At 48.2% G+C, this 144,179-nt stretch overlaps 1 protein-coding gene and 1 long non-coding RNA gene across 2 annotated transcripts; one reads left to right on the top strand and one right to left on the bottom strand.

The window, feature by feature from the left end:
- Window positions 1-23,489: 23,489 nt before the first annotated feature.
- Rab23 (RAS oncogene family member Rab23) lies at window positions 23,490-143,636 on the bottom strand. Its single transcript, XM_070540996.1, has 6 exons — window positions 143,391-143,636; window positions 56,606-57,690; window positions 53,530-53,609; window positions 49,724-49,806; window positions 42,205-42,291; window positions 23,490-26,478 (listed from the first exon to the last, which is right to left on the bottom strand). Exons 2-6 carry the CDS (start codon window positions 56,921-56,923, stop codon window positions 26,342-26,344), a joined length of 705 nt encoding a protein of 234 aa, XP_070397097.1. The 5' UTR covers window positions 56,924-57,690; window positions 143,391-143,636; the 3' UTR covers window positions 23,490-26,341.
- On the top strand, window positions 78,003-80,978 carry LOC139046961 (uncharacterized). The gene is made up of 3 exons (XR_011507006.1): window positions 78,003-78,439; window positions 79,850-80,059; window positions 80,881-80,978. It is a non-coding gene; the product is annotated as an uncharacterized lncRNA (long non-coding RNA).
- Window positions 143,637-144,179: the final 543 nt, after the last annotated feature.

Below are 144,179 nucleotides of genomic sequence, written 5' to 3'. Positions count from 1 at the left end.
AACAAGATGTCTCGTAGCCATCTTCTGTAGAATGTCGTCCAGATGTGCATTATAAGACGTCTTGCCGCCCGCCTAATTGGTAGACGTTTTAGTTCATTTAAGCTGGTCGAAGACGTCTTCATAACGGCGTGTTCAGTGTGCGAAGTGGTAGAGTGATTATGCGTGTGCTGGCTTGAGCGTGCCTGTGTATGGTTGTATGTGCACTCTAAAAACAGTGTTCCGGGCACTCTCTTCGAGGGAGTAACTGCTTGTCCCACATTTCACTCGCTTTTCGAGAGTAAATCGACCCTCTTTGAGAGAGAGTAGGATAACTCCTCGACGGTTTTGTTATTCCATCGCAAGGAAGTGCTAGTACTCTTCCGCAGAGTGCTAATACTCTTCCCACACCGAGTGCTTCTAGCCTTGCAAACCGAGTACTTCTACTCCTCCAAGTCTAGTGTTTCTACTCCCCTAAAGAGAATGCTAGTACTCTTCCCAATAGTGTGAAAGCACGATGTAGAGCAGTGATCACGTTAGAAGGGATTCGCAATACACACATGTGGGGAATATTTGATTCCTTCATAAGCAGCTCCGGCACTTATGCTTGGTGAACTGTATGTAATGTGTAGTCGTCGAGTTACTCAAAGGAAACATTTTCTCTCTTACTCGGTCAAAATCTTTATCGATCACTCACAAGACAAACTGAATAATAACTTGAGAAACATAGAGCCCTATAACGTAAAACCATTTAAATGTGTTTTCACTCAAATCTCCTGACATCAAGTTTGCATAACCGCCGACGCAAGCATCGGGCAGTGACCCGCAGTGTTGTCTAAACACACCAATCAAACACTCCTCGTTTATAGGAAGTTATTTTGCTTGCTTAAAAACGAAAAAAATTGCCTACACTGAGTGGCTTGTCTTATCTAATTGGGTGACGAGAGGCGAGGAGCACGCTCAAGTGGAGAGGGATTCGATGGGGCCGAGCCAGTGCACTGAAAATCGATAACCGCATTAAGAGGGTGGTGCCGGCGTCTCCGATGGGTCCGCTTTCCCTTGCTTAGCTTGCGGTGGCTGGTCAAAAATCAAGGCTGCATGCAGTAGAATGTTAAGAATTCCGCTGAAACGGATCCTCAGCAAAAAAGAGTTGGCAGAGCGAGGTTTTAAACGTGCCGAAAGTGCTCGAAAACGTTACACGGCTACGCATAAACTTACATAGTACGCAAATAAACCCATGCTCTCCGGCAGCTGCGAGTAGCCAGTGTCTGAGCGACAGGCGGCAGCCATCTTTTATTCCTTTCGGAATGCGGCAGCCTGCGGCTATTCAGAGAAAAATTTAGTTTTGTTTGGCATATTAATGCATCTTTAACGCCTACACGTCGATATGACACGGTGAGCTTTTGCAGTTTTGTGACGTCGCGTGACAGGCAGGCGAAGTGGGTGCAGGCCGAAAGCTCTTGGCCAATAGCCCAGGGCTAATTGCGAAAAGGTGTCGAATAAGACATAACTATTTTTCTTTTGTTCGGTCCAACCATGCATAATCAGTGTCTACACATGACATCAGGGGTGCTATGCAGGATGCGCCGAGTTTGTCGTTCACCCGAGTTTTACCCGAGTTTGCTCGACGGCAGTCAGTGAACGGAGATAGCGCGGAACGCGCCGAAGGTGCAGGCAAAAAAATATGTAGACAAAAAGCCGCGTATGACAACATGAGCGCACCCTGCGCTGCACGCTGCTTCCATGTTTCAAGCGCAGAAGGCAACACAACGAAACGCGCCAGCGCCACGTATTGTTATCAACGGATTATCGCAACTTAGCGATACCGTGACTGTCCCGCTGTCTGTCTGCACACTTGCCGTGAGCCGCTTGCCACGCCTTTCCCAGGCGCGTCAAGGGCGTGCCTTTTCTTTCCGGCACTATCTTTCTTTCCTCCATCGAATGCGAACAGGGTACATGCGGCGCATTCTTGCACCTACACTTTCACTCAAACGAATACGTTAAAATACAACAAATAAAATAACGAACATTTTTATTTCTCTAAGTATCTGTTTTTCGTTTTCAACGCTAGAAATTTGTGATGACAAACGGAGATCGAGCAAATTATTAAATTTTGCACTTCTTGCCGCGAGTGGCGACAGTGAGGCGAGAGCTTAGAAGCGGTACATTGAAGCGGGTCGCACGCACAAGGGCGTTCATACGGTGATAAGTCGCCTAGGGGCGCTGCAGAGCTATTCTCAATAATGTCGGTCATGATCCATGGAAAGTCATGGCCACTCTTTCTCTATTAGGGGAATAGGAACGCAGCGCCGCGGTACGGCTGTTCATCGCAGGCGCTTCACTAGGCCATTAAGGCCCCCGCTGTACCAACTAAAAACGACACAACGGCTGTCGCTGCGAAATGGCAGTATGTTATTTTAGAGTGCGTAGTGACGCAGTTCAGTGAGAATGTACCAGTTTATCTTTGTGCGCGAAGCCTCTGCGATACATTGCGAAAAGTGCGTGCTTCCCCAGCGACACAATTCATCGCTTGTCATCGCTTGCCCAGTGAAGGTGCCTCTGAGCGCATGTACGCAGTATATGAGTGTGTTGTGCAGTCGAAGGTGCTTGCAGATTACCTCTGCTGGAGCCAGCAGCGATCGCAGATGGATATCGTAACGACATCGCAGCACTCGCATTTTGGTAGGTGAGGGCTCTTGTGTGCAGTTATGAAATCAGATTTCGAACGGAGAGAGGTGTTGGAACTGTTGAGTGCGCAGTGCTTGTGATGAAGAAATGCCATTGCACTGGGTCTAGAAGAGCGGGCGATTCTCAGACGCTGATCGTGTTTACTACGCTGTGGCTCCGTTTCATCACCGATGACAGAGCAGCCATCTCAAACGACTGCTGCAATACGCACTCCTCAGCATCGTCGTCCCCCTCGCCGCATCGACGCCTTGTAAGCAGCTACAGTGACGTGCCGATAATTATTTACAGTGCGCTACGCACCACAATGCAGGCCATGAAACCGTGTTGTGCGGCCATCTCAGCCCGAGAAGATGTATGCATAAGCCAGCGACAGTCAACGCTTTGTTTTTGATAGTGGTGCTCAGTACATCACCGATGACAGTGCGTTGTGCGCGTTTTATGTCGGCGGTCAAGATTGTTGATGCCTCTCAGCTCGACACCGCGTCGCTGTTGCCGGAAGATAAGTTGGGCGTGGCGCAACTGTAGTGGGTGCGCGCACAAGAGTTACATGCCTCGCGCGGGGTGTGACCTCTGGTTTTGATTGACAGGCGAACTCGTGCTAAACTCGTACATCGCGAAACCCCCTCCGAGTTCAACTCGGGAGCATGGCGGCGGCAGCAGCAGCCTGTTTCATTGCATCCAGCGGCAGCCAGCGGCAGTATGACCGTCCGGACCCGTTCACCTACATGACCGACGGGGAGTTTCAGCGTCATTTTCGCCTGTCGAAGACATCGGTGCGCTGGCTGTGTGACGAGCTAGGCGAAGACTCTCGTCTGCGAAGACAGCGTGGCGGGCTTCATTTGCTCATCGTCGTAGAGCAAGTCATCTGTGCGCTCCATTTCTACGAGACTGAGAGTTTTCAGAGAAGCATCGACGCCGAGCGTTACCTTGGATGCCATCAAACTACTGTTAGCCACTGTGTCAGAGATGTGTCTGACCAAAGCCGCCTAGAAAAAAATTGACAAATTCGTCACTTCTGTGTAGCCGACTTAAATTTTGTGTTAGCGACATCTCACATGCGGCTGCTTATGATACTGACTTTTTCGCTGGTTGATGACTTTTTGCCGATTGTTCTACTTGTCTGTCAGGGTGCCTTCCACATGGCTCACTTTCTTGGGAAAGAGGTCAATTAAGTATAAATAGATAAATGGATATCACAAATTGTGTGAAGTAACCTATGAATCCTAATCTCATAAAGAACTTGGGATTCTTCATTGGTAAAGTTACTAAGTATGCACAATGCTGAATTTTGGCCATGCGTAATCTATCGGCCGCACTATGAAACAGCGAGGCATTGCATAATTTGTTGCAGCGCGAGATGTAGATGTTGCGCCAAGCCGGTTGTGCCTATGCATTTGTGGCGAAATGGATATGCATTCAGAATCTTAGTGTATTGGCTTGCATGAAGAAAATACTTCAGATTGTTTGCTCTGTTCACTGTCGATGCATGAGCCAGAGGTTCAGTGCATCTTCTTTCTTTGATGGGGCGGCGTTATTCTGGATGGATAAATTGTATATTTTCGTCTCATAATGGGGCTCTAATTCTTAAGCAGTAGAACAATGCACATCCGATACTCTGCAGAACTCTCTGTACGTGAAGATGTCATGAGCCACCAAGGCAAAATTACGTATAGGGAGAAATGTGGTGCAGATGCCAATGAAAAGTGGGTCTTTAACCCACCGTGATAAAAATAAAAATTGCAGAGCAAATAGACCATTTGTACAGCTTTAGAGCAATGATTACACAAAACGTGATATGCCCAAACGAGTAAACGCTTGCCGCAATGCCAAAGTAGGCTGAGCGACATGCAGCATATATTGGCATTGAACATGTCTCGTAACCGTTATTTTTATTGTAAGCCCTCGCTGTCACACCTTTCCCTCCAGCACTCCCTTTACTGAAACGTGGCACCGTCTTTGAATTGGTGTCATGATGATAATGGTAACGGCAGCAGCAAGGCTGGTTAATGCTTGCCTCTTTGATTCCTGTGAGTTTAGTGGTAAAATATATGGCACGTGCTTACATTCAGCTGTGCTGCAAAATTTAACATTTGTGATTTTTTGGAGAGCTAATTTGTGTTGGGAAATTTCAAAGATGTGCACCATTGTGGCCTAATAACTAGAGCATTGGTGAGGTTGATGACGGTGTATTGGTATAGAAGCTTGAAGTTTAATTGCACAACAATTCGACGGGACACAAAGACAAATACACACAGCAGAATGCTTTGCTGTGTGTGTTACACTTCTTTGTGTGCCGTTGAATTGTTGTGCGATCCAACTTCAAGTAGAGCATTGGGCTTCTTTGGTGCAGGACCGAGGAAGTGTGAGCTATTCGACAACATGCCAGTGCCTTGCCACACAATTATGGAAGTCGGAAGGTTTGCAAACAAAGCTTTGCTTTCAGATCCACCTGTGCTCATGTAATACAAGCGCTGATTGAAAGAACCACCACACAAAAATAATGGTGAAATCCATGGCCTGTGAAAAGTGTAATTTGTATATAGACACTGTTGACATAATAGGTGCCATACCGGCCTCAAGATTGTACTGGACAGAGCAGTTTGTTTCCTATGTGAAGCACAACCTCCCATTACATGCTGTGCAAATAACCAAGCTCAGTTTGTTTTGACTTGCTACACGACATTCAGTGTAATCTGTTTTTGATTCAAAAGAAGTGCCAAACACCACCGCTTTTTCAAGGACGTCATGGGAATATTTGGCGAGACCTTTTTCAGCCCCTCATAATGGAAGTGTGGCCAGCCAGCTTTGCTTGGATGCCTTTATAGATTTCTGCTCCTGATCACTGTGTTCTATCAAGTTGCAGAAGTCTATGCAACTGGCCCAAGGCAGTACATGTTTCTATAGTCGGATACAACTTTAGGAGGCTGCGGAATCTGCACTTTAAGGCAGGTGAACACAAGCCTGCACCAATGGGCACGCACTCTAGACTGACATCGTGCCGCCGGACAGACTAATACCTGCTCGTTGGAGAGGGACTATTTCTTTAGACGTGTAGGCAATCGGCAGCTGCGCTTTGGTAATCTGGGTGGGGCCTCTCCTGTCTTCTGAAGTTTTAACCGACTGTAAAGGATGCTGCTTTTCATACAACACAAAAGGACAAAGTGTACAATTATTTGGCCTATGAAATGGATACATCAGAAGTGTGCTATGCAAGGACTTAAGATGTGTGAAATATGGTACATGCAATTATAAGACATTGTTAAAGAATATGTGATATCGAACATGCATGTAATGGCACATTTGAATCGGGGAGTGTTGCAGTCATATGCACTGTCTATAGTTGATGGCATTATTAAGCTCCTGCTGTTTCCTGTCTTCATTGTGAATTACACACACCGTTCATCTTGTGGCTAATCAACACGCACTGTATTCTTGCACATAGAAAGAACAAACAGCAAGATGACGTGTATGCTGCATCAGTGTATGTTTTATTTACATGGTCCAAGAGTGGCACAGGTTGTCTTATGTTTTTGCCTATTTTGAAGGGACACCAAGTGCATGTTACAAGTCTCCTAATTTGCACAGCACAATGTTTACTGCAATAATTTTATTCATGTTCTTGAATAATAAACAGAATATTAAACTGAATGCTCCTTTATAAGGTGCCTTCTGTGGGCTCGACAGGGGAGCAGTGAGGACACCGGTACTACTGTTGCAGAGCAGCCCTCTGGACCTGTGCCACCCTCTCAAGAGCACGTGCCTGGCGCTCGCCTACTGCCACCAGGCGGTTGAGTGCCTCCAGCAGCAGAATGTTTTGCTGCAAAAAAGTGTATTGGAATGAATCAGCCGCATACAAACCATTATTTACAAAGAAAAATGCTCGTTGCACTATTAGTACTAAGTGCCCTTAACTGTGGAAGCCTCTAGTGTAGTATGCATAATAAAACAATGCGTTGGGACAAGGTTGCTTTATTTTTCATAACTGAGGTTTTTTTTTCAGAGCCAATTGTCATGTTGATTAGTGTGCCAGCAGCTAAGGTGGCCCCGCACCTTCACGAGTCTCTACTGTCAGCACCACAAACCTATTTTTGTTCGCTGCAAAACAAATGCCTCACCCTACAATCCCGTCTTATACGAGCTGATTGCATCCTATGCCTACAAACATCATATTTTTGTCCCATTATGCAATTTTCTACCATCCTCGGCTGTAGTTCTCTCTCCTTGACATCCATTCTGTCATGCTTACGTAATCACCTGATATGAATTGGCAACAAGTGATCGAATACGTGCATGGCCTGCCTGCCGATTCCTTTCTTTTTTTTTAACCTCAACTAGCATATCAGTTGCCACGGTTTACTACGCCACTGTCTTCCTGCCTTAATGCTATCTCCAACAATTTTTGTTACTTCGCTTTCTGCACAGTCCTTGACATCTCAAGTTTCTTTGTGAACCTCCAGGTTTATGTCCCATATTGCATAACCGGTGGAATGCAATAATTCTAGACTTTTTTCAAGGATATCGGTAACGTGGCGATCACGATTCGGTAATGCCTTCCATGTGCTGTTCAACCCATGAAATTTTTGTATAGGTTTCCTGCTTTATATCAGTACTTGCTATTGATATTTCACTTGGATAAAGATACTCTTCCATAAATTTTGCTGGCTTAATGTCACTCATGAATTTCTGTTATCTCACCAAGTTAGTGAAGGTTACCTTCATCTTTTCCATATTTGCGCGGCACTTGCATGTAAAAGCACGAACACTCATTGGTTCTCACTGCCTTCTTTAAACTGCTGGACATTCAGTTCGTTACTACGAAAGTGACTTAATCCGTGCACTCTTATTATGCTAAATATGAAACAGTAGAAATATACTTATCTGCAGTTTGTCGATGTCTCCTTCACTGTGTTGGTAGCGAGATCCATCGTCGGTACCGCCTCCTTGTCGCATCGTAGCTATATAGGATGTCTGCCTTTTGCCCACACTATGTAATGTTCGTGACGCTCGCAGTCACGCAGAGTGGAGGAACTCAGCGCACTCGCAGAAGCAGCACCGGACAAGTTGTTTCTTCAGCACTTCGCCGTGAACAGTAGGTGCGCGTTGCGATCTGTAACATCGCCGGAACTATTGGCAGTCTTACCGGGTGCACGGGAAGATAGCCCACGGAGGAACAGAACTATCCAAGAAATAGTGGCCATCGTCGAGCCTGATCACTACGTCGCGCACTGCAAGCTCGTTGTACGGTTTTGTTTACACGGGGTCTCTCTGATGCTTAGCCGCCATGCTTGCCCGGTGAATGGATGTGAAGACACCACCACAGCGTTCCCTCGTGGTATAATGCGAAGCGTACTAAATTACAAATTAGTCTAAGACGCATTCAGTGCACATCTCGTAAGCTTCAAAATGCTTATAAACCACGTTAAAGTAACTGATAATATTGTACTAAATGCATTTGTTTTACAACTTGCTTCTGCATGTAATGCACTCGGTGGAACGACAAACAAGTGAAAGAAGGCACGACCATGCACCGACGGTATGATCACGTGAGCCCCAGTTTGTCGACCGCCCAGAAGGCAACGCCCAAGGAATGATAGCCAGCCAGAGTGAATCTAGATAAACCAATGAAACTGTAGGCTTGTCGAAAGATAAACTGTGTCTCGGTACCATTCGTGCTTTCATCTTGGGGTGTCGCCAGAGCTCGTGAAGGTCCCGAGTTTCGCCAAACACGGCGCATCCTGCATAGCACCCCAGATGGGAAGGTATCACGGTTTGCGTGACGTCGCGTGACTGACAGGCGAGTGGGGGTGGTCCAAAAAAGTTTTGGACCAATCGTGGAGGGCTGACTGCAGAATTGGAATAGAAAAGTTTGGGATAGCTTTACGGTATAGCGCCCATACTGTAAACGCATAAAATCAGGTTACAGTGATGCTCATGAACTTTACAAAACATCTAATAAAACATAAGTATTACAATGTAGAAATATCCTTTATTTTCACTTGGTTCCACCTTCTCAAAAAGAAGTGTACAATGAAAAGTTAAACATAGAACGGACGTGCGCAAACTCAGAAAGTATTGACATTACGATCGAAGAGAAGTATGCGCCACATTACTGGCCAGCAAAGGCACTTCTAGCACAAAACGCATGCACTTCTACGGCGGAGGTTACCAGATGAGCTGCTAAGCATGGAGCTGGTAATGTAGATAAATTGTGCAAGAAACTTTTTTGTGTGCCATATTCGAAGACAGCAGCTCATTTGCCAAAGTCCTGTACAGCGTATGGACGTTGCTGACTGAGAGGAGAGTGCATGAAGAAATGTGTTGTATATTCTCATATGAGGCCGCAGGTCTAGCTAGCTTTGCTTATATTTCACATAAAGTTATTCATGTATGGGCTGCACCCCAATGTTTCTAAGTGTGTCTTGTGGTTGTGCAGCAACATCCTGGCGTGGTCTCAAAGCGGTACAGGGGCGTATCATATTTCCTATTCGGTTGGCCTCCTCACAAAAGTAGTTTCCTGGTGCTGTTGGGATTGATCCGTTACACTTCCTCACAAATAAATAAAATTACATTTACAATATTATCTAGTGTGCAGCGAATGAGTACAAAACTACAAAGTGCATTTTCATTAAAATCTTCCACATCAAATTTCTTGTCATAATGGTAGCTTTTCTTTCCCCTTACGATAAGAATGCTATACTTCTGAGCAGCCGCTTGCATAATTTTGACATAGGCAGAAGTACAGGCAGGGAAGTGCACGAAAAAGACAAACAAAGAAGCAAATCATAAAATGGTAAAGGCACCATCCTGTTTCACATATCCCTTCCATGCATGTGGATTTTGCATGCGGCTATTCATAGACTTGCATAATGAACGAGCTACCTGAAACCAAAGCTTTTTTTTCCTACTGAAGTGGTTAAGATGCGCTAGAGTAAGAAAAATTATTGCGTTTCACAGAATCTTATCTTCGTCTCAAGTACATATGTGTGTGTGATGATTGATGCATCGCCTCACTGTGCACTCTATCTTAGGTCCAGAAATTTACCATGTGCAAAAATGCTTTAATTTTATTTTGCCTTATAAAAATTATATCTGCAGAAGCCAACATACTAAGGGGCTTCTGCTTGATTAACACCATGTTCACATCGGCCAATTTATGAATGAATGTTCCGCTCATATGCTCTCAGTTCTTTGCATTAGGTAATGCATGTTCTTTGCATTGGGCAGGTGGGTAATGGAGTTCATTTTTGACAGACTCGACTACTCCTGCAGTTTGAAATCCAGCATTTTACATTCTTGAAGGCATGTAAAACTTGCAGTTATAAGTTTACTAGGCCAGCTCTTCGTTTTGTGTACGACAGACGACTGGAAACACGGAATTAAAGCAACGTTTTATTTTGATACTTTATCTCTCCACTAAAAATATTAAAGCAATAAACACATTTTGATCTGCCGTGCAGTAGCGAAATACACACATTACGCTTGTAATCCCCAGAGGAAAGGTGGTTTAGGTGTTCATATCACATAACTCTGAAGCGCCAACTCATATTAGCAAATGCACAGGCATGTCCAAAACAATAAGCGTATGCAAAAAGCCCCTGCAATTGTAATTCCACACAGTAGCCGTTATATTCGATGTCGATGCATAACTCGCTGCTTGACAATTCCAGGGTATCTACCAAGTTGTCATTTCCGAAGCTGATGCCACAACCCGAGCCGGAGCCACGTCAAGTGATACAGCTGCACACGGCTGTAGAGCGAACACGGCGGATTCCTGACAAATTGCCCGAAGAAGACCGGCAAGTCGTTATGATGCTCCGGTCTCTGATGAATACCCTTCGAATACTCTTAAATAACCTGCACACTCCGTCAGCGCGAAGTGCAATGCAAGTGCTGGATGCTCTCAATTCAGTACTTGCAACTCTTGAGTAAGCATCATGGCTCACCCGCATCATTATATTTTTTTATTTATTTTATTTACAAATACTGCAGGCCCTCTTCGGGCCCGAGCAGGAGTGGGTACATACAACAACGTAAATTACAACTGCCAATTAGCAATTAAGAACACAACAAAACATGTACATACATCATTGTAACACTATACGTAACAGAAATAAACATGAACTTACAACAGTGCAATACGTAAACAAAATACCAATGAAAAAGCGTAACGCAAAAGAAGCTGCTTTGATTGCGGCAATTTAGAGGTCAAAGAAAAGGTTATTTGAAAGATGAACGAACGATTCTGTTGTATTAGCGTTAACTACTTCTTCAGGTAATTTATTCCAAAGTGAAATTACATGGGGAAAAAGAGAATATTGATGGATGTTAAGGTTACTAAATGGTTGCTTAATTGTTTTGTTGTGGTTTGTACGAGCAGAGTGCATGGGGAGCTCAGGTAAAGGTAATTGGTACTGAAGTCAGAACGGCTGGGGTTTAGCTTAAAAATATACTGCCATGTACTGCAACGTACTGCTGACGCCCACCGAATCCTTGGTCTTCACTCGTAACTTCAACGTGCATCACCAGCTATGAACCACCAAGATTGACGGCAGCCTAACGTATCGACCGAGCACTTGCTTTGACTTGACTGATTTCCAAGCACTTTGCTGCGTGCACAGACAGTGTTCCCTCTATCCCGCTTTCTTTCTTTCTGTTCCCCCTTTCCCTTCCCCCAGTGCAAGGTAGCAAACCGGACGCTCGTCTGGTTGACCTCCCTGCCTTTCCTCTCTTTGCTATCTCTCTCTCCGAATTCCCCGAGTTTTCCATGTTTTTCTTGAGTGCCTTTGCAAAATTCCCTGATTGACACAGAACTTCGTTTTATATCAAGGCGGGCTGACACCATGTCGCCCAATGCTGTCACTCTCTAGTAAGCATGCTGAAAAATAAAAAAAGGCTTAATCCAGTTTCAATAGTAAGGATCAGCGTTTATTTTATTCAAAAGGAAATCCCGAGGTAGGGGTTAGTAAGATGCACAGCACATAAGATATCTGTGAAAAAAAAACGTAAAACTTGTTGCAAATCGAATCGAACATTCTCAAATAAGAATAATATGAGATGCACGCAGAAACAAATATTTTCGTATATCCCATTCAGTCACGAATTATGAGCGACTGTCGATACATATGTGAAGCATAGCTGGTGCTTGAGACTGCACTGAAAGCAAATCAAGGTGGCAGAATAACTCTGAGCATCTTATGATGAGTCCTCAGAAGTAGAGTAAATAAATGTATGAATATTGCAAAGTCAGTCATGCTACATTTCTTTACAAAAAGTATTAAGTGCCCCGCTCGAATTCAAGAAAGAGAAAAGTATATTTCAAGGTTGCTACCGAAATGCCCCCACGTCAAACGTCACGTAAAGCAGAAGTGCTTTCACCAGAGCAGTACTCTCTAACGGTACATGCCACTGAGAAGTAAAATGGAAGTAATTTAGGTTATCATAGTGTTCAATTTACCCTAAGCTTAATGTCTGTGCTTTATTCCTTGCCACCAGTGCACAGAAATGGCAAAAATATGTCGCGCCCACACATGTGGGTGCTGTAACTGAAGGGGATATGAGCTATCTCTATAAACTGTGGCAAGCTCATTGGTATGAGGCCCGAATATTGTCACAAGTAAGATTTTCTCTCAACAGCTTGTAAATCAACCTCAACTGTCCTGACATGCTCTCAGCCCGTGCACGAATTCTCAGTGTTGCGTTTCACTACTTCAAAGAGTTTATTTTGGTTTGGATGAGGGACACCTGCATTCGGCGTCAGCCAGTACTTTGTTTTTTGAGCTCAAGCTCCTTGGAAGAAGCGGCGGCATGGTTCCTATCCCAGTCATTCCGCAATCCGTAGGTTCTTGCCGTGCTTGTCCTCCTTCCGACGCGCGTTCGCCCCACAGACCACTTAAAGCATCCTCTTGGCCAGTTGTACAGTCAAGTACGATTCTTCGGACTGCCTAGAGGCTCCGAAAACGTTCGAAACATAAGGCAGTAAAAAAAAATGAATGCATATCTTTTATTGCCTTTAATGGCTCAAATCGCTGCAGGCACATCCGAAAAGGCCTGCCAGTACACTTATTACGCATATCAGTGCTCGTACTGTGACAGGAGATTGCGGCCTCGTGTATAATTAAAGAATACACACTTTGTCACGTGACAATTGCCCCTTCTCACACTTAATATGATTTACCGCAATACTTTTGCGTATGCTTCACCGCGTAACTTTTGTGTAATGAGGCAAAGCTCACTTCTGAAAACCAGCATTATGCAGCTCGTCGTGCTTTCCGAGCTTTGAAGCCAATCGCGAGGACCACAAAGTCAGAGCCGGTGCCATTGTTGATACCGGCGAATTCTTTCAATGAAAAACACGGCGCCGAAGGAAGGGCAAGAAGCTTAATAGCGAACATCGAAGCAGCTAGGTATAGCGTTTGCCACGGTGTGGCTACGACTGCCAGCAGATCTGCGTGCGAGAGCGCCGGTTCGAGGCAGCGATGTTATCAAAACAGCGGCGGTGGTGTCATTGATTAATGCCGTTTCGGACCTGCGGACAGCAAAAAGTCCGGAAAATCGGACAGCGAAGGGTTCTTGCGTCTGAAACTTCAGAACGTTTTTATATATTGGCCTTATGGGGTACGTGGCGGTGCCGCGAAGCCGTCCGAATTATCGGGCATCCGGAAAGTCGGTCGTTGGCTGTACACTGGTAACTCCGCCAGCCGACGACACGGCTGGAGATTCATCACAATCTCTCTCTGTTGCTCGAGCAAGCATTACCGCGACTTTCCTTCCCTTTCAATAAATTACAGCTAATTTTCCCTGATAAAAGCACAAATTCTCCGAGTTTTCCCTGAGCATTTCCAGGCTATTCGAAATTCCTCAGAATTCCTGGTTTTCCCGGTTGATCGACACCCTGAATTCACCGAGTTCGTACAAGTAACACCCCTTCAAATTCGCACCGCACTCGATAACCACAACAGAAGACATATTATCTGACATACAATCACACCATTTCAATACATCGGCAAAAACAGATCAGTATTAGGGCTAAACCCCATGAGACCGATTTTGTGCGCGACGGCGACGAGCAACGGCTTCTAGCGACAAAACTGCCCGTCGCTTGAACAGGTCGCTCGGTTTAGGAAATCTAGAATTCGTCACTCGTCGTCCGGAAGTGCTATGAGCGACTAGCCAATGGGCGAAGCCGGAATCGAATGCGCATCACTCAAGTACTACCGATTGTCGCACGGAATGAGCAAACAATTGGAGATTTATACGCGCAAGGATAAGAACCTACTGCAAGACCTTCAGAAATATTTTATGCTGCTTTTTACAGTAAAATACATACCCTTAAATTACTAAAGCACGCGTCACGCTAGTTTCGACGCGCATTTGCAGCCCTCATACCGGCAACACTGGGTAGACGTCGCTCAAGATCGTCGCTCGCACGGAGTACGACTTGTAGGCGACGAGCGAACGCGACAGCCGTCTCCATCGCATCCCTTGTCGCTGTCGCACGCAAGATCGCTTTTTCGGGTTCATACTTTGCTCAGCATAAAACTTTAATTCCTCATGCGTTTTCAGTAAGTTCAAGATAACGCGCCCAACTGACCTCTTGCAGCATGCACCTGAATGCCTGCGGCAAAGTTTCTAACTAGCACTGGCGCTGCACGTAACTTCAGTAGTCGCAGATTACTCATGGGCGAAACACCGTCAAGCGCTCGGCTTATATATAACGAAAGCATGCCGCCAGCAAAGTGACGCCTTCTGTAAAGTGACTCCTCGTTCCAGCAGTCCTCCGTACACAGTAGACTGCCAAACTGAATAAATTCAAACAAACGAAACGCACGCTAAGCACCCTCCGCATAGGCTCGGAATCATGGGCTGGTGAACAAACCATTTTAAGCGTCGTCTCGCCTCACGTCTAATTGAACATGGTTCTGTTCAGCATTTGCGATTTTCAAAGCTCTTACGGAAAGCGGCAAGTGATAAAATCACATGTAGTTATCGCGACGACTGGCTTTTTCGATTGACATCGAGAGAGACAGCGCCCTTGCCAATCCATTGTCAATCGCGTCGGCTAAGCGCCGCAACGACTTCCCGGCGATAACATGTCATATTGGGGGCGAGCTCCACCACTGGAAAAGCTGGCGCTACCGTCGGCCTGACGTAGCATGAGAGATCACGTGGACAAAGCGGCCACGTCGGTTGCTTCGGAAGCGCCGAAGCGAGCTGAAAACGAAAGTTTTGAGTCTCACCTGCACTGCAGTTCTGTTTAGGTGTTGAGGTATTCCCGCTTCGTGTGTCTCATTGACAACATTTGAAAGTACTATAATACGCAGTGGCTGACTTTGGAGGCGTGCAGCATGGTAGGCTCGGTGCCGCAATGCCGGACGTAAGCAACGGAGCGCGTTGTTGGCCATATTCACACGTAGCTGCAAGACAAGCAGCTGCGTAAAGCTTGGCTCGCGAAAATTAGAACCGGCAGACAGCCATCGGCTACAACTCGGGTATGCAGCAAGCACAAACGCGAGGAAGATTTCTGCTACGGCGCCGGGACTGCGATGTTCGGTGAGTAGCAGAAAACGCGCACTGAGACGCTCGCCCGCGCCCGCTGCCCGGCTTATGTCATGACGCTTTGTTCTATGAACTTGTTGAAGCTAGATACTGGGAAGTTCACTGGAATGGAAAGGGAGCGGTAAGACGCACATTAAACAAAGGCATGGCACATGGTCATGTTTGTGTTATGAATTAATGCCCTGGATTACGAAAAAATAACGCAGAGGGAAATCGCACGCAGAGAAGACCGACAAACATACAGTACAATGCAACTTGAGAAATAATATTGAAATGTCCAACAATTTAGAAGACAAAGATCGAGTCGTCACGACGGCTCATCAAACTCGCCGTAGATGTCGAAGTCTCTATAACGAAATTATTTTTGAACAGTTCTCATAGCGTCCATGCAACAATGGTTGCTAGTGTACTGTCAAACGATCATATGCTGCCGCCTATAGCTAACGGCACGGTGCGAAAACGCGCTCACGGCGAAATCAAAACATTGTGCGCGGACATGCATGCAGACGCGCAGTCGGTCGCTGCGAACCCGAGCGATCGCTGCATCGAGGCTTCATCCTGTTATGCTCCATTTGGTTTTATACAGACAGCCCACTATAAGAACATATTTCACATAGTTTACTATCAGCGTTTGCCTACCTTTCGCACAAGAACCCGGTTCGGGAGTCTCCATCGCGGCGACCGCGCGCAGTGGCTTTCACTGTACGTAATCGGTAAAGAAATAGCGTCTGTAAACGATTCTATGCTTTGAGTTTGACCAAAATTATGATACCGACAGTCAAAAACTTCCCTCGTTTTGAGAGTATCTACACAAATGTGTTTTTACTGAGCGCCGTAAGCGAAACCTATAAGGAGCGCGCCGCGTGATCACTCATACTACGCCAGGGAGGCGCTTCCGACAGATGGCGACTCCGTAAGTCCTCGCCCCCAATACGCAGAATGTGCACCTAAGTTAGAATTCCCTTACCGTGTAGGATTTGTTGTTATATCCAGCGAATGACGAACGGCTGTCGTGTTTTCGCGGCGACGCGTGATGGCTGACAGACGATCACCCTTGATGGCCTTCGTTGCTGCTCGCTGGACGGATCACCTTTCACAGTGCTGTGTTCTTCCGCGATGTTGTGCGCGCGCGCGATGGGGCAACTCCGAGTGAAAAAGTAGAGCGCTGGCTCCGCGTTCCTTTGAACTGTGGCTGCCTGTTCGCTTAGAAGGAAAACGGTGTGTTCTTTGCTCAGCGTGCGTGAGTGATACATCGCCATGTTCGGGGCCAGCCTCCTACAGTTGAAGCAGAAGCTTACGCTACGTTTTGTTCTCTATGGCCGCAAGAGTAGAACGGGCATTCTACTCTCTCTTAGAAGGGCAGAGTGAAAAGCACTTTTCACTCTCTCTTTGCGAATGGAGTTAACAATGCATTTCAATCGACTCGACATTTTGCGAGAGTAAAACAACGCTTTGAAGAGTAATTTATCCCCTCCACTCCTGCGATACCATCCGTAGTCTTTAGGGTGTACAGACGACCGTACGCTGAAGACGTGCACACGCATATGTACTCCCTCCTCTCCCTCCTTGCTGCTTCTCAAAACCGTGCGCGTGCAAACAGAGTGAATCACACTCGCTCTGCAACTACTGTTCCAACGTCAGCTATAATAAAACTCATTATGATTTAAGTTTGGTGGTTCTTGAAGTCAAATGGCTATGTTTTTACCCACGCTGGCTGCGCGAGTGTGGTTAGTGTAGGAAGCCGTCGTTTTTTTTACTTGGTGTAGAAAAGTGTAGCTCCGCCTACGTACACAAAGCCATTTTTATAGCTATAATAGAACTGGCAGAACTTTCTAAATTAATCAACAAGCGTAAGACAGCGGACATCAGGAACTATAATATGGATAGAATTGAACATGCTCTCAGGAACGGAGGAAGCCTAAAAACAGTGAAGAAGAAACTAGGAATAGGCAAGAATCAGATGTGTGCGTTAAGAGACAAAGCGGCAATATCGTTACTAATATGGATGAGATAGTTCAAGTGGCTGAGGAATTCTATAGAGATTTATACAGTACCAATGGCACCCATTACGATAGTGGAAGAGAGAATAGCCTAGAGGAATTCGAAATCCCACAGGTAACGCCAGAAGACGTAAAGAAAGCCTTAGGAGCTATGCAAAGGGGGAAGGCAGCTGGGGAGGATCAGGTAACAGCAGATTTGTTGAAGGATGGTGGTCAGATTGTTCTAGAGAAACTGGCCACCCTGTATACGCAATGCCTCATAACCTCGAGCGTGCCGGAATCTTGGAAGAACGCTAACATAATCCTAATCCATAAGAAAGGGGACGCCAAAGACTTGAAAAATTATAGACCGATCAGCTTACTGTCCGTTGCGTACAAAGTATTTACTAAGGTAATCGTAAATAGAATCAGGAACACCTTAGACTTCTGTCAACCAAAGGACCAGGCAGGATTCCGTAAAGGCTACTCAACAATAGACCATATTCACACTATCAATCAAGTGATAGAGAAATGTGCAGAATATAACCAACCCTTATATATAGCTTTCATTGAATAAGAGAAAGCGTTTGATTCAGTCGAAACCTCAGCAGTCATGGAGGCATTACGGAATCAGGGTGTAGATGAGCCATATGTAAAAATACTGGAAGACATCTACAGCGGCTCCACAGCCACCGTAGTCCTCCACAAAGAAAGCAACAAAATCCCTATAAAGAAAGGCGTCAGGCAGGGAGATACGATATCTCCAATGCTATTCACAGCATGTTTACAGGAGGTATTCAGAGGCCTGGAGTGGGAAGAATTGGGCATAAAAGTTGATGGAGAATACCTCAGCAACTTGAGATTCGCTGATGATATTGCCTTGCTTAGTAACTCGGGAGACCAATTGCAATGCATGCTCACTGACCTGGAGAGGCAAAGCAGAAGGGTGGGTCTGAAAATTAATCTGCAGAAAACTAAAGTATTGTTTAACAGTCTCGGAAGAGAACAGCAGTTTACGATAGGTAGCGAAGCACTGGAAGTGGTAAGGGAATACATCTACTTAGGGCAGGTAGTGACCACGGATCCGGATCATGAGACTGAAATAGCCAGAAGAATAAGAATGGGTTGGGGTGCGTTTGGCAGGCATTCTCAAATCATGAACAGCAGGTTGCCACTATCTCTCAAAAGGAAAGTGTATAACAGCTGTGTGTTACCAGTACTCACATATGCGGCAGAAACCTGGAGGCTTACGAAAAGGGTTCTGCAGAAACTGAGGACGACGCAACGAGCTATGGAAAGAAGAATGATGGGTGTAACGTTAAGGGATAGGAAAAGAGCAGATTGGGTGAGGCAACAAACGCGGGTAAACGACATCTTAGTTGAAATCAAGAAAACGAAATGGGCATGGGCCGGACATGTAATGAGGAGGGAAGATAACCGATGGTCACTAAGGGTTACGAACTGGATTCCAAGGGAAGGGAAGCGTAGCAGGGGGCGGCAGAAAGTTAGGTGGGCGGATGACATTAAGACGTTTGCAGGGACAACATGGCCACAATTAGTACATGACCGGGGTAGTTGGAGAAGTATGGGAGAGGCCTTTGCCCTGCAGTGGGCGTAACTAGGCTGATGATGATGATGATGATGATGATGTAGCATGAAAATTGCACTCTCTACACTGCAGTTTCTATGAGTGCAGGACGCGGACGTCAAACAAGCAGGCTGGCGTTGCGAACGCGTGGCGCCATTTTGTCTGATACTGTCGGCGCTCATATAGCGACGATAGTGAATATTCGCTGCAAAGACACTAGCGAAGTGCTTGCGCGACCATGTGTCACAGAAGGGAGATGAGCTAGTCTTCCAAAAAAAAGTAAAATTATCTTACTCGCATATCGTTGGGACTGTTTAAGACTCCGCGCTGTCTTCGTGCACTGCACTGTTAAGCGAAATTACACCGTTTTGGTCGTATCTTGCCACACAACGATACCGTCATAGTCTTGCTTGCGTTTCCTTTCTTGAAAGCGCTGCGCCCGCTACTTTCCTGTCGAGAATGCTCTGTCATGTTGATAACGCGCATGCCGTTCGTGACTTGGAAGTACCAGGCTCGCTGCGGTTAAAGAACGGAAATGCGCAAGACAGATGACGAGTGCATTTTGTTGTGTGGCAAGATACGACCTAAATCTTGCTTATGAGTGTGCGCATTCGCGGTGGGTTTAGCTGCAGTTTGTCTAGATTTGTTGAAATGAAAATCGATCGCTCGCGTTTAGTTTAATGGTAGCGTGAGCTGGGCAGTGCTACGCTCATCCATGGCTTCTTCAGCCCGCGATGCCAGCGTGTGTGACGGGGATCACTGGTACTGCAAGGAGCGACGGTGAGCGGCTACGAGTAAAGCTCGATGTGACGCTCCCTTGGGTGTTGTCGCCTCTAACACTGGAATACGCAGCCGACAAGTGCGAAGTCAGGTGCTTTTCATCTGCTGATGCAGAAGACGACCCGCAGTCTGCTCTGATTGGCTGCTTCCCAGCGAGCCAAGTGCAGCACACGACGCCTCTGCCCTGCATTACACTCGTCTACACGAGTCTGCACGAAGTGAAAGTAAAAAGAAATAGCCCCAATTTTTCCTTTGCCGGGAGGACGCAAAACAAGTTGCTCCTGAAGTGTGACTTCACCGTCCATCCGTGGCCAAAACACTGCTTTAACGCACCATCAATGTTCCGACTAAGTGCCATAAACGCATTTTTCTAGAAGGGGCTACCCACTCAGAATAGTCGTTTGAAATTTGTAAACCCTCGGCCGATATTTTGAAATAGATGTGTTTTTAATTTTGCCCATTCAGTTACGGTTGTGCATTGCTGTGAAGGACCACAGATTGTGTCCAGAGTTCCCAGGTATGAGAATCAGCGTATGAAACACTTGTTTTACCAGTTTTGTAGTACGTGTAACCTATGTGGGATCCGTCTTGTTGTGTGCATAAGAATGCATTAGAAAAATCCAATCTATCGCAGTAACGTATGTCCTTGGGAGATGCGGCAGATTGCGGCAGTCCGGCAGATTACATATTTTCATGGCGCATTCTGCCCGAAAGCAGTTTTTCTCAGAATGCGCCTCCGAAACGAGTTCTCATAAACCTGTTACAAGTTCCTGTACCATTCGTCTGTCCATGTATTTTTTTTGTCCCCATATTTTTCTACATAGGCAAAAAAGAAAATAGGAAGAGCTGTAACAGTTAAAAACTTACCTTCTGGGTGAACTTCCAGAGATAATCACCGGGCGTACATCATACATATAACAGGAAGCTAGCTATAAATATGTGGTTTCTATTCAACAAAGAAAAAACACAGTTTGACAGGGTGTCTACCAAGTTTACATTTCGAAATTCCCCGAGATTTCCAGGTTTTTGCCGAGTGCCTTTGCGAAATTCCCTGAGTGGCACAGAACATTGTTTTATGACAAGACGGACTGAGAGAGTTTATTTGGTTTGGATGAGGGACACCTGCACCTCGGCGTCAGCCAACACTTTTTTGAGCTGAAGCTACTTCAAAGAAGCGGCGGCGCGCTTCATATTCCTTTCATTTCTCAATGCGTAAGCTCCTTTCTGTTCTCGTCCTCCTTCCCCCGCGCGTTCGCCCCACGGACCCTTTGAAGCATCCTCTTGGCCAGTTGCACAGTCAACATTCCATTTTTCGGACTGCCTAGGGGGGCCACGAGGACGTGCGAAAATTCGGGCAGTTCGAAAAAAAAATGAATGCATGGGCCGTATTCTGCAATGATCTACTTTGGCGATACTATCGCGTCGGCGATACCTCAGGAGCACGCTGATTGGTTGGTTAGGCGAAATCGGAAGACGTAGTTTATCCTATTTCGCTAAACCAACAATTAGCCAACACCTGAAGTCCAATTGTCGCCGAGGCGATAGTGTCGCCGAAGTGGATCGTTTCAAAACATGGCCCCATGTGTTTTACTGCCCTTAAGGGCTCACATTGCCACGCACATCTGAAAAAGCTGTGAAGGTCAAACAGTACACTTATTAGGCATATCGGTGCTCGTAGTGTGACAAGAGATGGCGGGTGCACGCGTGTATAATTAAGGAGTACATACTGTGTCCCGAGACAATTGCCCCTTCCCACGCTTGTTATGCTTCACCGCAATACTTTTACGTATGTTTCACCGCGTAACACTACTGTACTAAATCGAAGCTGGCTTTCGGGAACCGACATTATGCAACGCATTGTGCTTTCCGAGCTTCGAAGCCAATCGCAAGAACCAAAAAGGCGGAGTCAGAGCCATTGCTAACAGCGGCGAATTCTTTCAATGAAAAACACGGCACAGAACTGCAAGGAGCTTAATAGCGAAGGTCAAAGCAGCTAAGCCTAGCGTTGCCGCGATGGTGGCTGCACAGCTGCCAGCGAATCTGCGTGCGAGAGCGCCCGTTCGAGGCGACGAGGTAATCAATATGGCGGCGGTGGTGGCTTTGGTTAATGCCGTTTCGGACCTGCGGTCACGCCAAAAAGTCCGGAAAATCAGACGGTTAAGGGGTCTTGCGTTCGAAATTTCAAACGTTCTTATACATTGACTCCATGGGGTACGTGGTGGTGCCGCGAAGCCGTCCAAATTATCGGGCGTCCGGAAAGTCGGTCGTTGACTGTAAAGTGGCCACTCCTCAGACGAATGTCACGGCGTCAAAAACAATTCATTACGATTACTCTTTGTTACTCGAGCCAGCATTACTGCGACTTTCATTCCCTTTTAATAAAATTACGCTCATTTTCCCTGATAGAAGCACAAGTTCCCCGAGTATCCCTGAATATTCTCGACTATTCGGAATCCCTGAAAATTCCCGGTTTTCCTGGTTTTCCCGGTTGGTAGACGCTCTGGTTTGAACACAAGTATATAGCCGTACACAATGCCTACAAATTTTGACATACGTATTTCCAGCCTGAAAGACGACGGACGAATTATGATGTTTAAAAACTGTAGTTTCAAATGCCGCAGTCGTTAAACTGACACTCCGGAATTATTGAACTTGCACATAGAAACTACACTTTGCATCGTTTCCCGCAATGCCCAACGTATTACGTTCGATACACTGAATTTGATGACTAAAAACTGTGGTTTAGGCACTCGAAATCCAATGTAGAGTCTACTTTAGCGTTTTTGATATACTGGAGGAACTTTTCAGCTGGGGTATAGTTCACCAAATCAATTACTAATTAAGTAATTACCGTACTAATTAATTTTACTCAATCGTCATTCCACTGTTTAATTGCCATGGTAGCTTAATGGCTATAGTGTTGGGTTACTAAGCACGAGGTTGCAGAACCGAATCCCGGCCACGGCGGGCGCATTTCGATGGGGGCGAAATGCGAAAACACCCGTGTACTTGGATTTAGGTGCACGTTAAAGAACCCCAGATGGTGCAAATTTCCGGAGTCCCCCGCTACGGCGTGCCTCATAATCAGGAAGTGGTTTTGGCGCGTAAAACCCCATAATTTAATATTTTTTTTCAATTCCACTGTTCGTACCCATATATTCTCCATGGCCACAAATATATGTGAACAAACTTTCTTAATTCATTTTATGTGAAATGGTGTATGGACTATGTGTGCTCAAGAAGCGTATTCATTACATTGTATTTAAGTTCTATTTTCTTTTTATCTGAGCTCCCTACTTTTTTTTTTCTTGCTATGCTCTTGTTCTACTTTCAGGATTTCTTTGTCTGTTGGTATATATTGTTGATTTATTTCTTCAGTATTAATTTTGTGTACGACAATCTACTAAGTCGTAGTTCTAAAGTTGCAGCAGGAGTCATTGCTCCAAATTTTCCATTTGCCGTGCTTTCTTTGTTTATTTTTCTTAAGGGGAGGGCAGGCCTTGTACCATCTTCTGCCTCCTTTTTTCGTAGGTTGGTAGCCTATGAATCAGAATAAAGTCATTCTTCTTCTTCAGTAGCCTCTAACCAACGCTTTTCATCGCCCTTTTATGCCTTTCCAACAAGGAAATGCCTGACATTTATTATTACCCCATAACAAAGTTACCTTGTGCCGTATATACCCATCACCATAACATCGATCCTGTGCTAGCAGTGTTGGAAGATTTTAGCGCCCTTTGCGAATACTGACAGAATGCTAAGCAGTAAGGAATCCCGATTTGCAAGCATCGTGTCTTGACTTCGCTGCAATTAGACCACGTCGTATCACACAGCCTTCGTTCCTGTAATCATATTTAATTCTTTCTTGCCGTAGAGTACAAAGCAGCACAATGTCATGTGGGGAAATAACACGACAGCAGAGCACGTCAATTTAATAGCCTTTTTATTTGTTGACCGCTTACAAATGACCGGGATAACAGAACACGCGGTTAAAAACACAAACACATGCGATAAAAAACATGGATTTCGTTGAACTCACCGGTTCATCCAAACTTTTTTTTTCAGCATTCCGAACGTGGAAAAATGGCGTAACGCTTGAGAACACTTCTCTTCACCTGGACTATGAAACGCTACTTTAGGCAGTGTGCATCTCATCTGGCGCGTTTAACACTCGAAGTACTCTACTAACACACTCCTCTTCACCTTATACAAACGGCGGCACTAGCTGTTAAAAAGAGAATCCCAGTACCTGAGGACTCATTAAAATGCGCAGTAAATGTGCGTTTCTCCAGCAGTAATAGGTACTGAAACATTTCGGACTATTGCTCCAATCCGCAAAGCGTGACGTCACGGATGCGGGAATGACCTGTCATCATATTGTGTGGAGGCAATAGTTATCTTGCTGCCCCCACTACCTGACGTGCTCGAACGAGTTTCTGGGCACAATAACCGCAGTCACGACAAGTGGCCAGTGTTAAGAGTACTCCTGAAAAGCAAGGTGAGCAAGAGCTCTAAGGCAACTCTTTAAAAAGAGTTCTGTGGGATATTATAATTCAAAGCGGCGCGTAGTAAAAAAAAAAAGCAGCTGGTAAGTACGGCACGCTCGTGTTATTTTTTCAGCAGTAAAGCTCGCACTATTGTCGCTCGTCACACCGAACCACAGCACCCTGTTCGTTTGCAAACTCTCTGTCACCTGCCCAATCAATTCTGAGTGTAGGTTTTTTGACGCTGCATTAGTCGGTTGCCCTTCTAAGCCTCCAATGACCTACAGCCCACAAACAAGATGCGTCTAGCGTTGCACGCGGTCACATGATTTGTGGCCCCACGCGCTACTGCTAAAAAATGTTTAAGTGGAACAACGCGGACATCTAGTATGACAGCCCCTTGGACAGGACGACCGCTTCTTGCACGACTGGAACCGCCCGGCTCATCCGAGTAAGGCTCTGGTGGCACGCTGCCTCTCCTCAGCAACACGCCAGTGCAATCCAGAAGCGGCGAAAACAGCAGCCGAAATAGATTGTCATGCGCATTTGAAACCCTCCGCCAACAGCACCCGTATCGTGAAACATTTTTAAATAACAGCAACATCCGCTTGCACCAACCGCTACTTGTCGCTTGGGTGAGAGTTCGAACTGACCCTTCTTGATCAAAGCTGTGGACACTTTGTCAACATTATTTCGCGTGCTTTCGCTGGTATTTGACGCATTGAACACTGCGTCTCACAACGTGGCAGAATTGGAGAAGAAACTAAAATCGAAAGCTCGACGTACGCCACACCACCCAAATGTCACAGAAGAGCTTTGGCGCGGAGATTCCTGTTCCGTCACGGATGACGATAAACCAAACATTGCGATGTGATCTGCTGCCCGTCAAGATGCAAATGGCGCACGCGTTTACTGTTACCCTGTCTATCGCAAGGTTACTGTGGCACTACATTCGAGGCACGCTGTAGAAGGACGGAGGAATACGATGTGACACTTTTTTCCTGCCTTAATGAAGCAGACAGAATGTTTGCTGACAGCCTTTATATTTATGTTTCTGCGTCAATTAATTTCATGATGAAAGTTTAACGACTGCCACAAAGCAAAAATTAGGAAATCGATAGCCACAATAAAGACAGTGTCTCCTTTAACACATTTGTAGTCATGGTGTCAGAGCGGCGGTGCTTAAAATAGAGGACCTTCGCTTCGTTTATACGAAGGCGTTACTCCAGGATACTGCAGCAAACAGAGCTGAATGCTTTTGTTGTTGTTGTTGTTGTTGTTGGTTGGTTTTTGCTGCTGCTTACATTCCTCTTCACTGCCCTTATGATGGAAACGTCTCCATGAAGAAACGCCAGTGCGTTTATGCTTAAAGCTGTTGACCCGACAAACCAGCGATAGGGAAAGCTGCCGCATTCGCGAGAGAATGTCGTAATTGTAATGTCGTAATCGCCAGAAAATTGTTTATTAAGGCACTTTGCTTGATGACCTCTTAGATGTTACTACGATTCGATGTCGCTACTCAAACTGACACCAATGGAAGCGCCTTTGTACATTCTCTCCGTACGCGACGACGAAAGTTGCGGTAAGGACTCCGCCACGTAAGGACTCCAAAAATGCCACTGTACAATGATAAGTGGTGGCATTCCTGTTTATATAATGTTGCCAGTCTTACTCGACGCCTGTCCCGCCAAAAAGCATACAGCGGTAAACTGTTCCAAAGGCGTCGACATAAAGAAAAGGGGATGCCATAGAGGCAGACTTAAACTAACGATATGTGCTCTCCTGCAGAGACATCATTACAATGCGATGTCTCGGCATTGCTGGATCCAAGTACAGCGTTCGAATTCTAAGAAATGCTTTCCTTGGAGAAAAAGAAAAAGGGGAGGGGGGTGCTCACTTCCTGCACAAATCCGTCTCACACCGACACTCAAACGCGAGCTTTCAACGCGATGGGCGCAATCCGGAAAGCACCGCGTCGAGGCCAAAAGGACCAACGACTATGCATGTGTTTATGTCGAAGACCCTGCCACTACATGGATGGTTTCCAGGGCCTTTACACGAGAACTGCTCGGAAGAGACCGGCGCGCGGTGCACCAGCAGCCAACCAAGAAGCCTTCGATGCGCTTCCTCAGTCAGCGACGCATGCCCTTGCCATCTCTGAAGCGTTGGCAAACATGGCCCCGGATGACATAGTAAATCGAACCCTCACGGACAGTCTGGGCCTGTTCCCATCTGCACGTAGACGTGCTCCGGCTAAAATTTGGGTAAGAGTGGTTACGGGCCACAGCTTCGTGTCAGAGTAAGGAGCAGCTGCGGCGCAGCGACTTCCTGGACGGCCTGAGCCTCCGGTGGAGGCTGATGGTGTTGCCGTCTCTGTGAGCCTGCGAGGGTTTCAGCAGGTGGCCGTTGCGGAGATTGTTGGTCATCGGGTCTGCAAAAACGCAAAAGAAAGAAGAAAGGCGTTGAAGATGTCGCCATCCTAGTTGCTACTCCCCCTGAAGGGAGACTAAATGAAAATATTAAGTCGAGCCATATTGAAAGATTAGGCATCTGTAATAATGGCTACGTCGTTTGTCGCTACAACTGAGCGTTGTTAAGCGAGACAATGACGAAAATTGAAAATTGGAGTGTCACAACCTATTTTGGACTACGAAATCTCTCGCGTGACGTCAGCACTGGCTGGCTGATGGAGAGCGGTAGAAAGGAGGATCAAGAGGGGATGGCGTCAACTCGTCAGTTTTGGATGCGGACGATTCGAATTGAGGAGCAGAAGCGGCACCTCTGGAAGCAATATGCGATATGCGAAATTCCGTAAGCAGACTTCTCCACACACCTAGTTTGACCTAAACACAACGGTGGACTTCGGGTCAGAATCATAATTATAAGGTGTCAACATGCGAGCTGCTGACACCATACCTGCTGCTTTCCCACCCTCGCACCATCTAAGCTTTGAAAACGCGCGGCTAAGGCTTAACAGCGATACTATAGCTGGAACGCGGCTATCTTGGGTAGGGCAAGTTAGGTGTGTGAGAAAGCCTGTTCACGGAATGTAGCGTATCCCCTATTTTCTGCGCAACAACGTCACGTATTGGCGCACAGAAAAGGATGATAGACTTCTAGGCAAATAATCTGCTTATCTAGCTCGGCTTAACATTTTCCTTTAATGCGCCTTTAAGTACCCAAGCATGTGTACCAACACCATGCACTTGTTCGAATATGATGCGACAATGAGCTAATGCGAGGGGGTAATTTTCAGCACAGATGCACACACGCGGACGCACAAATAAAGAGACAATGATTAAAAAGGCAAATCTAAAGCAGCCTTGCAACCTAGATGACGCGAAGCTTGCTTGTGCTAGCGAGGTAGCAGCAGCAGCGGATGGCACTGGCCTCGTAGCCCGCGGCGATTCCTTTTGTCGGCGTCGCGAGGACGAAGGCAATGTATGATGCTTGTGGTGAGAAGAAACGTTGACGAGATGCGTATGCACAGAGATGCACGACACATGTCTGAATACGTTTAACGCCCCTCACCCACACACACTGCCGGGCATTCGCTACCAATGGACACACAGCTCCAGTGACCCAAGTTGCCTACCGGGCCACGCATCCGTCAGCGGCGAGTCGACTATCCAGGAGCAAACCCGGTGGCCCAAGTTGTCTATACATATCCACAAATACACCCTGCGAGGAAGCTACGAGAAACGCCAAATCTCTTGGAGGAAGCAATGAATGCTTCGCTTTAAATTATGGGGTATTACGTCCCAAAAGCACGATTCGATTATGACGCGCGCCGTAGAGGGGAACTCCGGAATAATTTGGACCAACTCGTGTTCTCTAACGGACACTTAAATCTAAGTACACGGGTGTTTTCGCACTTCAACCCCATCGAAATGCGGCTGCCGTGGCCTGGGACTGCCTTGCTTTAAAATGATGAAAGTTACGGAGGTCGTCTGGACGACCGTCCGCTTTGACACTTCACACTGGTAGTAAGACGGAAAGGGAAAAAGAAGTAGAGAGCGAACACAGTGTCCACGCTTGAGGATGAAAATGTTAATTCAGACCGTTCTGTTTCGATAGCTGCTGTAGCGTTCAAATTGCTTTTCTGTTATCTTTACCGTAGCTACTGGATCAGAATGTGGTACCTTAGCTCAGTGAGCCATATTATATATCCTAGGAGCCATCTTTTTACAGCGCCTCTTCTAAGAATGGACAGGCGAAAGTCCACGTTTAGAAGTGTTGCTGCAAAAATATGGGTTGGTACCAAATCGGCAAATGTACAATCCTGTTTTATTTGGGTTCTCCGAGCAGCGTAGTGCGCCTGCGCGAGACTGTTTGCGCATGCGCAGTCGAGGCCCATTACGGTAATTCATGCCGTAATGCCCATCACGCTCTTCAAAGGCCCCGTGCGAAAGACCACTCTTTTGAAGGTTGTCCACCATCGCTTTTCTTTCTGTGTTGAATTGGGGCATAGCCAAATTACATGTTCAATGTCGCCGATATCACTACAGAAGGTGCAGAGCGGGGAAGTGCATCGTCGAGTCTTTAATAATCAAGCCGCGGTGTACGCGGAGTCGGTTCTTATGCGGTACAACAACATTGCTTCTTCTCGAGTAAGTCCATGGAACACACAGGCTTGACGCGGAGTCCTGCGGATCGCTCTAAAGTGATTGTGGATTGCATTCTTTGAGTTCTGAAAATGTTTGGCGGTCTCACTTTTGGTTGAACACCTGTCAGTGTTATACGTGCAAGAACACCAGCTTTTTCGTTTCCTTTAATTCCTACGTGGGGTTTCATCCATTGTAATTTTACGTTAAATCCCTTGCTCATTAGTTTATTAATCAGTGCCAGAGATTTCCTTGTAAACTTCTCTCGAAGTAGGCCACGATGTAATCGTTGTAACGCTGAGTCCGTCAACACCACAACATCTCGCGCAGAATAGGCCCGTATTTTCAGAAAGCCGAGGTAATTGCGGTGCTTTCTATTGTAGTAGACATAACTACGCGATCCAGCGACCAGACCATGTCACATCGAGGAAGGGTATGTAGAATGCCGCTGCACAGCTTTCTGTTTATGCACACACAGGCCCGTCTGTGTAAACTTGTAGGTGGCTTTGAAATGCTGTGTTCAAGTGGTCCAGTACAAGAAACTTTGCTTCGGCAGTTCGAATGGTTCCTTTCGCCGGTAGCTGGGGTACGCTGTGGCTGCAGGTAACGCCCAAAAAGTACCATGGCGGGTCGACACGACTCCGTTTAGGTCATTCCAGTCCTAAAAATCGGAAGGTATTCTGCGCTGCATCAAAATTGGAGCGAGTTCTTGCTTTTTGCTGCCAGAAAAGCGCCGTGAATGCGAGGGACTAAACCAGGCTTAATAGCTGCGTCAACAAGGCCTGAGATGCCAAAAGGCAGAGTGGAAGAGACTCTGCTTCGTTAGTAACCTTCTTGTTTAAAGCCAACCAGGGAACTCCCATCGCCAAGCGAAGTCGTTTTCTATGTACTTTCTGCAAGCGCTCGAATCGACTCGGTGATGGAGATATCAGTGCCAGCTGATAGAGAACGCGGCTGGTTATCGCTGAAGCATTTACTTTCAGCATGCACACAGAATTGTTTCTTCAACGTACACTTGCCGTGCGATGAAGTGCGTTGACGCTTTGCACTGATGCAGCAACAGCACTTTCAACCGCGCTTCACCACAGTAGTTTGCTGTAGATGGTAACACCCATGAAACGAACACTAGTTGCACGACAAACTGGATGGCCTCCTTATATTCAGCGTCAAGCATGTAGACTTTCGCCTTTCTCCCGGGAAAAGCATGAGAGCAGATTTTTCCTCTCATAACGATAGGCCAATCATCGATAAGTAGCGTTCAATGATGGAGGTTCCGCCCTGGGCTATACGAGCCAACCGTTCGTGTTGGTACACTGGGATCCAAATGAAGATGTCATCTGGGTAGATGGACACTTTTATTGCCGTCAAACCTACTTTCATTTCGACTTAAAGGCTGGCCATGGCAACGTTCAAAAGCACGGGAGATAGACAGGAGACTTCTTTGTGGGACGCCAAGAGAAATGTGTCGCTTTTCGTTCATTATATTCCCGAGCTTAACCCGAACCCATCAATCTCTGAGAAATTCATGTACGAATCGAAGAGAACTTCCAGAGACGCCCATGGCTTGGAGTCCGCTGATGATGCTTGCATGAAGCACACAGTCGTATGCTTCGGCAACTTCCGTGAAGATGGTCGAAAGATCGTGGACGCGATCGTGCTCAACGCGGCTTCATAAGTCCAAGACACTGTCCTGGGCACTCAAACGGGGACGAAACCCGGTCATACACGATGACAGTCTACTTACTTGCTGGAGATATTAAGTTAACCTCGTACAAATTCGTCTTTCCATCAACTTTGATACACATGATGCCAGTGAACTGGCCGACATGAGGCACGGGTTGCCCGATGCTTTCCAGACTTCAGCACTGGCACCACCCATGCTGTCTTCCATCATTGTGGAATCTCTCATATGCTCCAGGCGTGATAAAATATGTCCAGGAGGGCGCGTTTTCGTTCGTATGGCAGGTTTGTCAGCATATGATTGCTGATAAAATCGGGATCCTGATCACAGCGTCTTCTTAATTTGCTAAGCACCGAACCCAACTCACGAAAGGAGAAGGACGTATCCATCGTATGGAATGATTGAGATCATAGAGAGTTCACCTCTCCTATTGATCAGTCGAATGTGCTTACATCTGCGAAATCTTCTGAAAGGGCTTGTAAATATTTTCCTTGCTTTAAAGCAAGTGCTTCGAACGGCCTGTGCGGGCGAATCTTTCCGGAAAGGCCATTGACTACTCCCCATGTCCTTGTCATGAGAGTGAACGCCGATAATCTCTCACAGAAGGCAGCCCACTGAACTCTTCTTAATCTTTACGTGCGGCGACGGATGACAGCATTTATGCTGTTATATTCTGTTTTTGCAGATGAATTTCCATTTTTTATCATTAGTCTCCGCTCCGCTCTCCTGCACGCTGCGTAGAGGTTCGTTAGTTTCAAGTCACGAGTAGGGAAGTGATATGGCAGTTTAAACACTGAAGTAGTCATTCTCTTGCTCCGCAACATATCTGCGAACAACTTGCCAAGGGATTCATCCAACGCTTCTCATATGTGTCCCAGCGTGCCACAGCACCGACTTGTCGAGCAGCAGTCTGAAATCCGGTGATGTTGGCGAATAGCAGGAAATGGTCCCTGCCCATCCTGTCTGGGGCAATTGTCGATGATGCCGAAAGGTATGTAGAATGTAACACCAGGTATATTGCACTCCATGAATCTGGTGGCCTGAAGAAAGTTGGCTGGCATCATTCGCCACACCTAAGTCAGCAGTATCCGCGGCTGCTGAAAGTTCCTTGTCTCGAAAAATCTACAATGTTAACTCCCCAGAACGAATGGTGGGAGTTAATACAGCCACAAATTATTCTAGGAGGGGGGGGGGGGGGGTGGCAACGAATGCATATGTCCTTTATGAATGCCTCCGCAAAGACCCTCCTTCGTGGACTTGTGTACACTGTTACTACACTGAGTTTTCGGTTCCCCAGACACACCCTTAAAGTGGCGACTTCCAAGAAGGTAGAACGAAGGTCTTGCACTGATAAGGCGACATGAGGTATTTCTCCCCTGATGTATATCATGGCACTTCCTTTTGCAAATCAGGGTATGCTGGAATTGCCATGTGTGATGTACCTCGAGATCGCCCTTCGACAAAGCAGACCAGCCCCAAAGAGGGCTGAAACTGGTAGAGGTCTTGTAGGGAAAAGGTTATATTCGCAGAGACGCTGTAATATATCGGCACAGTTCCAATGCATTATTAAGGGCACTTTTGAACGATGGAAAGGACCAAGTGGGGCGAGAAATTGCCATTACTCTACTAAGCGTATGCGGAAGTGGGGCAGAGCAGGGTGTCGAAACGAATTTTTTTTGTCGTTTTAGTTTCGTTCCACTAAAAAAAGTTCTATTCCGGTTCTGCTCCGGAATGAAAAAGAAACGCCCGTAACGGTTCATAACGGTCTTGGTTCGCTCGCAAAATTTTTCGAAGCAAAGCAACAATGCAAACAGTATTTATTTTCCTCAGTAAGTTCACTACGAATTCGAAGATCATGCTCAGTGCCTTAAGTCAGGGCACTGAGCATGACCTCAGAAGCAGCCCGTCATCCAGTGTACTCGCCGAAATCCTAGACTGCTGCTCCGATAAAACGAACTTAAACGAATATAAACGAATGATGAAATTTGGACAAGAAAGCGTTGCACCCTTATCAGACGAAACGATAAGCTCTTCAGCGCGCAAGCCCCAGGTTTTGCTACGATGCCTATCACCAAGTGCGCCGAGCGGCACGCTTAGATTAGTGGAGCGCCAGACAGATACATCGCTCGCACTATCCTTGCCTGAGATACGCGCTAATGTTGACGTTGCCTGACATCGGTTGTATCGCATTGCCGACATTCCTCTTAAACCTAAAAACGATCAAACATTTCGTTTTCACTCCGAAATAAAATAATAAATACCTTTTCGGTTATGTTTTCGCTCGAGTAAAAAAAATATTGCCTTTTTTCTCGTTTTTGTTTTCGTTTCATTCCGACACAATGGAGCAGACTAAATAGCCAGCACTGATTCCAGCATACCCTTCGTTGAACTCTCAGGCACCTTCGCGAACTGTGAGAGTAGCGCTGTGAACAAAGCGTGTATCACATGCTGACAGTTTTTCTGCTGACTGCTTCCCACCGGTACTTGCGGTCGATTCAATGCGGACGCATAGGCGCGTTTTTCCGACTCTTTTAGAACAGCGGCGTTGACCATTTGCGTTGGCTCGATAACTCTTTTTTTTTCGGTTTGAGACGCGGGAAATTATATGCGTAGGGTGTTTTCCAAGCCACTTAATTGTGGCGCGCTGGACATCTTCGTGTTCGATGATGCGCTTGCATCCTTCGGATCCAAGACAAAAATATCAATCCTACGCTGAGCAGCTTGTCCGAGCAAGACATCAGCCGTAACTGGCTGGGTGGTCGCCGCTGTAGTTAGCACACACAACTTTTTTTACTTGCACACGTCTAAAGGTCATGAGGCACACCGCGCAGCGCTTCCATCTCTGTTCCCCACGACAGTACTCAGCTACATGTCCGAAGCGCTGGCACTTATAACAGCGAGAAGGTGTCTCCACGTAGTCGACAAACTCGTGTCTGGTAAAAAACCGTGGTTAGATAACCTTCTCCGGGCGTTCAGAACTTCGAGCAAATGTGAGAACCACAGAGTCAGTGCGCCTGAACTCCCATTCAGATGATGAGTATTGGATCCTACGGATGATTATTCTCGCATGCAATACTCCCTGAGGTCTCAGGTAGTTGAGCAGCTCTTCACACAATTACCATTTTGGGACTTATACTCCCTGTGCTGTGAAAGGGCTCTCGACTCGGGCTCCACCGAGGATCGTTTCAATCTCAGAGTATAGGATCATACCGTTCGCCTGCCCTAGATAAATCAGCTCTTTCGGATGCTGGAGTGATTAGCACTGACATTCCCAGCGTCCTGTCCTTACGATGGCTCACAATTTGGAAGCCGCCCTTTTCCATATCTAGGTCTGAAACGTTCGCCTCGTCGTAGTTCCCCGTGTTGACTCGTCCTAGGATCGTTTAAATCTCAGAGTATAGGACAATAGGGTTCACCTGCCCTAAATCAGGTATTTCGGATGCTAGAGTGATTAGCACTGGAATTCCCAGCGTCCTGTCCTTACGACTGTTCACAACTTGGAAGCCATCCTTTCCCATATCTAGGTTTGAAAGTTTTGCCTCGTCGTGGTCCCCTTATTGACTCGTCCTAGGATCGTTTAAATCTCAGAGTAAAGGACAATAGGGCTCACCTGCCCTAAATCAGGTCTTTCGGATACTAGAGTGATTAGCACTCGAATTCCCAGCGTCCTGTCCTTACGACTGCTCACAACTTGGAAGCCGCCCTCTCCCATATCTAGGTCTGAAAGGTTTGCGTCGTCGTGGTCCCCTTGTTGATTCCATCCTCAGATTCCCCAGAATCTTCTCGCTTGCAGTCACGCAGGCTTGTACGAACCAGCTGGCGTTTGTTACCCGGTGTCACCCCTTGGGAGGTCATGGCAGAGTGCTTGTCGATGCCAGCTTGGGTCATTGTGGCAGCTTTTGAGGCGGCGGGTGGCGCAGCGTCCGCGGTCTCCGGTACGGAAGGTATCTTTTCGAGTCGTCCGATGTCTCGAACAGTTCCGTCAGTAAAATGACCGGAAACTGACGGTAAATGCAAGCAGCGCTACTGAGGCTGGCATGCAGCGGGTTCCTGGTCTTTTTCCACCGAAGCACCAATAATTCGCAGTTATTAGTGTGACTAGTCTGCCTGACTGATTTGATATGCGTTGCACCACATCTAAGTTCCCCTAGAAAAGTGTACTGAACCATAAAATGGATGTAACTTTTTGACAGGATTACAGCTCTGCCCGCAGCCTAGTGACGTAGCGACGTAGCGAGCGTGGAATAAGTCCTCGGGACTTGCAGGTCAGGTTGAAGTTAAGATCATTTTTTATTTCTTTTTACCCTTCTTCATGATGCCTCCCGACCAGACGGGCTTCCGTCAAAACCTCGACTTCATTAATCTTCGCCGGGCGTATGGCCAGCCAGTCATCACCGAGATTCGCCAGTACATTTCAGTGACAAGCAGAACTTCTGCTTCAAAAATCATCTTAACTTCAACCTGACCTGCGAGTCCCGAAGACTTATTCCACGCTCGCTACGTCTCAACAGGCCTGTACGTTCAAGTTTTGGTTTCAGCGTGGTTTCCAAGGCGGAAAAACTTCTTTTACAAGCCAGGATCTTGGAATGCAGACAGTCAGTGAGGAACCTACAAAATGAAGCTTTCTTCGCGCGCCGTCGCCTTGAGCACCGGGTCCCAGACGAGTTCGCAAGCATTCAACTACACGCAAATTTCAAGGCCAGGCTACAAACCCGTCGTACGCAGGACTCACGAAAGAAAACTTGCTTGACTGTCGCCACCCGCTGATGTCTTGCACAGAAACGTTGCCGCGTCCGCCGTGCACAATCTTTCGTCGCACAAGCCCAATTCGGCAGAACTCGCAGTCCTGAGCCTGGGCTTGAACTTCAACCTTGGACCGCAGAAGGATGCGAAAAGGTTGATCTGTGCGGTAGAAAATGCTATCAGCCAAATTGAACCTTCAAAGAGGGAGGAGGCACGAACCCGCACCACAGGCATTCTCTCGCGGCTTCGCGCACACCCTTCCGTCTCCCCGCTTTCAGCGGAAGAAAACAAGGCGATCAAAGACCTTCGCTCAAACCAAAATCTCGTCATCCTCCCGGCTGACAAAGGCAACGCCACGGTGCTACTCAATAGGACTGACTACCGTGACAAGATGTTGTCACTCCTTGCGGACGAGGCAACGTACAGTCGTCCGAAGAAGGATCCCACGCTGAAGATACAGAGGGAGCTACAGAAGCTTCTTACGGATGTGTTCCGGTTTGTAGATCCAAGGCACAAAGGGTTGTACTTCTCCCTTCTGTGCACTAACGGTTCGGCGCCGGCGCTCTACGGTTTGCCAAAACTACATAAACCTAACGTCCCGATGCGACCAATTGTTGATTTTACTCGCTCTCCGCTTCATAAACTGTCCAAATACCTTCATAAGGTTCTTTCCCCTCTCGTTGGTAGAGGCAGCACGCACGTTCACCATTCTGAAGACTTCATAAACAAGGTTCGTCATTTTACTCCCGACGATCAAGAAGCGCGTGTCTCGTTCGACGTCGTGTCGCTTTTTACAAGCGTTCCTATTCGACTCGCCGCGGAAACTTGCACCGCCGCTCTGCACGATGACCCTACCCTACCAGAAAGGACGCCCATCGACGTTCCTGACTTGAAGAGGCTCCTCCTGTTCTGCCTGGAGAACACCTACTTCACTTTTGAAGGCACCTTCTACTGGCAAGTGCACGGGACACCGATGGGTGCATCCATTTCGGTAACTACTGCAAATTTAACTATGGCATGGTTTGAGCGTCGAGCACTCGCCTCTTTCAACTCGCCGCCCAGAGTGTTCCTACGTTACGTAGACGATGTGTTCTGCATAATTCAGCGAGAAGAAATTCCCTCATTTTTGTCACATTTGAACAGTATTGAAGCGTTGTAGGGGTTGGGGGACGGACGTTGGGATGAAAACCCACAAACTTGGGAGGATTTATTCTACATTATGTACAGGGAGGTGAGCGTCAATTATCAGTCGTACAGACATTACGGGCCGGCAGCAACTCGGACGCTGCGGCCCGCGGCAAGAAGTTCGAGAGAGGTGAATCAGGGAATCAGGGAATGTCCCAGAATGCTCAGGTCTCTCTGGAAGGCTTCTTATAAACCCTTCGCGCACTGTAAGTCACGTCATGTTTGACCAATAGGAGAGTCCGCTCCGATGACGCCACTTTCAGCCAATGGTAGGCGCCCGTGTCGCGGTGTCACACCTGGCGGCTTTCTGCGGTCTTGCCTCGCAGACTGGCAATGCACTTCGAACGAGGAGAAGGGGAGGGCTGCTCATGCTCCATTGTCGGAGGCCCACCTGCTAATCCCGGCGGCGCACTTGTTGCCTTAAACTTGTTTGCTCGGCCGCTTCTCTGGAATGCACTTTCCTGCTTCTGCATTCCTCAATTAGCTGTGCTGCCATCCGATGTGGTCTGGGGAACTCGAAGTAATCGCAGGAAACAGCTCCATATCTAACAGCTCGTCCTCGCCCGGTTGTTCTGAATGGCCGGTGAACTCAATTCGCTGGCCATGAGGAACGCTGATAGAAGCTGCAGGGTACTGGAGTCGAGCCACGTTTGACGAACTTCGGGATCCTTGGCCCTGGAGAACAGACGTCAAACAAACAAAACAACACAGCGCTGCCCCACGTGTAAGCGCAGGCTCTTCACCCCTGACTCGCCAGGCTATTACTGAGTCAAAATCAACCCTGATCTTTTAGTTCCCCAATTTTGACTAAACAGTTGTAACCACCCTTCCAAACAGCTATGCATTTCTCCTCGATTGCCGACAAGACCAGAGTACTATTGTTGTTGCAAAACAAAAGGGTCGTTGACGATGCAAACAACAAATGAAAACAGCCGAACATAACTTAAGTGGCCTAACTACACGAACAGCATGTTTCCAATCTATCGCAGTGGCGTACTTATCGCACGTAATGGTGCCACTGGACAATCTGGTCAACCTCACAAGTACGTAATCACAAGCGCACTAGCCTTGTGGTCACTAAACAAAACGCGTACTTGCGTTGCAGGCAAACTTTTCATTTACGCTTACTCACGTTTCTTCCCTGAAAGTCCTACAGGACACGTGACGTAAACGAACAATTAAACTCGCGGGACTTACACACTCCGCAGAACTCTTAAAATGATGCGTCTTCTACTAACTCTTTCCACGCACGTTCACTAAAGAAGTCAGAATACGGCTGCCCTCAACACACACTAGCAACCCAGTCATAAATCTGCTTCCTTCCGTCCACACAGGACACGCGCTAAAGGAACTAAGAACGCCTCTCAGTGCAACTCAGGCACTCACTGAAAATCTACGCGCTTAACCTTAGAAAATTCAACACTTAAAAAGAAAGAAGGTTAAATAAAACACGCGCTTTACGATAGGCCTCTCAACGATAACCTTGACCTTCAGGTTACTCACACACACAAAAAAAAGCCTATCTACTTATTAATGAGCATCTCGCGAGACTACATGTTTACATAAACCTCATCTTTCAAATCACGAAGCTTCTCAAACGAAAACACAAACAAAGCTCAAACCTTACACATTGAAAGAAATCCTAGTCTCAAATCGCGAAAAACTTTCCGATGCTCAAAATAAAAAAAACAAGACACTCCATTTCTACGGAAGGGCTCTTCGCCTCCCTTTCCAAACGCTTATGTCTGACTCATACTCTGAGCCGTCCTCGCGGTCGTCGCGGCTTGAAAGCTACTCTGGCTGCCGAGAGACAACAAAAGGGCTGACTAACTATCAGCTCCCCCAAGACGTTACGGTCTACTGCCAATTTGCGTCCCCGCGCCCCGCTTTCAACACGAACTCGATTGACCGCGTCGCTACTCCCCACCTGGTCTCGTCCTGCCACCTTGCGTTTCTTCGAACTGCACGCTGAGCTATGAAAAGAACTACGGAACGACGAGGAGATTAACAGCCTCGTGCCCTCTGTCCGCGTCCGTGCAGAACATTCTTCGCGGTCCCCCTTTGACCGGTGGCTCGAACGTTCTGGATGCGTCAACATCGTCCTAGACGACCGCACCTTTTTCCTCGCGCCCTGCCCTTTCGGGTTTCTCGCCAACTTTGGCGGCGCTACAAAAGTTACCGTCTTTCGGTCTTTACCGCGCTTCTTTTTACGGCGCTTTCTCTTTGCACTCGCTTTCATGTCGCCTCGTGCCTCGTGCTGGCCGGTACACATTTCGTCGGCCCGGATCGGTCTCTTACCCGCACAGTCTGAGTGATTTACATTTAAATCTACACTCTCTTTGCCTCGAATGGCGGACAGCTCAACCGACTCTGGCACAATGCAGCAGGCTTTACTCGAGTAAGACAACTCGCACTCTTGCGAACTGCCCTCTACTACATTGCCCAGCTCACGCTGTGAATCGGCACACAGCCCGTCGGTATCGATCGCTGTCTCACGCGCACAGTCCGAATGATTAATAAGTGAATCATCCCTCTCTAGGCTACCTAGACTGGCGGAGAGCCGCACCGATCCCTGAACAATGCAGTTGTTCTCTCGTGGACTACGGAGCTCGCCATCCCGAGAACTACTCTCAACTGCATCGCTCAGTTCGCACTTCACTTCTGCACGCACAGGCTCTACATGGGTGCTCGCTTCTGTCGGGTCAGAAGTACCCTTTTTTCCGCTAGCAACCTCGCTAACATTACCAGCGACGCACACACGCGGTAACTGTGCCAATTTGTTCGCAGCTGGCCTAGCTGTCTCTACAGTCATCTGTTGGCACAGCACCTCGTCGCTCTCCTTGCGGCCTTTAACGGCCTCTGTTGCCGCTAAGGCATCGTTAGCAGCTAGCCCTTTCCCTTCACTTATGACTCTGCAGCTAATCTCACAGGCACTACTCTTCTCATTGGCTTTTGGCGAAAATCTGCTAGATGCTTCCTCATACTTTCGCTCTGTACTATCTACAGAATTCTCAGACAGCCGTTGTCTCTGTGCCATTAACTGATCACAATACTGTATCTCTTTGATCAGTGCTGCCTTCTCTCTCGCATACTTTTCCTCTCGCTCACGTTCGCGTTCATTCTCACGTCCGTGACGCTCACATCTAAGAGTAAGTTCTTGAAGCTCCTGCTTCCGTTCATTCTCGCGTTCTTCACGCTGACGCTCACTCCTAAGCTCACGACGCTCTCGCAAACGTACACGACGCACACGCTCCCGTGGCTCCTGTATCACTTCCCAAGCAAGCTCAATGCTTTTATCATCATTGCCACTATCTTCAATCGCCTTTATGATAGCTGGCGTTTTCATCCGTTCGTCCGCCTCAACTCCCAAATCGTCGCACACCAACAACAAGTCTAACCTCGTCAACCTTCTAAGATCCATGGCAGCTGCCCCGACAGGTGGTTAAAACTGTTTTCCTTACTTAATTTGTGCAAACACACAATGCATCAAACTCCCGATTCCCAGAACTATCAAAATTGAACACACAACCTTTGAGTCTGGCGAATCATAAGGAAAAAAACCACGCGCTCACTTACGGTTACAGCACCCTGCCATCCGGTTCGCTCGTCCGCTGTTGCCGGTTCCTCCGGACTCCCTGGGTCGAAGGCTCGCTCCTTCTTCGCTACTCCCAGTTTCTTCGGACCTCTTTCGACGAAGGCTCTCTCTTCGTCGCTCTTCCCGGTTCCTTAGGATCTCTCTTGACGAAGGTTTATCCGTAGCGCTGCCACCAGCTGATGCATTCGGAGGCGATCCTACCGCTGCCAACCAGATGTAGGGGTTGGAGGACGGGCGTCGGGATGAAAACCCAAAACTTGGGAGGGATTTATTTTACAGGGAGGTGAGCGTCAACTAACAGTCGTACAGACATTACGGGCCGGCAGCAACTCGGACGCTGCGGCCCGCGGCAAGAAGTTCGAGAGAGGTGAATCAGGGAATCAGGGAATGTCCCAGAATGCTCAGGTCTCTCTGGAAGGCTTCTTATAAACCCTTCGCGCACTGTAAGTCACGTCATGTTTGACCAATAGGAGAGTCCGCTCCGATCACGCCACTTTCAGCCAATGGTAGGCGCCCGTGTCGCGGTGTCACACCTGGCGGCTTTCTGCGGTCTTGCCTCGCAGACTGGCAATGCACTTCGAACGAGGAGAAGGGGAGGGCTGCTCATGCTCCATTGTCGGAGGCCCACCTGCTAATCCCGGCGGCGCACTTGTTGCCTTAAACTTGTTTGCTCGGCCGCTTCTCTGGAATGCACTTTCCTGCTTCTGCATTCCTCAATTAGCTGTGCTGCCATCCGATGTGGTCTGGGGAACTCGAAGTAATCGCAGGAAACAGCTCCATATCTAACAGCGTCTATCCAATTCACAGTCGAAGAAAAAAAAAAGATGGCGAGCTTCCTTTTCTGGACGTCCTCGTAAAACGTGACAGGCACAGTCTGCCATTTACCATGTACAGAAAGAGCACACACACAGGCAGGTATCTGCATTTTAATTCAGTGCACCAGATGAACCAGAAGAGATCGGTAGTAGCCTCTCTTGTCGGCAGAACTAAGCGTATCTGCACAACGCCACAAGGCCGGGCTGCCAACCTACAAGAGGTTTACCGTAATCTTTCGGCATGTGGCTACCCGAGGTCGTTTGTGAACTCGGTGGAACGCCATCTGTATCAGCCCCCAAGGCCTGACTGTGTGCTCCCAAGAAAACGCGCCCCCATACCATATGGGCCCGGTGTGAGCGAGGGCTTAGCCCGCGTTCTACGCGGCTATGACGCCCAGGTAGCTCACGTACCGTCCCAAAAATTACGACACCGGCTGGTAAACGTCAAAGACAAGCTTCCAAAGACTAAGTTTCCTGGCATGGTCTACGGGATTCCATGTGAAGTCTGCGACTGCGTATATATCGGCGAGACAGGAAATTTCGAACAGCGGTTGAAGCAGCATATCAACGATGTCAAGAAGAAAAAAGTCGCCTCCAACGCCTTGGCAGAGCATGCAGATGACTTGGGCCACAGGATTGATTGGGATAACGCCAAGATAATAGAAAAAGAAAGAAATTTGACGTCAAGACACCACTTGCAATCCCTCCTAATCCAAATGACAGATAGCACCCTCAACCGGAATGACGGAACCCTCCGCCCCATCCACACGCGTTGCTTACATCATATTTTAAAGCCATATAAACATTGTATCGCACGTCCTTGATTTCATTGTGAACAAGGCTCCCGTCAGGGGAGCCGAAACGTCTTTTCTTGTATTCATTCAGTGGTCGGTGTCCTTCTTTTTACCCTTCTTCATGATGCCTCCCGACCAGACGGGGTTCCGTCAAAACCTCGACTTCAGACATAATGCTACTTGCCTTGTCCACTCTGTTTAAGATTAAGCGTCAATCGACGAGGTCCATCGAAGACCAGAACTGAAAGGCGACCCTTCAACAAAGGAGGAACTAAACGTCGCAAGCGACTCCATTGTGAGACCGTCCTAACTGCCATAGCCCCATCGTTCAGCTGTGCCATATCAATCACCTCTCCGCGAGTGGCGTCCAAAGATACACAAGACGACCTTAGACGCCAGGCTGTTCGCCTTCTCAAAGCAAAACAGCCGGCGTTAGGTTTGAATGCGTTCAGTTGGAAAGGCATTCACGCCCTAAATGAGCAAATAAGCCGTGCCAGCAGCGCGCGCATTGCAACTCGCTTAGTGTACCAGACCAGCGAGTGAAAGAGTCAACCGGCATTTGTAGATCGGGAGGCTCGGCTCAGAAAAGAAGCCGCGTAATCTGAAACGTGAGTGACTGAGAACAAAAAAGAATCTCGCGTTACACGGCAACTCTTACGGACACCCCTGCGCTGGTACTAATATAGTACAATTCCGCGTGTTCCGCAGAAAGCGCTCTCGGTTGCCATTGATATACTCACGCAGTCCTTTAGAGTGGGGTCCGCGGACGTAGTCGTCCACGGGGTTGTTCATCTGGTCTAAGTACCGCTCGGCCAGGTACCGGAACACTGCGCAGGAGAGATAACGCCGTCTGACAAACACGCACACTACGTCACCGTGACAGCAGTATAAACAAAAACTCCAACAGCAGCAAATGTGACTCATCAGGTTAAGCGGTGGGCCGTCGAGAAGATATACATACAACCTTGTGCCAAAAACAGCGCTCGCAGTACCAACGTTATGTTCGTTACACGTTAGAGTAAAACTATGAAATGGACAAGTGGCGTGAGCCCAAAGCGGGTGCTCAGGTCTCGCGGTCTCCTTCACCGAGTTTAGCGATCGCCGTGAAAACGTCTAAACAGTGTTATGCGTAATGAACCCTTCTTCCGTCCATTCTATACCGCGAAGACACGTTTGGTTACACAGTGGCATGGCGTCACGCATTGCAATCGGCTTACAGTGCATCGCTGTTTAAACTGGTACTAAGACGGGCTGACAACAGATGACACGCAAACACTTTGTCTTCTACGCGACACATGCAAGCGCAGCGAAAGATGTCGTAAAGCATGTCAACGCCACCACGCACATAGTCCGAATATAAGCACGCGCCCAGTCTTGTGAGTACATGTTTTGCGCTCACAAAAACAAGAAAGAAAACGAGCGCATACCACAAGGAACGAAAGTACTTTAGCTCTCTTATATTCGCAGCGCCAAACTCGTTTAGTTTCCCAAACAGAAACTTCGGGTGCTATTGGTTGAGCAGAAAAAAAAACTAGAAGGTCGGATAAGGTTGTTCTCTCGGTGCAAAAAAGTCGCAGGCCTGCGCGGCACAAGTAGTACAGTCACAGCGTAAGCTGGAGGAGCGGCTCCATAGGAACTTCATTTTCGGCACCATGCACTAGAAGGTATTCGCGGCTAAGTCTCTTCGCGTCGTTTTCACGAGAACGATCTGCACTGTCCACCCGGCGTCGACGGCGAGCTGCGGCTTGAGGTGCGGCTTGTCCTGCTCACTGCGCAGCAGTCTGCTGAGCCCGACATTGTCTGGTAGCATGCGCGCGCGTAGCTTCATCAGCAGCGGTTCGTGCCTTGCGAGGAGACGCCATGAAGTGTACCGAAGAGTAAGCACAGGTATCCGGACTACGTGGCGCACATGTCACATCCCTTGACCAAGGGTACGGGACGTTGCTGTTGATGATGATTATGGTAATGATGGTTTATTGGCATCTCCTTCGAAACGGGATGGTCACAAACAGTCAGCAGGCCTGCTTGAATTAATCAGGTATGCCATACATGTTTTTCACTGCATCAATATCTATACATCTCCATAATCTTCTTTTTCGTCCTCAAGACTTCTCTATCTACCCTGTGCTGGTATATATGCAACTGCTACACGGCGTGACAGCTGGTGCAACTGCAACGCAAAGAGCGCACTATAGACGACCGCACGCCAAGTTTCATCCTAGACGCCAGCGCTCGTTTCTCCCCTGGCGGAGCGATTTTATCTCCAACGGGTGTAGGTTTCCGTCGCCGCTTCCCTTCACGGTCGCGCCCGCGTTCAGTTCGCGCTGCGCGCGAAACGTCTCTTGTTTGCGACGGCACCTCTTCGGATGACCGGAAATTATTATTGTGTTGTTAACTGTCACGACAGCAATGTAAACATGAAAAGGTTGATGCCACCAGTGAAATTCTGCCGATTCACAAGAAAATGGTACGAAAGAAGCAGACGACAGACATGGATTACTGTGGTGCGCCGAGCGAAGTAAACATCTGGCAAACGAAGCGAGCTCGTTCATTGATCACTCCTGAGTGTATGACGGTTTCTATATGTAACCCACGTGAAATTAATAATTACTCGGTACATAATCCTTTTATTCATATAAAAACTTTAAGTTAAACGAGCGCTTGTCCTGTCTTCTTTTTCGTGTTTCGTTTGTGTGTGCGCTGTCTAAGAATGGAAACAACGTCTGTTGTATGCGCTAGCAGTGGCCGAAGTTCACGCGTGCCGAGAAATTGAATATGTGCATGATGCATTGAACGTGACCGGAGTTCATTCCCGCTTCACCACTGCACCAATCGATCGAGTTACTGGACGATACACGCCCGCGTCTTGGTCGCGCCGGCATTGCTGAAGCAGGAATGATTAATAATACTTTCAACTTGCGTCTCTTGAGTACTATTAAAAAATGACCAAGCTGTCTACATTGCTGCCTCTATTCCATATTGTAGGGGACGTACTAGTTAAAGTTGTGTGCGCATGTCGTACTTGTGCTATGCAGCGATATATCTTGTTTATTTCCGCACAGTGTCGATAGAAGTCTGTTGTCGCCATCAGAGACAACACGGATTTGTAGCAAACATAATGTGAGAAACTGCAAAAATGACTTTAGCTCGTAGGTGCCGTATGTATGTGCCGCATCGTATGTGCTGACGATTTTTCCGGCGGCACATACGATGTCGTTTCCAATTACCTGCTCAGCGTCCCTTACATGGTTAAGCAGACGCTGCCCTTTCGCCGCATTGCAGCCATAAAAATAATCGTCAAGCGTACCGATCTTCTTAAAGGCAAATATAGCGTGTGTAGTTTGTTTCACACTGGGGGGGGGGGGGGGGAGAAACTCGGAACTTATTGCGTCGCGATGCGGCAAGCAATGGAGTCGTGCGGCGGCAGCAGCTCGAGCAGGCGCACACGCTTGAGGGGCGGTGTCGTGATCTGCGTCGTCTGCTACGGCGGCGCGCGCTGGCCGCATTTTCAGGAAGCGTGGTACTGTCAGGGGCAGTGCACCGATTTCATCGGTACTGCAGGAACTGAGCTGATATTCTTTACTAAACGTTGTGCGTCGCCCCACTCTGATCCTTCATTGGCGATAATGGAGTTCCACAAACTTCTTTTGACAACATGGTTCATTTGTTCTTTCGAAAGGCCGGAGTACTGAGCGTGTGCACGTATATTTCTTCACTGTGTGTGCTACCGTAATGAGCAGCGACAAAACGCACCAAGATGTGCGCGCAACGTGCTCAGTCTTTGTTTGACTCGAAAGGAAAACAAAGCACTCAACAATGGGAGTCGAACACGGTGAAACAAACGGACACGATTAAATGAACGTTTTAGGTTCAGACAATGAGCTGGAAGTGATTTTTCTCGACAATCATTCGCTACACCAGACAGACCCTGCCCGCCGGTGGGGAATTGGACACGTCACGCTCGGAACTTCAGTTAGTATCTCGTCATGTCCCCAGCGGCAGCGATGACAGCGCTCATCCTGGAATGCAGTGAAGTGTAGAATGACTTGATCAGGGATGTGTTCATTCGCTGCACGTCTCACTCGCTGACGATGGTGGATCGAAGCCTATCCTCGGGCGACTGATAGAGGGGATGTTGCGCCAGCGATGCTTTCAACGAGCCCCAGACATTTTAAATGATGTTGGCGCCCGGGGATTGAGGCGGCCGCTCCAAGAGAGTGACTGCGCGCTCTTCTAGCAGTTCTTGCACAGCACGAGCAGTGTGGATCGGCATCCTGTCGCGTTAGAATATATAGTCGCCTTCCAGAAACGGGCCGTCAAGAATGTATGGAATCAGTACGTCGTCTATGACTGCCATGCAGCGATGAACTTACATTCGAGGCGTATCAGTGGGCGTCGCGCAACGCTTAGCAAAGAATACCGGCTCATTTCACGCAGTAACGATGTGATCGGCGCCCTGCACGTGACAGTAGAACGTTTCTCGACAATGCGGCCAGCGCGCGCCGCCGTAGCAGACGACGCCGTTCAAGATCCCGCCCCTCGAGCATCTGCGCGAGCTGCTGCCGCCGCCTGACTCAAGCGCTCGCCGCATCGCGATGCAATGCGCTTCGAGTTTTCCCCTAAATGTGAAACAGACTGTACACCGCCCTTCGAAGGAAATGTCCACGCGCACACACCGCGCGCGGCGCGAAACGTGCCCAAACACGCGCAGTGCAGGAGGCAATCAAGGCGGCGCGTACGAGAGATGGGAGAGGGGTACCACCCGCGAATAGAATTTTTCTTCGCATGCGGCGCTCTCAACGCCGGCGCAGCAGCGCCGCTCTCGGTGCCGTTCTTGTCTATAGACGCTGCGCGGCGCGCATCTCACATCGCAACGCAAGTGGCACGATACAATGCTAATGATGATGATGCTTTTTTGGCACCCACTTTGAAACCCGGTAGTGACATAGCCACCTAGCCAGCTTGATTTAATCAGGTACAGAATATATACTTTTTTTCTACTATGCATTCTCGCATACACCTCCTTCAATTTTTATTTTTTTCTTCAAACCATCTTTAAACACGTTGCACCGCTTCCTGTGCATCTGCTACATGGCGTTTTACCTGGTGTAATAAAATACAACTGCACTGCAAAATGTGCAGGTATCGACGCTACACGACGTGCATGTCACACGGCGTGTCTTCTCGCGCTAGGACGCGTTTATAGGGCACTTTTCTGCTGCGTGAACCCGAGCCCCCGCAGCGAACCCGGGTTCAATCCTGGCGGGAACCGAGTATATTTTTAAGAACGATAGCTCGTACTCATCACGTCTCTTGATTTCTTGGGGTGAAGCCTCCCTTCAGCGTGAAATTTTCAGTCCGAGGTTTTAACGGCGGCGGCCCCCACAGTAAATCGATCATCATCATCAGCCTGGTTACGCCCACTGCAAGGCAAAGGCCTCTCCCATACTTCTCCAACTACCCCGGTCATGTACTAATTGTGGTCATGTTGTTCCTGCAAACTTCTTAATCTCATCCGCCCACCTAACTTTCTGCCACCCTGTGCTACGCTTCCCTTCCCTTGGAATCCATTCTGTAACTCGTAATGACCATCAGTTACCTTCCCCCCTCATTACGTGTCCTGCCCATGCCCATTTCTTTTTCTTGATTTCAACTAAGATAACATTAACTCGCGTTTGTTCCCTCACCCAATCTACTCTTTTCTTATCCCTCAACGTTACACCTATCATTCTTCTATTCATAGCTCGTTGCGTCGTCCTCAGTTTAAGTAGAACCCTTTTCGTAAGCATCCAGGTTTCTGCCCCGTATGTGAGTACTGGTAAGACACAGCTGTTATAAACTTTTCTCTTAACAGGAAGCTTAAGCTCGGGCCCAACTCCGACGCGGCCTATTCAAATACATGTAAAAACGCAAAAACGTTTTTCTGAGATAACCCCTGGACCGATTTTAATGAAATGTGTTACATTTGAGAGAAAAACTTAAATTCTAGTGACTGTTGGAAGTGGAATATTGATTTAGGGCTTGAATTTTGTTAAAAGGATTTTCAAAAATTCAGACGTTTGAAAAAAATAGAAGCATGAAGTTTACAAACTAATAGCTCTGCATCAAGAACAGATATCGCGATTCTGTAAACGGCATCCATTAGACCATTCAAAGCGGACAAATTTGTTATGCCAGTTTACATCTTACGTGAATTTGTTACGTTGTTTACGAGGGTTCTGCAAAAGTTGTAATTACACATTTTCCCATTTTTCGAGGTTCATGTGTAACATATCAATTTTGTCCGCTTTAGATGTGCTATCAAGTACAATTCACAGAATTGCGATATCATGTTTTTTTGCTGAGTTGCGGAGTTGTAAACTTGATAGTTTCGTTTTCTGAAAATTTGCGATTTTTGCCAAATTTTTATAAAAAATTGACGACCTAAATCGAAAATTCGAAACCAACAGTCACTATATTTTAAGTTTTTCTTTTAAATGCAGCAAACCCCGTCAAATTTGGTGCAGTGGTTGCCTAGAAAAACGAATTCTCCTTTTACATGTATTTAGAAAGGAGCACCCAAGCTAAAGCTTCCTCTTAAGGGATAATGGCAACCTGCTGTTCATGATCTGAGAATGCCTGCCAACGCACCCCAGCCCATTCTTATTCTTCTGATTATTTCTGTCTCATGATCCGGATCCGCAGTCACTACTTGTTTTAAGTAGATGTATTCCCTTACCACTTGCAGTGCCTCACTACCTATCGTAAACTGGTGTTCTTTCCCGAGACTTAAACATTACTTTAGTTTTCTGCAGATTAATTTTTAGACCCACCCTTCTGCTTTGCCTCTCCCGGTCAGTGAGCATGCATTGCAGTTGGTCCCCTGAGTTACTAAGCAAGGCAATATCATCAGCGAATCGCAAGTTACTAAGGTATTCTCCATTAACTCTTATCCCCAATTCTCCCCAATCCAGGTCTCTGAATACCTCCTGTAAACACGCTGTGAATAGCATTGGAGAGATCGTACCTCCCTGCCTGACGCCTTTCTTTATTGGGATTTTCTTGCTTTCTTTATGGAGGACTACGGTGGCTGTGGAGCCGCTATAGATATCTTTCAGTATTTTTACATACGGCTCGTCTACACCCTGATGCCGCAATGCCTCCATGACTGCTGAGGTTTCGACTGAATCAAACACTTTCTCGTAATCAATGAATCGATAAAGCAACCCGATTCGCGATTGATTGGTGACGTCATTAGTATATCGAATAGGTAATAGATTGGTGACGTCAGTGATATATCCTAGATGGTCGCCAGTTGATGACGTCACCGATAAATCCAAGATGGCGTAGTAAACCAATAGTAACCCAATTGTTGACGTCACGCGACTGATATAATCCAAGATGTCGGCCAAATTTTGGTGCCAATGATGACGTCGTAATCCGATATGGCGGGTAAAAGTGAATTCACGTGATTATGACGTCGTAATCAGAGTGCGGCATAGTTTAGGAATCTCAAATCCAAGATGGCGGCCAAATTCGTGTAATAATGATGACGTCATAATCTAATATGGAGGTTTGAAGCACAACCACGTGATTATGACGTGGTAATAAAAATGAAGGCATAGTTTCGAAATCTGAAATCAAAGATGGCGGCCAAATTTGGGTGTTAATGATGACGTAACGGTCCAATATGGCGGATGGAGGTGGAAACCACGTGATTATGACGTCATGGGACAAAATAACGTCATAGTTTCGGTTTCCCGAATTCAAGGTGGCGGTTTTCGGCGTGACGTCATAGTTGAGATGGCAGCCACTGAATATAGTTGTGCCCGCACACCTTCCTTTACCCTCCCCAACATAGATCCTATAACGGGGCAGTAAAAGCATCGCGTTACGGGACCGCTATACATATACAGGCTGTCCCACATAACTTGAGCCAAAAATTTAAAAATGAAAGGAACTGTTCGAACACTCCTTTGAAACATCGCCTCGTGGTGAACGCCTAAAGCAAAACGCCCCATCGATGTAAAACCGGCATCAGTCTCAAGGCCCTCGCTTACTCAGAAAAACTGAGAATACATTAAAAGAGCCCTTTGTGTCTTTTTTATTTTATTTTTGTCTCTTTCAATTGGTCGCCAACGCCGATGGCCACGTTGCAGCTGCGCACGCAATGCTGCACTTTCATTTGCCTCAAATGCGCTAAACAGTTGAGCCTACGTATAGTGGCTGTATAATGCACATACGTTCTAATCCATGTTGTAGAAGACCGCGATAACTTACCTTCGTTGACGTTGAAGTCTTCCTTCACCGAGGTGCGGTAGAGCCGGAGCTGCATTCTCCTGGCAAGCTCCTCGGACTCCTCCCTGCTCAAAAGAACGGGCGCATCTTCAGAAAACTCTTCTGGACGAGCTTACTCAGGATCCACGAAAATCTCGTCAATCGCGAGTAGAGCGACACCTAAACTGTCCTACGGTTCACGCAGAGGCTAGCATTCGGCCTTGTTTTACATATATGTCTAACGCCACACGCGTATTCTTGCGTACGACAACATCAGGGTTCATATTCTCGAAGAGCTCTTAACCTATATTTGTTCGTAAGAGAATATTTAGCCGCTCCCGATGCTGGACATATTGGTGGAAGCGGCTTGCCAGAGACCCACATCACTTGGGGACGAAACTCTCTGCATTCAACCCTTGGAGCTCATCCGTATTCACAAAACATAACTGCCTCCGATGATCGCAATATACCGCTGCAGCGATCATATCACAACGAGTAGCGGGCGCACGAATATTTGAGTATGGTGAAGTGTGAAAGACGGAACAATTCCAGGAGCGACATACAGGACAAGCGCTTGTCCCGTCTTTCGCGCTTCCGCACCCAAATATGCATCAAAAATAGGCCCAAAATTCCACTCTTCAGGCGTACGAAATCTGGCCAATGAGCGAACGCCCTTACACAGAAGTATTTTGAGCTGTTCTGGCACAGGAATAGTTATCGAAGTTAGTTGGAGTCTGCTTCTTTCGTAGTCAACGTTTTACGTCGTTGACGCTAAATAGTTAATTATACCTGAGTAGGCATTACTAAAATCAGCTGCGTCGTGGTGAACTGGTGGCACTACTACACAGCATCACCACCTGTTCTAACGCGAGAGTGTTCAGGAGCCCGTGCCGTAGGAAACCTGGGGCGCTATTCTGGACATTCCGCCATTTTCTTCGGTGCGTGACGTAGGCGCGACGCAAACAAAATGGCGCTGGTAGCCCAGTTTTGCTTACGTAACGTGACGCTAACTTGACGTTTCGCCTAAGAAACTGAAATGAAGACACTGAATGTAGCGTTATCGGTAAAGCAAAACAGTTTTCCTCCGCAGTAAAAATAAAGCAGCTATCTCAAAGCGTATGATTGTTCCTGCGAAAACGCTTCGCGCTTCCGTCGTCTGCTGCGTACAAGCCGTCGTCTGCTTCAATAGCTAGGATGTGTGTCCCTGGAAAATGGAATGAGCCATTGCATGCTGGCGCCAACGCGCTTGTTTTCTTTCTTGAGACAACATACGCGACCTACCAGTGGTGATGCGCGCACGTTCTAGGCCACGTTATCGCTATTTCGTGAAACGCAAGTGACTCAGCCCGACTCGGCTGGCTGAGAAACGGCCGAATATCACCGATAGCGTTGCGGGCGCCAGAGATAACCACTAGCGCGACGCAAGCGCCGGCGCTGCCATCTCTTGTTCATTTCGCTGGTTACTCGCACTGCGGGAGGAAACTTCAAGGCGCCGCCTTGCGTACATTTCTTTTTATAAATTAGAAAGAGGCCGTTGTCATAACGTCTGATTGTGCGAAAAGGCATTAATCTCGATTACAATACAAATGCAGCACTGAAAAGTGGACAACATTGCTGAAAGTTTGCTATGTTCAACCAATATTATTTTGTATAAACGCGTTCTTTAAAAAAATGATGGCCCCAAACACAAATGCCAACACCACCCGAGAGCGATGCAAATACTATGAGCACGCGTAATGAACAAAAGATTTTCGTGGCGCCAAACGATGGGGAAAATGTGGCGATACGCATTCCTCTCGGCTGCCATTGCATATGGCTGCTCATTAGCATAATTCGCGCGGCTCGTCGCAGCAAAACTTATGGCGGAAAATCTCAGCAATGGCGGCCCAGTGCAACGTCACGCATCGTCAAAATGACGATTACGAAACAGCCCTTCCTGTGACGCTCCTCACGAGATATTCCTTCAGCCAATCAGCAAGCTGGCATGGCGCATATCTTGAATCGCCACCACATATTCGCGCAATCGCAGATGCATTGCACTGGCTTCTGCACGCTACGCTCACATTCTTTTTGAAGCACTAACATCACAATATATCTTCCAAGGACCAAAAAAATGTATTAGTCCATAAAATTTGCAGCTCCACGCCGCATTTCGTCATCTTGATGAAAACGCAAAATGAGTTTTCGCAAAACTTCCGTTTCCCGGCAAATATTTCTAGGCACGTGAGCTCGCCACAGCCAATAAGAGAGTAAACATGGCGGATAATGGCGGCTGTGCAGCCGCCATGCGTGTACAGAATAGCGCCACTGTGTCGGTGTCGGACGTCGCAATAGCAAAAGATATTTTAGAACCACACATACCCAGACCCTCCATGCGGCGCAAGGAATTTACTGAAATAATTGAATTTCTCAAGCTAAAATACGTGGAGAAATCGTAAACTGCGGATTTCACACAACCTGCACACATGATAGCTCTCGGATTGTAATTTGACTCTAAGAGCAAACGTAATTCTGTTACGCGAAAACTCAAACAAACCCCTTTTCCAGCGTCTCTACAATTCATAAACGGCCGACGGCGTCCACCATTTGCGCGCGCCGGCGCGTAGATATCTCGGAGTCCACGTAGCGGCGCGCCCGCTTCCTTGAAATACTTCCAGATGGCGCTCGCCTCGGCCGCATCGTGGCCCACGCAAGACTCCGGGTTTTTGCCAGAAATCCCACCTTCGTACATAGCCTTCACCGCGAGCGTTTCCTGGTAAACATTACGATTACGTACTATCAGCGCCAAATAAAACTTGAACAACGGAGCGCGCGGCCCAAGCATAAGTGAAGAAATAGTGCGCGCCGTCCAGTGTTCACCATTGACAAGCGTGCACATCCGGTTTGGCCGCAATGCGTGATGCACCTCTAGTGAGATAATTTCGCTTCTGTTCTGGTTCTTACATTTGAATGGCAGAAAACGAAAAAATCAAAATGAAGCTTTAAATATTGCAGTTTACGGCGAGTCTTGTCGCAGAGATCGCCGAAACCACAAGTGCTGTCGGCGCGAACAGCGGTGCGCGTGGTGCAGTTTGCACCGTCATCGCCCGCGCCGCGCGGGCGAATTTACCTTGCGAGGTATCAGATCACGTGACCTACGATATTAGGCGCGCGGGAAGACGGCGCACATGACGCCACCGACCTGCTCTGCTCGCCCTTGCATGCTTGTCCTTCGCCCTGGCAGCCGCAGCAGATGAGACCAACAATATGCGGCCCCTGAGTCGCCTATGCGCAGGCTATGGAGGAAAGAAATAACCAGTGGGTAGCTCTGCGCATCACTATCCAAGCCCGACGAGTCGGTCCAACACGTGATCATGCCGTAAGAGCGCGCGGTAAGTTTTGGTGCTCCAACTCCGTGGGCACAGATACGGCAGGGCAGTCGAACAAGTGCGCATCGATTAAAAACTACCGGAACCACACACTGTCGGCCAATATGCCGAGTCTCAGAGGTGACGAGTTCACGCAGGCAGTCACAGCGGGCTTCTCGTCTATCTAGGCCGTGGAGCAGCGAGTGTTCAATCACGTGAACTCCAACATTGGGCGCGCGGGAAAACTGCGCGCATAAAGCCATTAGCCTTCTCGACCCCCCTCCCCCCGTGCATTCGCATCACATCACGTGACCACCAACACACGGCGCGCGCGGGTAGCGAATTCTCCTCACGCTTGAACTTTCTTAGAACAGCACGGCGGTGGCGACGGCGGCAGAAAAAATGCGCCTCGAAAGTTGACGAAATTTCTATCGCAATAAAGAGAATCGTGCGTGCGCTTACTTGGACACTGTGGCCCTGTCCATGAGATCAATCTTGTTCTGCACCAGCACCATTGGTATGGAGCCGCATTCGTGTTCCACCTGCGAGTAACGGTAACATGCGAAACACTTTTGTCATGAACAGGCAGCAATGGCTCTCTAAAAATGTGGCATTACGCAGTCAAGACATGAAAGCCATGCGGCAGGTTTTATATCTAAGAAACGAGTTGGCTCTTTTTCCTAGGACACAGCAACGTTAGGAACAGCTCTGAATGGCCAGCAGAATAGTCAACGTCTCGGTTCTCGTACTGCAGCCGGGAACGGCGCGCGCGCACCTGCATAAATAAGGAGTGCGCACTAGGCCCCATTACGGTCTCTAATACGGGGAGCGCAAGGTGGGCGGAACAAGGGCTCAAATAATCACAACAACGTCAGGAAGAGCTCTTAATGGTTTCCAGTGCACCTATTAGACGTCTCGGTGCTCGTACTGTGATCTGAGAAGGTGCGTGCACATGTGTAAAATTAAGAAACACATATTATGTCCCTTTGACAGTGGCACCTTTGAACTCTTCATATGATTCACCGCAGTAACTTTTGTCTGCTTCGCCGCATAACAGCGAAGTATTGCGGCGAAGCTAACATAAAAAAAAAAGAAGGGTCATGATGCAACGTATATTAGAACATTGCCTCACGCGCGCTCGCCTCAACACATGTCTCTATTTGAAGCGAACAGAGTTGGGCTGGTTAGGCCTACAATGCCTACACACAAATGGCTTGTGTTTAAATCTGACTTCGGCTAGGTACCTAGTGCATAATGGCAATTACGATGCAGCTGTGCTGCATGACACGTTTTTTCTTCTTTTTTTTTCCTTATCTTCTTGTTTCTTTTTGTTGGGGCAGTTTTTAAGGAGATTTATGGCCACGCCCGTACTATGGGAAGTATCCGTATGTCACTTGCTGTGCAAATGATGCGTGTTGTAAGGTAAAGTGTGCTAATTTAGACTCCGTTAACTGTGAGTAAGCAAGCACCGAGATTTATTAATATTTTGTTTAAATATCATGTCTTAATTGTTTGTCTGTTTGTTTGTTTGTTTGTTTGTTTGTTTGCCTGTTTGTTTGTTTGTTTGTTTGTTTGTTTGTTTGTTTGTTTGTTTGTTTGTTTGAGCCGGCCTATCTTTGCTGCGTATTGTAATTAAGCACGAAGCCAGCATCACTCAAATATGCAGCATCATCATCAAAAGAATGAGAGCAAGCTGCGACCCATTCAACGACAAATACGCGTCACAGTTATTATGAGACGCATTTAAGGCTCTGACGGCAGTTAAACTTCCACTACTTCTCGGTGGTGACAATGGTGACAAGCAGCCAACGTAGCGAAATGAAACAACGTCCATTTCTGCGCATGCTAGCGACGTGTGTGACGCCGGAAACACCGAGACCACTGAGACCACGTGACAATTTCTTTTGTAACTGCCTTCAGTTCTTGCATGATCCGCCAGCTTATACAGGCGACCGCGAAAGTTTGCGTACCGCGGGATCTGAAGAAACGTTGAACTTGGGAGTAGTTTGTGACCGTATGTTAGCCATGTAGAAGAAAGCGTACAGGGCTATGTTGTTCTAATACACTACTAATACTCGAAGACAACTTTTCTTGGCTATGTAGTGAAGGCTACGAAAGCGAAGTGCGCCTGTGGCGCCGCTGCTGGAAGTAGTCCCGCAATTTCGTCCACACCTTCTTACACGTGGAAGTATATAGAACATAACTGTTTCGTTTTGTACAGCACATTACCTCAGACGAGACGCAATATTTACCACTCAGATACTTATACATTCTTACATTTTTTTTTTTGGCCCTTTCGAGTTTTACGTACACGCGAGACCGTCGCACGTTTTTAAGCATTCCTCAAAGGTAACACGACACCCGCGTCTTCTGATCAGTGTTCGTCGCTTGCTGTCGTGCCTGCGAGCGCTCTCCTCTGAGACTGACGACCAGCTTCAACATTAAATGGCTGTCAAAGCACACAAAACAAGCGTGCATGCAGCGTCTACTGCGTCTGCCCTCGCTAACTGAAAAGGAGCTATGCAAGGTCGGAGAAATCGAAACCGATTCCACACTCGCCCCGACAACACTGCGTACGAATACGTGTGCAGAAGCTACGGCCCCGCAACTTTCGCGTCAGAAGTCAATGGGAAGTTATCCGCGAGTACAGTAACCAGGCTGGTGATTCGAATACTAACTAGGCTGCTTTCCGAGGCTTCGGGCATATCCAGACAATGTCTTACCGTTCATTGTTGATAGCTTGATGCTTTAAGTTGTTCATCTATCGCGGAAAACAAAACGCCAATCGCATAGCAGCGTTCTGGACATACTCTTGAACCTTTTCAATTGTGGATAGCTCAGCAAAGTAATTACTCATTATGAATTACTATACTAGCAAACCTTTCTTTTTTTCTTTCTTGCTCAAATAAAATGTCATTGCTTTTTTGTACTAATGTACTCCTTGTGGCTAGAAAGACAGGTAAACAAGTTGTTTTAATTTTCTCTGGAATAAAATGGTGTTTGGGTTTTGTGGAGGTATCCAACTTTTAAAGCAAATCCATTAGTGCGACTAGACGCGTTCGAAAACTTTATATGCATGTTTTCACAGAGTCAAGGAAGGAGTGGATAATACAAAGAGATTTCATTTTTGTGAGAGTCTGCGGCATGTCATAAGAGGTGTGGTGCGCTCGAAAATTGGTAAGTGTGTGTTAAGTAGGGGATAAATGAAGACTGCTGAACCCTCGATTCTCGCCACTATAGAGGCGTTACATGAAACGCTTACAAAGTTTCCCCGCTACCGCGGGGACAACCAAAGGTTGCATGAATTCAACATTTGCAGAAAATAGCGATCATCTGTTACGGGTAGCGTGTACCGACGGCGGTCGCGTGTTCCATAAACCTTTGCTTTCGACTGTATACGTCCCTTACGGCGAAGCCAATTCTATATTTGCGCGAAATGAGGATCATGTACCGAAATTTCTCTCTCACATCCAACGGTCCACAAACTTTTGCGGTTGACTGTACGCCGTCAAGCGCGGAGAGGACGCCGCCGACGTACCTTTTTCCTCCACGACTCGATCGCCCTGAACGACTCCCTGTCCGTGGTGGAGAACGCGAGAACGCATCCCTGTGCTCCTCGGTAGTAAGCCTTGGTGATGGCGTCGAACTCCTCCTGGCCCGCCGTGTCCCAGAGCATGAGACGCACGTCCTCACCGCGGATGCTCAGCTGGCGCTCCAGGAAGTCGACGCCGATGGTCTTCTTGTACTCGGCCGTGAAGACGCCCTTGCAGTAGCGCTGGATGAGGCTGGACTTTCCCACGGCTCCGTTGCCCACCACGACCACCTTCAGGGCTACCTCGAAGTCGTCCTCGCGCATGGCTTTGGTCGGTGGCAGTCCTCGTCCGATCGAACGCCTTCACCTGGGGTCTCACGTCCTACGCCCACTCACGAGCACACTCACTCACGCTCACGCACTTCTGGCACAAAGGCAATGCACGAGGCGGGCGCCTTATCAGCGCACCGATTTCAGTAGACCTGCCGTAGCCCTGCACGGCAAGTAAGACAGGGGCAATCTAGGCGGACCGCTCGGAGTTGCCGCACCCGCAGGGACCGGGTACGGAAGCGAAGTCTTCGTGCGGACTGTGCTATTCACGGAAAGTAAGAACCGGCGCCAATGGGTAGGTGCCCTTGGTGCGTTGCGTGTACGCCTAACGGAGGCTAACTCACGCGCAAGCCTGGTGGGTCGAACTGGGCGCTGCCTTTGAAGCGCGGTAAACACCGATGGACAACACCGCAGCCAAACACACGAGATCAAACACTCAGACGCTCCTGGGACGTGAGGCACGCAACAATCACCGGGTTGCGATATGGAATGCGCGTTCGCCTAAGTAACCACAAGGCACGCCTCCTTCCGCTAGCACTGCGCTGAAGCTTTCAAACGGCGCCCGCAACCGCTGAGCGAGGTGACGAAGAGGAACTATTGCGGACACCGCGCTGTAACAGCGCGGCGGCGGTGTGCTGACGCTGTTGGCTCTCAGGGCGCGCTGCGTCACGGTAGGATCATGGCCGGGTATTGTCTTGCTGCCTGCGGTTCCGGTGCTGCCAGGGCCGGCCACGAAGCATTCCGCGCTCTGCCAAGCCTCCCTGCGGAAGAGAAAACGACACACGAGACGCATGAGAAAAAAAAAAGGCCCAAGGCTTAGTTCGGACATCCACGACAAGAAATAAAACTACGACAGAGCGGCGACCACGGCTGATACGTGGTGTTGGATGGCAGGTGTACGACGAGAATGCTTGCGAGAAGACCCGGAAACAGCCAAAAATAGTGGCTATAAAACAGGCGCGGATAGAGTTGGGCGGGTTTGCCCGCGCTGAACGCTTGTCGGTACCGTTGAGTTGGCGCTATAGTGCAGGGCCGGATACTGAAGTTTCCGATTCTCCAAAGAGATAAACATATCTTATCTCTACCTCCGCCTCTTTTGTTCCCGCGCTCCTGTCTATACAACAGCGGTCGCCCAGTTTATCCCGGGCGCCCATGGCTCTCTCCTGCATACCGGCCTGGCGGTGCCAGGCGCAACCATCCGGCCCCAGCGGGACGCAGCGAACGCGCTCGGCTCGCAGCACCCGTCCCGCGTCACCAGGAGGCGCATTCTGCGTTAATTCTGCGCCGAATCCCGCGCGCCTATTGTTTCCGTATTGCGGGCCGACCCGTAACGCCGCCGAATGGAGGACGCGACGCTGGTGAGAAAACAGAAAGGCTGCCCCCGAAACGAGGCTATATGGACAGGTAGAATAGGAAGACGCCGAGGACGATATATATATATATATATATATATATATATATATATATATATATATATATATATATATATATATATACATATATACGCGGCGCCTAAGAAAAGCCCAATGACGTATACGACGGTTGCAAGGCGCGCTGCTCGGCACTCTCGCATTTGGAGCACGTTAACTTTCACACCGCTCGTGACGACGACGCGTCCGCGGCGACGACGCGCTCACACGCGTCGCCGTGCGTAGGTTCGTCCTTGTCGCGCCGACTTTCCCCTCCGCTTTCACGCGCGGCCAGTTAAACGGGGAGGGACCGCCCGCGCGCGCATATAACGCGCCAAGCACGTACGCGCGTGGCCGTCCGTCCCTGATGAATAATTAATCGGACTGCACACTCCCCCCCCCCCACCCTTTACCTCACCTCTCGCCGTTCTATACTCGTCGCCGTCTCCCGACGGGGTGGTGGGCGGGCGTGCGAACGAACGCATAGTCGACAGCCTGTTCGCGCTCTTCTTTTTCACGTGTCGCCCAGTTCCCACCGACGCGAGGCGAAACTCGGACAACGGCGCGGCGAGATCAAAAAAATACAAAACCACACGCGCTCTCCAAATTGGCGCGGTTTCCTGCGGCGGTAAAAAAAAAATCGCACGCGCTCTCGGAGGAAGAGAAAAAGATGCGGGAGATCTCGAGTCTTCCTTTGTGGCGCCGGTGTACAGTGTATGCTAAACCCCATATAGGGCATGCTATTCCGTGTGGTGCATACACTATACCGTACCATGTACAGTGGACACTGCGCCCTTTAGAGCAGCCGAAGACGCCGTGTCGATATACAACTTCACCAATAGTGAAGATCGTACCGGAGATCTCCGGGGGGCAGCAGCCTGTGTTGTTGTTTGTTGCCCTCGAAAGAGGGAAGTTTCCTCGATGCGTCACCTGCACGTCGTACGAACTCTCTTTGCGGCTGCCTTGCCTATGTATAAACAACCATTCGCTTAAGGCTAAGCTCGCACGGAAAGACAAAATACAACGGGGCGCGTGTATTTCATTCACGAAGCGTGGCCGCGTTCCCCCCGAATGAAGTCTCCCGTGGGATGTTTTCCAGTTCATTCCCAGCATTCCAGTCCAGGTCATCGCGTGCCCGCTCTGGCAAGGGGTTCAGATCACGTGGCTAGAACGCTTTCGGAATACAATTCAAAGAGCGCAATCAAGCACAAGACAAAGAAGTTCAGGCGCTCACTGTCGAAGACACGGGCTATCTTGTTTGGCGCTCTTTTAACTTTCTTCCGCATCTTGAACCAGGTTATCCCAACAACACGTCTGCCCAAGAACACTATCGGCGCAGCATTGGATGTAGTCAGCGCATCTTCCTGGTTACAAAGTGCGCCTGCGCGAAGCTTCCTGGGCGAGAGCTCGGGGAGAAGGGGCCTGGTGGCGCAGGGGCTCGAAGCAGCGGAAAACAAGGCGCACGTGATTTGCATTGGCGTGTGTGGATGCTGTTGTTTTTTTCAACAACGTAGAATCTACAAGCTACACTTACTCTGGGCAATGCGAGTGTGCCTCTTTTTATTTTGTGCCTCGTCTAAGCGCCAGTTCTCCAGAACTTAAACTGCGAACGTTTATTTGGTTTACCTTCCTTAATATTCGTTTCCCGCTTTTCAGTTCGCTATTCATTTACAAACATTCTCAAGATCCAATGTATGTAAAAATTTGTAACATGGGCGCAGTAAAGTCATTTTAAGCATGTAAGGTAATCAAGAAACGTCGCCCACTGTTTGCGTTCTGGCTGACATCACCAATGCACGTCACACTTTAGGTGAAATTTTCTCTCACGCAGCGCGCGGTGATATCGAATTGCACTGCTATTTGCATCTCGCCTTCCGCAATTAAAGAGGCTTAGAGTGATCAAGGCATTACGCGGTATGTCTTCAACGGGAAAAAGCGAATTCTCTCGCTTTCTGGCACTTGCCTGTAGCAACCTTTTTACTTGTCTACTCGCCCGGCCAAACACAATGGCCGCTCGCTGCAGACAAGCCGTGTGCAAAAAGGAAGGATCTCGGCTTGCGCGGGACCGCGTTCTGATTGAAATCATGTGACTTGTGCGCCGAAGCACAAAACGAGGTTCATCAGAGCTAACTGGCCCGCGATGGGTCACTTTCCAGAGGCACTGCAGGCTAGTATTACAGCTCACTCGCCGCGCAGCGTGACACTAGACGCGACACTATTGGCTAGCACCATGCCGGACAGAAAATAATAACGAAAGCGTCGCAAATGTGCCCCGTTCGTGTTTGCCGTGCTCTTGCTCTCAGTTGGGTGAACTACACCAGTACTCAGAAGGGTTCGCAAAGTTCACTCACGACGGGCTCGTATCACAGCATCCCAATGGTGCCGCAGAATGTGGCGTGCACCTCATTAGCATTCGAGTGTGCGCATATTATATATAGCTCCAGGTGCTGTAGCGGGCCTTTGGTCAGGCTCCAGGTGCTGTAGCGGGCCACTGGGCAGTTTTGGTGCGTTCCCATTGGAACGCACCACAACAGCTCAGTGCTCAGAAAGAATGGGCAGCTTAGACGAAGCCATAACATCCCCTTCCTATCAAAAAAAGAATAATAATAATAATAATAGGTTATACTAGACACGAGTAAAAAAAAAAGTCAATACTCTCAACGCAATTTAAGCGTTACAGATCACCTGGGTAGGAGGACTTATCCTCCCCCACACAGCAAACTGGCTAGACCTCTGGCGTCCACATTACGCATGCTTCAGACTAAGTGCTATCCAAACCTGGCCCTTTTCCACACGATCACTCCAGAGGCTTTTAGCTCTACTTGCCCCGACTGTGGGGCTGTTAGCAATCTCGCACACATGCTCTGGCGATGCCTCTCGTTACAGGGACCCAATCGCATCACAGAAGACGAATGGAGCTCTGCCATCCAGAGCTCAGACCTTTCACATCAAACCTGGGCTGTCCAGAGAGCCCACGATGCGGCGGTTAGGCTCGGCCTACCCGTCCCCACGTGGGAGCGGCCCGCAGCTCTGCCCTAGGGCAAAGCTTCTCAGGGCCTTGTAATTAAAGTTCTTTGTCTGTCTGTCCGTATGGCAGTCTTGAAGGAAGTGTGATCAGAGTTGCCGGCGACGGAGGCGGAGCCGTGTGATTCTACCAATATTTTGTATTCTGCACAAACGAACGGAAGTTCACGTTGGTCTGACAGGTAGCATTTGAAATTTAAAACGATGATCGACGCGAAGTGAAACGCAGCAGGGAGGAAAGGACAATGTGCGCCCAGGGTTTTCTGCAATAAGGCCATGAAAGTCTTCTGCTGGACACTTTCAGGGCAATCGGTTTATATTATATAATACTTAAGGCATACGCTTACGATCCCAGAGTATAGAATGTAAAAGGTGCGCCCCCAGAATGAATAAAAAGTGACCTATTAGCGCTGCTATCCGTACGCAGCGACCTGACCGACGAAACCGAAACTGCACCGAAATTGAAGTGTAGAACTCCGTGATCGAAGCGTGGAATACACCAACACCGATAGGCCCAAGACTCCAGGTGGCGCAGTGGCGTCTCTAATCCAACCGCCAATTTTTAGCTCCATCGCTCCGCCGCGGTGGTTCATCACCACCGCGGCTGTATACGCATGCCACGAGTCCTAGGCTTTACGAATTCACATTGCGCTGTCACTCCCCGCACATGCAGAACTAATCGCAAATCGTAGTCTTCTATTTTCCCCGCACAAGCGCACGATCAGGTCATTCGTCGCGGTTACTCCGTCCAGCGTATAAGGAAAGCCAAAGCAGCAGCGGCCGCCAGTGAGGGGCCCACAGAGGGCATACGGCCTTCTGCTGCGCCCAAGGTTGCCGCTTCCATTCCCGGCCGCATCGGGTGCGTGCCGGAAAGACGGTACGCGAAAATGCTCGCACACTAGCAGGCTAAACAGAGAGAGAGAGAGAGAGAGAGAGAAAGGATGTACACGAAAAAAGAGTAAGGAAGATTAGCCGGAGGTGGTTCCGGTTGGCTACCCTTCGCGGAAGAAGGGGTCAGGAGAGAAAAAAAAGAGAGAGGCGCACGAACGAAGTAAACCGCGCACAGAATACAGCGGTAGCAGGCAGCGTTCTGAAAGCCGGCCATGTAGGCTCGTATGGATCTCAGGAACTTGAAGAGCACAGCCATAACTTTCCACGCGGAGTTACTTCGGAAGCACTGGCCTACATATTCCTGCTCTGATGGTAGCCTGTTGTCCATTCTGTCAGGCGCTGCGTACATCGCTTGCCTCTTCAATTCTGAGGGGCAAGGTAAGGAAATGTCACTGGACTGGACGGGACTGGACTGGCATTTACAAAATAGCTCTTACTCTACAAATGCGCGTGATACTAGGCTCCAGCTAATCGTTGTGTTGGACACATCATTAGAGAAAGGCGGCCTAGTGGCAGACAGCTTTTACGGACCTTCGTGAAATCTTTCCTTTGGCTATAAATGGTGCGAATTCATTGTAACAACGGATAAACGGTAGGACGCGCATGAGAAAACACACAGCACGAGCTCTACACTAAAGCTGCACATTTTATTCGGAAAGCGAAGTCACATATGCGCAGTGTAAGGCAAAACAATACGAGCAAAAATACACAAGTAATTGCAAGAGCTCTATGTGTACAGGGCGGTCACTACAAACACGTCGAAGCGATGAAAATGTTCTACGCTGGAGCTAGGTGGTAAGAACATACGCCAGCCAAACCTGATGTCGGACATTTCATTAGCGAAGGCTATTGGCAAATCACACTGGCGAATAATAAGAATTGACAATTCCCCCCTAGAGGTTCATTCAAGAAAGCATGCAGTCGAATGCCTGTATAACGAAGTGATTGTGGCCTCCGAAATCATTCGTTATACAGGTCACTTCGTTGTAAAGGTTGTGCACCGCACCATTCACAATAGGACTGGGGCGGAATTATTATTTCGTTATACAGGTGATTTCGTTGCAGAGGCGTTCATTGTAGAGGCGACCGACTGTACATCTCGTTGTGATAAAAGAAGATGGCGGCGTTACTCGCACCCGCTTGGCATTCCTTGTGAGTGGGCGATTGCTCTCACAGAAAAATACCAAAGGTGTATGAGTACAGCGTCCGCTACCTGACGTAAACGAAAGCCATGTAGTGTGAGTACAATTACTTGGCCCCCGAATACGTCGCTTTTCATAGATGCATAACCCTGGTATACTTGTTATCCGACTTTCATGACGTCTGTCGATGGTATCGTAATCAGGTTACCTCGACAGGAGAATTCGACCAAGAAAAAGAAAGGCCTTGTATTTCCCATCCTAACTAGTGTCCTTACCGTGTAACCCCTGGCACCACCTTCTCCTCAAATCCCGGCGAGTAGTGCGAAATATGATATTCGATTGCCGGTATAGGGGGGGGGGGGGGGCATAGATGTCCTTGCGCTCTCGAGCTCAAAACGAATTCAGAGCCCTCCACTCTGGCGTCTCTAATAGGGTGGACGTGTAACTTTGGCGACAATAAACGCCCCATCAATAATATTACAGAGGAAGTGGCCATACTTTAAAGCTGCCTGCCCGCTCGCGACGTCCTTTCGTACCATGCGAAACACACACACACACACACACACACACACACACACACACACACACACACACACACACACACACACACACACACACACACACACACACACACACACACACACACACACACACACACACACACACACACACACACACACACACACACACACACACACACACACACACACACACACACGAGAAAGCTCGCACACAGATAATCGCACAGAGACGCGCGAGAACACAAGAAGTTGCGGAGCTTACAGCACTCCCCTCCCACTCGTACAACGTCAGGCCGTCCCGTTCCTTTATCTCGTCTGTGTCTCTTTTTTCGCTCACTCTCTCGCTCGCGTTATTCCTTTCGCAGAGGCAAACGCGATGTGCACCGAGCTCGTTCTTGGTACTCCGCGCCCAGCCGCCGTCGCCGCTGCGACCTGGCGTCACCCGCCAGTGAAACGCCTAATTGCCGCCACTTCACACGCTCGCGCACAGCGCACGACGCCTCTTCCCGACGCGCTTACGCGCCCGCCAAGTGAGGTACCGAAGAAGCCCGCATGCATCAGGCAAAGTCGAACACGTGGCAACCATGACGCGTTTCTGGCTGTGCTGCCTCCCAATTGCTTTCGGCGCTTGCAGTACGCGAAACCATGCGTGGCGTTCGAGATTGACTTTCCGTTACTCCATTACTTCCGTCATTGGGAAGCCGATTAGGGACTCGAAGAAGGCTGGGTTACCTGCCACGCTCGGTAGGCAACATTGGTCACCGCACCCAATAAACACCGACGAGCACAGCTGCTCGGAGTCAGTCATCGTTCATCACCACCACGCTGCGGAGCGTCCGTCTAACGGAGGGTGCCTCGAGCCTCGTTCACGAATCCGGACGGATCGTGACAGATATTACATTTGTCCGTCTGGGATATGTACAGAGAATATTTAGGATTTTCATCATATAGGACCAAACAATTCTTTTCAATTGTTATCATTGCCTGGTTGCGCCAGACAAGTTCCTGACTCCTTTAATTGTTTCTTTAATCCTAGCAGCACAGAAAAGCAACGTCCCTCCCGATATCAACACGAAGCGCAGCTTCAACTTCTCCCTCAGAGACTACGTTGGCTTGAGCCATTATCTTGAATACGCCGTCTGGTCATTCGTAGGTGGCACAGCTAATGTTGATTAAGAAGGTGATTTGTTTGCAAACATTATTTAAGATGACACGCGCTTATTGATACTTAAACAAACGCTCAAGAAGTCAAAGTTCTCTCATTGGTTTTCTAACGAATAGGACAATAAAACTGAAAGACCGTGCACAGAGAAAAGCGCGTGGCAAACAGGCTAACAGGATAAGTGGAAACTGGAATTAAGGCGCTGTCGTTGTGTTCGCAAGCTTTATTACGACAATGACCACTACGACCACATTATTGAAAGTGTTGAAGTCAGCATGACACGCAATTCAAGATATTACTGTGGCTAGGCTCAGGCCGTTACTTTCAGGCTCCTACAGACCAGGTCCGACCTCACCCCCAGAGCGCTTAGTTGGATAGACCCGAACTTCCCGCAGTCGTGCTCCAATTGCGATCACACACGCTGCTCCGTCGACCACATGATCTGGCTGTGCCCGTACAACGCGGGCTCCGACATTCAATACAAGTCCAAGTCGAACGCCTTGCTGATGAGCTCGGATTTCACGAACCAACTACAGGCCATCCAGAGGGCCCGCGACGTCGCGGAGTCACCACCTCCCTGGCCCGTCGTGGGCGGAGCCACCAACTTGATTGGAGAGCCTTCGATTCACCCCAATCAAGTTCCTCAGGACACTCTAATAAAGTTCTTGTCACTGTCACGTACGCTCTCCCTCTTCTAAAATGAGAGCTGAAGATGTGTGTCTTTCTTATGATAATGGCGACGTTGTCTCGAACACTGCTGATGCCTTTTCACAACATTTCTGTTCTGTATTCGGTGTAAAGGACGCTACTGCCTCAAGTAACCTTCATTTTCAGTCTGGTACGGTGTGTACGCTATCAGTCAAGACCTTGTTTTGAAGTGCACAAAGCGCCTCAAACGTTCCCTTTCTTGTGGCGCTTATGGTACTCCTCCCGCACTGTTGAAGAAGTACGGAAGCATACTTGTCCCTGTTCTCACAAGCATACTGAACAGTTCCCTGAAGTCTAGTACGTTCCTTACCACTTGGAAAGTGGCACGGGTAGTACCCGTATACAAATCGGGTGCTATAGAAGTACAGTTACTAACTACCACCATATATCTATTCTCTGCGCTGCCTCCGGAGCGTTTGAATTTGGGGCGCTATAAAGTAAACCTATTCCAAACTTTTCAATTCCATTTCTGCAATCGGCCCTCCACGACTTGTCAAAATGTTTTCGGGCCAGTATTACTACTTCGCTTGTCTGTCACACCACGTCACCACCGCTTCAAAGTGACGTATACGCATACATTAATATGCCGATTAAAACTGAACTTTTTTTTTCGGAATAGGAGACTTTCCCTTTCCAGAATGAATAGAAGATGGCTGCCCGCCGACCGCCCTGGCATTGGCTACTCGGAGCTTCCGGGGAGAATGGATTTATTTGCGTATATTAAACATTACCGCGTGACAGTATAACGTTATCGAGCTTTTGTGGCACGTACACGACATCGCTCTTCCAAATTTTCTTCGCTGAGGACCCTTTTTTAGCTGCCTTTTTACCCTTCCGTTGCATGCTGCCGCAGTTTCTTTACCTGACACCAAAAGCTAAGCAAGAAAGAGCGGGCCAGTCGAAAACGCCCGCACCACCCTCCTCATCGTGTTATCTACTTTCACTGCGCAAGCCCGGTCCCAGCCAAAATGCTGAAGTGACTAGCGCAAGAGTGGGCATACTAAAAAGGCGACAAGGACAAGCGCTAACTTCCAACTGGTGTCTATTACAAAAAGGTATGCATATATACTCTTGCGCACTTGATCATAATCAGTCACAATCGTGCAAGACAACATGGTCATCACAAATAAACAAGAGCCAAGGCTTAAGGCGGCCTCCCACGTACAAACCCGAGGAATGCAAATTCTTTAGCAGTCAATGCTAGGGATGGTTTGCTAACGCAGTTGCCTTCTGCGATAGCCACTGCCTCAATGATGAGTCTGATGGTTTTCCTGCCCGTTGGTTGCTATTATTTCTGTTTTTTCAAAGAGTCGATGACATTTGCGTTGGGAGCAATGGATCCCAAGGAAACACTCTCTCCATTTTTGAACTTTCTGATTATGTTCCTGTAGTCTCACGTTTAGGTACCTTCCCGTTTGTCCCACGTAATGCAAGGTAACGCCCGATGCTTGCGTCAGCGGTCACGTAAATTTGACGTCATAAGATTGGAATAAAAGCAGACTGTAATAGTTCTGCAGTATAGGGCCCCTGTATTGCATTCCCTGCTTTACGGTAGTGCTAAGAACATTTTAATAGGTGAAAGGTATGACTTTGTATCAGGACGCTTTACAACAACGAACTTGGTCGCATTTGTGACCCATGCTTCCAGTGTGGTGCAATGTAGGGGCCAGTTAGACGCTCTTTACCTTGACTTAAGTAAAGCATTTGATGTAGTTTATCATGAGCACCCTGGACATGTCTTTTCGACATATCTGGACTTACCTTTTCCCATCCCTGCCCTGATATCTAAATACTTAAGCTAAAGATCCGTGCTTCATTGGCATTAATGGACAGAACTCTGTTAGCTCTCAGGTCACTAAGTGGAGTTCTTCAATGATCCCTTCTTGGCCCTATTCTCTTCCTACTGTTCTTAAATAAAATTTTGTCAGCAATTCAACATTCTTCATTCATTCTATACGCTGACGAGTTAAAGCTATTTAATACCCGTGTCACACGGGTAACTCGGATCTCCTTCAAACTTCCTTCCCTTCAAGGACCGCAAGGGAGTTTCACCTCAAAGGAGTTAGCTCCGTGTCACACGGCCTATAAGCGAGCTTTTGAAAGCTGCCGCTGGGGGCCCATTAGGCGCTGCTCTCCTCTTACGCAGTCATGAAAGAAACACGTTATATATTGCTAAAAAGTTGCGAAACGTGCGATCGCGTTGACCAAAACAACAAAAAATGGCGCAGTCAGGGCAAACGCTGCAGCCATTCCGAGAACGCCCGGTTCGAGAGTCGAATGTAGCTGCTCAACTCAAATATCTTTGTCAGTGCTCAAATACTATATTATATGCAATAAAAACAGTTATAATTGCTGGTAACAGGGAAAATTAATAAAAATGAGGGTGATTTCCTGACTCGAAATTCAAACACGCTGGGAACAAGAGTACTCCCTTCAGTCTGCGAGGGAGGTCTTCCATCTCCTTTCGCTGGGAACTTACCTTAACTTCCTTTGCTAAAGGAATGCCGTGTGACACGGCGCGCATCTCCCTCGAGATAAAGACGTCCTTGGTTGGAGGGAGTTAAAAGGACTTTAGCCGCGTCCGTGTGGCAGGGGTATAAGACTGTCAACAGTGTACCGACTGCATTGACTTCCAAAAAGACATTTTTCACTCTCAAACTGGTACAGAGACAATAGGCTACTCTTAATTGCTTTCAAAACTATGGTATTAAGAAATGCACGGAAAAAAGACATTTTTCACTCTCAAACTGGTACAGAGACAATAGGCTACTCTTAATTGCTTTCAAAACTATGGTATTAAGAAATGCACGGAAAGCACACCATGTACAATTCTGATACACCCTCCGGTATGCTTCACCCCCAGGGTCGATGAAATGAAATATATTGGTGTGTACTTCGACAAAACGCTAAGCTTGCCTACAAAACGCGCAACTTTCCGTGCTGCAAAAGTATACCAGAGAGCACTCCCCGTATTCCGCGCGGCTTCCTTGCAAGAGACTGTCCTATGGCACGACTCCAAAAGTTAGGTGATAAGTATTTGCGTGCATTGACATATTTCAGAGTTCATTTCCTGTGTTTTGTATGGATGTATATAATCATCTTGTAGGATTAGCCCACCTTTTACGTCCGCCTCCTCGTTTTCTGTTCCCCTATTTGTTTCTGTTTCCATATCTCACATTGTTTCGTCTACTACGTTTATTTTCCCTGTACATTTTGTCTCGCGTATTGCTTCTTTAAGTGCACCTGTACGAAGGCTCCGTAGCTGCCTCTGTGCACTATAATAAGCATTTGATTGATTGATCGATTGATTGATCGATCGATCGATCGATCGATTGATTGATTGATTGATTGATTGATTGATTGATTGATTGATTGATTGATTGATTGATTGATTGATTGATTGATTGTCCAGTGCGAGACGAAGACTTGTCCCAGCGATCTACAGTTACCCCTGTCTATGCCAGCTAAGCACCAAATTATGCGTGCAAACTCCCTACATTTATCACGCCAGCTAGCTCTCCACGGTATCAGACTGCAACAGACTGCCTATTGTCTAACTACAACAGACTACCATTTGTCTACCCTATGCACAACATGGCCTGCCCAACTCCATTTCTCACTCTCTTAATGTCACCTAGCACGTCGGCTACTCCGGTCTGCTTTGTAACCCATACAGCCGACTTCCTATTTGTCAAAGACCATCATTTTTCATTCTGTCGTTCGTTACGACGTCCTTAGCTTGTTCGCAAGTTTCGTTGTTATGCAAATTTCAGCCCCGTATGTTTGTGACACAATGCACTGATTTAGTGTACTTTCTATTGAACCATATATCAGCGAGCTGAGGTTCGTGACTTGAGAGTCGCAGCCATAAGTGCGCCAGACCACTCTTTGCCAAAAAGAACCATGCGCTGGGCGTGGTGGTAATCCCTACTTGAAGCTACAGAGCGAAATTACACAATGCAATGAGAAAGAGAGGACGGACAAACCGCTGAACTATCAAAATACCAATTTCATTGAAATCACAAGAATAAGCATCCTTAAAACGTACGTGACAATGATAAAACGCCACCACCGCTGTTTGCTCGTTCAGAAAAAAAAAATTTTTCTCACGGCCCGGCTCTCATGTGACCCGTAATAACAGCGAAACGCTACAAGGTGAAAAATGTAAGCCACCAAATTCTGTTGAGAAAATGTCGTACTTGTACGTGAGATTTTGCGGTATCGTGGCTGCCGGCACATCCGCGCCGACATTAAATGCATGGACGGGCGCCTTCCTCCTCTCCTCAGACAACAACCGCGCACAATGAACCCCTTACCTCTTTCCTGGTAAGGGCTTTGAAGAATTTGAACTTCGAATACTCTTCGCGGGTGCACGAGCTTCTCTGATTCCTTCCTCCACTCTCTTAGGTCAGCCTCATTGTTTGGTTAGCTGGTTTGCTACTTTCACCAACATGACAAGGGAGAATTTTACGCAAGCGCACCACCGTAATGTCAAGAACAATTCCTAAGTTATGCCACACAGTGTAATCCTCATTCGCTACCGCAATCTTCGTTCTGGCCTCCTAAATACACGCACATCCGTCACTATTCCCACTGGAGTGTGGAGCGTAATGCCTTGCACTTACTGCCCAGCACTGTTGTTGCGCGGTAGCTCAGTGGTTAGCGCGCTCGACTTAGACAACGCGGAGAACGTTTCTTTTTCTTCGCGCTGTGTCAATGGTGATGTTGGGCATGACGAGGTGCCTTGATGACGACAGAAATCATCATTGCGTTCATTTAAAAGTAGCACACAAACCCGGTGACGCGTATCTAATGGCCCAAGTTGGCGTGAAAGAGGTTAGAGACAAAGACACAAAAACAGGCAGACGGACGGACTGGGTAAAATTCTGAAAGAATGATAACCACATTACCGAACGGAAGGAAGATATACGCATACTTTTTTTTTTATCAATTGGGCGCGTTACTGAACCGCGTACCCTACTTCCAAGATTGCCGCGAACGACCATCGCAATACGTTTACAGGCTAGCACGGTGGAGTGGCACCGTTAACCACGAGGATTGGTCACTGGGCGCCATACACCAATGCCCCGAGCGCTAGATGGCTGATCACGGTGATAACAGCGTCACGCCATCCTCAAGCAAGCCGACGGCGAAAATAAAGGAACAAAGAAAGGAATTTCAGTAAAACTTCATTTGGGGCCTAGTTGGTAGATAATTCTGAACTTAACGTTACAGCGCAAACACCGAAGACGAGCCACAAAAGGAAGACACGACACACACTGGCGCTAACAACTTCTTTATTTCTTCATCGTCGATGCATATATATATCTAGGCCACGCAAGCCGCGCATGCTCATTCTTGCGCGGCTTGCCTCAGAGGCGTACCACATAAAAAGACGAGGCAATAATTGCATCAGTGACATATCTTTGTCCCTGCACCCATCAGAATTTGAATTCCTACGTTTGCGTATGCGATTAGTTGGCAGATGTCAGTATTGTATTCTCTGCGGCTGCGCGGTTGTGTGGCCTAGGTATATATATATGCATCGACGACGAAGAAATAAAGAAGTTGTTAGTCAGCGCCAGTGTGTGTCGTGTCTTCCTTTTGTGGCTCGTCTTAGATGTTTGCGCTGTAACGTCAAGTTCAGAAGAACAAAGAAAGCACGGGAAAGTGAAAACAATCGTCACGACGTAAACGACCCCCGGGCTAGCTATACCTCGAACGCGTGGTGGCTGCTGGTTTAGTCTTGCCGGTCTCTGTAGCATGCACTTAAGTATATGCGCATGCGAGCGCGCAATGCATTTCTCAACAATCGAACCTGCGACCTCCTGTTCTCAGCGACAGGGCCCAATCACCGACCACTGCGACCGTTGAACGCGAGGGCGAGCTTAGACGTGGGTAGCAGCTATGGGCTGTCAAGAATGGCGAGCTGCGAAACAAGATTGCCACACAGTTACGACAGGGCGACACGACGCGCACCTCTCCCTCTCCGTCGCTGCAGCTGGGAGGCGTTCAAAGAAGCGGCCTTTGCGCTGGAATCCGCCGCCTTCCTCCAGCCCCTTCGACATTGTGACGGAACTAGTTCGGTGCGTGAACAATGATTCCGGAGTTCCCCAACGCGGAGCTGATTTGACACGCATGGACAAGCTGCCGCGGGAACGACGTATTTTTGTGCTTCTCACGGTTCGGAGTGGCACGGAACAACGAGCGACCCTCGATCGGCAACGATAGTTCCCGGAACGGCACCCGCCAACGCCGTCGTCGGGCATCAGAGCGCGGTTGCCTTTGTGTACGTAAACTGTTCTGCAGAGCAGCGGCGCGTTGGTGATGAGTAAACGAACAGTCGCCGCGTCGTAGGACCGGCGGATCGAGTGTATAAAAACTGTGGTTGTGCGAATGCTGAAAACACTTCTCTTGAGCAGTCATGTTAGACTGAGTCACTTCTCTCATGCAGTCCTGTTGGACTAATACTTTTTTTCTCAAGCAGTCATGTTAGACTGATTTTATTTCTGTAAATAAACCCTTTTCCTCGTTCTCGATGAGAAGCAGTTCTTCACTTCATCAACGATCTCAGCGTAAATAAGTTGGACGACGGCATGGGCCAGCTACCTTCGAATTCATGCCGTACTCCAATCTTGGCAAAGGACCACGGACGATGGGATTGAGCCCCCAATCCTGACAACTGGCTGACAGCGGTGAGATGGACTTTGCGACATGGTGCCGTATCTGCGGTGAGTGCTTGGTTTTTGCTTTGACTCTCTAGGCTTCATTTTGTGGTTGTTCTGTTTAGAACAGTAGGGAAGCTAGATTGTTGTGTGTTAGCTAGGTTGCGTTTTTCTAGCTAGATTTAGAGAGCAGAATCAAGGCAGTAAAGCAGCAGTCATGGAGTTAAGGACACTGCTGAGAGACGAGTTGTTGATTGTTGGTGAGGAACTGGGCCTAGATGTACGCAAAGAAATGCTCAAATCGGAATTATTGGAGCTAATTTCCAATCAGGCCAGTGAGGAAGATATTGAAATGGGAATGGAACTTCTCAAAAAGAGAGAGAAACGGGAAAGAGAAAGAGAAAAGAGAGAGAGAGAGGAACGCGATAAAGATCGCGAGTTTCAGTTAAGGAAAATGCAACTTGAACTTGAAAGCAAACGTTTGGAGTTGCCTCAAGGAAGTGAAGGCGCTCTGGGACGATCAAGTGAGGCAGAATCGTACCGCATGGACAGGCTATTAAAGCCATTTGAGGTCGGGACCGACATAGGCTTGTTCCTATGCAATTTTGAAAGGACTTGCGAAAAGATGAACTTCGGCCCGAATACATGGCCGCAGCGGTTGCTGTCTATGTTGCCGTGTGAGGCGGCGGAAGTAATCGCCAGATTGAGTGTGCAGGATGCATATGATTATGCAAAAGTTAAGGCTAGTCTCCTGAAGAAATACCGCCTTTCAGCCGAAGCTTTTCGGCAAAGGTTTAGGAGCACAGGCAAGAAAGATAGCGAGGGCTATCCGGAGTTTGCATATAGCTTAAAGGCCAACCTAGTCGAGTGGCTTAAAAGCGCGGAAGCGTACGACAGCAGAGACATGATCATTGAATGCATGTGTCTAGAGCAGTTTTACAAAACCATCCCCCAAGCTGTGAAACTGTGGGTGCAAGACAGAGGTAATGTAAACACTGTGGAAAGGGCGGCTGAATTAGCCGAAGAGTACGCAAGCCGTAGAAAGTTGAACGCCGAGGAGGGAAACTGGGACGGTCGAAATGGACCGCGGAAACCATTTCCGTTCAAAAAGGGTGCGCAAACTAGACGATCCGAGCCTGTAGACATGGCGGAAAAGCCCGCAGAAAAGAGCGAGGAGAAACTTAACGGAGAAACCGCACAAAAAGAACAGAAAAGAAAATTCGAATCTGTTAGACCAATTCGCTGTTACAAATGCCACAAACTGGGACATATAGCTGTAAACTGCGAGAAGTCTAGCGTAGTTTTTTTCCTACGTGGAGGAAAAAGATGAGAATATGGAACTTTTAAGTCCATATCTCCACGACCTGCAAGTTTATGGAAAACCATGCCGAGTGCTAAGAGACAGTGCCGCCACGCTGGACATTGTCCATCCGTCTTACGTGATGGTAGATGACTTTACCGGAGAAGTAGCGTGGATAAAACAGGTTGTAGAAGAACACAGCGTGTGTCTGCCCATGGCCAAAGTCAAAATCAGTGGACCATTCGGGGAGCTAGAGACTGAGGCTGCAGTTTCCAAATTTTTGTCACTGCAGTATCCCTACATCTTTTCGAATCGTTCGAATCAGTTACTGCGTGACAGAGGGCTCAAACTGGGAGAGGGCATAGTACAGGCATTGACCCGAGGCCAAGCTCGTAAGATCGCGGCGCTTTCGGCTGAAAATGCTCAAGCTCCTCCAGCGGAAGCAGAAAAGGGGATAACTTCAATACCCGAATCCGAGCTAGGCCCGAGGGACGAAAGAACAGTTGAGGAGAGCCTGCCAGCTGACCAGCTCAATGAGAGCGTAGCACTAGAGTGTCAGAGTTCTAGCCTGCAGGAAGAGCAAGCAGACGCGCTCACAAGCGAGACAGGGTCGTTATTATCACCAGCCTCAAAGAACTTTGATCAACTCTTACGCGTGGATAGAGAGTCACTGGCAGCTGAGCAAAAGAATGATGAGAGCTTAGCAAAATTACATGACACAGCTAAAGAAGGCATTGCTAGGCGCAACGTAACGATACATGAGAGAGGAGGATTGTTGTATCGGCATTACAGAGATCGAAAGGGTTGGATTTTAGATCAGTTAGTCATACCTACTAAGTATAGGCAGGACCTTTTGAGTCTTTGTCATGGAAATGGGTGGTCCGGCCACCTAGGCATAAACAAATCAAAGGAAAGATTGCTTATGGAATACTACTGGCCTGGCTGTTTCAAGGATGTAGAAAACTTTGTAAGATCATGCGACGCCTGCCAGCGTTCTGGTAAACCAGGAGAGACATGGAAAGCTCCACAGAAGGTAGTGCCCTTAATAACAGAGCCTTTCAGACGACTGGTAATAGACACGGTGGGGCCTCTTCCAAAAACAAAATCAGGCTACAGGTACTTGTTTACCATGCTGTGTCCGGCTACCAAGTTTCCAGAAGCGATCCCTTTGAAAGAGCTCAGCTCCACCGAAGTAGTAGACGCGCTTTTGACAGTGTTTGCACGAGTTGGGTTTCCAGCCGAAATTCAGGCAGACCAAGGGTCAGTATTCACGAGCGCACTGACTTCCACATTCTTGCAAAAGTGCGGGGTAAAGTTAATACACAGTTCTGTCTATCACCCTCAGTCAAACAGTGTAGAGAGGTGGCATTCAGTGCTTAAGCGAGTTTTGCGTGCGCTCTGTTACGAGCACAAGGAGGACTGGGAGAACTGTCTGCCGGCAACTTTGTTTGCTTTGCGAACGGTTCCACATGAGGCGACAGGGTTCTCACCAGCAGAACTAGTGTATGGGAGGACACTCCGGTCTCCACTGAGAATGTTAAGAGAGATGTGGGAGGAAAGAGGGGAGATTCCGACAGTGGTTGAATACGTGCTAAATTTACTGGAACGGCTAAGCGCAAACCAAGAACTAGTCGGAAAGAACATGGCAATAGCTCAAAAGAACGCCAAAGTCTATTACGACAAGAATGCGAGGCTTCGTACGTTTGAAGCCGGCTTAACGATGAAAGCGGAAAAGTGTAGGTTCGGTTGTTCACAGGTTACTTATCTGGGCCATGTTGTCGGTCAGGACATGAGACGGCCGGCGGAGCTGAAAATAGCTACGATTGGAGAATTTTCTCAGCCGCGCCCGAAAACGGACCTTCGTTCATTTTTGGGACTTGTGGGGTGCTATCAACGGCACATTCCGAATTACTCGCAATTGGCAAGTCCATTAACAGACGCCCTCCGAAAGGGAGCACCGAGTAACGTACACTGGGATAAGGACAAAGAGAACGCTTTCCAAAGTTTGAAAACGCTATTGGTTTCTCGCCCTGTGCTTCGCGCGCCAGACTACACAAAGGAATTCATAGTTCAATGCGACGCAAGCGACAGAGGTATGGGCGTGGTACTTAGTCAGGTCGGCGACGATAACGAGGAGCATCCTATCCTCTACGCCAGCCGTAAACTAAATGTAAGAGAGGAAGCCTACAGCGCTTCAGAGAAGGAATGCGCTTCCCATACAAAAATGCTTCCTTACTTTCTTTAGAACTTTTATCAACATCCTATCAACTTTAGTAACATCCTATTGACTTTTACTTTTTAGTAACGTTTGTCAAAAGAAAGTTGGTTACTTCTTTTCTAACTTCAGTATGTAAAAAGAAAGTTACTAGAAAGTTAAGACACACTATTTTAACTTTTTAAAAACACGATTCAATAGGAAGGTAATAAAAATAATTATGTTCTTAAAGTACATAACCCAAGTTACAAAACATGCATGAATATTATTCAATAAGGTTATAATTATTCAGTGAACATAGCTGGTGCAAGACAGTGTTGTTTCATGGACAGGTGTAACTTTCCACAATTTGCAATCAACTTTCTAGTAACACTGGTTACTACAAAGTTGTTAAAAATGATTTAGTGAAAAATGAACATATAACAGCATCTGAACTATAAATGAATATGCAAAGACTGGCTGCATTTAAAAAAATGTTTTTTTTTGCACAGTAACTGTTTTCCTAATTTTTAATCAACTTCCTAGTAACAGATGATAGTAGAATGTTCATAGAAAAAAAAATGCTTCTAATACCGGACGCTAAGAGAAAATATGGTCTCACCAATTCAAGATGTGGGCACGTATTCTCGAAAACACGACAGCTAGTGCCATGGGAAGCGTGTATATGAGCGGTGATCATGAATTTGTGCTCAGTAGGTGTCAAAGAAGCCCGTAGGCCATGCACCATCGCACTAGACGGCGCGCTGATCGGCTCGTGTTCGCCAACTAAAGCGGGAGACACACGGTCCGATTTGGTGTCCGATCCGGCGTCTGACGCGCCGAAACTGCAGCCCGAATCGAGGTGTTTTGCCGTGCCGAAGCGCCGGATCGGACGTCCGGCGTGCGACAAACCGGGCAGATTTTCATCGTTCGACGTGTCCGACAACTGCACCGTCGTCTGGCCGCAGCCATTGGCAGCGCGGCTGGCATGCGACGTTCTCTGACGTTCCCTCCACGGAGGCGGCGCTGGCTTTCCGGTTTCTCGCAGTTATTCTTTTTCCTTGCCTGCTGCAGTTTGTTTCTGACATGAAATAGTTACCAGTTCAGTAAAATTATCTCGAACGTGTGCCTGTTACGCAAACCAGCGCCTTGTACACTAGCGCTAAGCTACTGGTGAGATCGGGAGCCGCGACGCGAGGGCATTTCGCGAGCAGACATCACACACCGACCGTCTGAGCGAGGCCGCTCGCTTCGCTTGCACGTTTGCCCTTCGCAACGACTGCGTCGAGTAAACCAATTGTATTTAATTACGGCCGACCTAAGTGTACAGTGTTCATTGTTTTGGCAAAAATAAGCACTCTTCGACGAGCTCGGACTGGATCGCAAGCGCCGTCGGCTGCAGCGTCCGCCTAGCTATGCCTACCGGCCCTATCGCTGGCTTTAGCGGAGCCGTCAGTGGACAACCCGCCGTCGTGAAGTGTTCTGTCACTCACAGGGGCATAATTTTATCGACAGCCTTCGCGTAAAGCGAAGCAGTGTGGTGCAGAGTTGTTTATATTGCGTTTCTCGACGTGAATATCAACTCAAGCTGGGGAGTTGGATGTGGGCGGAGCTTACGCGCCGCTCATGCCGTAGCATGCAGCGCCGCACGTCGGATCGGACACCGAATCGTACCGCGTGCGTCTGTATAGCTCGCTCATGGTTCGGCTGAAGTCCCCGTATACACTTTATAAATAAGGAAGCCTATCTAGGCACTGTAAACCCAATTATTGGGGCCTAAATGCCTCTCCGCCTCCTACTACGGCTTCCTTTGAGTGACAGTCTGATCTCGAAGGCCATGCTTTTGCAACCTGCATGCACCTGAAGCAATTGCGAATCTTGAAGGCAACATCCGCTTAGTTTTTATTATATATACATTTCCTTAAACTTCGTATCACAAAGTACAAAGTACACACTTCTGGACCAAATAAATTTATTAAAAGACTCTATCAAATGCTATTAGGAAAAAACACGCAATTTTTTCATTTAAGATACATTTTTCTAAAAAACCGCAGAGTGGCGCTACTGTAGTATTTGTTTGGTCGACACACCACGTTGGTTGTCGTTAGTGCTCCCTGCAGTAAGGTGGTATTTGAGGTAAATTTTAGAAGTGCCTAGACAAAACGTGCTGCTTGTTGTGTGCAGTGACCATCCCAAACCCTCCGGACTCGTGTAACGCCATTAGTTCGCCGTGTGTTTCGAGCGATCCACCAGTGTCGTCAGTGAGTGCCCTAGTACAGCTCCCGTCCGAACTGCCTTTGTTCTGCCGAGCTGCCTGCCGGCGCTCTCGTCAAAAGTCTGGTACTGGGGCTTCGAATTGTAGTGTTTGGAAGACTGTTGAAGGTTGTGCTTTTGTGGAGCTGGAGTTCATCGGCAGTTCTACAGTGCTTGCGCCAGAGAAACGTCGGTGCTTCTGTACCTGTTAGACGAAGGAGCGTTTGCCAAGTCTTGAAAGGTAAGAAAGTTTGGCGCTTGCGCGCATTCTTGAAGCTTATGATTTGCGTAATGAGCGTTGTGTAACTAGCAAGAGCAAAGCGCTTTCCTATCGCATGTTAGCCATGTTGCTGTGCACATTTAGCAAGCAATTTCGCGAAAGCTTCCTCTGATGTTACAGCGTACTTGCATTCTGCTACCCGCCTTGATTGCTATGCCTGAATGGGCACACAATTATGAAAACACATTGAAAGTTTGTGTTCGTTCGGCAGTGCGTAATAATTTGAAGACTGCGATTTTGTAGCAATACTTACCCCTCGATTCTATATCACTCTTCTCGCCCACCGCTAACGGCCGGCAGCTGCAGTACGTAGCACGGGCCGGGGCGTCGGTCAGCCTACTAACGAATAGCGCAAAGGAATACCATCGCTACAAAATCGCGGTCTTTAAATTATTACGCAAATTTTGTGCACAATGAGATGTTATAAACACACCTTGCATGTACATGAAAAAAAGGTTTACAACAGAGATGACATATATGCATGGGCACATATATGTGTCAATAAAATACTCGAGCCTCTTTCTGCCTACAGAAAAAGAAGTTATGTCTTCTCGAGGGCATGGCTGCTTGTAATAATGAACCTCTAAGGGAAGGTTTTCTCTAATCCCTATTTTTGATATCTAAATGCTTATGTGGCATGTACAAACTGCTTGCATCCATTTCTCATTGGGATGAGCTGTCTGAAATTTATTTTCAGTAATAATTGCAATAATTAACTACTTTCACCTGTCTTCTAATGACTAAAGTTCTATGCTTCTACCTTGACAAACCTTTTGTGAAATTAGTTTGATGAGGCCCAATATACAGCGCTTTCTAAATTGAAGGTATCAGTACCTATTAAAGACTACGCTAACTATGAGAATGCTGCTTGCGTATATTGTTTATTCACTCTGTCAGACAAAATCTTTACACCCAAGTGCAGTCAGTAAATTTAAAAGTGCATGCCTGCAAGGGGAAGTCAGAATTGTATTTGAAGACAATTGCATCTTGTTTAATAGTTCTCGAGCACTTGTGCGCCACTAATCGAGCACAGCTTGGCCCTATACTCGATGAGGCTTGAAGCTTTCAATGTCTGCTAATCACTAAAACAGCACCAGATCTCACTCTGTGTCAAGGGGTGGCACACATTTGCTTAGTTCTAGGCAGATGCATGTCTTTCTTTCGCATTGAAGTTCCCAATACTTTCTAGTCTTACGTAAAAGTACACAGCTCAGTACAATGCATGTATGGTATACGTAAGGCTGCTTTGTTCTTTAAACCGAATCAACAAGAAGCAGCGACTTCCGTTTTTGCAAACCTTACCCTACTTCCTAACCATTCCTTGATCAAATGCGTATAAAATGAATCTTTGGTTGTTGTATTCTTTCACAGGTAGACATCGGTGACAGTGTATACGTTGAAAAGGGCCTGCTGAAGAGGCTGTGCCTGGATGCTAACAACTCAGGCTTTCACTTCGCGGAGGGCCTCCTTAAAGCTCCTTTTTCAATAGAAGACGTTGAAGGGAGGTCCTTATTTGGGCGGCTGTCAAATGCCTTCCACAGAAGGATCCGTTGGATTCCAAGAAGGTCAACACCATAGTAGGTATGTATGTCACAAAGAAGCATCTTAATATTCTTTGTGCAGTTTTCAACAAAACTCCTTTCATGGCAATTTCAATGCTATCTTAGGGTATACTCCTTTCTTTCCTGCTAAAATAGCTATTAACCTGATTATAATAGCATATTATAATGCAAGCTTTGCCACCATAACTAGAAAATTGTCATTACTGTTGGCGTGTGTATTTTTGTGATAGAGGCCCTGGTCATGTGAATGCACTGATAATATAATATCCTGTCTTGTGGAAAGCTAACATGTTTAGTAACAAGCTCACTTTGACAATGTCTGCCTGCACAACAAAGGCATTTTGTAATCTTGCTGTAGAACGTCCGTAATGCCTGTTGAACTGCTTACATGTTGCTTGTATCATTTCGTGTTTCTTAAGTGCAACATAAAAATCAACTCTTCTATGTACCTGTGCCCAAGCAAAGCTGCAGCATAGTTATGACTGACACCTTGCCTTTCCTAAGATAATTCACACATAAAACTTCCATGTACTAGTCACAATACGAATATCGAAGTTCATTAAACTGAAGTTGATTTACAGCTTTTGTTTGTAGATGACAATTGGTACGATAGAGTTTATGTGTCGTGCATCTGTTGGTGTTATGCACATCCATCACGCTCCCAGCTTTAATGCACGAATTCAGTCATTTCATGCATTTTTAGGACTTTGCACAAAACAGGTGGAGATGTTTATAGCTCACAGGATTGAAAGCTTGTCTCTTGTGCACTTCTCATGGCACTTCTTGTCTCATGTCACTGTAGCAAAACTAATATATTGCCTTTTTTCTTCTCATTTCTAGACTACACAACGCAACATTTCAGCCTACTTCCAGGGCAGCTGGAGAACTCGTCCTCCTTACTAGCCCGGGGATATTAAATGGATGTGTTCAAGCACAAATGGAAACCCGTCTTCTTCTGTTGCATGCCACACCTAGCCACTTGGCAATCACTATTCGCCAAAGACAGTTGACAGGATGTTACTAGCAAGTCGTTAGGATATATAAAGGTGGTTAATAAATAGTCATTGCACAGTTTTTATGAAGCAAATAAAAATTTTATTCAGAGATAATCAAAGCTTACTTTTGCAATATATAATTGCAAAAGTAATTACCTCTGGATAAAATTTTTATGTACTTTCTAAAAACTGTGAAGCGACTATTTATTAACCACCTTTATACATCCTAACGACTATCTAGTAATATCCTGTCAACTATCTGTGGCGAATAGTCGACAGGATGTTACTAGCAAGTAGTTAGGATGTATAAAGGTGGTCAATAAATAGTCGCTTCACAGTTGACACTTTCTAACGACATAAGATAATAAGCAGTCGGTAAGAATTCTATCGACATTTTATATCTATACTTTCAATTCAATATCGGTGGCCAATAGTCGGCAGGAGGTTACTAGGAAGTTGTTACGGTGTCTAAAGACGTTTTATAGAATGTCGATAGGTTCTAGTAACATTTGTCTAAAGACTGTTTATAAAATGTTACTAAAATTTTTTGTAAGGGTTGTTTGGTTTGGGCCGCCCAGAAGTTGTCGTGTTACTTGTACGGAGCGAAGTTCATCTTCGAGACCGACCACTGTCCTCTGACGTGGCTCAATCAAATGTCACACAAAAACGGCCGCTTGCTCCGATGGAGCCTCACTCTCCAAGAGTACAACTTTTCCGTTAGATATAAGAAGGGAAAGTTGCATAGCAATGCGGATGGTTTGAGCAGGCTAATTTGAATTCTGCGTTTGAGGGTCCCGCCTAAATTTTAAGGTTACTAGTGTTAGCTTTTCTTTAGGCGAAGAAAATCCCCTCTCATTTGGCAGAATTGCCTCCAATAATTGCTGAATTTGTCAGCAGGAATTTGCTTCAGAAATTGGCATAGTGAAATGTAGCATTTTTTTTTGTTTCTGCACTTATGTTGTTGTTGTTTTTTTTGAAGCCTAGCGAGTCTAAAGTGAGAGCCAATGCACGTCATCTCGGCGCAGAGCCGTGTTGTGGGGTTCATTTTGCAGTTGCCTGTCCTTGTTGGATGTTTTGGGGCGGTGACATCAATGCACAAGTGGTCGCTGCGAGCCAAGACATCAATCCCCCCCTGACCAGCAGCCGTCCTCTTCCTGCCTAGCGGTTGTCAGCGCTAGACAGTCGAGACTTTCCGGCCCATGGAGGCGCTGTCAAGAATGGCGAGCTGCGAAACAAGATTGCCACACAGTTACGACAGGGCGACACGACGCGCACCTCTCCCTCTCCGTCGCTGCAGCTGGGAGGCGTTCAAAGAAGCGGCCTTTGCGCTGGAATCCGCCGCCTTCCTCCAGCCCCTTCGACATTGTGACGGAACTAGTTCGGTGCGTGAACAATGATTCCGGAGTTCCCCAACGCGGAGCTGATTTGACACGCATGGACAAGCTGCCGCGGGAACGACGTATTTTTGTGCTTCTCACGGTTCGGAGTGGCACGGAACAACGAGCGACCCTCGATCGGCAACGATAGTTCCCGGAACGGCACCCGCCAACGCCGTCGTCGGGCATCAGAGCCCGGTTGCCTTTGTGTACGTAAACTGTTCTGAGCAGCGGCGCGTTGGTGATGAGTAAACGAACAGTCGCCGCGTCGTAGGACCGGCGGATCGAGTGTATAAAAACTGTGGTTGTGCGAATGCTGAAAACACTTCTCTTGAGCAGTCATGTTAGACTGAGTCACTTCTCTCATGCAGTCCTGTTGGACTAATACTTTTTTTCTCAAGCAGTCATGTTATACTGATTTAATTTCTGTAAATAAACCCTTTTCCTCGTTCTCGATGAGAAGCAGTTCTTCACTTCATCAACGATCTCAGCGTAAATAAGTTGGACGACGGCATGGGCCAGCTACCTTCGAATTCATGCCGTACTCCAATCTTGGCAAAGGACCACGGACGATGGGATTGAGCCCCCAATCCTGACAGGGCGCAGAACAGCCCCTCGCTTTGCAAAAAAAAAAAAATAGAAAGCACTGCTGCATTTTTTACGCCTATACTGGCGAGATGACGACTGTGTACAACTCCCTCCGTACGTTTGCAACGGGGCGAAATTGCAATCGTATTCACAAAGTCGCGAGGACAAGCAGGTAGTATTTATTGTGCTCAGTACGAATAAATAAATAAAATGCTAATGATGATGCTTCGCTAATAATATGACCGACGCCATGATTGGCTTGCATTGTCTTTTACGAACACTGTTAGCGTAAGAACGTTTCCAGGAGCACGAGCCTTTTTATTGCGATAGCAATTATATGCGAACTTTTAATTTAAATTATGGGATTTTACGTGCCGAAACCACTTTTTGATTATGAGGCACACCGTAGTGGGGGACTCCGGAAATTTGGACCTAAATCTAAGTACACGGGTGTTTTCGCATTTCGCCCCCATCGAAATGCGGCCGCCGTGGCCGGGATTCGATCCCGCGACCTCGTGCTTAGCAGCCCAACACCATAGCCACTAAGCAAGCACGGCGGGTGTATATGCGAAGTTTTGCCGTCACCGTGAGGTTCCGCATATATATTAAGGTATATGTATGCTATATGCCACGTCATGCTATATGACATGCGGTATATATGCGGGTTATAGTGCCACGCCATTCCATCGCTAAAGTTGCTCATACCAGGTCTTGCATTCTTGACAAAATTATTTCTCAGAATTCTGAAAATGACAGTCAACAAACGAACGTCACGAAACAAAACGCCGACAGTGCATGTATTTTATTTGAAATCTTCTCAGACTTACATATTAAACGTGTGAAACAATATAACAGTGCTAGAAACTCAAAATGATGCAATTTTATTGACGGGGCAGCGCACTACCTCCGGGCTCGGCCCAGGAAAGTGGTTTGTAACATACGCGATACGGAATAGTGATGGTAAAGTCGCTAAGAAAGACGTTCGCTTTAATTAATAAACGTAAACAAAATAGTCCGACGGCGGGATTCCAATAGAGGACCCCTTTTCAATTCATACTGCCACTACAGCTACGAGTCTTACACTTCGTGTAATATTCTAAGATGTCGCTATCGCATTTATTGGCGAATCTGCGGTAATGTTTTGTACAAAGCGCGCATCCAAAGTGCTGTACGCGAGCATTTGCACATCCTGAGCGCCGTAGGAATGCGGCCGCTGTGGTCGGGAATCGAACCGTCTACCTCGTGCTCATCAGCACAACGCCATAGCCGCGACTGATTTAACGGGCTGATTTCTAGATGAACGACATGTCCCACTGTCCGACGGCTAAGCAAATGAAAAAAAAAACCGTCGGCTTATGCTTCAATCCTAAAGTGGCAAAGAAATTCGAACTTTAGACAAAAAAAACGTGTATACGCGCTAACGTTGCCGAGATGCGTGGCGACATGGCTCACATCCGCACCTCGTGATGCTAGCTTCCGCAGGCCATGCTACCTCCAGGAATGTCGTGAGGCGTCTTCAAGGTTCGCGCTGTGTATGTCACCACACAAGAGGCGCGCGTGGGAAGTGAGAAGGCTCGGCTAAAACAATAATGGGAATCTGCGAGATGTTTGTTTGTTTGTTTGTTTGTTTGTTTGTTTGTTTGTTTGTTTGTTTGTTTGTTTGTTTGTTTGTTTGTTTGTTTGTTTGTTTGTTCAGTAGCAACAGGCGCCAGAAGGCATTACAGTGGAGAGGGGGTTACAAACAGTTAAAAACGTTCACATAATATTTTTTTTCTGCACGACGTGTGACGCAAAAAAGAAAAAAGAACGAAAGCTCAACAAACGTTAGAGCAGTTTCAAAATACGTTGAGTTATACGTGGGCAACACAACAAAAATCATGAGCCATTCCACTCTGTGAAGGTGGTTGACCAGCGAAGCTGTTTACCACACGACGCGGAGGTGACACATCATTTTGAACAAAGGTACGAAGTCATTGATTGTCTTGAAGGGTGGTCATCGTGACGAAAGGTACGCACACTCATTTATTGTCCTGATCGGTGGTCATTATTTCACTCGCAACTGCAATCACATTCTTTGATAAGGTCAAATAGACGCAGGTACGCCGCTCGGTGCTCGGTAGGGCTGGATCGGTGTGGCATCACAATGGATATGTCTGCAGCACGGAACGCGCAAACCGCTCCCTTTTCGGCACCGACACATCTACATTGAAATCACCGACAACGACAACAGGGGTAGTGTCATCGCAACTAATTCGCGCAAAGTGAGTATGAACTCTACGGGACTTTTCTTGCGCTTTACTTTTTTGCTTTGCTTACGTGGGTATGAGCCATTGCTCACGGGGGTATGAGCCATTGATGATGACCGTTTTCGACATGCTGTTCTGTTTGTTGTATGCGTGATTAGAAAGCATTTAAGCACTGTTCGCTTCACTTTGCTGAGTGCTGGTAGCCTCTGCTTTACGAGGGTATGAGTCATTCCATTTTTTGCTTCCTTACGGGAGCATTATTGCTTACGGGGGCATGAGCCATGCATAATGATAGTTTTTGTTCACGGAGAACAACAATACACTGAACGTTGGCCATACACAGCTTCGCTGCAAACGGTCTAACAAACGGTAAAGTTGAGCCTCTTCAGCAGGGAAAGAAAAATCACGCAGGAACTCCTCTGGTAGTTGTCTGCGCATGCGAAAACATTGTGCCACTTGCTCATCTCCACGCAGCCCGGTGTCGTTATCACTCCTATGGAACTTCATCCGACCAGTATTTATTTAGTTACAATACTGGATAAGTATAAACCCTCATCAACCCTCATCGGTCGTTCGCTTACCATGCTCGATAGCGAACATGATAAGGCAGCGCTAATTAAAATAGAGTTCATTACAGCACTCGAACCCACGAACCCATGACCATTGGTCTAAATTAAGGTGAAGTGAATTAGCCGCAGTTGATTAAGATGGAGTTAATTAAGGTACTCACAATCCTCGACATTTGGTGGGAGTCGAACCCACGACAATTGGCGTTAATTAAGGTAAATTAAGGTTAATTTAGCGAAGCTGTCGCAAAACCGCCACCGCATCTTCTGAGGGGGGTATTAAACGCTTTAATAACGGTTGGGATGCTTGTTTTGAGCTTGTTCTTTATTGAAACATATGCTGTTCTGTGGGTTGTACAAGTGATTTCAATGAATGTATGCACTGTTCGCTTCATTCTGCTGGGCGCTTGCAGTCTGTGCCTTACGCGGGTATGAGCCATTGCATTTTTTTTGCTTGCTAATGGGGGTATGAGCCATTGCTTAAGGGGGTATGAGTCACTCATTGTCTTACGTGACGCGCAAATTTCTCGTTGGGTAGGCATAGAAATGCTCACGCATTTAAAATATATCAGTTGACACGACGTTGACGACACCGGCAGGCAACCTGTCCCATTCTTGCGTAGTTGAAAGAAAAAAGGATTTCTTAAACAGTTCTGTCTTGCGCAGAACTTCTTGTACCTTTAGCTCACGGCCCACGCGTTGTGACCTGTAGTGAGCCGCCATTACAGCATACTTGTGCCTTTGTGTACCAATTGTACCGTAGTATATATGAAGTTCAAAAGCTCCAGACGCAGCTTTCTGCGTCGTACTTATAAGGTATCCCATTTAAATTCTTCCTTAGCGCTCGTAGCGCTGAAATTAACTTTTTGTAGTCCTGACACGTGCCGCGCACCTAGATTCCGTACCCTCTCAAGTTTATCGATGTCACGTGCCGTCGGAGGGTCCCACACTCCCCACACTACACTGGCGTACTCGAGGACGGACGTTACGCACGTTTTGTATAGCGGCTCTCGTGTAGACTGGCTGAATAATCTGGCGTTCATACGAAGAAAACCCAGCATTTTCCCCGCCTTAGCGGTTACGTAGTTAACCTGCTTCTGCTGTGATATTTCTGGGGTGTACCAAACACTTAGGTATTTGAACTGTGTTAGTTTAGCTATTGCATTGTTATTCGAGGCGTAAGAGAAATTTAAAGAGTTCTTTCGAGTGAGTGTCTTGGCGACTGTTTTGGTTAGGTGCAGCTGCACGCGTCACTGAGGGCTTGTTGAATCAGGCTGGTATTATCCATGCTGCTAGTCACCCTATACAGCACGCGGTCATCTGCAAACAGCCTTAACTGCGATATCAGACCTTCGCCAATATCATTTATACAAAATAAAAACAGCCAAGGCCTCAGGACGGAGACCTGAGGTACACCGGATGCAACTTCCTGCGTCCGCGACTGAACCCCGTTTACAACCACGAACTGCCGGTGCAAGATAAGATATTTTTAACCCATGAGACAACCTGCGGGTGAATTTTGTATTTAAGCACTTTTTCTATTGCGTGTGTGTGTGTGTGTGTGTGTGTGTGTGTGTGTGTGTGTGTGTGTGTGTGTGTGTGTGTGTGTGTGTGTGTGTGTGTGTGCGCGCGCGTTTTGCGAAATGGATTCAATTGTCCAACGTAAAGATTCACTGGCCTGCATTTAGAAGGAGCTCTTGCGCTACAATCGCTCGTAAGAGAACGTTTTACCCAATCCTGTTTCTGGACGTAGCATTAGAGAAGGCGGCCCGTCTATGGCAAGGATCACTTAAGAACACACAAAAAAAAGCGTTGTGAATTCGGCCCCTGATGTTCCGACGGCCCCGATGTCAAGCAAAGCGGACAGCGCGGGAAGCTGCATGCGCACGATGGTGGCAGAGAAGGGATCCACGGCGAGAAAACAAAGGGGCTCAGGAGGAAGGACCGGAGGGTAATCCCCCCCCCCCCCCCCCCTTGCGTGAGCGACATAATCGCCCGGTCTCATTACTACGGGCCGGCCGTGCGCCTTGGTGCTGCATCTCTCGAGTCACGACCATGACGGATGGACGGAAAGAAAAAGGCACGGCTGACCCGTTCCAGCCGCGTGTCTCTCAAAGACAGAGAGGAAAGAGTGCGTGGTCGGGCGCATGTGTGCCGGAGGGGTCGCGAGATGGACGCTTGTGCAAACGGTGACAGAACGTTTCCACGCGATGGGTCAACGCCGGGAACAAAAAGGCGCAAATGAAGGCGTACCGAACTGCCATGGGAAAGTCACGCCTTGCTTCGGTACACTACTGAGTGGACTTGCACGCTCTCTGCGACAGTGCGAGGCGCCTTTGAGTGAGGAAGATCGTCTGAACTGATCCCGCGCTCAGAAACGTCAATGCGCTATCGCACCGCTGTGTACCATAGTCTACTTTACATATACTTTTTACTTGGTTTGGTAGAGCGACGGATGCATTAAAGAGGTGGTGCCCTGTTCGATCCTTCCGGATGAGGGATAATTTTTCTTCAACAGTGGGACTTTCATTTTGAGGAACGCGTGTGGGCTTCCTACGTACCGTGTTAACTTGGATCGGATAGTTACTTCCGTTTTCATCAAACTTACTCCGTCTAGCGGATTCTCGCTGCCATGCACTGTCAGTAAAAGAATCGGTTATTTATTCCATGGCGGAAATGCAAAGTACCGCAGGCCGCACCGTAACTGCCTAGCTGCGGCAGCTGTCACATCAGTGACAACCATGGAGAAGGGATATGAGAGCAAATGATACAAGAAAAAATTTCACCCACGACTACGAAGCGACTCGCGATCTGCGATTACAGCCTTCTCGAGAGGACTTGTTGCGGAACCGGCTAACAGACTGCTGCAGGGTAGGGATATCACTTCGCATACCGTTACTTGGTTCCCGGCGCACATGGGGACAGTGGAGGGAGCCCCGCGTAACCTCAACGAGGTGGCACACAGGGAGGCACGAGGATTAGTGTGCCGTGTACTCCCTGAAGGGGCTGGATCTCCCGCTCCTGAGTACAGGGACCAACTGTTAACCTACAACGAAATCACCAAGCACTATTGCTTAAGGCGCAGGGCATTCCCGTTGCCACATCCTAAATTAAATAGGCCGCAGGCGGTTACATTAAGGCTTCTGCAGACACGGACGTACCCTAACCCGGTCATCATGAATAAAATTAATCCGGACTGCGGGGTTTCAGTCTATTGTAGTAAGTGTGGGGGTTTGCTCGATTTACAACACATGCTGTGGCGCTGCTTGGCGTTGGCCGGTGATGGTTCTCGAGGTGAACAGGGGTGGCAGCGAATGCTGCACAGTGAAGTGCTGGCGGACCAACTCAGGGCTGTCCAGAGGGCCCGTGTGATGGCAGAGGGGCTCGGCCTCTCTGTACCGACGTGGGAGCGGCCCGCATCAGTCCCAGACTGATTCCTCAGGACGTAAATAAAGTTCTTCATACCATACCATACGACACTCCCTAACGCGAAATTTGAGCGCAGCTCGATGTGTGTTTTCGTTTCGCGATATACTGGCTGGCGCGGACAATCTGTCCCGTGCGGCGCGTTGCAAGCGGAGCGAACTGTGGCGCGACTGCCTCGCTAATCGGGAGATCGCGAGAGGCAGCGCGTGGGTGACGCGGGAGCGCGATCCACAGCAGCCACCGCAGACAGATCACTCCGGTCATGCAGCGCTTTGTTCCCATATATGGTATGAGTGGCGCCATCGGTGAGCAGGCGACGTGCGCTACTCTGGCGCCATCTCGTAGTCGCCGCAGAGCCAGTCTTGCGCGGCACTACCGATTTTCTTCTCGCGCTTTCGCTATACCCTCCTCCTCCGCTTTCCTACTCGTGCTCTCTTCGCTGTCGCCGTCCTTCATCTCCCGCTGCGTTCCGCGTTCGCTCTTTCATCCTGCTCGGTCACGAGAGACGCCGACGCTCGCCGCAGGGACGGGCGCCTCTTTAAAGAGGCTATTTGGAGTTATCAGCACGCATTCCCAAATAACACGTCGGCCACGTTAGCAGTAATGTTTCGTGCTCATTGCTTCTTACGTGTTTATGTTGAAGCTATCGCGCGATTCTCTACTAGTCATCATGCGGTAACTTTTCTGTATCTATGTATTTGCGTTTAACGAGAATTAACTTACAGCCTGTAGCTGCCACCATTCTCCTCCTTTACTTCCTTGTGCCGTAATATTTGTTGTTGTTTCTTTGCTGTGTTTTTTTTTGCACTTGGGCGGTTCTACGTACCTTTTTCCTCACTTTAACATATACATGTAAGCACGATTACAATAGAAATTATTCGAAGGACCGCACTGTCTACGTGTCTTCCGCGTTTTTATAGACCAGGTTTTTAATAACCTCGTAGTGCGAGCGTCAGCCGCGCCGCTACTCTCGAAACCAGGTGCTGCCTTCTGGTGAGGACTGGGGGAGACGCGAGAAAGTGGCTGCACTGATGGTGGCCTGTTCACGTGTTGCTGTGTTTCTAGACGTGTCCTGGCCGGTACCTGCTAAGCTGTTTGCTTTAGATGTGTTCTCACTGCGTCTGCTGAGCGGGATGTTCAAAGGTTATTCGTCCCGGAGGCTCTGTGCCGCCGTTGGCCGCACCAACAACCAGCACAGCAAGAGCGCAAGTTGTTCGTGCAAGAGCCCTGCGATCGGCGTTCACGGAGACACAAGAATTGTGTGGGAATGTGTGGAGTGTGCTCGGGGCAAAAGTTTCCCGCGGCGCCTGAGAACCGACGCTATCGGATAGTGGCTTTGAACATAAAAGACTTCGTGCCCAGCAAACTTGCTCGGTAGGGTATTCGCATTGTTGTCGTGAACTACGCGATAGTGTGCGTCTTGACTTCCCGCGCTACGGGCCTGCGATAAAAGCATAATTACAGTGCCGTTTACGACCCATCGGTGAGTTTATTTTGCGGTATGCTCGGTTCACTTTCCAGATCAAAAGCCCACGGAGGTCAGCTCGTACCCAAAACTTCGTTTTGATTGCGAAAGAAAGGTAAGCGCAAAGCGTTCGAGTGTACGTGCCGACTTCGTAACTTGCGCAGCCGTTTTCCCATTTTCACGTTGCGGCATATAAACAAGACTGCACGGAACTACTTGGACGGTTTTCGTGTCCCATGTTTTCCATGCACCTAAACGAGCCTTATTCGAGCACTCGTGACCGCGAGAAGAAATAGCAGCATGTAACTAGCGTCCACCGAAACAGGGCTGTGCACGCGTCAATGCCTCACTCGATTTATTTATTTCCTTCGCGCAATGTGTGGGTGCTGGAAATGCTAGAATTCTGCAATGCTCACACTCAGCTACACGCAGAACGTGTTCGGTAGTTCCTAACAGAACTGGTGCCCTCCTTCAGGGATGTCATACATGGCCAAGCAAATTATTGTGCGAGGGAGAAAATAACAAAGCTCCTGTAACTGGCTGCTCACGTGATATAAAAATGTACTGCCCCACTAATTAGTTATGCTGCTGAGTGTGTCCGTTGTCAGTGCGAAATGCTGCTTATACATGCTTTCGTGTCATAGTCTTAAGTAAACGCGCAGGAGCTTGTGCTTTCCCTGCATCTGCGTTCCGCGTCCACTAAAAAAAAAAATACTTTATTGTACTCACATCGATCGTGGTAAGCTAAGAGCACAAGACCATCGATAATGACGACGCAGGGTAAAAACGGAGAACAATGTGTGGCGACAGCGCGCGGGACAAATTTAATACTCGTCCTTAAAAAAAAAAGCTATGCATAGCGTAGTGAAGCAGACGACGCTGCAGCTTCGTCAATTGAGGCAGATGCTGCCGCAGGCTGCTCTCGCTAAATTACCTGCGTGGTACATTTCTGTGATCTGAAATGTGATCGCACGAACGAAGGCCCACTTACCGGCATTCAGAGGCGACAGGGCGGCTGCAGCGACTTCGGAACCAGTCGTCGCGGGCGACTGACAAACCGCGCGGTCTGCTGCCGCCCGCGCTATTACCGCAGTCCTATCGCCATCGCCATCATCATAACAAAAAAACATGGCGGCCGCCTACGGGCGCTGGAAATTCTGTTCTATAGTTGGTGCCGTTTCCGTGCCAGTTTCATATCAAATGCGGTTTCCTAAACGCCATTTCTAAAAGAAATGAGCAGAAATGGCTTTCAGCGCGTATACACAGCTTTGTACAGCTCGTGCGCGAAGCCGGCTTGTCCGGAAGCACAACCGACCTAAACTGGTTTAACTAAACCCGGCTCTTACCCAACGCCATCCGCGCGCTATCCACCCGCTCAAAATCAGGCCGCGGAGAGGCCAACCGCTTCGTTTCTATCACCCCTCCATTCCTCCCCCGACCATCCATCTTTTCAACTCACCGCCCCGGAAGCGAAAACAAACAACTTCGCGATGACAGCTTCACGCTCACGCGTGTCTGGAAACCAGAGACAGGGATCGCAGCGCGGCTCCAGACCTCCCGCTGCCCCCGTGATCATCCGCTCGCGCTACAATGCGACACTTGCCGGCGCTTGTTTGTCTGGCTTCCGCCGGGGCGGCGAGCGGGGATTCATCTCCGTCCGTCCGTCCCGCCGTTAGTTTATAGTCCGACGTTATCGGCGCGCGGGCGAGCGTCGTTCGTACTCAGTCACGCTACGTCGGTTGCGCTGCGCCAGCCGAGATGCCATCCCCTCTATACTTCAACGCGCGCGCCGTAGGCTGCTATCTTCGGAGCATGCGCAGAAGGTTCGCCAAGTCGCGCGCCGTCCGCAAAAGCCGTTTGCGGAGTTGTGTTGGCGCCTTTTTCTTCGCGCGCAATGCATTGTGGTGCGAGAGTTCCGCCGACTTCGACGCGCGAATGGCTCCGGAGCCGAATCGGCGCCGGGCCCGTCGGGGCGCGTTGGAAGCCGCCGGTTACGTTAGCTGCGCCTGTGCGCCCGACTATAGAGGTGTCGTTTTCGCCGACGTGACGTACCGTGCGTGCGCGCGCGCGCGCGCGTGCGTTACGTCGGACTATAAACAGCCCTTTAACTCTGCGCCTCTCGTAGAAAGCGCAGCTCGTTAACGCGCTCGTTTCCGCGAAGTAAGGCCGCAACAGCGAGCGGCCGGCAGTTCCGCAGGAAGCGACGAAGACGGGCCAAGAAGGCCAGAGGCGGCAAAATGAACCGGCAATAACGCTCTCTCCTCGGCTCTCTCTCCACACACACACACACACACACACACACACACACACACACACACACACACACACACACACACACACACACACACACACACACACACACACACACACACACACACACACACACACACACGCACGCACACACACGCCGCTTCGTTTTCGGACGTGGCCAACCTCCGCGAGAGGGTCGTCCCAAATTACGTGAACCCGTGCGACCAGGTGCAGCATACAAGTAAAGAAGGAACAGAAAAGAAGCGCGCGCACGCGCTATTATACACCCCCCCCCCTCCACCCCCCCGTTATTAGCCAAAGGGGAAGTCCGGCGAGGCCGCGAGGGGTCATCACGGTCGTAACACTTTTTCTCCCAGCAGCCGCGAAGGAGATAGATGCCGGCCGCCGCGCGACAAGCGGCCACTCCTGTCGGGACAATGGGCCGCTTTCACGATCCGTGGTCCTGATGAGCTCGTGCTCAATGCACCGCCTAATGCACCGCCGTCGCCCGACGCCGCGACCAACCGCCACCCGGTCACACTTTCGAGAAAAAATTCCTCCGCTCGAGACAATTCGGCAAGCGGCAAGACAATTAAGCTCGACGCTTGAGCTCAAACTGCAGAAAGCGGGAAGGGCTCCGCCATAGTTTCCTACAAAAAGTCACAAGAGGGAGCTGGCTGGAGCTAGTACGGGCGAAAGCTGCAAGTTTTGCCAGGCTATGACAAGTGGTATATGTGGGATTGCCTATAAAGTTCATTCTTGCAGCTTCGACCGGCTTAGTGGTATTGCAAATTGATCATTTTCAATTCTCTCTCTCTCTCTCTCTCTCTCGATATATATATATATATATATATATATATATATATATATATATATATATATATATATATATATATATACCGCCTTGTAAGTGAACAATCCGCAATGAGTATGCGCGTGCAGAAACGTGATGCTCTCGTACGATCAGAAGTATGACTGCTTGAAAGCTTAGAACGCCAAAGCGTGAAAAGCAGTGACAAGACCGGCTGAGACCGCAACCACCAGGGTGCGACAATTACAAACCACAATGCGATTGCAAACAACGCCTCACCTGTTGTAAACCGCTTGTAATTTTTTCGAGATTCCGGTAACATTTTCTCAGCTCCCAAAGCTCGTATGTCTAGGCGTCTTGCCCGCCTCATGATCGCCCAACATCAGCTATATTGCAAAGCGGCCAGGCCTATATCAAACGGCCACTTTGGATTGCTTGACCACCAGTGACGAAAAGTTGAAGCTTGCGTAAATATCCGCCACTATTACAACCAACACGGTCTATGACACTGCGCCAAGTTGTTATTTTAACAATTCTGCGCCCGCTGTATGCGGGGTACCAAACGGTAGAATTAGGAGGAAAACGCGCAGTTATGCAATGCGCAAAGAAGATACCCGCTGGCCTTTTCCAGTGACAGAGTAAGAATGCCCAGAAAAGGATAATGCCGTCGATACAGCACTAGGTTGTGTGATAAGACGAGGAAGTTTGCGCCTATTTGATGACGTGGCCTTACAAAGAACAGCGGTAATTAAAGAGAGTGCGATGTATAAACATACATTAAAACTTCCTATTTGGAATCGACTTTCGAATGTCGATTCAAACATTGAATATTTCCTTATTTCCAATCAAAGCGAGATAGATATTAAGTCGGTGTGGAGCACCTATGTTAACTTTTAAAAATGCGCATCTACATTATTTGATGCATACATGTAATGATCGATGTTCGCAACCATAGGCATCAGCTAAACTGAGGAGCTTGCAGTCATCCCGTGCACTCTGGTAACGGCAGCAATGAGGCAAGGAACAAGCACGTCATCATATGCGCGTGAACTGTTAAGTAGAGATGTGTGACGCACAGAACTACACGGTGTTCGTAAACAGATGCAAAAATGAACACACTGGCCAAGTAGTAAAGAAATGCCTAAATGCAATAGTAAATTGGTGTACGTAAGATGTTGAAAAGATCGGCACTCTTATTGAATCGCTAGAAATTGTTGAGCAGAAGTTGCCCTCCCCTTTATGTTCGCTCAGATACTGGGTCCGTATTCACAAAATGTTCCCAAGCTAAAACTGTTCGCAAGAGGAGCTTCCGTACAATCCTAGTGTTGGACATATCATTAGCAAAGACGGCGCTCGGCCACTGGCAAGGACCACTTACGAACGAAGAAGTTTTGCGAATTCGGACCCCGATGCTTCGGCGTAAGCGCGGCTGTGCGGCAGCGGAACCATTCGGGACAATCCGCTCCTGCCAACAGTCTCCCTTCCCGAGACTCCAACATGCATTGTTATCTCCCGTGATCGAACAAGAGCGAATGTTCGACAACTCCGAATACTGAATTATTGAACCCAATACCAAACGAATAGCAAAGACAATAGCATTCATCTTCGAAATTTCGGATGTTCGCGTACACCTAGGGAGAATTATTTACGGGCAACGCTGAGAGATACGTGTGATGCAGTGCGCTCTCGCCTGCATATCTAGACAGGAGGAAGTGCAAAGTGTAACGATATTTTCTTGCTACGATTTTTTTTAGTTACTTATGCATTGTTGTGGATATTGAATCCTGTTTACAAGCACGTTGTTAGTTACAAAAATCTTGTTGGTCAACCTTTACGTATTATTTTTTTTTTTTTTCAATGTCGTTGTGTGTGAAGGTACCTTGTCCTGCTGTAGGCCGAACCACGTAACCACTGATGTCACCCTTCCTCTCAGCATTATCAAAATCGTCTATTCTTAACCAAGCAAGGAAATAAAAACCGCGGAAAGATGCTGTGGTAATAGCATACACATTGGTGCAAGTATATGAAGGTGGCATTTTCGGGGGTATCTGCAGTGTAGTCCGACGTCGCTAGATAATAGCAACATGCGCATCTTCCAGTTGACAGTGCGTTTTGTCGGAGATACCAGTGTAATTGAAATGTGCTAACGACGACTGCGAGATTCTCGCATCGTAAACGCGTGCCCATCTTGCACAGCCGCATACGCACCTGCGCTACCGACCATGCATACGCGAAAACGTCCACAAAAGCATCTTCCACGCTCGAAATTCGTTTCTGCGCGCAGAAAGGCCGACAATTGTCTTACGACGACGTGTATGTAGGCTGGCACACACCATCGTTTACTTGAGGTGCTATGCGATACGCTTGAAAGCTGACGCGATACGCTTCTGTCGCATTCATGTAAACACGGCTGGTGTTGACGTCGTGTGAGTTATACGGTCGAATTGTATCGATCCGACTGCTAAATCGACTAAATCGCGTCGGATTCGCCTAAAAAAAGATGTGCTGGGACGTCATGTTTCGTTTATAAATGCTATGCCAACGCATAACGCTTAGATTATTCAGTACTTTACTGAACACAAAGAAGCTGTTAAAAAAAAAAGAACGGCGTAAGTCAATCGCAACCAAGTCCTGTGACCAGTTATTTAAATATTCAGTTTAGATTTTCGTTTACAAGCCGAGGCTGCAGCCAAAGACTTTTCATTCTTACATTTCTGTTTTTTGTAGACTCGCAGCCATTCTATGCAAAAGCCAGACGCGCTTCTTTGATACAAACAAATGCAGCTCCGAATAATGAGCATACAGAAACCAGCGCCTAGAGAAGAGAATAAGTACCTCCGACGTCGCAGTCGATTAGTAGCATTAGTCACAGCCTATATGTGGCCGCTTCAAGACATGGTATGTTACGATGACGAGCGCGGCGACTTCATAACTGAAGATAACAACGTCCCAAAAATAGCGTTCCGCTCGAGTAGCTCCGCAACAATACAAACGAGGGGTTTCCCTTTCCCTCAAACCGCGCAAGTTCTTAACGCGCGTAATCAGCTGTGCTGGCAGTTCTCGAACAATGGTGCGGCGGTCCGTGAATTACCCGACTGATTTCGGGAGCCCGTTTGCCGGGACGGAGGTCGATCGCGGTCACTCAAGGCCGCCTGTTTCCGGCCGCTGGCCGATAGCGGTCAGTTTCCGAAACGGGTCACGCGCTGGACCTGCCGAGAAGAAAGAGCTCGGCGCGCCATGGCTTCTCTCAGGGAGTGCATCGAGGCATGCAGGCACTCTGTGTACAAAGAAACACCGGCGGCGGCTCTCTGGCAGACGACAGACACACGCACACAGTGCAGACGAAAGCGCACATACACAAACTAGCAGACAAATACAAGCAAAGGGCGTGCGCACGGACGCATACACAGACACGAGTACGCACATCTGAACAAACACACGCCAGATTCCAGAAAAAAATAGAAGAAAAAAGAGTGCTGTGGCATGCGTCGCCCGCTTCAGACACGACGCAACGCCGGCGCCATCAGGGCCACCCGAAATTACTATGATACCAGTGCGTCCAAGTGCCTGTGCCGTTCACACCGCCGCGGGGAATCCTGCGATCGTTTGTGTACGTGCGCCACCCTGGCCGACAGGAACGCAGCGTATATCTGGAAGGCTCCTTGTACGAATCTACGCGGTAACTGTCGCAACGGCCGAAACTGCCCGGTCCGCAGCAGACGACCAATAACCGCGCGAACAGTGGTAGCAGACGATTATGGCGGAAGCGCCCTAAAAGTGTGCTCGATCGCTGAAGAGCGGCGGCTCTGTGAATCGGGTAAACACAGGTCTCTACCACCAGGGGGCCAATTTGAGATGCCGCCGTTTTTCTTAGGGTGCGATCTCAAATTCATTCCTGCCGGCTCACGGTCCTTTTTTCTCTCGCTTTTTACACGCTGCCCTCTTCCCAGACGCGGAATCGCGCTCAGCATTTGGCGTGAGGAAATTCCGCGACTGCCGAGATGGAAGGAAATGGTCTTGCCGCGAGCTTATTTAGAGGTGCGTGCTTTCTTGGAACATTCGGCAGCATGCGTGCGACTGCTGTATATACGCGGGAATTCTATTGTTGCGAAAACGTGAGCGTAGACCTGCAGCTGTCGCCAGAAACGGGAACGCCCCCGAAATAATGCCTGCAAGTGCGCGAAACTTAATCTCGGGCTCATTACTGCCCACAATTGTCGTGCCTCCGCGATTCCCGCGTTGCTGCCTGGAGTGTTTTACTAGTTTGGGCTGGTCCGCAGCTCTCCGCACGGCCTAAAATGGGCACCACAAAGGCACGGTCGTCGTTCGTCTAGAATTGGAGCAAACTATGAAACAGGCCACTGGACACGAAGAACCGCCGTCCCTGTCGGAGCCTGCTCACAAAAAAAAAAAAAATCTAGTCCTGGTATAGTAATGCGTATAGCGAATTGGCGAGGTATTCGACGCCAGAGAAACTGGGGCCCTCCGCAAGAACTAGCATACTGGCCGTTCACGCTTGATAACCTTGTTAAGGTGTCTCGCCGCATCGCTGAAGCGAACCGGACAAGAACGTGGTGTCTCGTGCAGGACACACAAAAGGTTGGCTTGTGCAGTTGCGGTTCGTACGTGCTCTCTGCGTGGACAGGTTCAGTTCACTACATATAGCAAGAAAGATGGACTAGTTAGGTACACCCGGTCTCAAAAGTTTACGGACCACGGGGTCTCAGAAGACGCTGAATTCCCGAGCATCCTGTAGCAGCAGCTAGTAAAACTGTATACGGCAATGTTAGCACATTCTAGTCGAGGTCCGAAATGTAAATACCAGGCTGCGTGTGAGGTTGCGGAGATATTTATATTTTTCTCAGATATAATGGTTCTTAATATTTTGTGGCCGGATGTACGTGTATTAAAGCTAATAGCTTTTCCCCTTTCGCCCGTTTTCGTGGTTGGCGGTCGTCAGCGGTTTGTGGTCGCAGTGGCCGCTGGTCGATGGTCGGGCTTGCGATAAGACGCTGGTACAAAAAGCCCGCGCTCTCGCGCAACCGAGTCGCTTGGCCTGTTCGTCGCCGAACGCCAATCGCATATGATACGTACAGTACGTGCTCTTGCGCGTGAGCGTTCATGTGTGTGTTCAGATATGGTAGCGGAGCGAAAATATTCGTTCGTTCGTCGTTCGTTCGTTCGTTCGTTCGTTCGTTCGTTCGTTCGTTCGTTCGTTCGTTCGTTCGTTCGTTCGTTCGTTCGTTCGTTCGTTCGTTCGTTCGTTCGTTCGTTCGTTCACTCGCTCGCTCGCTCGCTTGCTGGCTGGCTGGCTCACTCGCTCGTTCGTTCATTCGTTCTTTCGTTCTATCCGCTTGCATTGACGATCATCATCGACAGTTTCTGCACAACTGTTTTAGAGCGAAAGCTTTACTAGCCGCGAACTTGCGATTTTGCCGTGGCGGTGCTCCGAGGAGGCACATGACGTCACAACGCGCGCCTCGCCACATATATTTCTCTCTCCCTCTCTCGCTCCCTAGTCACTACTGCGCATGCGCCACTAGCAGCACCAAGCCACAGGTGTTCCGCCGCTGCGCAGCGCCGCGCCGCGCCTTTCCGCCGCCGTTAGGTATGACGTCACACACGTTCCTCGTCGTTGCGCTCGCCTCCGCTCGCTTCGCCAGCTGCGTCGCATGCCTGATAACATGTCGGAGGATGGAAAAGGAGAGCTCGCGTGCGCCGCAACCACAGCTGAGGCGGCAGTATGGAGAACGACAATCCTGATAAGCAGGAGGAGGCCTGGAATCGGCATCGGAACGAGATGAAGAGGAAACGAATCGCCCAGGAAACAGACGAACAGCGCGGAACGACTAGCTAAACGCCGCAACATAGCTAGACAACCAGACTAACCTGGACTTGCACTCAAGAATAACCAAGGCTAACCATGCTATGCCTTAGCTTTCGCTACGCATATCCTGGCATAGCCGAGCTAAGCCACTGCCAATTTTTTTAAACACGAACTACCAGCGCGAAATGCTGACGGGACAGAGAAATATCAACGCAGGTAAATGCCGAACTTCAACTAGTTTTGATCACTATGCGACGATGATCACGGCATCCATAAAAAAATGTGAAAGCAATCTCTGCGTGAGCAACCCACACCATTATCGCAGTTAACGCACCACTATCGTCTTTCGAAGGAGAATTCACAGAGGAAGATCGAAAGAGCTGAGTAACAGCGCATACGGAGCGATAAAGCAGAACACCCAAGAGTGTCGACTCTGAGCTGTTCAGCTGCCAACTCTACGCAAATTATTTAAAACATTTCCAGCTGGCATCGTGAGTAGATTCGCATCGAGTGCATTTGCGTGCGTCCAATAGTAGCCTAGCTTTTGTAATGCGAGTCAATAAGTTGATTCGAAAGATACGAGAACACATAGATTGCCGTGACACGCACAATCTGAAATAGAAAAATCAAAGGCAAGAAGTAGAGCACACAGCTCGGATTTCTATACTCTCACGCCGGAAAGCTAATCGATCAAAGTCTATCTCTCTCGATCAGTAAAACATCGCACACTACGCATCGCCTGCCCTCGTATGGCGACTACGTTTCCGCACGCTCGTTGCTCATTGTTAGTCCTGAAGTGCGTAGATAAAATTCGACCGCACGAAAACCGGCTCCTATACCGAGGCCACAATTGACGTGGAGCCTCACAATGCGTCGTACGTGACGGGTGTTTCTCTGACAGGTATGGGTATGTACACAAAAACATTGAGAGCTGCAGACAAGAGCGCAAAATATTACATAATTTTATTGTCGTGAAGCGACAGCCGCTGGGAAGAAAAAAAAAGAAACCAAAACAGGCTATAGCCTTTTTTTTTTTGGAAGGTATACCTTCCCAGGAACTCTCGAAGAATGTAAAAAAGCCGAGCACGTTCTTTATATGTAGAGACATTTTACTTGAAACGTCGAAATGAATATGAAGCATTTCTTGTTTCTCATCTTATCGCGAGACTTCGATGAAGACACGCTCTACAGAAGTATACGTGGTGTTAAGAACGGCCTGCTGAGGTGAAAGTTTTGCCAGTCAGGTGCGAGAGCGGCGTCGACTTTTCCTGGAAAGCCACCATCATCCTCTAGCCAAACGGCGTCACTAAGTCTACTGTATCCAGAGGACAATACGTCGCATGCTTGACCCTTCGTCGCGTGATTGCCGAGATGAGTTCGACGAACCAGGCTTTATGACTGAACACGCCACCGTCACCGCCAACCCGGTCTGCCTTGAGCAAGGGAGGTCGCGAGGGAACGTCCTCGGAGGCCCCTTCCCACGCACCGTTCCTGACGTAAGCCCCGAGTTCTACGAAGTCTGTCTGCCTTCGGTGGAGTCCATGAAACTGGTGCGGAAGCCCTCCCGCTCAAAGGCGGCTCATCTACATCTACTGATCGGACGTTTCCCTCACCTATACCCGCCATGGTTGCTCAGTGGCTATGGTGTTAGGCTGCTGAGCACGAGGTCGCGGGATCGAATCCCGGCCACGGCGGCCGCATTTCGATGGGGGCGAAATGCGAAAACACCCGTGTACTTAGATTTAGGTGCACGTTAAAGAACCCCAGGTGGCCGAAATTTCCGGAGTCCTCCACTACGGCGTGCCTCATAATCAGAAAGTGGTTTTGGCACGTAAAACCTTATAATCTAATCCCTCACCTAGGGATCGAGGGAGGACCGAGTGTTTATAAACCACTGTTGTGCGGCTGCTCAGTGTACTTTCTCTCGCAGTCTTGCTTGACTGATGAACTGCAACGTCCTTATGTATATACTGTAAATAAACCCATATTCTTCGTTCTCGATGAGAAGCAGTCCTTCCCTTCAACAACATCCTCAGCGTGGATAAGTTGGACGACGGCATGGGCCAGCTACCATCTAATTCATGCCCGACTCTAATCTTGACAACTGGTTACGAGTGGTGGGATTGACCTCCCAATCCTCACAGTGGTGGCACAGCGAGCTGCCAGAGTCGCCTTTCTCATCTGGGACATTACGCTCATTTGTTTGTGATTATCGTCCACTCCACCATGCAAGCCTTTAAAAGGACGCTAACGAGAAAACTACGATTCATTTATCACTGATTAAATTATTCTTTCAAAAATATATTTGCCTATTTCGCAGTAAGAGGTTATCATTACTGGAAAAGAAAAAGACCAAACTGCCACTATTTTTTTTTTTTGGCACCGGAACATCAGTGTTCGTACGCCACTGTGACGTCATGGATTCCAAAACTATTCTCTGGTATTTGAGTCATTGTGACGAAATAAAAGGTATAAAACCTTGCTGACCTCAATCTTGTGGCTCCTTTAGAACACAACGTAGTCCATCGTCACCGATTAATATTCCACCAGCCCTGAAGAAAACGCCGTCAAATTTTGTGACGTCATGGAGACCTGGTGCGGGGTCTTCAAAGTGGCGTCGCCACCCGTCTGTCGTTCTTACGTCCTTTATGGCTTACCAAGACTCCTTTCACGAAAACAGTTGCATTTGTGGTGTTGTTGACGCGTAATTTACCTGATACAGTTTAACTTTTTTTTCTTTTCTCATTATTGTTCATTTAAAGGTTAACGAGCGACGGAACGCCCTAATCGCTTCTGTGTGCAAATGCTTCCTTCCACGTAGCTTCATCCGTCCACGTGAAATATCCATTCGGGGGCTTCGAGCTGAGGCACGGCTGGCATTGGTCACGTGGTCCGGAGACCGCCAACAGTCGGCCAGAGAAGCACATGCCCGGCTCCTGTGACTACGCCTTGTGGCAAACTTGTGATTTGGCGGTGCTCTGGTAGGCGAGCTGCCATACCAAAGACGTTACGAAAGATCGGACTAAATAAAGACCATTTCGCCGGAGACCTACACATCTGTTGCGTGACAGGGACGTTTTCAGAGGCCATACCGTACCGCTGGGCTCGCTGAAACAAGTTATCGCAGGCACACTTGCTGGTCCTTCGTGTGGCAGAGCTGCAAGCCTGTCATTCATTTACTTCCTTTGGGGATGTTGCCCTGAAAAAGGGGCACGTGCTTCTGCAGCCCTAACGGGAGCACAGCTCAATGTCTGTGGGGAGAGGGAAGTGGGAAGAGAAAGTATAGGTGAATGAGGTAAAGATTAGAGGAGGGAAGGTGGCGTCCCTTAGCGGGACCAACACTAGGCGGTAGCAGACCCTTTGAGTCTGCTGGACAATGATGTGTCCTTCAGGAAGTCGAGGAGTGCCTTGAAGACATGGCTTTGGCGGCGGGTGGAATTTACTTTCTTTCATCATAATGTGTCTTGCGGCAAATCTTTCGAATTTCACAAACAAAAGAAAGAGGCACACAAACCCTTGTCTGTGCGCAATTTAGGCGACTTCGAAGACTGGGTTATGTAAGGGTGCGTCTATAGCACCGTTTTCACTTATCTCTCGAATAGAAACATAACAAAGAAATATAGACCCTTTTCTCGGAGCAGTTCGTTCTACAGAAACGAGATGGCGCTTTCTGCGGCGCGCCGCACGTTGCCTCAGCGAAAGCGAACGAATACGAAGCCACTACCGCGTCTGCCCTGCTTCTGCGCGATCAGCTGCCGGAAATGCAACTGGATGTTCGCGAAAGTACTCTGCACCATTCATGCTGAAAAATGTAGAGCAGCAGAGAGAAGAGGTATGCAGTAGTTTGGCTTCAAAAAATACTGACTGGCATATTAAGCGATGGTATGAATGTGTGTGACCAACTCCACGCACTCCTGCTGCATAAGGACTACCGGTGTCACCGGCCCTTCGCGATGCACGTCTTTCTTTGAGGATTAACAAAAAAATTCCCTCAAGCGCAAGCGTTGTATCGCTAACCTCCAAATAAAGGACTTCAACCCCCGAACGTCGGCAAGAGTGAGTGCCGCTCGTTACACAGTAGCACAGGGAGTAGCGACATTTTCTGGCATAGTTTCTCGCACTTTGTCTACAAACATCCACCCCAACTCACACGTAACCTTACGTCCACTATATCGCAAACATATCAAGAATAAGTCAATGGGCGAACACTTGAATCAATGCGCCAAAGCGTGGGTGAGGGCGACTACACTGACTACACACTAATGTTCGAAGCTCGACGTTTTGAGACGGTCCACTGAGTGGGCAACTGACTAGGGATATTACGCTATTGCTGCAAGCAATTACAAATCACAGAACATTTATGTTCCAGGCCTTGTGCGCAGCACGCACAAATCTAATGCAACTTAGCACACCCGCAAGCGATTAAACAGGATGTAAGCGATCAGATAGGAACTTTACGGATTCAGAAACATGACAAGATAGTGCTTCAAAGTGTTTGCCAAATAAGGAACGTAGAGCAAAACATACCGACCTTGATTTAATTCATAACCGGAAAGTTTGGACTGCTTGAAATACATATCTAGCCTGGCATGTAGTACATGCACCGTATAAGCTGATCGCGCCATCTAGACAGGGAGTAACGAGCAGCGAAAACCCTTACATGTTCTGTGAAAATGTGGCCAAAGCTTCCTGTCGTCCACCCAGTCAACGTCTACGATATCCGCCGAAACAAAAGTTCGCTGAGCCACACCGGCTTGGTGTACAACCATCGTAGACTTGGAGGCAACGGAGGCAAACGATGAACGCATCACCACGTTATCAAACATGGCAGCGTCCACGCGATCGCCATGACAAATACTGCAGAAAAGATACATTTTCGCCCGCTCATCGAGCCACGTGGTCTCTGACATTTTGCGTCACAGCCCACGATGTAGGTACCTGTCTGACATAAGAGAGACAGAGATACATACGGTTTAATACTTCGCTACAGCAATTCTAACCATAGCCCCTTTGAAGAGTTTTGTTCACGGCGTGCGAGACTGCAGAGTCCTGTCGGACGGATGGATTTTGTGAGCATCCCCTGTGCAACGGAGCGGTTGCGCATGCCACCAAGCTCGTCACATTTACCTTTCAGTGTTTAAAAGCCCACCGCTCGCATTAACAAATCATCGAACATCTTTATTTCGGCCCCATCTTAGATGGCCACTACCTTTCGCGCGCGTCGTGTTCACCTTCTCCCTCCTTTCATCCGCTTGCCCCTGCGCAGGGTAGCAAACCGGACGTTTGCCAGGTTGACCTCCCTACTCTAATTCTTTTCCTTCTCTTTTCTTTAGCTCGCTCACAGGCGCCGCAGACTTAGAAAGCCGGTGGTCCCCCCTCCCACCTCATCCTCGACCCCGTCCAACGTTCTCTAGAGCGTGCGAAATCCCGGCGCGCGGAAACTTGGCCCGTCCTAATGCCAGACAAAGCGCACCGTTTTGGCGGCGCAGCCAAAAATGCGGTCGGCCGCACGGTCCTGCGAGTCCGGACCAGCCGGCCTCGAGTCCTGCCGACCCAACAGCCTTATATAACCGCCAATCCATCGCAAAGGACGTCTACGATCGAAGCCCTTTTTTTTTTTTTCTACACACTCAACCCCCCCCCCCCCCCCTCCTTTGAAGGCCCAGTCAAATTCATGACCTATAACGGCGCGTGACCGCAGAAAACAAAGGGACGCGGTTCCTGTGTACTTCGGTCGAGATGAAAAAGACGCCCGTCCGAAGAAAGTCTCCGCGAACTTGCAACGCCTCTCGCTCGAGCCCATGCGCGGAGGCGGAGACCGCGGACCCTTTAATCGCCCATTCTTCTCGGGGTCGATCAGCGGTGCCACAGCAGCGGCTGCTGGCGCTCCGCAACCACGCTTCCAATTACCCTTCACCTCGTTACGGCGGGTGGTTGCCTCTAAAAGGCAGCTCTCGCAAGACGCAGTGCGCATGCGTGCTCCCAATCGCTAATCGGGTAGAGGAAGCACGCGCACGAAGAGGGCCCCCGCCCCGAAGGGAGGGCAGCCCGCGCACGAGAACCCGCGAGGAGGACGCGCAAGGCAGCAGCTACAGGAAAATCGAACCAGGATATTTGGTGCGCTACCGCCTGATGCCGAAGACGGCGTAGGTGTGGTCCCGCAAGCGCCACCAGGTAAACCGCCGCTAGGAATCTCGCGGGCAGTATTCGCAAAGAACGTTCTTACCCTCTAGAACTTGTCGTAAGAGCAGGCGCTGCAGCCATACGCGATGCAAGTCCACTTGTCGAAACATTGGCCCCCGCTTTACGTTCTTGAAAAAGACAAGTTCACTTGTCGAAGCATTGGCTCCCGCTTTTACATTGTTCTCGTTTTGCTCATCTTCTTGAATTTCCATATTCCGCCTTTCCCGTGTTTTCCCTTTAAAGGCTTTGAGTGGCTCCGTGCGCTACATGGTGGACTACTCTTCCCGCGGGGATACTGGATTTCCATAACAGCAATGTTTCGTCTTCAGTTGAAGTTTCTAAGAGAAAACGTAGCACTTAGGTTACGTTTGGGGTGGATGTCTCACTTTCCCTTTATTAATAGGGAGTTTTAGAATAGGGGCGGCCCCAAAGAGCTTTGCGGGTGTTAGCGTTGGGGCACGTAGGACTGAAGAGTTTTAGAATAGGGTTTTACGTTTGCGGATACCGTCTTGCGCTGACAGCGCCACTACGGCGTCAAAGAAAAGCTATTAGAAATAATTAAATAAAATGTACCATTTTGTGATAGGAATAATAACTTTGACTTGCATGTATTCGCGTTTAATTACGATTTAGAGGTTATTCTGTAAGCAGCAAGCAATTAGTTGCGCTTAGTTTTGAGCAAACCAACTTTACTAGCCTTCACCAGCCAAGCTTAGCCGTGTTAGGCCTACGAGCCATAAAATCCACAATCGAATTCAAAATCAGCGGCGTCTAATGAGTCAATCTTCACAACACACGCTCGTTGAGAGAAAGCGATAACCGCAGTCACTTCTCCTAGCTTGCGAACTTCACGCGTTACCGCGAATCGAACCCAGTTTTGTGCTAGGTTAGAGCCGTCGCTTCGATGGGTGCCGCCATGTTTGCCGACGCAAAGTTTTTGGGGCCGCTATTTGGGCTCACGCTAAATCGGTGAAATAGCGTTCCCAACGCAAAACCCAAACGGAGTTTGCGTCTTGCGCATGCGCAGTGGCTTCGACGCTATTTCTTTGGGGCCCCAAAACGTTTGGGGCCCCTATTCTAAAACTCTCTAATTTCTCAGAGAAACACGCGTCGCGTTCATGGAACACGCAGCGCGTGTTCGCATTGCATAGAACCCACACACACACAAAGTTTTGATTGATTGATTGATTGATTGATTGATTGATTGATTGATTGATTGATTGATTGATTGATTGATTGATTGATTGATTGATTGATTGATTGATTGATTGATTGATTGATTGTGGCGCAATGGAACTAAACATCTGGACTGCATTGGTTTCCCACACATCTACTACATATATAAGGACGACGCTACGCACCTCACCACCTGCACCTTACATGGCCATCGGCTGTATATATTATACAGTACAACGGTATACGGTCCAAGTGTCAGAAGAAGGAAATTGGCGGATCCCGCGGACTGTGGGAATCGACGTAAGCAAAGCTTTGTATACTGTTTGCTTTCAATATCGACAATATCGACGATAATTAGCGGTGATGTTGGCGGCGAATGTGCAGTTTTTTTTCCGTATTTAGTCCAATACGAGCGTGGTGAGTTGATGTTAAACGTTACCTCGCGTGCACCACTGCTGTGTGTCTGCGTAGTCCACAGAACACACAGGGAGACGTGTTTGCTTGTGGTGTTGTTGCGCGTCATTGTTCATAATCTCTGAGAGGGTTGAGCACTATCACTGCCTCACATGGCTCATCTCATCGTGGCAGAAGTGTGAAACTTTAATTGAATTGTGGGGTTCTAAGTAATTCAAATAATTATTATAATTTTACGTTAAATTGTAAACATACATTCGCCGTCTGCACCGCGTTTCGCTGCGTAGCGAAGACGCTCCTGTTCCACTCGACGCTTCTTTCGGGCCTGGTTGTCCTCGACGCTCAGTGCACGCTTTGGAGTTAATGTTCTGGCGCGTGCTGACGTGCTCCTTCTACGTATGCGACCAGCACGCTTTAGAAACGCCAGCTGCAAGCGCTCTCTTCAGGCTATGGGCGATTGTAATGTTTACACTATCACAGTCCAGCACGCGCCCTCCACGGCGCAGCACCTGATTTTCTGTCGCATAGGAAAGCAAGCGCAGCACGTGTCATACGTACAAACTGTGACACGGCGGCGCCGGCCGCATGGATGGATGGATGGATGGATGGATGGATGGATGTTATGAGCGTCCCCTTTGCAACTGGGCGGTGGGTTGCGCCACCAAGCTCTTGCTACTATACTGCCTAATATCCTACCTAGGTGAAACAATGAAAAAAGAAAAAAAACACTATGAACTACCACGCCCAAATTTTCTGATCCCCTATTGCGAACTGTGCTTTTGTACGTCTCCGTCTTTTGTCGTTTCCCTACTTTTCTTCCACCAATCCAATGCGCGGCCATGCGCGGAGGCGAGCGCCATCTGGTGGTGTTGCAGGAAACCCAAGCGGCACGCGCGGCAAGATCGTTACAGCAGCGCTCGGAAAGTGGAGAGAAGAGGCAAAGAAAGCTTCGCTTTATTATGTGTTCGCTAAATCAGTCCCGCACGTATGCACGCAACGTACACGTAATGCGGACATTGTGGGTTCGGCTCCCACCGACGGCACGTTGCCTTTCCGTCAACCCTTTCGTTTCCCTTTTCTTTTGTTCTTTTCTGTATTTCAATTTCAACCAAAGCAAACGGTGCTTTCCTTGGCTTCATTGTCTGTTGGCTTAGTGTGGTCACGATTGAAAAAAAAAAAGAAAAGTAACAGGCCTGCGCGGCACGGTCCTAGCGTAAGCTGAAGGAGTGGCTCCACAGGAGCTCCCTTGTCGGCAACCTTGGCAGAATGCCGAAAATGCAATGATATATGCGATCCACAATGCGCATATATCGACGCTACGGGGCGCGCATGTCACATCGCGTGTCTCATCGCACGCCAGGGCGCGTTTACAGGACATCTTTCCGTTGCATGCTATAGCGAGCGCTGGCGTGGCTCAGTGGTAGAGTAGCTGACTCCCACGCAACAGGCCCGGGTTCGAGACCGGCGGCAATTCGGCATTTTGTTTTCTCTCCTTCCCGGCGATAGCGGCTGCAGACACTTAACATCAGCAGCAGAGGCGGCGGTGGACACCAATCAAAAGGGCTATTGGAATGAGACCATGACTGCATGCTTACGCTGTGAAAATCGAGCCCCGCGGTTGTCCTCCTTCTCTCGGTTATGTATACAAATGCATGACCCAACTGAAAAGTGTAGTATCATTGGATTCTACCGGTGCTATAACACATGAAGCAGAAACTTGGAGGTTAACAAAGAAGCTCTGGAACACGGACCGCGCAAAGGGCGACGGAACGAAAAATGTTAGCGTATAACTAAGAGGCAGCAAGTGGGCGATGTATATCAGAGAGCAAACGGGAATAAGCGGATATTCTAGTTGACATTCACAGAAAAAAAACGGAGCGGGGAGGGAGAGAGAGAGAGATGCAAATGAGAGAAAGGCAGGGAGGTTAAGGTCGGCCAATGGAGTACATAGGGCAGATAACCGGTGGACCGTGCCAACCGAAAGGAAGTGCAGTCGAGGACGGCAGAAAATTAGTGGGGTGATAAAATTAGGAATTCTGCAGGCGCAAGTTGGAATCAGCTAGCGCAAGACACGGGTAAATTGGAGATCGCACGGAGAGGCTGTCGCCCTGCAGTGAACTTAAAGATAGGCTAATGATGATGATGATATATCCCAACTGCACAATCCCGAAGGCAAAAGAGATCGCATCCCGGCGACGGCGGTGGTATAGACAAAGAGTTTGTTCTCTCTCATGTGGTGAAAATTAAATAAAAGATTGTGCAGATCCCACGCACTATAGCAATCGACGTTTTACACGAAATACTTTGCAGATTACTGGCTATACATCAACGTTTGGCGTTCCGCAAAGTGTTACCAGGTTGACCAATGTGTTTGTTTGAATCCAGTACCGAAGAAAACATCGACCACCTGCTGTGCCACTGTCCAAGATATGCCCTAGAGAGACAAGAACTTGCCAAAGCTTTCCAAAAACTGGACAATCGGCCGCTTTCTGTGCAGGTGCTGCTGGAACACCGCCCCCATCGCCCGTCGGCCCATAAAGCGGTGAAGGCACTTTTGTGTTTCTTAAGGACGACGGGTTTGTGCGACCACCTGTGACTATTAAGGCAATTTTTGTAAAACCACACGCGTCAGCGAACTTGCCGTAATTTCCTTCTTTCCTTCCCTCCTCTCTCTCCCTGTGATCTTTGCTTTCGCCTTTCCCATTCCCCCGGTGTAGGGTAGCCAACCGGACGTTATTCTGGTTAACCTCCCTGCCTTCTTCTTTTCTCTTTCCTCCTCCCTGAATCCAGTAAGTGTGTGTGTGTGTGTGTGTGTGTGTGTGTGTGTGTGTGTGTGTGTGTGTGTGTGTGTGTGTGTGTGTGTGTGTGTGTGTGTGTGTGTGTGTGTGTGTGTGTGTGTGTGTGTGTGTGTGTGTGTGTGTGTGTGTGTGTGTGTGTGTGTGTGTGTGTGTGTGTGTGTGTGTGTGTGTGTGTGTGTGTGTGTGTGTGTGTGTGTGTGTGTGTGTGTGTGTGTGTGTGTGTGTGTGTGTGTGTGTGTGTGTGTGTGTGTGTGTGTGTGTGTGTGTGTGTGTGTGTGTGTGTGTGTGTGTGTGTGTGTGTGTGTGTGTGTGTGTGTGTGTGTGTGTGTGTGTGTGTGTGTGTGTGTGTGTGTGTGTGTGTGTGTGTGTGTGTGTGTGACGTGAGAACAGTGAACTATAGAATTGCCAGCCGCGCGAAGAAGGCACAAATCAAGTTGTTGCTACTAGATAATGGGCAAGAAACGCAGAAATTGAATGCTCATCGACGACAGTGCACCGTATCGCATGGAGGACGCAGACGGAGGGCTTGACGGCGATTACTGCAGCACAGCCTGAAACCCGTGTCATCTTACAGCCATTCGAACGAGTGGCATGCGGCACCTGCTTGCTTTGGCCGCGGGCCGTGTTGAAGCTGTTATAGTGAAATTATATGCAGCGTTGTCGTACTCGGACACTATGTAAAGAGCACGCCTCGATGTTTGATTAAGTGGCCTGGCAATGACGAGAAGGGCAGCGCAAATCCGGTGCGAGCTTTGGGACGAACGGGAGGTACGTGGCGGGTTGCTGTCGGGCGCTCGGAAATCAACGCTCGTGGGAAACTTGCTTTTTTTCAGTCGCTGTTTGAACGCATGCAACCACCGCTGCTGTCGGGATTCCGGCATTTTCTTACGCATGCCACCTGGCTCTAGCGGACTGCGAAGAATATATCCAGTTAAAGAAACGCATGCCATACCATTTATGTTCATTACAGTCATCTATGACATTCACGTCATGACATGCATGGCGTGTCATTCATGTCATGACATGATTGTCATTAATGTCAGCTTCCATTTTTCTAACCAGCTATATGTCAGGATGTTCACGACGTGAATGAAATGTCATGACAAGCATATCATGACGTGACTGCCCCGATTGACACAAATGACGTGCGGTGATAACTTCGTGGTAATCTCTGTAACTGAATATGTCTCAGCGTATTGTGCGGCGTGACATGCGTGCGAGAAATGACAAGCACGGCATGGAATGACAAGCTCATGCATGTAGTGTCATTAGCGCCACATCACGACGTACACGACATGTCATGCAATTCCCGGCATTCATGTCAGGTCATGCACGCATGTCATGTAATTCATATCCAGATATATATGGAGGTAGAGAAACGGCCACAATAGCATCACAACAGCATCATGTCATGGTAAGCATGTGATATCATTGATGCCATGATATGACGCTTGTATGTCTTGTCATTCATGTCATGACGCACGTGACTTATTGTGGTATCCATGTTATTCATGTAATGACATTTATGTCATGTCGTCCATGTTAGATCATGCGTGCATTTCACCCCTATCGTGATATATGATGAGCTAAAGAAACGACAACGACGGCATCATGTCATTCGTGCCATTGCAAATAAGTCATGTCATGGATTTCATGACATGTCATTCATGTATGCATGCATGTCATGTTGTGTGTATGCATGTCAGTTCAAGAAAGGACCACGACGGCATAAATACTTAGGAGGATTGATTGATTGATTGATTGATTGATTGATTGATTGATTGATTGATTGATTGATTGATTGATTGATTGATTGATTCAAAACACCTGAAGTTAGCAAAGAATGCTTTGCATTAACAATTCTAGGGTTTTACACGCCAATAGTACGATCTGAATAAGATGCACGCAATAGTGCGGGACTCCGGATTAATTTTGACCACCAGAGGTTTCTTTATGGTGCACATAAAGCTAAGTTAACACTGAACCGACGCCGAGTTCTGCGCCGAACGTCGGCAGATTTTTCGGCGTCGGTGCAGTGCGACAGGGGCGCCGACACGAAGGTTAAAAAACGCTGTCGCCTACAGTCGGAAGACCGAAATCGGTGTCGGGTTAGCCTAGTGTGAGTGAGCCTTAAGAATGAAAGCGCACAGCAAACCCCGGCGCGATTTTTTGTGGGGATGCCCTTTTCCTGTGCTATAGCTTTTTACAGTTTTCTTGTTTCGTACGTGGCCAGAGTGGCGCGCGTTAGCAGTGGGACCAGCGGGTCGCTAACGGTGGGTGATAAGAGTGTGGCGCAGAATCGCCGTGGAATTGAGGCACCGCCACGATATTGCGGCCCCAGTTTCCAGCCATATTAATTAGCGCCGCCACAACACGCGGCGGCCTGCTTTTGCCCGACGCGCTGGACAGCTTGTATACGGGGGAACCTTCCCTAAGCGACACGTCCTCCCCAGTTTCGTCAAACACGTCCTGGGTTAAACACGCGCGCAAGCACATTTCTCTCTATCGTACACAACTACGCAACGCTCTTTACTCAACGCGTCCCGGCTCTATGGAGCGCGCTCTGTCGTTCAAGCGTGGATCGTACATGGTCACGGTGTGGTACATCGCGGCCCTCCGGTCAGTTTATCAAAGCAGGAAAAAAAAAGAAAACGGGCAGCAAAGTGTGTCGACAAGTTTCCACGGCTGGCGCGGCATCCTCTTGTCTCGCGTTACGACCACACGTGGCGCTAACAGGAAAGTCCCGTTAGCTTATAGACGAGAGCGAGATGGGAAGACAAAAAAATTAATAAAGCGAAAAATACTGTAAGAAGCAGTAACGGGGCGTGGATGAGACAACGCTCGTATCGAGCACAGACGAGACAAAGAGAGAGAGAAAACGGTTAGAGAATGGAAGTAGCGTATCGCACGGGCTCCCTTAATTGGCGTGGAAGCCGTGCGATGGGCGCGCGTGTGCGTCAATTCACGCGATAAAAATATCAGCTGTACAGCGGTTCTCGCCGAGCGCATCGCGTATGTGGGTCGTCGACGCGATTATACACAGGCGAGGAAGATCGACCTCGCCATCCCTCCCTCACCACACACACACGCGCGCACACACACTTCATCGAGCACCTTTCCCCAACTGAGCAGGGGATCTTGGACCAGTGAGGAGCCAGCCTGCATGGCTCCGCCGGCAAGAACTGTCGGCCCTAACAGCGCGGTTAACGACACCGCCGCATTGCACAGGGGTGATGTCGGCTCTTCTACGATGCCGCCGCTCGAAGAAAAAAAAAAAGTAGAGGGGGTGGGGGGGATCGGGGGGCCTTCCTTCAGCCTTGCCTGAGGCGGTGACACGGCGCGTGGTGATGAACACGCGTTATATACGTGCAGGCCGGGAGAAATAAAGCGGCATTCCGACGTGCGCCTCATCATCGGCGGCCCATCGATTACCGACGAGAGCGGCCGCTTGGCCGGACAACGACCGTTGGGACGGGGCGCCGTAATCGCGGAAACGCGGCCCCTCGATGCGCGCCGGTCGTTAGCCGGCAACGAGCGGGCGGCCGTGCGTCTCTGTATAAACAACATCGCGGAGATTGAGCACGCATCGGAGGGGGGGAAAAAAAAAAAGAGATCGAGGCTGCTGCGAGAACCTCCGCTGCTTCGCAGCGATAGCGGATCGTCTTTACTTTTTCTTTTTATTTCTTACTTTCCCTCCTCCTTTTATTTCCTTTATGGTCATGACCGCAAATGTCTTCAATCGCTCGCCGCGCATACGCGCATGGTCTTTCTTTTTTTTATTATTTGCCCCGCGGTTTTTGACATCGTGTCGTGTATCTGTACTGCACTTGTGTATCATTTTTATGTGGCGATCTAACCTGCTGTATTCACCGATGTTCGCCGCTTTGAAGAGGAAGGAGCGCAACCGTTATCTCTCTCTCTCTCTCTCTCCTTGTGCTTATTTGCCTTTCCTTATTTCGACCCATCGTTTATCTGTGATCAAATACGGTGTGTTCGTCGATGTTCTCCGCTATATAGAGGACGAAGCATGGTTGTCCCTTATCTCTCTGTTTCCTTGCATATAATTAATTTGAGCTTCCCGGAAACGCTGATTACGTGTATTCCGACCCTGCTTTTTCAAACCCGCCAAATACACAGCGTTCTTATGCTGGCATGTTTTTTTTTTTTAACGAAACATACGCACGAGCTGAAAAAAAAAGAAAGTTTCGGTTTCGCCCGCAACATGAAGAATCGATTGCGATAGCAAATTAGTGGACAGCTATACGAAGTAAGGATAGCAGTTTTATCAGCCGTGTAAACCCGTAAACACAGGTACACGAACTACATTAACAAGCACGGTGTCACGCGCGCACAAGCAAACACGAACACATCTCACTCGATGACCGCGGAAACTCGCTGTCAAAACGCTGGCGGGAGGAAGCGCGGCAGCAGCGGCGAGCGAATTGACCTTCGTGCTGCCTCTCCTATCAACGCGAACTAAACCGCGAAATCACAGCGCAAGGCGGGCTCTGTCTCCGTCGCAGAACCCGCGACCACGAACTCAGCAGCGCCACGCCATAGCATGGGTTACCGCAGCCCCATGCACTCTACATAAGCCTACATATGACGTCAAGACTGTGTAACGCCAGCGCAAACTTTCGCAATCGGTAGAGGTTAGAAAAACAAGCAGGCGCCACAGTGCTGGAGTCAGTGACGCTATAACAAAGCTTCGCATTAGAAAATCAAAGCGCCGCTCAGAAAGGGTCGTTCCATGATGTTTCTAACAGACGAAACTGCTCTGCGCGCGCGATTCCATATATATATATATATATATATATATATATATATACATATATATATATATATATATATATATATATATATATATATACATATATATATATATATATATATATATATATATATATATATATATATATATATATATATATATCCCGTCCTCGTCCTTCTAGCGATTACTCAGTTTCCCACTACGTCTAACGAGCCCAAATTACTGCGTACCTTGGACAAATGCGCGCACATACAGTCGCCTCCATAGAAATGCAGCAGCCGCGGCCGGGAATCGATCCCGCGCCCTCGGGCTTAGTATTGCGCTACGCCACCACGACGGGTGCCATGTGTTGTCGTATATTTCATGCCCGTCCTCGTCCTTCTAGCGATTACTAAATTTCCCACTACGTCTAACGAGCCCAAATTACTGCGTACCTTGGACAAATGCGCGCACATACAGTCGCCTCTACTGATGGATTCAATTTTTGTACTAACCGTCGTCTTTCCATACTTTCATTTTATCTCTTAGGATACTCAATCTAATACTACAATTTCAACGTTTCCGCCTCTTTCTTGAGTCACCACCCCTTGTTTTATTGCAATCTAGCCGTCGGCTACCGGAGTACCACAGCCGTGATACCTACGGCGCATGCGCGGTCAGAGCGACGAGGACACCATGGGTGAAGTTAAGAAGGTCTCCAGTAGAGAGGCGGGACTTTTTTTCTTTTTTATTGTTTAACCTATGTAGGACATTAAGCAGTATAATAGCAAGAGCTTGGTGGCACAACCCACCGCCCCGTTCCAAAGGGGACGCTCATAACACCCATCCATCCCTCCAAGCGCAATGCGTTTGACCTAACAAACCGGATTTTTTGTACTTGGTTGATTTCCCAAGCCTCTCCTTCTCTCTCCTTTCGTCCTTTTCTGCGCTAAAATTGTTACTGTTATCGTAAGATTTAAAAATTAAATTATGGGGTTTTACGTGCCAAAACCACTTTCTGATTATGAGGCGCGCCGTAGTGGAGGACTCCGGAAATTTCGACCACCTGGGGTTCTCTAACGTGCACCTAAATCTAAGTACACGTGTGTTTTCGCCCCCATCGAAATGCGGCCGCCGTGGCCGGGATTCGATCCCGCGACCTCGTGCTCAGCAGCCCAACACCATAGCCACTGAGCAACCACGGCGGGTTTCGTAAGATTTACTTGTTTGTTTAAGATGCTTCTTGGTAGGTATCTCGCGCAGCTTGTGATCGCTGCTGCTAGGAATTCTGGCCAAGAAAATTATCGCTTTGGAAAACCGCTTCTGCGGAAATCTGTAAGGTCGAGGAACTTCAACTCTTCCTCAACCGAAAAGCGTTTTTCTTTTTTTCGGAGAAACCCGCATCGGTGTCTATTTCGACGCAAAATTCAAGCGCCAGTGATGCCAGTGAAACTCTTCGTCATGACCGAGGCCGAAATAAAACAAGGCAGTCAAAAGAGAAAGAATGAAAGAACGCTGATCACCTTTTTTTTTTTTCGAAGCGATAGTCATCGTCCACAGTGACCGTCTGGTACAGAGCCAGACGATCAATCAACAGGCCTACAGAAAGATACTGCGGTGTTCCTTTTGCTAAGTGCGCGATGTGAGAGGGAAGCTGCGAGGAGATACCAGTCGCCACTGCGTCAAGAAAACGTATCGGCATCCTGCAACAACCTCCCTGATCCTGGCCCTCAGCCGCTACTTTCTTTCGAGTCCCCAAGCTGAACGGAATTGTCAAGAGTATCCGATTTGAGCCCGTGAAGGCCGTCAAGACGGCCGTAACGACTGATTTGCGGAACATCCCAGGAGAACGCTTCCGGCAGCGCATAGAGGCATGACACAGAAGTATGGAAAAGTGTGCTAGACTAGAGAGCGATTACTTTGAAGGTACACCACCTAATTAGCCTTTTCGCATTGAGCTCGTCAGTGACACCAGTATTATCACCTTTAACACCGGTGCAACGCAGGGCACTTTCGATCACAATCGACCTCAATCGGCACTGAACTTCTGGATCGTGATTGGCTCTTTCGCGCAAGTTGAGGAAGGGAGCCAAGTGGGATAGGAGAATTCGATCCCCATCGGGTTTTACAGCGATCGGAAGTGCCCCGTGTTACCGCCGTATAAGTATGATCATTTTACATGCGAGAAGCTAGTGGCAAAGTTTCAACTTCGAAAATACGTCAGAAATCCGTCTAATGCAACAGACTCGTACACTGACTCCCCTTCTTTGCTACCGGCCGCTACCCACAAGATGGCGCTCATCGGCACAAAGCTTTTATAAACTTGCTGCCCCCCAGGGGTTTGTCCCTTGTGCAAATGGCGAAACCCACGCACATGGATCTTGTGGTAATGACTCCAATTATGCTCTCACTCGTTCGTGCAGGTCACGCATTGAGGACGGCCGCTTCTCTTGCCCGCGCAGCGTACGTGCCAAAACTGGTGGCACCTTCACCGCGGCGTCGTGACGTCACGTTTCGCAGCTACCGCATTTAACGACCTACTACACACATAAGCGTGTACATTGGAAATGTATTTACAGAGCGGATAAAATAGCAGGGTAAAATCGCTACAGTAAAACCTCGTTATAACGAAACGGCATTTAAAGAAATAATGGATATGACGAAGTAGGTGAAATTCCCTTTGAATTCCCCGTAGAGATTCATAGCGCAGTACACACAGTAATATATGTAACGAAGTATTTCTGGCTCCCGCTTTGAATTCGTTATAACGAAGTTTTACTGTCCATATAGTTACTGGTCGCTTTCAGCGGAAGTGCTGTATTGCTGCGAAGCTGTCGCTGCGTGCTTTATGAAAACGTTTGCAAAGTTTAGGTCGTAGCTGCAGTCAAGGCCGCAAGATCGCCAGCGGATACTATTGGCGGCGAGGAGTTACAGAGTCGCCATCAGTCGGAAGCGCCTCCCTTGAGTATGAGGGATCACGCGACGCGCTCCCTGTAGGTTTCGCTTACGGCGCTCAATAAAAACACCACGCGGCAACCCTCCTGGACATTTATGTAGGTATACTCAAAACAAGCGAAGTTTTTGACTGTCGATATAATAACCTTGGGCAAACCGAAAGCACAGAATCGTTTACAGACGCTATCTCTTTACCGAATACTTATAGCGAACGCCACTACGCGCGGTCGCCGCGATGGAGTCTCCCGAACCGGCTTCTTGCGTGAAAAGTCGGCAGTCGCTGAGCGCAAACTATGTGAAATATATTCTTATAGTGTGTGCTCTGTACAACCAAATGGCGCATAACATAACGAAGCCTCAATGCGTGAAGCCATCGCACGTGTTCACGGCGACCGACTGCCCATCTGCATGCATGTCCGCGCACGATGTTTTGCTTTCGCTGTGAGCGCATTTTCGCACCGTGCCGTGAGCTTTAGGCCACAGCATAGGAGCATTTCCCAGTGCACTAGCAACCATTGTTGCGTGGACGCTATCAGAACTGTTCAAAAATAATTTCGTTATAGAGACTTCGACGCCTACGGATGTGCCGTCGCGACAATTCAATCTCTGTTTGTCTTCTAAATTCTTGGACATTTCATTATTATTCTTTAAGTTGCATCGCACTGTATATTCATCGGTCTTGTCAGCGTGCGATTTCCCTCTGCTTCTTTTTTGTAATCCAGTGCATTAATTGCTAACACGAACATGACCATATAACATGACCATATGTCATGCTTTTCTTTAATATGCGTCTTACCGCTCCCTTTCCGTTCCAGAGAACTTGCCAGTATCTAGCATCAACAAGTTCATAAACCAAACCGTCCTAATGTTAGCCGGGCAGCGGGCGCGGGCGAGCGTCTCAGTGCTCGTTTTCTGATTCTCATCGAACATCACACAGTCCCGGCGCCGTAGCAGAAATCTTCCTCGCGTGTGTGCTTGGTGCATACGCGAGCTGTAGCCAATGGCTGTCTGCCGGTTCTAAGTTTCGCCAGCCAAGCTTCACGCAGCTCCTTGCCCTGCGACTACGTGTGAATAAGGCTGACACCGGGTTCTGTTGCGTACGTCCGGCACTGCGGCACGGAGCAGTAGCCTACCATGCTGCACGCCTCCAAAGGCAGCCACTACGTATTATAGTAGTTTCAGATGTTGTCAAGCAGACACCCAAGGCGGTAAAGCCGCACCACTTAATCAGAATCGCGGCGCAGGTGCGACTTTCAACTTTCGTTTTCAGCTCGCTTCAGCGCTTCCGAAGCAGCCGACGCGGCGGCTGTGTCCACGTGATCCCTCATGCCACGTCAAGCCGACGGTGGCGCCAGCTTTTCCAGTGGTGGAGCTCGAGGCCATATATATGCGAGTCCAACAAGGTAATAATGCTCTGGGTCGACAGGTGGATGTCAATAGTTATTCGCGCTGTGCTTCCTTGGATGTTAAAGAGCTGCATGCACTGCATTAGTTTAGACAAGCAAATATTTCAAATCCACTTTCACTCATTATGCAAAAAGAAGGGTTGGTGTGTGTGTGTGTGAAAACATTTATTGGAATGAGGTCCGGAGGCTCGACTTCTTAAGTCAAGGCGGGCCGCCCCCACGTTGGCACTGTCAGGCCAAGCCTTTCAGCGACATCATGGGCCCTCTGGACGGCCCTTAGTTGGTCCTGAAACAATGGGCTTTGAATCCTTTTCTCCCACTGTGTCCATTCTTCAACGAGGTTGGGGAGAGTCGGGGGCATCCCGCCAGCATATGTCTGATTCCAATGATGCCATTGCAATCGTTGCAGTCCAACCTAATCTCCCTCTCTGGATATATTTTATTAATGGTGTACGGTGTGGGATATGCACCTGTTTGCAATAAGCGCAGTGAGACTGCCTGAGCCCTGTTCAGTTTTGAATGTGGCAATGGGAATTGCCTGCGTCCTAAATAGTAGTAGTAGGTTGGTTATTACTAGTCAATTTAATTCCTCTTTCCTCGCCTTCTTATTATATTTAGTTTCTATGTTCTACCCCCTCCTTCCTGAACGTAAGTAGGCGTTGCGTCCTTTCCGGTGGCAGTTTCCTTCTGCGCCCATTATCATCATCAGCATTTATTATACCCTTAAAGGCCCCGCAGTGTGGTATTACACAGGGGGAGACATAAATGTTATATCAAAATGGTCATAAAATAGCAAGCGTGAGCACGATACAGGCAAAAGGCTAGGAAAGAAAGGTTACAAGGCAGAATAAAGGAAACAGTGGGTTGCAATACAGAAAAACAATATACAGCATAATACAGGAAACTATGAATAATGCATACTAACACTTGTAATGAGGAATAACTTTTGCTTTAACTGTCCCAGGTTCCCGCTAATTGGCAATGCTATCTCGTGTTTTAGCAGTAGGTAGAAAAGCCATTCAATGCTGTTACTTTACCAGCTCAACACTTCGGGAACTAGATGCCGGGACCTACGTGTTGCAAGAAAAACAATGAAATTATGCTGGCTAGGAAAATTGTAATATGAGTCAAAATGCAAGACTACCCGAGCGATTGCTCGACGGTAAAGGAGAGGGGAAAGGTCCAGGGCTGATTTATTCGCGCTGACACTTTGATAACGGTCGTACAGAGACGTTATGAAACGCATGAAACGCTTTGATGTGGGTTCTAGATTGCCGAAGCATGCACTCAAGTTTTGTGCGTTTGAATGTTATGTTACTAAGTAGATGGAGGGCGAAGGCGGGGGAACCGTTTGATGAAATCGAGTGCTTTAGAAGCATCGGACACGACCTCGAGTTGTCATACCCCGTCAGAGTGGTTTACTTGGTGACTCGAAGGTAGCGATACGACGAGACCTCGACTAATGGCATAGAACTTAATGAAGGTGCAGAGAGATATACAGAAGCACTTGCGTGAGTGTACACGTTGGTACGTTTACTTGCCGCATTCACAGTGCACACCAGTTTTCTACTCCAACTCCATCCCACGAGACATGGGAGTCACTCCTGTCGACGACTGACAACCACATTTAGGCAGAAGGAACTAACTGGGCCGAAACGTTCGTGGCAAACAATTGGCCACCACCCTTCAGACCACTGGCAAGCTAATTTAACGACCTCGTTATGTCGTAAATAAAGTTGTTTCTCTCCTCTCTCTCTCGCTCTCTCTCTCTCTTCTATCTCTCCTATGTCACGCTGGTCGTGCTGTAGTGCAGCTTGATCACTAGCAGACGTTGTGGTATTGCATATGTTTTCAAACATAATAATACCAATAATAACTATAATTATAATTACTGGTGAAAACTACGCCAAATTTTCTTTCGTTCTTTTATCTGGCGCCGATAGCCAGTAGGCCAATTTGACGTCACTGATTTTAATGTATTTCCTCGTATTTGAGTCCATTGGGCGCATGAAATATTGTCGGAACTTGCTCGATTGAGTCTCCTCTAACGACCACCAAGCCTACTCTAACGGTAAGTAGGACTATTTTGGTAAAAAAGAAGCGTTTTTTTTTTTTTTAGTAATACAGCGAAGCTCTCCTTTAGAGCGTAGGCTTTTACAGGTTCATTCCCACAGCCGGTTCCGTTGGCGAGATGGCGATGCCAAGCAGAGAATATTTTGTAATGGTTGAATTTTTTTTAAACGATTATTCACTGTCTTTGTCTTCGTTTTTTAAGCGGGCGGGTGCAGTGTCACACGAAGGCTGCGAGGGGCTGCTCTGAGTCGATGACGCTTGATGTGCCAGTTATGCACTCGCCAACAAATCGTCGTATTGTGCTTTTGGCGCCGAGTGTCCACCCCCGTCTCGTTTCGTTAGGCACTCTGTCGAAGATGTAACGCGCGTCCCAAGCAGATCAGCCAGCCCGCGGCCAAGCTAGCCACCCTACCGCGGCAATGGCGGCAGCCATTTTGCATTTTCCTCGGTCTCTTAAGCCCTTAAAGCTTTGTATTTTGTATTTTCCTTGGTCTCTTAAGCCCTTAAGCCCCTTAAACTTCGTAATCCTACCGACTCCACTGCCGTCGTAATTGTGGGTGACTTCAACGCAAACGTGCCTCTGCCAGTCGGAAGGTGGTTCGCGGGGTTTCCCTTGGAAAGGTTCGGCATTCAATGTCACACAAACATCAGTGTGCCCACGACGGGTCGTCGGTCGTGCATAGACCTCACATTGGCCAAGAACCTTACCAGTATCACCACAGAGCCGCTGGCCGTATATCGTAGTGATCATAAAGCGATAGCCACCTTGGTGACCAAATAATAAATCCAAAACGCAAGCAAAAGACGGTTAAAAATAAAGGAAAGCATTGAGTATGCAATTTAACGAAACAACAAAAATGCACGGTCTCTTCTAAAATTCTGATAGGTTGCTGCTATCATTCACCGGAATCGGATTCTTCTTTTAATAATATACTACGTTGCAGCATCAAGGCATCTGAACCTTTCCCAGCGGAAATAACTGACTTATTTGGTGATTTCAACTTTCCGCTCATTGATTGGACTGCACCGCCATCGTCCTGTCATATGTCAGCTGACTTCCTTAATCGGACTCTATAGATTTCCACCTCTTTCAACCTCTTTCTAAACCCGCACGTGCCCCGAACATTCTATATCTTATCATCACGACCGCTACAGAAACAGTACGTAATACAGATTACCTGGATCGATTCAGTGATCATAATTCACTCCAGGGAGATATAAACATTCCCCTTCCCCTTGCCGGTGTAACCGCAAAACAAATTCTGGATTACAATGAAGGGTAATTACCAGGCGATTAACACTGAACTAGGTTTCTTTCTTTTTTTTTTCAGAATATTCTCCTGCCGTATTCTTGCAGCAGGTCCGCTGAAGAGAACTGGTTGCTTTTCAAAAACGCTTTTTGTGTACATTAGTTGACAAGCATGTTCCACTGGTTAAAATAAGCAAAGGCAAATCAAATCCCTGGTTAACTAAAAAACTTCAGATAACGCGGTATAAAAAAAAGTATGCCTGTTCACTAATGCTAAGCGGTTGGGCACTTCTTAGTTATGGCTTAATTATAAAACATAACTAAAGCCATAGTGCGCTAAAGAGAAGCTTTATTCTAAGAATCCAACCACACTCGAGAGCCAACACGTTTCATTGCACGATCATAATAATGTCCCTCTTTCAGATAGTCAGTGCCCCGATGGCGTTTAATTCTTTTTTTACTCCTACGTTCACGAAAGAAAATAGCACCAACGTACCCTACGTAGCTAAATTTGATTACCAGTTCATGGAACTGATAGAAATTCAGTTAGAGGGCTTAATAACGCTCATAAATAACATAAAATTATAGTCTTCATGCAGCGTGGGTAGAATTAACTCAAAGGTGCTAAAGAATAGAGTGACGGTTACAGGCAAAATACTGCATTACATATTCCGGCATTCGCTCTATACTGACATGATTCCATCTGAATGGGAGTTGGCAAAAAATAATATCAATATTTAAGAGCCGAAATAAAAACCTTATGCGAAAATTACCGCCGCATATCGCTCCCGTGCATTTGTTACAGGATTCTTGAACACATTATCGCTAGTAATATTTACAAACATCTGGAATGTAATAATTTCTTTTTCAAAAATCAGCACGGTTTGAGGGAGGTCTTTTCGTGCGAAACTCAGTTGTTTGAGTTTACCGCAGACCTGCATTCTAATATGAACAATAACTATCAAACTGAGTGCGCGTTTCTCGACTACTCGAAGGCGTTTCACCGCATTTCACACTGTCGCCTGATATCCAAACTTTCCGCCCTGAATTTAGACTCCCTTACATTATCATAGCTTCGCAATTTCCTTTCTAATCGTCAGCAGTACACGATGATTAACAATTTCTTTTCGTCCCTATCCGACATTTGCTCAGATCTATCACAATGTAGCGTACTCGCACCATTACTTTTTTCTTATATTCATCAACGAACTGCGGCTTCTGCCTGCATTAGAGTGTTTGATGACGACTGCATCATTTATCGCCCAATCAAGAACACTGACCACCTGTCGCTCCAAAAAGATCTCGAGGTTATTAATATAGTTGGTGCAATACATGGCTCATATGGCTCTAAACGTTTCAAAATGTAATGTCATTTACTCGTAAACCTCGTACATATGAGTTCCCTTACAGCATTAGTAATTCCATTCTATCGACTACAACGCGACGCCGAATCTGTCCTGGTCCGACCATATTAAGGCAACCTCAGCCAATGCTTCCAAATCGCTAGGATTCTTGGGACGTCACTAGAAATCTGCGCCCTTGAACATTCGCAAATTATCATATATAACTCTGGTTCGCCCTCAAATTGAATATGCCTGTTCGATTTGGTCGCCTCATCAAAAATATTTAATTGATTTCTAGAGAAGAATCCAGAATAGCAAGACGTTTCATTTCAAATAACTACAGTAACCAATCCAGTATATCACGAATAAAACAGGAACTTTCGCTCCAACACTTGGACATTCGCCATGACATTGTCTTGCTATCATTATTTCATGAATTATGAATTCCTCTCGAACCACATAAACAGGTATGAAAAAACCATGTCTCACTTCGCGAAGACAACATAATCATTCCAGCTATGCCCGCACTTAAGGCTCAACAAATGCATCTAATAACTCGTTGCTTCTTTTTCAGGACAGTCGAATAATCCACAAAGCAGCCACGTACGACGAACTTCAAGGGACACGAGAGAAAAATTTACGCCGAAACTCCTCTGAGAGTTGTCAAAGTATGCGTAAGCATTGCATCACTTGCTCGTCTCCGTGCAGTCCGGTGTCATTATCAATGTTACGAAACTTTCATCTGACCAGCATAAACCCTTATCAACCTTATCGAACATGATTCGATACATATATCAACTCTCATCGGTCATTATCAACCAGGATGTCCAGTGAAGCTGTTGCAGAACCACCACTACATTTGCTGAGGGGGGTATGCAATGCTTCATTCATGGTTCGGATGCTTGTTTTGTGTTTGTTCTTTATTGAAACGTATATGCCGCATATGTGTTGTGTGGGTGTTTTCAATAAATGTATGCACTGTTCGCTTCACTTTTCTGGGCGCTTGTAGCCTCTGACTTACGTGGATATGAGCCATTGCATTTGTTGCTTGCTTACGGGGGTAAAGCCATTGTTTTTAGGCGGGTATGAGCCATTGCATTCGTCTTACGTGAAGGTACGGTCAGGATTCTCGTTGGGTAGGCATATAAATGCTTAGGTATTTAAAAATAACTTGCGCTGTATTTGTAAACTATATCCTTATGCAGTACCGAATACCGCTATTTGGCCGTACTTGGCCTTTGTACCATTAAACAACACAGGCTCATTCCTTCATACAATGCGACATAACCCACTATATTACCTAAATAAGACGCTAGGTAAGCCAGAAAAGCCGCAAGAACGAATAACTGGTGGCGACGCCACCTTCATGTTCCTGCACTTTCTCACCGTGAAGCCGTGAACTTTTACGGCGTCCGTTCATGCCTAGTTATTTTTTTTTTTTGTCAATAAGGCCGACAATATTGCAGTCTAACAGAACCAAAGACTGAACTTTGCAAGTTTCAAGAATCTTTGCGAACGCCTCAACTGTCAGAATACGATATGATAGACCCAAATCCGTGACGTCATAGTGACGTGCCGGTTTCCGGCTTTCGGCACGAAATTTTAAAAAAATGGCACGTTGACCTTTGTTTTCTCTTCTAATAATCAATATATCACTGCGAAAGTAATGAAAATAGTTTTAAAAGAATGCCTTAATAATCTAAACAAATTTAGTGTTTCTCTTAGGGTTCATGCCGAAGAACTAGGGAACAGATCAGTCAAGGGAGAACTGAAAAACGGCCTGTTGTAAACAGGTGGTCACCACCGGCGTACGCGATGTTAGGAGCACGCGTTTCAAAATGACACCTGTTACCACGCAACAGCAACAGGCAATCCCCTAGACATCAGTCCATATCCGTTTCGCACATCCATCCTTCTACTAGACGTGGACAACCACCCGTCGCTGAGATATATCGCATTTCGCAAGCGATGCGCTCGCTGGCCCCGCAACACCATTAGCAAAACCGCCAGCGAGAATAAGTAAAAAATTCAAAGCAATCACTTCGAAAAGAAGCAACACACCATAGCCAACTCGAGCCGCGGCACAATGTTGTGAAACGCGTAGACGCTCAGCCAGCTCTTAGCACCCGCCCTCGCTCAATGAGGCCCGGCGCTCTCAAACCCTCCAACAAAGGTGCACGGCCCCCCACTCAAACCAAGCATAAAAGAAATACATAAGAGGAGAGAAAATAAGGTGCGGGCGCTAGCGCATATACGAGCTAGTCAGACGCCTCGCTGACCCAGATACGAGACGACGGCGCGGCTGGCATCGCGCCTCGCACACGCGACGGATCCTGGCTGGACGTATGCAGCAGACGACGACGAGCGCCGCTGGTGCAGACAAGTCTCCCACGACCTTCGTCTGCAAGCGAGAGCCGACGATGACCCTTCTTTACTTTGTTGGTCCGTAATCATAGCCCCTCCTCCCCCGGCCTTTCTCCATCGGAAACGAGCCCTCATCCCGACGAGCCAAGAAGGAATTAAAAGAAAAAAAATGTTATGAAAGAAAACTGCCAGCCAAGCTGGCTGCGGGAGGGGTCACGCTACGACACATGCTTGCTACGAGAAAAGCCGCCGCGCCGGACGAACACGCAACAGGCGAAAGGTGCAGCAGCAGACGTCGCAAGTCGAGAGGGAGACGACGCCGACTGGCCTCACGCGGTAATCGTCTGCGCTTGGCTGAACACGGCTGAATTGGCGGCATCGGAACAAGAATACAAGGGGGAAAGAGAGGGGTCTCTTCGAATAAATGAAAAGCAAGTTACGATAACTGATCCTCCCTCCGCCTTTTATTCCATCGGAAGTGCATTGCGGTTCCCGGCCAGCTGAAGAAAGCACGCACATCCACCTCCGGGATCCGCGGCTTACGACGATGGCGGGCAAGCGATCGAAAAAGCAAATTGAGGCGCAGCTGTACGAAAGAATCCAGGGACGATTTCTCTTTCTCCCTGCTATTCGAAGACGGCGGCGCCTGTCATTGTTGCAAGCCCAATAGATTATTTCAGCAAAAGAAAACCTAAAAATAGAATTGGGATGCCGCTCTCTGTCCAGGAGGTCTGGACAAATAGAGATCGCAAACATGGGGACTGAAGACGTCTATTGTGCTGTGAATCACACTCGACAAGAGCGCGTGCCGTGCTTCACGCGATGTCGATGACGCTACCTAGTTTCCTACAAAGATCACTAGAGAAACGTGTCTGCGGAAGCTACAAACAGGGCAGTTAGCCTGGGAACGACGTAGCTTAAAGTCTTGAAGTTAGTGGTGCATACATCTGGACTCTGGGGAACTGGCCAAAAACCGGGAAGTTCAATATAAATTATACGAAGGAATAAATGTAAAACAGCGATTGTTCGTACAGGTATTTGCCTAAACGTCGTCTTTCTTTCTTCAGACCCAGACGACTTCGTGACTTAGCAAATTGTTAACGTTTAACAAAATATCGCTTGTGAAGTACGATATCTTGCAATGACTACAATGATGAATCACAATGTGGACAGGGTCTAACTGCCTTCTCAGTTAAGTAAAATATGATTGGTTCGAAATGTATGCCAATAAAGGCAGATAAAGCGAAGATAATAAAGCTGCAACTTGGAACGTTTGAAGACACTAGTACGGAGACTATACAAATACGTCCCCTGTCCATCACTCTCATGGTAGCTGCGCCAGTGTGGAAGCGTGTAAATTTTGATATCATTGGCGCATCAGCCGTCAAGACTAAAATGTGCCGACGGCTTCCAGGTGGCAATTTGCGCGGCAACCGAGCACACGCCCTTCACGAACGAAATTGGCTATTAGAGAGTTTTAGATGAGGGGACGCAAGCGGCTTGCGTACGCAAGAACTAGCGGCCACGGTACTGCGCATGCGCAGACACCTACGTCGGGGTCCGCGCATGCGCGGTACCGTCGCCCGTAGATCTTGTGTGCGCAGGACGCTTGCGTCCGCTCATCTAAAACTCGCTATTGACTATACTCACGGACAACTTTCTGTGGCTATGAAGGGAAAGCTACGGGCGCGTGGCTGCTGGACATGTGTTAGCGCGCCAAGTAGTCCGGCAGCGTTTGACAGTGCTTTTTATTGCTCGGAACAGACGCTTAATCGACGCAGCTTCCATGTGCGACGGTTTCGCATTTGCCCAGACGCGGAAGGGAAAAGCCGCAAAATAAGCTAACTTTAACACTCAGGGGTGTGCTCTGTCTTATTTCACTGTTGCTAATGAGGTGCTTGTGTTTTATTTTCCCCAGAGTAAAGTAACGTGGATTGAAACGCGGGACTCTTTTCAGAAGCGCTCTCACTTGTGGGCGCTTTGCCACCGTAGCTTTCCCTTCATAGGCACGGAAAGTTGTCCGCGGGTGCAACCGTACGTCGTTCCGTGAAGTATTCTCCACTGTTCTTTCCGTTTTACCTTTACCCTTGTGCCAGTGCAGGGTGGCAAACCGGAATCTCTACCGGTTAACTCAGTTCAGCCTGTGAGGGACAATTTTTATGCGAAGCATATTACGAGGGCTCAACCCAGCTCCTCAGGCGCGGCGGTGACCATGAAATCACGTGACACCGTGACGTCACGACAGAGGAGAAGTGGCTTTGGCTCAACTCTTGCAAGACGGGCTGGGTGGGAATCGAACCAGGGTCTCCGGAGTGTGGGACGGAGACGCTACCACTGAGCCACGAGTACAACGCTTCAAAGCGGTACAAAAGCGCCTCTAGTGAATGCGGTGTTGCCTTAGAAACGCGCTGTTTCTAAGGCGTGCGTCTCTTGCTCAGGCGCACATTTCGTTGCCGCGCCGAACGCTGCTTTGCTCGACGCTCACCGCGTCCAATGCGGGGCGCGTAGTCGCTGCCCTGTAGCCCATTGTCTTACACCCCTTGGCGGGTCGACGGGAACGCTGTCGCGTTCCACTCTTGAAGGCGAAGAAGTAATGCATGAGTTGTTTCTTCGTCTAGCCGAACCAAATATAGCCAAGCAACAGCAGTTCACCAGGCTAAACAGTGGTTCAACAACTAAAATAAAGGCTAGTATGCTTCGCATCCTGGGCTTAACCTTACCTAAGCCACAGCCATTTTTTCGTTTCGGTTTCCACTTTCCTAAATCGTCGCGTGAGATGCGGTGACACACACATCACCGCCCAATTTCAGATCTTCCGATATCATGCGCGCAGTAACGGAGCGATTTCCATGTAGTGACTGCCTCACACGTTCCACATTTTAAGCGGATTGCGTGACGTAGACGGGCGGCTCACTCCGGGATCGTCCTTGCACCGAATCTCTTAATTCTCTCCCGAAACCTTTGATGCCATTCGAAGAAAAAGGCTTCTCCATAATGCTTCGTGACAGTATACTTGCTCAATCACTGTTCCATGTCTCACTAGCAGTTTTACTTGTGGAGCATTCGACCGGTTCCTATACCGCGCTGCAATTCGTTTTGCAGCGACGAGGAGCCCTCTCGAGATTGGAGCCAGAGAAAGCCAGCCCCAGCCGAACGCGCTAGATGCTCCCGGAGCAATCGCAGTAGCCCCGAGATCGAATCTATGACGGATCTCGATCGCACTCCTAGGCTGTGTGAGCGCTCGGAGACGTGAGCTCCACCGAGCGCTCTGAGCTGGAGCGAGTATTAGGGTGCCTAAAGCCCCTCAATCTCCCAAAGTAGCGCCATTCACTTCTCTCCTCCTCCGCTCGGCGCGGCCTCGACGGTGGCGCCGCCGGCAGTGGGCCTGCCGTAGCAGACGACGGCTAACACGCTACGGGAGGAAATCTGCGGAAAAGTTCGTTCGAGTCCTGCGGAGCAGTTTTTTCAATCTAGATCTTGCTTTGTCAGTCGGTAACTGGCCTTAAGAATGTCGTGTCGGATTTGCGGAAGAAATAGAGAAAAGCACCATTATTCAAGGCGTATTTAAGGCGTAAAGCGCGCGCACGTTGAAAGTTCGTGTTGCTGAAACACGACACAAGCACGCGGTGTGCTCAGACACGCGAGTAATTACCAGAGTTTCAGGTTTTGACAGCGCGAAAGTATGTGCACGTGGTTTCGTAGGTTAATTTACGTACCTGCAGGATGCTTTTGTTCGGCCGGCGCGTGAGAGATTCCGACTGTCTGCGGTCAGCAATGCCTGGCAGCAGGGCCGTTTCTGTTCCGCGCCTTTTACAGATGTACGTAGCTCATGCACAGGTTGTGGTGGCCATGAGCAACGTTTTCACACATAGGCGGTATAGATAATTTTAACAACTTACCAGCATATGAAATCGTTATTTATTTATTACAGTGCAAATGGTTAGAATTTGATAGAAAAGAAAGAAGGTACTTGATGGGACAACTGGAAAGAGGTTCAGAAAATAATTATCCCCCTCCCTCATTGGCACCAGCAACACTTTTGTTGAAGTGCTAATTTTATCTCTGTATACTACGTGCGTCTGTATTCTTTTGCGTTGTAAGTTTTCACAAGGAATCAGTGTTGCGTTAACTGGAACAGTCAAGGCACACAAGACAGAAGAAAAGTTGATTCTTGGGTTTTACATCCCAACACCACGATCTCATAAGGCACGCCATAATGGGGGCTCTGGATTAATTTTTTTTGCAGCTGGGGTTCTTTAACGCACCCCCAATGCACTGGACACGGGCCCGTTTTGACACGGGCGTCAAAAGAAGAGGTTGGAGGAGCCGTGTCACTTAACAAAGCCGCGCGTTCTTTGCCACTTGCTCGAAGTCAGCCCGCCCGATCTTGTGAATCCACACTTTTCTTCGTTTTGCGTTGCGCCCGGCGGATGGTAAAACAAAAAGCTTTTTGCCGTCACTGGGTCTGTTGTGGCAACCGTAGGCGCAGCAGCACGGCATCGCAATTAAGCACTCGGCCCTAACACATTGTATAAAACTACCGCGCTCCTTCAAACCGCCTGCCGTACTTCGTCGCGGAGGCCCAAAAATGGGGGTCGCAGGCCCAAGATTGGGGGTCGCAGCGCGCTGGAAAGAAAAGATATACAAAAGCGCGGCGCCTGCTCTGCGCCGGAAAGAAAAAAATATACAAAAGCGCGGGGCCCGCTTTCACGTGACACAGATTGGCCAATGGGGGAGCGGAGGAGGCTGGGGCGACAGGAGGAGTGGAGGAGGAAGCGCCTGGGTGAGCGGGGTGGCGGAAAGATCTAAGAATGGCGCTACTTTTGGAAAATTGAGGGGCTTTAAGGGTGCCTCGATGCGCGCGCCCCCCTCCGCCGTTCCGTGGAGGGTGGGGACATCCTTTGAAAGGGTCAGTGCCGCCTCGGCGAGGACGCGCGCCATATTTGTGCCCCCTCCCCGTCCCGCCTGCGTCAGTTGCACGTGCGGCGGCCTGTTTCCCGTCGGTTGCAATTTTTCTTGGCCGCAAGACGAGGAAGACATGCCGAGGTGTTGCGTGCCTGCGTGCACAAATCACTCCCGAAATGGCTGGAGAATGTTTTCATTTCCGGGAGATCCGAAAAGAAGGCTCCTGTGGACTGTAAAAGTGAAACGGGACAAGTGGCAGCCGGCCAACACTTCACGCCTATGCAGTGTAAGTACTATATTCCTTGTTTCGTTTCCGTGCTGCTTGCTCCATAGATAAGTGTACTGCTTTAAAATAATACCCAACGTGCGCGCTAAAAACGGCGTTACAGTTTTTGTAGGCATTCATTACTATTTCGCGCTTGATACTGAGTACGATGTCCTGGGTACCATATGTTTCAGTAGTGATTACTTTTGCAATGCATATCACTGTTGCTGATATGTTAGTATACTGGCGCAATTGAGGACTGTATAAGCGCGCATACTTCTCTACCTTACATTTCTTTACTTGAAACTGCCTTGTCATTCACGCAACTGGGAAATTATAGTGTCACCTTTCGATGCTTTTGACTGAGTCCATAAGCTATAAAATTTCCTGTTTATTGTGCAGCTTTGGTTCCCCACCGAAAGTAGCCGAAGGAAAGAAGCACACCTGTTCTAGCATCTGCAGCCATCACAGTGGTGCCACAAGGAAAACCAGAAGTTTCTGCAGCTTTTGAATTGTCTTCAAGGTGTCATCTAGATTCTCTGCCAGTCCACTCTTGCAGTGCACAAGACAGCACGAACTGCAATCAGGAGGCAGTCTGCAATGAGTCGCAAACACAACAAGAACAAGTATGCAATGTACATGCTTCCTCCAGCTCTTGTGCCGAGCTAAAAAAGCAACTAGACGATGCAAGACAAAGCTACATGCAGCTTCAAGAAGTTCACAAGAAGGCTAACGTGACTATTCAGTCCCTAAAAAAGAAGGTGCGAAAACTAGAAAGTAAAATAGAAACCTTCGAAAGGCGAATAAAATTTCTTAATGAAGACCAAGTGCAGGCGCTTTCGAGAAGCAGCAATCAAGGTTCTACGTGGTCGCCGCAGACAATTAAACAGGGGCTGCAACTGAAGTTCGCTTGCGGAAAGTCTGGCTACAGAGCACTGATACAGCTTGGGTATCCACTGCCGACAGATAGAACATTGAATCGTCGCCTCCAGGGGTTGAAATTCTCGCCGGGAATCTTGAATGATGTTGTTGAACTCCTCAGGATCAAAGCGCAAGGCATGGAAGACATTGAAAGAGACTGTGTTTTGTTCCTTGACGAAATGGAGATAGCGCAAGGGTTTCAGCTTGACCGTGCTGAAGACACCGTGTTCGGAGGTGTGACGCTTCCACCTAAGCCAGATAATCCCGCTAGTCATGCACTGGTGTTCATGGTAGGAGGCCTCAACAACCGATGGAAACAGGTGATCGCGTACCATTTTACTGGGAGCCACGTCGACGGCAGTACTCTCAAGGACTGCGTTCTCGAAATTGTCCGCCTGTGTGCAGATATTTCGCTCAGAGTCCGAGCAGTAACGTCAGATATGGGCGCATCAAAGCGAGCGATGTGGCGCGATCTCGGGTTTTCCAGCCATCGGAACTCCAAGACTACGTGCTCTATAACACATCCGTCATTCAGTGAAATGGAGTTAGTTTTCAATGCAGATGCTGCCCATGTGCTCAAGAATATCAAGGGTCAGCTTCTAAACTCTATATTGATAGTGTGCACATAGCTGGTGTGTACTTTTTATAACTTTTTTCTATAGTGTTTTCATATTTTTCGCACATTGTTGTAATAAATTGATGCAGCGGTGTCGCAAAGCTTTTGATCACTACACCATATTTTTTGTGGATTCTTTCAGTGATTTCTACATAAGTGTTTTGCTGTAATGAAAAATATTCAGTTAACTCGACGCGAACTTTTTAAGGCCAGAGAATATAAGAGGTTTCATAAAATATTGGATGTCGCAATACATTCCAAATACCCCACTTCAGCCTCGTTTGTGTGTGCGCGCTTTCGAAGAATGACTGCCTTCTGATAGCAGCCACTGAGGTTCTTGACTTCGCCGAAAGTGTGACATTTTATCATTTGAGTCATTCTCCTTCTATTCATAATGATACGTGTCGTTCGGCGAGAAAAACAGCTTACTTTCAAGGAAACGCGTTCGGCGCCAGTGCGCGCTCCCGAAGCGCGATGAAAGATAGTTCAGCACAATGCGTTGGCGGGCTAGTTGGTGCGAATCCATGAATACTTTGTTTAGCGCAAAACGACAGAGACAAGAAAGACGACAGGACAAGGCGCTACTCTCAACTGACATCATTTTATTGCGTCACTCCTTTATAGACCGCTCAATCTAGAGGAACATGCGCAGTGAGCACCATGTGGTGGAGCCACCAACATCCGATCCCAAGAGCGCACTCATGCGACAGAATCCAAAAAACCAAATTCAGCGCTGCACAAGGTTAAGGAAGGCACACTAATGCACTGTGACCCCAATGACTGAATGAAAAATGCTTCCGATAACTCTCGGGCGGTGGTGTCACGGCTCATCTTCAAAATCGTGGTATCACGAAACAGGGGTTTGCACTTGCATGTTTTACAATGCAGAGCCAAATTGGAACCTGTGCCTGTAGGTATGGATCGCTCATGTTCTCTAAGGCGCTCGTTAACACAGCGGCCTGACTGCCCTACATACACTTTGCCACATGACAAGGGAATCTTATAAACCACACCGACGCTGCAATCTACAAACTTCACGTGGTTCTTTTCACAAACAGGTTTTTTACTTGTTTTAGAAATACGGTTGCACAACACTGACAGTTTCTGAGGAGCGGAAAACACTATCGGAATTTGGTATCTAGTGGCAACATTCTTTAGATTGTGAGCCACTCTGTGGCAATACGGCACAACTTCAGGCCTCTTCTTTTGTGTGATGCAGTTACTTTTGTGCCGCTTCCCTTTCAGTTTTTGAAGCAAAACCTCCGAGACTGACGTCACCACCACACTTGGGTAACCAGCAGCCTGCAGCCTATTTAACTGTGCAATGAAACTCATGTTCGCAGAGTGATGACAAGATTTCTTTAAGGAAGATTCTAAACACATCAAAGCAATAGCGCGTTTCACAGTCTTTGAGTGCGCGGACGCGTAAGGTAAAAGACCCTTACGTGCACGTGGCGAGTACATCCAACAGGCGTGGCCTGTTTGTAGCTATCCTTACAAACAGGCCACGCCTGTTGGATGTACTCGCCACGTGCACGTAAGGGTCTTTTACCTTACGCGTCCGCGCACTCAAAGACTGTGAAACGCGCTATTGCTTTGATGTGTTTAGAATCTTCCTTAAAGAAATCTTGTCATCACTCTGCGAACATGAGTTTCATTGCACAGTTAAATAGGCTGCAGGCTGCTGGTTACCCAAGTGTGGTGGTGACGTCAGTCTCGGAGGTTTTGCTTCAAAAACTGAAAGGGAAGCGGCACAAAAGTAACTGCATCACACAAAAGAAGAGGCCTGAAGTTGTGCCGTATTGCCACAGAGTGCCTCACAATCTAAAGAATGTTGCCACTAGATACCAAATTCCGATAGTGTTTTCCGCTCCTCAGAAACTGTCAATGTTGTGCAACCGTATTTCTAAAACAAGTAAAAAACCTGTTTGTGAAAAGAACCACGTGAAGTTTGTAGATTGCAGCGTCGGTGTGGTTTATAAGATTCCCTTGTCATGTGGCAAAGTGTATGTAGGGCAGTCAGGCCGCTGTGTTAACGAGCGCCTTAGAGAACATGAGCGATCCATACCTACAGGCACAGGTTCCAATTTGGCTCTGCATTGTAAAACATGCAAGTGCAAACCCCTGTTTCGTGATACCACGATTTTGAAGATGAGCCGTGACACCACCGCCCGAGAGTTATCGGAAGCATTTTTCATTCAGTCATTGGGGTCACAGTGCATTAGTGTGCCTTCCTTAACCTTGTACAGCGCTGAATTTGGTTTTTTGGATTCTGTCGCATGAGTGCGCTCTTGGGATCGGATGTTGGTGGCTCCACCACATGGTGCTCACTGCGCATGTTCCTCTAGATTGAGCGGTCTATAAAGGAGTGACGCAATAAAATGATGTCAGTTGAGAGTAGCGCCTTGTCCTGTCGTCTTTCTTGTCTCTGTCGTTTTGCGCTAAACAAAGTATTCATGCGATGAAAGAAGTGGGCACAAATACGGCGGACTCCGTAGCAGACGACGCGGTTGTCCCCACCCTCCACGGAGCGGCGGAGGGGGGCGCGCGCATCGAGGCACCCTAGAGCGAGTCGCTCTGAGTGAGCCGTACGAATGCGTTGCAAGCGCTCGCCATTGGACCTGCCGAATGTGTAGAACGCACCGCAGGAGCGCTCCAAAACCGCTCGAAAGCGACCAGTTAAATGAACCGTTAGCCTAATGCAGAAATTAATGCTGACACTCTGCTCCGAATTTATGTCCATCGTTCCACTCGTGTCACGTACAGCTATGTGCGCCAGTAGAAGCCAAACAAGGGATTGCTAAAGACAGCTGTCCAGTCTAGTGAGTTTACATGGAAACTCGTCCAAGATGTATTCTCCGAACATGTATAAAGAGACTGGAAAATATCTATTTCTCCAGATTGACTATCATAGAAAAAGAAATTAAAAGCAAATCCTGGAAATGTTCTCAAAAAGACTATATCTTCTGAGCGACAGAGAGAAAGAGAGAGAAACGGGGAGGGGGAGGCAAAGAGGTACCAGACGAACAATAACCGTTAAACATTTCTAAAAAGTCCGGAAGTGAGCGTTAAACGTCGCTGCCGGAAATAAAAGTTGGTACAGCACTAAAAGTATGATCCTCAAACGAAGCGGCAAAGCCTCCAGATTGAGAAACAAACGGTTCACCTTTCTCTGAAAATGTGAAGCGACAATTGTAGAAGACAATGTTATTGACAATTTTGCTTCCTTTCTTTTTTTCCTAGCTAGAGGCTTAAGGCCGATTTACGCTCGAGCCGCCCATCGCCGCAAGCCGCACCGCACGCTTGCGGTCGCGCGAAAAATTGCACGTATCCAGCACTTGTGCACGAATTGCCATTTACACCGAGTGCACAGTGTATACATTACACATTGTAAACCGAAATTCGTGCACAAGTGTTTGATACGTGCAATCTTTCGCGCGACCGCACGCGTGCGGTGCGGCTTGCGGCGATGGGCGGCTCGAGCGTAAATCGGCCCTTCGCAAACTATGAATGCCATGCCTAAAAGGCAAAAGGTAAACCAGAACTTCAACACTAACGTCTGAGAGCGCGTGCGCCGAGCGATTCGCGGCGCCGTCCTCATTTGTCGTCATCTGGACAGTGGTTCTTGTTGCACAACTCGAGGCCCCACTCTGTTGCATTAGTCTGCAAATAGCTCACCAGACAATGTATTCCTGCTCTATGTACCATACCCCTCTTATTCACCCGACCTGTCACCGTGTGATTTCTTCTTGCTTTTCCGTGTGAAACTGTCGCTGAAAGCAAAAGCGTCATGAAGATACGACAGAAGTCTAAATTGCTGTGAATAATGAGGTGTAGAGCATCATGGATGAACATTTCTCATGCCTGCTTCCATGACCTTCAGAACTGGTGGCAGCTGAGCGTACGGCAAAGCTTGAATTCATTAGTTTGTGTGTTGTACAAAAGATATACATCATTGTCCGACGCATCATGCGCTCCTGAGTGGGTTTACAGGGCACCAACGAGACCATAGTATATAGCATATTGACTATATACTCTGCTTTCAAGACGGCCGTATCACGTCGCGTTAATCTTGAGCCATCAGAAATTGATTCGTCAGACAATTACTCAAGCGTTTACTATACGTATATGCAGACGTACGCAGCGTTATACACAGTTCGCTGGCCTTCCCACAGCTTTACATGTATAGTGATTCGGAAGTTTTGTAATAAGCAACACACCAACGCCAAGTGCTAGACCTTTACTATTTTTTTATGCGCGCAAGCATTTCTATGCCTACCCAACGAGGAAACCTGTGCGTCACGTAATACGAATCGCTATAAAGAAATTAATGTATAAAACAAAAGAAAGTCAAGGGCACTGAGGTATCCCTACGCGGATGAATGAGACAGCATTGCGACGTCTTCCCGATGACGACTCGCTTTACGAAATGGCATTGTTTTCACGTTGCATTGTATCGTTTATCGCGTCGCATGCCTCGGCCTCAATCGCGTGCTTGCGTGGACGTCCTAAAAAGCCGGTCGGGCGCAGCTACTGACCGAGAAGTCGAGGTTTCTTCCATCGGAGCGCACGACAGAACTCACCGAAATGAACACACCGACTGGCCGCGCCGCGACGCGGGCGAGCTCCACCACTGGAAAAGCTGGCGCCACCGTCGGCGTGACGTGGCGTGAGGGATCACGTGGACACAGCGGCCGCGTCGGCTGCTTCGGAAGCGCCGAAGCGAGTGTCCACCCACCTTAACTGTCTGCTTGACAACATTTGAAATAACTGTAATAAGTAGTGGCTGCCTTTGGAGGCGTGCAGCATGGTAGGCTACTGCTCGGTGCCGTAGTCCCGGACATACGCAACGCAGCCCGGTGTCAGCCTTATTCACACGTAGCCGCAGGACAAGAAGCTGCGTGAAGCTTGGCTCGCGAAACTTACCGGCAAACAGTCATCGGCTACAACTCGGGTATGCATCAAGCACAGACGCAAATAACATTTTTGCTACGGCGCCGTGACTGCGCGATGTTTGGTCAGTAGCAGTAAACGCGCACTGAGACGCTCGCCCGCACCCGCTGCCCGTCTAATGTCATGACCGTTTAGACTATGAACTTGATGCTAGATACTGTCAAGTTCACTGGAAGGGAAAAGGAGCGGTAAAAAGCACATTAATTAAAGGTATGGCTTATGGTCATGTTTGTGTTATGAATTAATGCACCGGATTACGAAAAAGCAGCAGCGCGAAATGGCACGCTGAGAAGACCGATAAACATACAGTGCGACGCAAGTTGAGAAATAATGTTGAAATGTCGAATAATTTAGAAGAAAAAAAAGATTGAATCGTCGCGACGGCACATCACAGTCGCCGTAGCTAGGCGTCGAAGTCTCTATAACGAAATTATTTTTCAACCGCTCTGATAGCGCCCACGCAGCAGCGATTGCTTGTGTAAGGTCAAATGCTCATAATCTGCGGCCTAAAGCTCGTTTCACGGTGCGAAAACGGGCACGCAGCGAGAGCGAAACATTGAACGCGGGCATGCATGTAGACGCGCATTCGGTCGCTGCGAACCCGCGCGATCGCTGCATTGATGCTTCATTTTGTTATGCACCATTTGGTTATACAGACACTATAGGAACATATTTCACATAGTTTGGCCTCAGCGGTTGTCTGCCTTTCCCGCAAGAAGCCGGCAAGGGAGACTCCATCACGGCGACCACGCGCAGTGGCGTACACTGTACGTATTCGGTAAAGAGATAGCGTCTGTAAACGATTCTGTGCTTTCACTTTACCCAAAATTATTATTTCGACAACAAAAAACTTCCCTCGTTTTGAGAGTAGTTACCGAAATGTACAGGAGGGCTGCCGCGTGGTGTTTTTATTGAGCGCCGTAAGCCAAACCTGTGAGGAGCGCGCCGCGTTCTCCCTGATACTATGCAAGGGAGGCGCTTCAGACAGATGGCGACTCCATAAGTACTCGCCCCCAATACGTGCACTGGCCTCCGGCGCGGTCTGTCTCGGTGACCACGTGACTTTTTTGTACCATATCAGTCGAAGAAGGTTTCTCCATCGGTGCGCACGGCAGAACTCACCGAAATCACCGCAACGACCGGGAGAGGGGACGGGGTTATTATGGTAAAGAAAATGTGCTATTTTCTGCAGCATTTTCAGGGATCGACTGCCAGCGGGACAGTGCCGTCAGCGCCTTCGCAGGGCAGTATGGGAACGCTGCCAGCTGTGGAAGATCGACGACGACGAAAGCACGTGCAGTGGCACGAGTGCGTCTCTGTGACCACGTGACCTTTTGTACATCTCCGGCCACGCCGCCGGGTTTTTCGCCTCATGAGCCATATAATGATTCCGCATTAACAAATCTGAAAGGCGAAACGTTGCCGCGATGGTGAGTTATGAACCTACGAGCCCACGCTCAGAAGCCGAGCGTCTTACCCACTGTAGGCTGAACACCCAAGCTTGCACAAGGTGAATATATCTGAACCATATATGAATGCGTTCTACTGGCGGCACAAAACAAATGTCAAAGGGGAGCAGTTTCTATGAAGGCTTTGTTGAGAGATTTGATGATGGTGGAATAAAAGCCGTCTTTAGGAACCCATGTAGAGCCGTCTTAGAGCCTTGTAGACGTCAGGAAGATTTCGATTTTGCGAAAATTTAATGCCGAACACGCCACATCCACGATGCGTTTCGATGGTCGCGGAATGTGCCTTCCGTTGGGGCGCTCCCTCGCTGACAGAGATGCCACCAATCTCTGAGACCTCATGCGCTTCACGTAGTGCAACACAGAGAGATAAGCAATCATCGAGTTCATAAGAAGTGGTTAGGGGTCCGATGGGTCTCATCACGGTTGATGATAGTTCAACGCGGATGGTTAAGGTGTTAAAGAGCGATAAAGGTTCTTTAGTTGACGTTAACAAGTACCGATAAGTGTCGGATCAAGTTGATGATGGTTAATAATGCTCGGATCATGTCCGATAAGGCTGATAAGGCACGGATCGAGTCCGAGAAGGTAAATAACTACCGATGATGGTAGATAAGGGTTTGTACTGATCGGATCAAGTTTCATAACAGTGATAACGACACCGCGCTGTTTAGACATGAGCAAGTGGCACAATGCTTGCGCATACGCTTAGACCACTCCCAGAGGAGTTTCTGCGTGAATTTCTCCCTAAGCAACGCAGTAACAAGTGCAGCCGTTACCAGTGCTGCAGTTACCATTTTGGGATGCCTCCAAGAGAGAAACAGCGTTTGAGAAAGAGCTCGAGTGAACATCCGAAGATCGTGATACGCACTAATAAGCTATTCACGTGCGACCGTTGCGAGGCGTGCCAGCCTCGGCACGAGAAGATTCGTGACACTATACATCCTCCATGTGTCTCGGCGACCCCACATGTGTCCGATTTCACGCTTTCCCTCACCCGCTTTTCCCCACCCGAGCTATAAAGTCGGTATGCGCGGAGCCGTGCAGAACGAAGCCCCAGACCGGCCACGATATGCACGAACTTTTTTTTGTTTTCAGCAAAATGACAACTGCCGCCAGGCCGTTTACGTGTATATGACTGCGGCACGGCATTTTCTCGCTGCTGCGCGTTAGAACACGGCACGAGAAAAAGAAATGCACGTATTAAAAGGGGAAGTAAGTTCATCAGACGCGCGAAAGCGAAAAGACGCAGCACAGGCGTTGTTCCGTTTTCCCTGGCAGCCATGTTTTCTTTCTGTTTTCGTCTGCTGCGTGCATATTAGTAGCAGACGACGGTAGGCTCACGGAAAGCCGATGATTTCGTGCATGCTGCCGACGTAGGCATGCGTCCGCATGCTATGCGTTCTTCCTCGTCTAAAAATGTTAAACAGCACACGCAGCTTGGGGCAGGATGTTTCCAACAAACGCCTGTCTTCCGGCCAGTTTCCTTCCATATACGCTTTCTTTTTCGTTACTTCTTTCTCGTTTTTTTTTTCGCCGCATTTCCGTTACCGTCCCTGCAGCTGTCTTGCTCTTTCTCGGAACGTGCTGAACGCAAGAACGCGTTTCGAGGCACTGTGCCAAATAAACGCGCGACCGTTCCATTGTTCGAACCCTCGTCCCTCAGAACCTTGATGCATTATCCGTCCCTGAAATGGTTTAATGGATGCAGCGGCTCGACAAGGCCGCAACCTCACGGTGTTTCTTTTCTTTTACCCTCTCCGGACAATGAATCATCTGCATAGCCGTCCGGTTGAGAACGGCGTGACCTCCTCGGCAGGCAACGGCACACACGAGTTTTCTGCTTGTTTTTCATCCTACGCATCCCACAGCAGCATATTATATCGCAAATTGCTGTGCCACGCGTCACGAAGGCAGTGATGGAAGCCTCTAGCCTTTTTTTTTTTTTTCGCAGCTGTTGAAAGCAACGGTTATCATTGTTTTGTTTATCGATCAAGTTTTCATCATAATAGACTCGTTTACAAAACGTAATTGACGGCTAGTATTCATTTGAAACAGCAAACCTCGTTACAGCGAAGTCAACCTTGCCGGAAAAGTTTTGCTTTTACGGCATTTAGGTAGAAAGTGGGGGTAACGCATAAAGTGTGACGGCGTCTCGACTAAGCGACATAATTAAGCGAGAATGATACCGCTAAGAATACGGCGCTCGCTGCTAACAAGCCCGTGTGAGTCGCCGCGATATTCGCAAAACCACTGCCATACCGCTTCGTTTCGCCTAGCTGGGTTTCGATGACCGTAACGCAGCTTTTCGAATATGAATACACTATGGTAGGGTACCGTGCAGACGAGCTCTAAGATATCCCTGGAGTACTACAAATGATGGCCACGTGAATAAATGGTTTCTCCTCCTTATATTTAGCCCCATAAGTCTACCTTCGCTGGGGACCCGCACGCAAAGCGTCAACGAATTTTCTCATAGTTTTCGCAGCAACTAGATAGGTGCGTGTAACAGTCTGACATTCCAAGCGACAGCGGATTTGCATAAATTCGAAATTCCAGTCAAGATCTCAAATGTATAATGTGTGCGGGCGCACATGGCGACTTCCGAAAACACGGACAACGAACTTGTCATATAACAAAGCAAAACCATCGCAGGATATCGACAAAAGCGCCGCAAACGAACACACACACACGCGCGCGACTGCGGTATTCGCGCACAAAAGCCAGCCTGCTTGATCATACGGCTCACGTTCGTCGGGGTTCAAAAAGCCGCGCGATAATCTCCTCCGATCACTTTCCAAAAACGTGCGTGCCACAGCCAGCGCGGTCAATCACGTTCTACCGAACGCGGCAGCGTGAAATAAACAAACGGCACTGGACTTAAGAAACGCCGGAGGGACGGGCGAGCGTTTTTTTTTTTTTTTTTTGGGGGGGGGGGGTGGAGGAGGACTCTGCCGGTCAGGACGACATTTCGTTTCACGCTTCTTTGATTCCGCGCGCCAGCCGGGTCCAACAAGCCGGCTCACTGCCGAGAAGCTTACGTGGAGAACAACAACAAAAAAACACTCCTTAGAAAGAGTGAAAAAAAAAAGCAACCTTAAAAAGAAGTCCGGCAGTTGGGCGGAACTTCCAGTGGACCCGGCGGCTTTTGGCGACGGTCGCTGACTTCGCGAATGGGACAAAAGCTACGCACGCGCGTCCTTCTTTCGCTTTTATGTATTTATTCCTTTTATTTACGCGTTGGCCATTCCACCTCTCCTTTGAGTATGTGGATTTGCGGACTCCACGCCACATACCCTATCGGAACAAACACATGGACGCCGACTTGTACTGTTTCTATTCACAAACTTTTTTTTCTTTTTTCTTTCGGCAGTAAGTTGAGAAAAGCGTTGTTCTTGTTGCCGTGGCGCAAAGGTTTAGAGAAATATAGCGTACTGGGCAAAGACATGCCAACAGGTCTGACCAATTGCGAGTTTACCAACCGTCTCTCATGGTCAAGGTTTACACGCCTCTTTTAGCTTTGATAGAGATATTTAAGAAAAGGAACAGAAGAAGAAGAAAGAACGGTTTCACACACAAAAAAAAAAATAATTATGTTCAGTGGCACCCGCACAGAGCTACGTATACGATATAATCACGCTTAGCATAAACGGCGCGTCCGAATACCTTATCACCGCGACGTTCCTCTTCGTTCATCACACTCGTCTCGATGCGACTGCAACTATTTTTCTCGCAAATCGCTACTGATCCCGACTCGTTCACTTCTATTCTACACCGCCACGCGCACCAGGCCGCTTCACAATACCGTATACTTAGCAGACGCCGTCCTTGACACTTCACCAGAGAGGTTTTCTTTTTTGTTGTTTCTAGACGCGAAGCGCCGCGGCTAGCCAGCCGCCGGCTGGTCGGTTGGTGGCAAGTTTTCGGGTGCGATCGCGGATGCCCTGCGCTGGACGTTCTCACCTGGGAACGGCCGTTGCTTCGGAGGATGCCTATTCACGGCGCCGTTATATTCCGATAGGGCGATGAGTGCTGATGGCAAACGAATCCGCCGATGCGCTGATTCACGGTTCGGGCACAAAAGTTCCACTGGCAGATCGCCTGGCCGTCTGGCTCCGTCGGCAACCCCCACGCAACACAGTTCAAGACACAAGCACGCACGGCGGCAAGCCGCCCGCTTATGGAGAACGCGTCGCCGGTGTGCGTGCGCCTGTCAAACCACTCTGCGCGCGCTCACCCACTCCGCTCGAAGGTACGCGCCTAGTGCGAGAATGTGGCGAGAGAGGGCGCTGTCAAACTTACCATCTTCAGGGTGGTGAATAAGTCTCTAAGGCCACGCTTTTTGCGTACGGCATGTGCCAGAAGCGATTGATTGCTCTTCTCTTGTTTCGAGGCGCGTTCTTCGTGCATAAAGAACAGTGTTATTTTACATAGGTCGTTTCCAAACTGCATTGCGGCTCCTGCCGAGGCCGAGTACGAATAACTAAATCCAGAAAGAAGAATGTAGGAGTGACAGTAAGCTTGTAACTCGGCCGGCTAACGCGTGGCGTTAAAAGAAGTAACTGCTTCGAAGTCATTACTACATTTGAGCTCCAGTAGTTTGGCAAAAGCACAGCCTTCGAGATTGGTTTTCAATACTCTGAAGAAGCCAGTCACTGAGCTTGCCGCGCAGAGCAACAGATCTTGGAGGCCACAATTATTACGTACTGTGGTCGTCGCTGCTTGTCATTTAAAGGTGGAAAGTCTTGTGTA

This window comes from Dermacentor albipictus, chromosome 6 (assembly GCF_038994185.2).
Source record: "Dermacentor albipictus isolate Rhodes 1998 colony chromosome 6, USDA_Dalb.pri_finalv2, whole genome shotgun sequence".
Classification (NCBI taxonomy): domain Eukaryota; kingdom Metazoa; phylum Arthropoda; class Arachnida; order Ixodida; family Ixodidae; genus Dermacentor; species Dermacentor albipictus.
Note: the sequence above shows the minus strand (reverse complement) of the source record. Positions and strands in the feature narration are given on the sequence as shown.

What these genes read in the sequence shown, in the direction of transcription:
- Rab23 (XM_070540996.1), bottom strand. Translation starts at nt 56,923, where the DNA reads ATGCGCGAGGACGACTTCGAGGTAGCCCTGAAGGTGGTCGTGGTGGGC. An exon ending in AGACTTCAACGTCAACGAAG is followed by an intron (nt 42,292 to 49,723) that starts GTAAGTTATCGC and finishes TCTCCTGCGCAG; the next exon opens with TGTTCCGGTACCTGGCCGAG. An exon ending in ACCCCACTCTAAAGGACTGC is followed by an intron (nt 26,479 to 42,204) that starts GTGAGTATATCA and finishes GCGTTTTTGCAG; the next exon opens with ACCCGATGACCAACAATCTC.